The 124,837-nt window shown below is 49.0% G+C and overlaps 1 protein-coding gene and 1 pseudogene across 2 annotated transcripts; both read right to left on the bottom strand.

Annotated features, from left to right (window-relative positions):
- Positions 1-64,579: 64,579 nt before the first annotated feature.
- ARFGAP3 (ADP ribosylation factor GTPase activating protein 3) lies at positions 64,580-123,832 on the bottom strand. Of its 2 annotated transcripts, XM_003264845.3 has the most exons (16): positions 123,561-123,832; positions 113,977-114,095; positions 107,383-107,455; positions 103,868-103,999; positions 102,750-102,833; positions 100,516-100,603; positions 96,024-96,083; positions 92,668-92,714; positions 91,320-91,459; positions 86,715-86,843; positions 86,130-86,252; positions 79,820-79,951; positions 77,470-77,593; positions 75,717-75,807; positions 67,078-67,199; positions 64,580-65,656 (listed from the first exon to the last, which is right to left on the bottom strand). In XM_003264845.3, exons 1-16 carry the CDS (start codon positions 123,627-123,629, stop codon positions 65,639-65,641), a joined length of 1,551 nt encoding a protein of 516 aa, XP_003264893.1. In that variant the 5' UTR covers positions 123,630-123,832; the 3' UTR covers positions 64,580-65,638. The 2 variants fall into 2 exon arrangements, with proteins under 2 accessions (XP_003264893.1, XP_030671281.1); XM_030815421.1 differs by lacking the exon at positions 79,820-79,951.
- LOC105739993 lies at positions 119,802-120,221 on the bottom strand (annotated as a pseudogene).
- Positions 123,833-124,837: the final 1,005 nt, after the last annotated feature.

Here is a 124,837-nt window from a genome sequence, read left to right as displayed (position 1 = left end):
GCCTGGGGAAACGGCCTCCTTGCAGCTTGTTAATCTCACAACCCTCTGAGGTCACCCTGTTATCCCCATTTTACAGATGAAAAAAATGGAGCCTGGGCCAGGCGCAATGGCTCACGCCTGTAATCCCAGCACTTTGTGAGGCCAAGGCGGGCGGATCCTGAGGTCAGGAGATCGAGACCATCCTGGCCAACATGGTGAAACCCCGTCTCTACTAACAAAAATTAGCCGGGCGTGGTGGCGTGCACCTATAGTCCCAGCTCCTCGGGAGGCTGAGGCAGGAGAATCACTTGAACCCGGGAGGCAGAGGTTGCAGTGAGCTGAGATCGTGCCACTGCACTCCAGCATGGCAACAGAGCGAGACTTCATCTCAAAAACAAACAAAAAAAAAACGGAGGCTGTTGGCTGGGTGTGGTGGTTTAAGCCTATAATCCCAGCACTTGGATGGCCGAGGCAGGTGGATCACCTAAGCTTGGGTGTTCAAGACCAGCCTGGCCAACATGGCGAAAACCCATCTCTACTAAAAGTACAAAAATTAGACAGATGTGGTGGTGCCTGCCTGTCATCCCCGCTACTCAGGAGGCTGAGGCAGGAGAATTGCTTGAAACTGGGAGGCAGAGGTTGCAGTGAGCCGAGATCATGCCACTGCACTCCAGCCTAGGTGAGAGCGAGACCCCATCTTAGAAAAAAGAAAAATACTGAGCCCAAGATGGAAATTAACCTAAGCTCACAGAGGCTGAGGCAGTAGGATCATTTGAACCCAGGAGTTCAAGACCAGCCTGGGCAACATAGAATGATCCTATCTCGGCCGGGCGCAGTGGCTCACGCCTGTAATCCCAGCACTTTTGGAGGCCGAGGCGGACGGATCACAAGGTCAGGAGATCGAGACCATCCTGGCTAACATGGTGAAACCCCATCTCTACTAAAAATACAAAAAAAAAAAATTAGCCAGGCGTGGTGGTGGGTGCCTGTAGTCCCAGCTACTCGGGAGGCTTTCGCAGGAGAATGGCATGAACCCAGGAGGCGGAGCTTGCAATGAGCCGAGATCGCGCCACTGCACTCCAGGCTGGGCGACAGAGAGAGAGTCCATCTCAAAAAAAAAAAAAAAAAAAAAGGCCGGGCATGGCGGCTCATGCTTGTAATCCCAGCAGTTTGGGAGGCCGAGGCGGGCGGATCTCGAGGTCAGGAGATCGAGACCATGGTGAAACCCCATCTCTACTAAAAATACAAAAAATTAGCTGGGCGTGGTGGTGGGCGCCTGTAGTCCCAGCTACTTGGGAGGCTGAGGCAGGAGAATGGCGTGAACCCGGGAGGCAGAGCTTGTAATGAGCCGAGATCGCGCCACTGCACTCCAGGCTGGGTGACATAGCGAGATTCTGTCTCAAAAAAAAAAAAAACAAAAAAGAATGATCCTATCTCAAAATCAAGGTAAGAAAGAAAAAGACAAGCAGAGGTTGGAATTCAAATTTGCCTGACCCCCAAAGCCCCAGCAGCCTTTGAGGCCAAATTATTTTCTAGCCTGACCTGTCCCGACTGTAGGGAGAGCTTCAGAGACCAGGGCATGAAGGAGGAAGCAGGGGACAAAAGAGCCTACGTGTCTGACCTGCCCTGGCCTTAGTTCACTCATCTGTGAAACCCTGCCCTGGAAGCACAGCCTGGCCCATGTTGCCCTGGGCTCTCCTGACCCCCGGAGCACCCCCTCCGCCTCTGAGCCCCGTGCTCCCCTCTTCCCTCCCTACTAGCACCCTGGCAGGTCCCTTTCCTCCTAAGGTTGAGCACACGGGCTCTGAGAGGAAGGGAAGGCATGGCTCGTGGCTGGCTTTCTGGTTGGAGATGGATAGCCCTGGGACGCTTGTGAAAGAAGAGAGTGATCTGCCTGGGGTTGAATCTGCCTCTCTTAGCAGGGTGGGTGTGGGCATATTTTTTTTTCTTTCTTTTTTTGAGACACTTTTACCCAGGCTGGGATTCATTATTATTATTATTACTATGTAGAGACAGGGTCTCACTCTGTTGCCCAGGATGGAGTGCAGTGATGTGATCGCAACTGACTGCAGCCTTGACCTCCCAGGCACAAGTGATCCTCCTGCCTCAGCCTCCTGGGTAGCTGGGATCACAGGTGTGCACCACAATGCCTGGCTTTTTTTTTTTTTTTTGAGATGGAGTTTTGCTCTTGTCACCCAGGCTGGAGTGCAATGGCACAATCTCGGCTCACTGCAACCTCTGCCTCCTGGGTTCAAGTGATTCTCCTGCCTCAGCCTCATGAGTAGCTGGGATTACAGGCGCCCACCACCACACTTGGCTAATTTTTTTGTATTTTTAGTAGAGACAGGGTTTCACCACGTTGGTCAGGCTGGTCTTGAACTCCTGACCTTAGATGATCCACCCACCTTGGCCTCCCAAAGTGCTGGGATTACAGGTGTGAGCCACCTCGCCCAGCTTCTAGGCTGAAATTCTCTTTTTTTTTGAGACGGAGTCTCGCTCTATCGCCCAGGCTGAAGTGCAGTGCAGTGGCGCAATCTCAGCTCACTGCAAGCTCTGCCTCCCGGGTTCATGCCATTTTCCTGCCTCAGCCTCCCAAGTAGCTGGGACTACAGGCACCCGCCACCACGCCCGGCTAATTTTTTTTTTTTGTATTTTTAGTAGAGATGGGGTTTCGCTGTGTTGGCCAGATTGATCTCGAACTCCTGACCTTGTGATCCGCCCGCCTCGGCCTCCCAAAGTGCTGGGATTACAGGCATGAGCCACTGCGCCCAGCTAGGCTGAAACTCTTAAACTCTTTGAACCAATGGGTTTCTCTCCCATCAGTAAACTGGAGCTGGTCATCTGGTTGTGAATGTTGAATAGAAAGCCTGTGGCCATTTTGGTCTACCTGCAATAAGGGAAGGATAAAGCACTGGCATAGTTACTGTTGGAGTGAACTCCCACCACTTGCTAAGCCCTTTCCAGTGGCACCCCTTACCCAGGAGGACCCTGGGGCTTAGGAGCCAGGCACAGCCTTGCCTAAGGGCCCTCAGTTAATAGGTCTCAGTCCACAACTCTTAGTCCTGGCTAAGACAGTGGTCCTGGAAGGTGGTGGGCTCCCTGCAGCCCCACTGGGCCCATGCTCCAAAGCAGATTTCATATCCACATGGGAAAGAACAGTCTGACAATTTGCATGGTTTGTGGTGTGGCGGCTTTCCAGCAATTTATTTTAACAGGCATTTCCTGGGCCCTAGAAAAGAAAGGCAGCATGTCAACATCTAGACCACTACTTACGTGGGAGGGGAGGTTCTGTGAATTACTCCATAAGGCTCTCCTGGCAGAAGGAACAGCACAGGCAGAGGCAAGGCACAGGGCCCGTCTCCTCTCATCCCCTCTGTACCTGCTCTCACTGATCACCCCCTCTCTGGCCTCTAGCTCCAACTTTCTGGTGGACAGGGATCTTTCTTTCTTCTGTCTGCCAACTGTCTGGTAACAGCACACTAAATACTTACTGAGGAATTCCACCTGGGTTTGGTGTGGTTGACCTGTCCCCAGCTGCAAGGCAGGCCTGTGAGCCAGTTTAAGGCAGTGGCTCACTTGACATAAGTAACTCCATCTTTTTTTTTTTGAGACAGGGTCTTGCTCTGTCTTCACTGCTGCGAGCTCTGCCTCCCAGGCTCAAGCGATTCTAGTGCCTCAGCCTCCCAAGTAGCTGGGATTACGGGCACTTGTCACCATGCCTGGCTTTTTTTTTTTTTTTTTTTTTTTTTTTTTGGTATTTTTAGTAGAGACAGGGTTTCATCCTGTTGGCCAGGCTGGTCTCGAACTCCTGACCTCAGGCAGTCTGCCTGCCTCAGTCTCCCAAAGTGCTGGGATTACAGATGTGAGCCACCGCGCCCAGCCTCTCTTTCCTCTTGATGTTAAGTGTGACTTTGTTGTGGAATGTTTAATCTGTAACATTTATATATAGACTAAGCACAGTACTATGCATGGTTTGCAGTATTGACTGACTTGTGGAGTGGCTTGAGCCTGTGTGCCTGTGGCTCTGACTACCGAGTTAATGGGAAGCAATGAGAATGCCTCCTTGGGAACGCCATGGAGCTCATGGTTTTTGTGATTGAAACACAAAAAATCTGCTAAAATCCTGACATTGTAGAAAGACACAAACGTGGGCCTGGTTATCTCTGACCGTGGACCGGTCACAACACCCAGCCAGAGACTGGTCCAGAGATGATGTGACCCACATGGTCTTAATGATAGAAGTCTGGGACAGTGGTGTGTCCTCTTCTGGATGGCTTCTAGGTGTGTTGTCTTTTTTTGGACTCGGTGGTATCTCATTGCCACATGAGGGGAGGGCCCATCTCAGAATAGAGCCCAGTCCCCCATGAATGGAGCTGGTTATACACTCAGAACTGAGGGCATCCCTGGAGCCATGTTTGTTAGGTAACATGGGGTACCTTAAAATGGCGCCGTACCTTAAGATGGGACCGGTTCCGGGTTCTTCTCCCCTCCTTGACCGGGCACTGTCTGAACCTGCCAATGGAGGGCCAATCAGAAAGAAGCATCTCCCGCCTTCCCTTGGGCCAGCCCCTAGCCCAATCCACGTAGGCCCAAGGGATATAAAACCCAGCACATCAGCAGCCCTCTCTCTCTTCTCTTCCTTCTCCTTGCGTGGTGCCGCTCGATACCTCCAATAAATATCTCTTGACCGCGACCGGTGTAGTTTGGTCTCCGCCCAGCCCCTTTCAATGTTCAGCTGGGCCTGACCTGGTGATCTCCCTGTTTCCACCCCCACCTGGGCTTCCCTGTTACATGGTTTGGTTTAACCAGACGAGCTGGATTCTTTCACTTTTTTTTTTTTTTTTTTAGACAGAGTCTGCCTCTGTCGCCCAGGCTGGAATGCAGTAGCACGATCTCGGCTCACTGCAACCTCGGCCTCCTGGGTTCAAGAGATTCTCGAGCCTCTGCCTCCCTAGTAGCTAGGACTAAAGGCGCACATCACATTCAGCTAGTTTTTGTATTTTTAGAAGACACAGGGTTTCGCCATGTCTCCAACCCTGGACCTTAGGTGATCCGCCCATCTTGGCCTCCCAAAGTGTGGGGATTACACACCCGGCTTCTTACTTTCCCTTGTACAGGCAGGAATTTTGATTGATACACTCTTATGGGTACTGGCACTTTCCACTCCACCCACGAGCAAGCTTGAGCCTCTCCTATCCCAAGAAAAGGACAAGAAAACAAAAAGCAAAGCAAACACTCCTCCCTCCACCTTGTGACTGCCAGCTCTCTCCTCCTGTCAGCCAGATTTCTCAAACGAATCACCTCCACTCGCTGTTTCTGACCCTTCCTTCCCTGTCTTCTTCATCCCCTTCTTCTCTGCTTCCTGTCCCCTGCTGAGCCAGCCAGTGTCACAGTGACTGCTGTGGCTCGCCCCTGTCAATACAGAATTTTTTTTTTTTAGGACTAGAAGGAATTTTATTAATTTTTTTTTGCACACAAAACAATGAACATTTTCTAAAAATACATACAAACAAAAAGATGCATATCAAACATATTAGGAAGGTTGCACACGGGAAGACGGGGAATAGAAATGGGGGGTGGGAATTAAAGAAAATGAATGAGAGAGGGCCTTTGTATGGATCAATGATAATAACTCAATCCTCTATTTGACAAAGAAGAAGGAGAAGGAAGAGGAAGAAAAAGAAAGTGGGATAAAGGATCAGAAAGGGAGGAAAATAGAAGAAATTAGAGTATGACTCCAGGGTAGACCTGTTTTGTTGTTGCTGGGTTGGTTGGCTGGTTTGTCTGTTGTATTTTTCATATGTTTCACCATGTTGGCCAGGCTGGTCTCGAACTCCCAGCCTCAACTGATCAACCCGCCTCGGCCTCCCAGAGTGCTGTGACTACAGGCGTGAGCCACCACGTCCAGCCCCCACATTGCGTCTGGCCTCCGTGGTAGACCTCCCAGACGGGGCGGCCAGGCAGAGGCGCTCCCCACATGCCAGATGGGGCAGCCGGGCAGAGGCGCTTCTCACATCCCAGACGATGGGCGGCCACGCAGAGACGCTCCCCACCTCCCAGATGGGGTGGCGGCCGGGCAGAGGCAGTAATCCCAGCACCCTGGGAGGCCAGGGCAGGCGGCTGGGAGGCGGAGGCTGCAGCGAGCCAAGACCACGCCACCACACTCCAGCCCCGGCAACACCGAGCACCGAGTGAGCGAGACTCCGTCTGCAGTCCCAGCACCTCGGGAGGCCGAGGCGGGCAGAGCACTCGAGGTCAGGAGCTGGAGACCAGCCTGGCGGACATGGCGAAACCGCGCCTCCAGCCGAAGGAGAAAAACCAGGTAGGGGTGGTGGCGCGCGCCCGCAATCCCAGGCAGCCCGCAGGCCGGGGCAGGAGAATCACGGGAGCCGGAGGCAGGGAGTCTGCAGCGAGTCGAGTATACTCCAGCCCGGGCAACAGAGGGAAGAAAAGAGAGAGAGAGAGAGAGAGAGAGAGAGAAAGGAAGGCTGTCAATACAGAATTAACAATAACAGTGTTATTAATGTCTGTTAACAAAACCGCAGACTGAAGGAATTTACTGTCAATTTATGACCTTAAAAGTACAAGAGTTATTTCCGGCTTTGGTTTTTTGTGTGTGTGTTTTCTTTTCTTTTCTTTTTTTTTTTTTTCTTGAGACAGAGTCTCGCTCTGTCGCCCAGGCTGCAGTGCAGTGATGCAATCTTGGCTCACTGCAACCTCCGCCTCCTGGGTTCAAGCGATTCTCCTGCCTCAGCCTCCTGAGTAGCTGTGATTACAGGCATGCACCACCACGCCTGGCTAATTTTTTGCATTTTTATTAGAGACAGGGTTTCACCATGTTGCCCAGGCTGGTCTCGAACTCCTGAGCTCAGGCAATCCACCCACCTTGGCCTCCCGAAATGCTAGGGTTACAGACGTGAGCCACCGCGCCCGGCCTGTGGCTTTGTTTTTGACAAGAGTTGCCTGAAAGCCACAATAGCTCCTTGCCCACCCCCAGGCTCATGGGCACCTTGGTACCCATATATAAGTCTCTTAGACCCTTATCCACTAAAGGAAACCAGGATCCCTTGCAGCGTATTAAAAATAAAAAAAATTAGGCCGGGCACAGTGGCTCACACCTGTAATCCCAGCACTTGGGGAGGCTGAGGCGGGCGGATCGCAAGGTCAGAAGATCGAGACCATCCTGGCTAACATGGTGAAACCCCATCTCTACTAAAAATACAAAAAAATTAGCCAGGCATGGTGGCAGGTGCCTGTAGTCCCAGCTACTCAGGAGGCTGAGGCAAGAGAATGGCGTGAACCCAGGAAGGCGGAGCTTGCAGTGAGGTGAGATCCTGCCACTGCACTCCAGCCTGGGCGACAGAGTGAGACTCCGTCTCAAAAAAAAAAAAAAAAAATTAGAATGGCCCAGAATGGCCTGGGGTGGCCAGAAAGGAAGGCCATACTCACACATGTTAGGGGAATATGGGACAGGCAATGGAAACAACCAAAGTCTCCCCAGCATCAGCCAAGCTGTGATAATATGAGCATGAAAAATTATTCCCTGGCCAGGTGCAGTGGCTCACGCCTATAATCCCAACACTTTGGGAGGCTGAGGCAGGAGGATCGTTTGAGCCCAGGAATTCAAGACCAGCCTGGGGAGCATAGTGAGACCCTACCTCTACAGAAAAAAAAAAAAAAAAAAAAAAAAGCCAGGCACAGTGGCTCACACCTGTAATCCCAGCACTTTGGGAGGCCGAGGTGGGTGCATCACAATTGAGGTCAGGAGATCGAGACCAGCCTGACCAACATGGTGAAAACCCGTCTCTACTAAAAATACAAAATTTAGCCCGGTGTGGTGGCATGCACCTGTAATCTCAGCTACTCGGGAAGCTGAGGCAGGAGAACTGTTTGAACCCAGGAGGCGGAGGTTGCAGTGAGCTGAGATCACGCCACTGCACTGCAACCTGGCACAACAGAGACTTCATCTCAAAAAGAAAAAAAAAAGTTGAAGTTGTAATATAAGAAAGATGCCTGTGGGACTACGAATGGAAAAAAATAAATATGAAAGATGATTATCATATGACTTGAATTTTTACTGAGCTTAATATGTATGGGTGTGTTAGTCTGTGCATTTTGTTTCTTTTATTACTGTTAACGTATTAGGCCGGACGCGGTGGCTCACGCCTGTAATTTTAGCACTTTGGGAGGCTGAGCGGGCAGATCACCTGCGTTGGGAGTTCGAGACCAGCTTGACCAACATGGAGAAACCCCGTGTCTACTAAAAATACAAAATTAACCAGGCATGGTGGTGCATGCCTGTAATCCCAGCTACTCGGGAGGCTCAAGCTTATAATCCCAAGGAGGCAGGAGAATCGCTTGAACCTAGGAAGCGGAGGTTGCAGTGAGCTGAGATCACGCCATTGCACTCCAGCCTGGGCGACAAGAGCGAAACTCCATCCGAAAAAAAAACAAACAAAAACAAAACAGTAAAGAGATCTGTTTGCTTTCTTTTTTTTTTTTTTGAGAAGGAGTCTCGCTCTGTTGCCAGGCTGGAGTGCAGTGGCGCATTCTCAGCTCACTGCAACCTCTGCCTCCTGGGTTCAAGCGATTCTTCTGCCTCAGCCTCCCAAGTAGCTGGGATTACAGACACGCGTCACCACGCCCAGCTAATTTTTTTGTATTTTTTTTTTTTAGTAGAGATGGGGTTTCACGTTGTTTGTCAGGCTAGTCTTGAACTCCTGATCTCATGATCCACCCGCCTCGGCCTCCCAAAGTGCTGGGATTACAGGCGTGAGCCACCACGCCCGGCCTGATTTGTTTGCTTTCTATCTGTGTAATCAGAAAAGAATAAACACAGAACTCCGGGCTGGAGCCCTGGAGAGGCAGAAACTGCACCAAGGAAAGCAAGCACAGACTCATGGGCACTGGTAGCTGCATACAACTACCAGGCAGACAAGGCTCTGCCAGGTATTCAGGAGAGGGGCCACCCCTAGTTTTCAAGGACAAGGAGGATTCAACAGAGAATGTCCAAAATGACTAAATAGGCCATTGCAATCCCAGCAGAGGCAGTCAAGTCCTATGTTCCAGCCAAGGACCAACAGTCAAACATCCAGATCCAGTGACCTCAGCTTGTCTTGGAAAATTATTCCAAACATGGGAAGATACCAACATCCCATCACTGGTCAGGCAGCGTAGCTCACCCTGTAATTCTAGTACTTTGGAAAGCTGAGGCAGGAGGATCGCTCGAGCCCAAGAGTTCAAGACCAGCCTGGGCAACATAGCAAGACTCCTGCCTCTACAAAATATAAAAATTTTAGCCAGGTGTGGTGGTGTGTGCTTGTAGTCTCAGCTTCTTGGGAGGTTGAGACGGGAGGATCGCTTCAGCCCAGGAGGTTGAGGCTACAGTGAGCTGTTAGCCATTGCATTCCAGCTTGAGTGACAAAGCAAGACCCTGTATCCAATAAATAAATAAATAAATAAATAAATAAATAAATAAATAAACAAACAAACTCCCATCACCAAAGTCCTAGGGAGAAATCAAAAGATCCCTAAGAAGATAAAAGCAAGGATAGAAATGAGAAAGCATTGGCTGGGTGCGGTGGCTCAGGCCTGTAATCCCAGCACTTTGGGTGGCCAAGACTGGCAGATCACGAGGTCAGGAGTTCGAGACCAGCCTGACCAACATGGGGAAACCCCGTCTCTACTAAAAATACAAAAATTAGCTGGGCATGGTAGCAGGCGCCTGTAATCCCAGCTACCTGGGAGGCTGAGGCAGGAGAATCACTTGAACCTGAGAGGCGAAGATTGCAGTGAACCGAGATCGTGCCACTGCACTCCAGCCTGGGCGACAGAGTGAGACTCCGTCTCAGAAAAAAAAAAAAAAAAGAAGTGAGGAAGCACTGAATGACCCCCAGGACTTGATGTTTCAGAAGAGTGTTAAGTGTAAAAACATTGTTATGGAAGTCAGCCATACAAAATCTGTCATTGCAGTTTAGATCGTGTATGGGAGTTTAGTTAATTAAGTTTGTAATCAAGGTTGGAATACTCAAGAAATTGGATTTCGAAGTTTTGCTTTTGAGATAGAAGGGCCCAGCTGGTTACAGTGGCTCAAGTTTATAATCTCAAGACTTTGGGAGGCTAAGGTGGGAGGATCACTTGAGGTCAGAAGTTCCAGACCAGCCTGGGCAACATGATGAGTCCCTGTCTCTATAAAAAAATTTTTAGGCCAGGCGCGGTGGCTCACACTTGTAATCCCAGCACTTTGGGAGGTCGAGGCGGGCGGATCATGAGGTCAGGAGATCGAGACCACAGTGAAACCCCGTCTCTACTAAAAATACAAAAAATTAGCCGGGCGTGGTGGCGGGCGCCTGTAGTCCCAGCTACTCGGAGAGGCTGAGGCAGAATGGCGTGAACCCAGGAGGTGGAGCTTGCAGTGAGCCAAGATTGCGCCACTGCACTCCAGCCTGGGCGACAGAGCAAGACTCCGCCTCAAAAAAAAAAAAAATTTTAAATTAGCCATGTCTGGTGGTGCATCCCTGTAGTCCCAGGTGCTTGGGAGGCTGAGGTAGGAGGATTGTTTGAGCTCTAGAGGTCAAGGCTGCAGTGATTCATGATCTTACCCCACTGCACTCCAGCCTGGGCAACAGAGCAAGACCCTATCTAAAAAAAAAAATGGTTGTTGTTGGTTTATTGGTGTTTTTGTTGTGGTTATTGGTTTGTTTTGTTCTTTGTCTTGTATGATTCAGAAGGTTTTTGTTTGTTTGTTTGTTTTTAAGAGACTGAATCTCACTATGTTGTCCAGGCTGCTCTCAAACTCCTGCCCTCAAGGAATTCCTGCCTCAGTCTCCTAAGTAGATGGGACTACAGGCACGAACCACTGTACCCAGCAGTTGTTTTTTATGATACAAATAAGTAGATACATTTTCTTGGTAAAAGCAAATTGTACTCTTGTTTTTTTGAGACAAGGTCTCACTCCAGCCCAGGCTGGAGTACAGTGACATGATCACAGCTCACTGCAGCCTTGCACTCCTGGGCTAAGTGATCTTCCCACCTCAGCCTCCCAAGTAGCTGGGACTATGGGTGTGCACCACCACACCTTTTTTTTTTTTTTTTTTCAGAGATGGGGTTTCACTATGTTGCCCAAATAGTGGGCTCAAATCCCTGGCCTCAAGTGATTCTCCTGCTTCAGCCTCACACAGTGCTAGGATTATAGGCTTGAGCCACCACGCCTGGCCTGAGATCTCTTGATAGCAACAACTCCATCAGCAAATGCAATGGTGGTTCACAGGCTGTCCCTCTGACCTTCTCGTGTATTTGACAGTTGGTCATGAATTCTGTGTCCTTGGCCTCCTGCCTCTCTGACTGGTCGAGGACTCCTGTCAACCCACCCTTCCCATGCTGGAGCCCCGGCCCTTTCCCAGCCCCCTCTCTCCTTGCGTCACATTTCCCAGGTGGTCACCTACATAGGTGGCCTGGCCCCCATCCCACCTTGGCCTCCTTCCAAAGCTGAGCCCTAGTCCAGCCCACAAAGGAGCTGCTGGTGCCCAGAGCCATGGTCTGCTTGACTTTTTATGTTTATTTTTTTTTGAGACTGAGTCTCACTCTGTCGCCAGGCTGGAGTGCAGTGACACTATCTCGGCTCACTGCAACCTTCGACTCCTTGGTTCAAGAGATTCTCCTCCCTCAGCCACCCGAGTAGCTGGGATTACGTGCTCACGCCACCATGCCCGGCTAATTTTTTTGTATTTTGTTAGTAGAGACGGGGTTTCACCATGTTAGCCAGACTGGTCTTGAAATCCTGACCTTGTGATCTGCCCACCTTGGCCTCCCAAAGTGCTGGGATTACAGGCTTGAGCCACCGCGCCTAGATTTTTTTTTTTTTTTCCAGTTTTGGAAAGATCAGGCTGGGTATATACACTGAGTATATACCCAAAGGAATATAAATCAATATACTATAAAGATGCATGCACACGTATGTTTATTGCAGAACTGTTTACAATAGCAAAGACGTGGAACCAGGCTTCCATCTGGGGCTGGGTGTGGTGGTTCATGCCTGTAATCCCAGCACTTTGGGAGGACAAGGCTGGTGGATCACCTGAGGTCGGGAGTTCAAGACCAGCCTGACCAACATGGACAAACCCTGTCTCTACTAAATCCAAAATTAGCTGAGTGTGGTGGCACATGCCTGTAATCCCAGCTACTTGGGAGGCTGAGGCAGGAGAATTGCTTGAACCTGGGAAGTGGAGGTTGTGGTGAGCCGAGATCGCCCACTGCACTCCAGCCTGGGCAACAAGGGCAAAACTCCGTCTCAAAAAAAAAAAAAAAAAAAAAGACATGGAACCAACTCAAATGCCCATCAGTGATAAACTGGATAAAGAAAATGTGGTGGCTGGGCGTGGTGGCTCATGCCTGTAATCCCAGCACTTTAGGAGTCCAAGGTGGACAGATCACGAGGTCAAGAGATCGAGACCATCCTGGCCAACATGGTGAAACCCGTCTCTACTAAAAATACATAAATTAGCTGGGCATGGTGGCGTGCGTCTGTAGTCCCAGCTACTCAGGATGCTGAGTTAGGAGAATCACTTGAACCCTGGAGGCGGAGATTGCAGTGAGCTGAGATCACGCCACAGCACTCCAGCCTGGCGACAGAGGGAGACTCTGTCTAAAAAAAAGAAAAGAAAATGTAGTACGTATACACCATGGAATACTATGTAGCCATAAAAAAGAATAACAGGCCAGGCTCAGTGGCTCACTCCTATAATCCCAGCACTTTGGGAAGCTGGGGGGGGGAATGGAACACCTGAGGTCAGGAGTTCGAGATCAGCCTGGCCAACATGGTGAAACCCCATCTCTACTAAAAATAAAAATTAGCTGGGCATGGTGGCGGGCGCTTGTAATCTCAGCTACTTGGGAGGCTGAGGCAGGAGAATCACTTGAACCCAGGAGGCGAAGGTTGCAGTGAGCCAAGATCATGCCACTGCACTCCAGCCTAGGCAACAAGAGTGAAACTCCATCTGCGAAGAAAAAAAAAAGAAATTATGTAGTGGCTCATGCCTGTAATTGCAGAACTTTGGAAGGCCGAGGCAGGTGAATCACCTGAGGTCAGGAGTTGGAGACCAGCCTGACCAACATGGTGAAACCCCATCTCTACTAAAATACAAAAATTAGCCAGGCGTGGTGGTGGGCACCTGCAGAGGCTGAGGCAGGAGAATCACTTCAACCCAGGAGGCGGAGGTTGCAGTGAGCTGAGATCGCACCACTGCACTCTAGCCTGGGTGACAGAGCCAGACTCCGTCTCTAAAATAAAGACATCTCTTTTGTGTCATTTTGGCGGAATTTTGGGAGAAAGTGGAGGTGGCTGCTTCGTATCTGACCTCCGTCTCTGCTGGCTGTGTGGGAGGGATTATTGTCCCATTCTACAGATGAAGAAACTGAACTCTGGAGAGATTGCCTGACCCATGTGACATGGTGTGACTTGGCACTGAGTCTACCTGCCTCTCCTTTCTCTCCAGTTTGCTCGGCAGGCCCTGGCTGTAACTCATTGGCTGTTCAGCCCAGCAAAGTGTGCAGCCGCTGTGCCTTGCTGGAGCCCCTGGGAGATATACTGAACAATGACAACAGGTATGAGGAGGCGTTTTGCAACCACCAAGTGCTGCGTGGGTGTTGACTACTGCACAGATTCTGCTTGATAACCAAAGCCCAGGCCTTGGGGTCACAGTGACCTGGGGTTGGATGCTGATCCAGCCCGGGGCTAAGCCTGTGACTCTCTTGAGCCTGGAAGGATGATGCGGGCCCCTGCTGCATGCACTGTTGGAAGCATTGCCTGAGATGACGCAAAGCACCCAGCACATATGTGACTTCCATTATTGTCTTCTTAGACGGTCCTCGGAACTCTAGGATGGTGGCTTAGGCTCTGGCGTGCATCAGGGTCTTCCAGGAGGGCTTGTTAACACACAGATGGCTGGGTGCCATCCTTGGGGCTTCTGATTCAGGTCTGCGGTGGAGCCTGAGAATTTGCATTTCTTTTCTTTCTTTCTTTTTCTTTCTTTTTTTTTTTTTGAAATGGAGTCTTGCTCTGTCGCCCAGGCTAAAGTGCAATGGCGCAATCTTGGCTCACTGCAACCTCCACCTTCTGGGTTCAAGCAATTCTCTTGCCTCAGCCTCCCAAGTAGCTGGGATTACAGGCGCCCGACACCATGCCTGGCTAAGTTTTGTGTTTTTAGTACAGACGGGGTTCCACCATGTTGGCCAAGCTGGTCTTGAACTTCTGACCTCAGGTGATCTGCCCACCTCCGCCTCCCAAAGTGCTGGGATTACAGGAGTGAGCCATGGTGCTTGGCCTGTGGTTTTTTTTTTTTGTTTTTTTTTGAGACGGAGTCTCACTCTGTTGCCCAGGCTGGAGTGCAGTGGCGAGATCTCGGCTCACTGCAACCTCCACCTCCCGGGTTCACGCCATTCTCCTGCCTCAGCCTCCCGAGTAGCTGGGACTGCAGGCGCCTGCCACCACACCCGGCTAAATTTTTGTATTTTTAGTAGAGACGGGGTTTCACCGTGTTAACCAGGATGGTCTCCATCTCCTGACCTTGTGATCCTCCCCCCTCGGCCTCCCAAAGTGCTGGGATTACAGGCGTGAGCCACTGCGCCTGGCCACTTTTTTTTTTTCTTTTTTTTTTTTGAGAAGGAGTCTCACACTGTTGCCCAGGCTGGAGTGCAGTGGCGTGATCTCAGCTCACTGCAACCTCCCCCTCCCGGGTTCAAGCAATTCTCCTGCCTCAGCCTCCCGAGCAGGTGGGATTACAGGCATGTGCCATCACGGCCGGCTAATCTTTTGTATTTTTGTAGAGATGGGGTTTCACCATGTTGGCCAGGCTGGTCTTGAACTCCTGACCTCAAGTAATCCACTCGCCTCGGCCTCCCAAAGTGCTGGGATTACAGGCATGAGCCACCACATCTGGCTGAGAATTTGCATTTCTGACAGTGCCTAGTTAATGCCGGTGCTGCTGGGCTGGGCAACGTCACTTTGAGAACCACTAGCTAGGACTTTCTGGTGTGCAGCAGGGTGAGCCAGCCTGGCACTGGGCACTGTTGGACTCTGTCCTTATAACCGCCCCCAGCCTACGTGGACTGTGAGAGAGTGGGAGAGATCAGCAGAGAGTTAGCAGCCTTTGTTTTCACTCCACCAGGCTGCTGCTTGATGGGGATATCTCTCCCACAGAATGGAGACCAAAGGCCTTACTCCCAATCTGTCCTAATCCTGGGAGCCCCTGAATCTCTGTCTGTCCCGACCCTGGGACAGCCAGGGTTGGGTTGCTGAAACTTGGGTTTGCCTTCCAATGTGCCCCTTCTGATGCAGGGACAGCAATGGGTCAGCCTCAACTTCCATCTCAGCCCACAGGCTCTGTCTGTCTGCTCTGTCCCACCATTCCCTGCCCTCCATCATGACTTGATCATATGACAGGGGCATGGCTTGTTTTTGCCTCTCAGCCCCACTGACCAGGAGTTCCTGGACGGCAGGCTGGGGTTCCATTCAAGCCCAGGACCTGGCAGATACTAGGTACTCGGTGTTTGATGAATTAATGAATGAATGAGTGAGTGAGTGAATGTCTAACTAGGCAGTTATTTTTAACTGCCTAGTTATAATTAACTTCAAAATGCATTTATTTTTATATTTTGTTTGTTTGTTTTTGAGATGGAGTCTCGCTCTGTCGCCAGGCTGGAGGGCAGTGGCGCGATCTCAGCTCACTGCAACCCCCACCTCCCAGGTTCAAGTGATTCTCCTGCCACAGCCTCCAGAGTAGCTGAGATTATAGGTGCGTGAGCCACTGCACCCCACACCAAAATGCATTTTTAAATTTTCTTTATCTTTCTCTTGGGTTTCAAGATGTAACCTTGTAACAAATCGCAGAAGACTGTTTTCCTTTAGCCTTGAAACAGACTCCAGGTCTCTCCCCTTTCCGCCATCTATACTCCCCTCACATTTACCTAACTGCATGTTAGTATCTGATTATCAGCCTTCTTAGAAGCTCCAGGGCTGCTCTTGAGACAGGCAGACCAAGCCTGGAGACACAGCTACAAAATTCCAGAGATGACCTGAAGATGGCTAATTAACAACCCGCCCATTCTTGAGATGTTGCCAGCCCATGCTCCAGGTGGACTGGGACCAGAGATAGCCTCAGGAATAGGACACACAGACGTCGTGCTCAGCACCTTCCTGCATATACCTTCCTTATCAAGTTTTCTCTTTTCTTTTTTTTTTCGAGATGGGGTCTCACCGTATTGCCCAGGCTGGAGTGCAGTGGCGTGATCTCTGCTCACTGCAACCTCCACCTCCTGGGCTCAAGTGATGACCCTTCTGCCTCACCTACTCCAAGTAGCTGGGACTACATGTGTGCACCACCACACCTCGCTAATTTTTTTGTATTTTTGTAGAGACAGGGTCTCTCCATGTTGCCCAGGCTGGTCTCGAACGCCTGAGCTCAAGCGATTCGCCCACCTCAGCCTCCCAAAGTGCTGGGATTACAGGCATGAGCCACCACCCCTGGCCAGTTTTCCCTTTCTAAACCCTTGATCTCCCCCTCCAAATTTGAAGTGGTTGCTTTGGATGGGAGTCTGGCCACTTCTCCATTACTAGTTTTGGGAGTTCTGAGTAACAAGATCACTTTCTTCCCTTTTTTTTGAGACAGAGTTTCACTCTTGTTGCCCAGGCTGGAATGCAATGGCGGGATCTCAGTTCACTGCAACCTCTGCCTCCCAGGTTCAAGCGATTCTCCTGTCTCAGCCTCGCAAGTAGCTGGGATTACAGGCATGCGCCACCAAACCCAGGTAATTTTGTATTTTTAGTAGAGACAGGGTTTTGCCACATTGGCCAGGCTGGTTTCGAACCCCTGACCGCAGGTGATCCACCTGCCTCAGCCTCCCAAAGTGCTAGGATTATAGGCATGAGCCATCGTGCCTGGCCAAAATCTCTTTCTACCAGAACTCTCACTCTTGTAAATTGGACTCTGTGGGCATCCAGACCTGTGTTTGGTTACAAATGAAGTCAGCCTTCTTCAACAGTCAGCTCACATGTGGCTTTCTACCTCTAAGTAGTTTCGTCAGAGGCATGGAAACCAGAGCAACTCCCATCTTTAAAAGGACCTGGGTAAAACGAGGCTGAGACCTACTTACTGGGCTGCATTCCCAGATGGTTAAGGGATTCTAAGTCACAGAGAGAGATAGGAGTTCAGCACAAGATACAGATCATAAAGACCTTGCTGATTAAGCAGGTTGCAGTAAAGAAGCCGGTCAAAACCCACCAAAACCGCCGGGCGCGGTGGCTCAAGCCTGTAATCCCAGCACTTTGGGAGGCAGAGGCGGGCGGATCACAAGGTCAGGAGATTGAGACCATCCTGGCTAACACGGTGAAACCCCATCTCTACTAAAAATACAAAAAATTAGCTGGGCGTGGTGGCAGGTGCCTGTAGTCCCAGCTACTCGGGAGGCTGAGGCAGGAGAATGGTATGAACCCGGGAGGTGGAGCTTGCAATGAGCCCAGATCTCGCCACTGCACTCCAGCCTGGGCGACAGAGCGAGACTCTGTCTCAAAAAAACCAAACCAAAACAAACAAACAAAAAAAACCCCACCAAAACCAAGATGGCAATGAGAGTGACCTCTGGTCGTCCTCACGACTGCACTCCCACCAACTCCGTAACAGTTTACAAATGCAATGGCAACGTCAGGAGTTACCCTATATGGTCTAAAAAGGGGAGGCATGAATAACCAACCCCTTGTTTAGCATATAATTAAGACATAACCAGCTGGGCATGGTGGCTCATGCCTATAATCCCAGCACTTTGGAAGGCCGAGGCTGGTGGATCACTTGTGGTCAGGAGTTCGAGACCAGTCTGGCCAAAATGGTGAAACCCCATCTTTACTAAAAATACAAAACTTAGCTGGGTGTGGTGGCAGGTGCCTGTAGTCCCAGCTACTCGGGAAACTGAGGCAGGAGAATTGTTTGAACCCGGGGGACGGAGGCTGCAGTGATCTGAGATCACACCATTGCACTCCAGCCTGGGCAGCAGAGTGAGACTCCATCTCAAAAAAAGAAAGAAAGAAAAAAAAAACATACAAATGGGCAACCAGCAGCCCTTGGGGCTGTTCTGTCTATGGACTAGCCATTCTTTATTCCTTTACTTTTTTTTTTTTTTTTCTTGAGGAGTCTCACTCTGTTGCCCCAGGCTAGAGTGCAGTGGAGAGATCTCGGCTCACTGCAACCTCTGCCTCCCAGGTTCAAGCAGTTCTCCTGCCTCAGCCTCCTGAGTAGCTGGGATTACAAGCATGCATCACCATGCCCGGTTCATTTTTGTATTTTCACTAGAGATGTGGTTTCACCACGTTGGCCAGGCTGGTCTCAAACTCCTGACCGCAAGTGATCCGCCAGCCACAGCCTCCCAAAGTGCAGGGATTACAGGTGTGAGCCATCGTGCTCAGCTCCTTTACTTTCTTAATAAACTTGCTTTCACTTTATGGACTCGCCTTGAATTCTTTCTTCTGGGAGATCCAAGAACCTTCTCTTGTGTCTGGATCAGGACCCCTTTCCTGTTAACAGTTTCTGTCTTTTTTTTTTTTGAGACGGAGTCTCGCTCGGTCGCCCAGGCTGGAGTGCAGCGGTGCGATTTCTGCTCACTGCAAGCTCCGCCTCCCAGGTTCACACCATTCTCCTGCCTCAGCCTCCTGAGTAGCTGGGACTACAGGCGCACGCCACCACGCCCGGCTAATTTTTTTTTTTTTTTTTTTTTTTTTTTTTTTTTTTTTGAGACGGAGTCTTGCTCTGTCTCCCAGGCGGGAGTGCAATGGCGCGATCTCGGCTCACTGCAAGCTCCGCCTCCCGGGTTCATGCCATTCTCCTGCCTCAGCCTCCCAAATAGCTGGGACTACAGGCGCCCGCCAACACGTCCAGCTAATTTTTTGTATTTTTAGTAGAGATGGGGTTTCACTGTGTTAGCCAGGATGGTCTCAATCTCCTGACCTCGTGATCCGCCCGCCTCGGCCTCCCAAAGTGCTGGGATTACAGGCTTGAGCCACCGCGCCTGGCCAATTTTTTGTATTTTTAGTAGAGACGGGGTTTCACTGTGTTAGCCAGGATGGTCTAGATCTCCTGACCTTTCGATCCGCCTGCCTCGGCTCCCAAAGTGCTGGGACTACAGGCTTGAGCCACCGCGCCCAGCCAATCCTGTTAACAGTTTCAACCCCCTTTTTGGTCTCTTAAACCGGACCAGGCTCCCCACATGAAACATTCAGGGTCTAGTCCTCATTTGAGCTTAGTTCAACCCTTGAAGCAGGTGAGCTGGTTACTGTTCCTGGTCCACAGATGAAGGGATTGGAGTCAGGGGGGTTGGGGGGTCAAGAGCTGTAATCACTTATATGAGGCAGATTGATTCACAGCACAAAAGGCACAGAGGTTTATCAGAGGTGCATGCATGGGAGCCTTCACAATGAAGACCCAACCTCCCAATGCAGTGCAGAAACTTCCAAACCACCTTGACGTTGCAGAAAGAATGGGGGCTTAGATCCTGGTAAAACGGGAAGGGAGGAGAAGAGAGGAATTCTGTTGTGGGGCAATAAATGACTGCCAGGGAGAAGGATTAAATGGGGAACCAATATTAACTTTTTTTTTTTTTTTGCATATTAGTAGAGATGGAGTTTCACCATGTTGGCCAGGATGGTCTCAATCGGCTGACCTCGTGATCTGCCCACCTCAGCCTCCCAAAGTGCTGGGATTACAGGCACCAAGCCCGGCCTCAGAGATTAATTTCTAAATTGTTCTCTTTGGAATTTAAACAACCTCTGGAGACAGTTATTGTCTTGGAAAGAATGTGTTCACGGGGCGGGTGAGGTGGCTCACGCCTGTAATCCCAGCACTTTGGGAGGCCGAGGCAGGCAGATAACGAGGTCAGGAGTTCAAGACCAGCCTGGCCAACATGGTGAAACCCCGTCTCTACTAAAAATAACAAAAATTAGCCAGCCGTGGTGGCACGTGCCTGTAATCCCAGCTACTCAGGAGGCTGAGGCAGGAGAATCGCTTGAACCTGGGAGGCTGAAGTTGCAGTACGCTGAGATCCAGCCACTGCACTCCAGCCTGGGTGACAGGGCGAAACTCGGTCTCAAAAAAAAAAATGCAGGTGTGGCTGCATTTTTGGATAATGACATAACAGGGAGGGAAAAATGTCAGGCCTCTGAGCCCAAGCTAAGCCATCATATCCCCTGTAACCTGCAGGTATACATCCAGATGGCCTGAAGATTCACAAAAGAAGTGAAAATAGCCTTAACTGCTGACATTCCACCATTGTGGTTTCTGCTCCACTCTAACTGATCAATGTACTTTGTAATCTCCACACCCTTAAGAAGGTTCTTTGTAATCTCTCCACCCTTAAGAAGGTTCTTTGTAATCTCTCCACCCTTAAGAAGGTTCTTTGTAATCTCCCCACCCTTAAGAAGGTTCTTTGTAATTCTCCCCACTCTTGAGAATGTACTTTGTGAGATCCACCCCCTGCCCGCAAAACATTGCTCCTAACTCCACCGTCTATCCCAAAACCTGTAAGAACTAATGATAATCCACCACCCTTTGCTGACTTTCTTTTCGGACTCAGCCCGCCTGCACCCAGGTGAAATATGAAATAAACAACCTTGGTGCTCACACAAAAGCCTGTTTGTTTCGTGGTCTCTTAACAGGGATGCGCATGACAAAAAGAACAGCTGTTCTTGGCGGGTGAGTCCCATCTTTAGGTAGACGGGGCGGGGCCCGGGGGAAGTCTCTGCCTGCATTGCCGATCTCCCAGGGTTGTTAATTTTATTTATTTATTTATTTATTTATTTATTTATTTATTTATTTATTTCGAGTCTCGCTCTATCGCCCAGTCTGGAGTGCGGTGGCATGATCTCGGCTCACTGCAAGCTCCGCCTCCCGGATTCACGCCATTCTTCCGCCTCAGCCCCCCGAGTAGCTGTGACTACAGGTGCCTGTCACCTCACCCGGATAATTTTTTGCATTTTTAGTAGAGACAGGGTTTCACCATATTAGCCAGGATGGTCTCGATCTCCTGACCTTGTGATCCGCCTGCCTCAGCCTCCCAAAGAGCTGGGATTACAGGTGTGAGCCACCTCGCTCGGCCATTATTTTTATTTTTATTTTTTTGAGACGGAGTTTCACTTTTGTTGCCAGGTTGGAGTGCAATGGTATGATCTCAGCTCACTGCAACCTCCACCTCCGGGGTTCAAGTGATTCTCCTGCCTCAGCCTCCCGAGTAGCTGGGACTACAGGCGCCCACCACCACGCCCAGCTAATTTTTTTGTAATTTTTTAGTAGAGACAGGGTTTCACCATGTTAGCCAGGATGGTCTTGATCTCCTGACCTCGTGATCTGCCCGCCTCGGCCTCCCAAAGTGCTGGTATTACAGGCGTGAGCCACCACGCCTGGCCACTCAGCTAATTTTTGTATTTTTAGTAGAGACGGGGGTTTCACCATCTTGGTCAGGCTGGTCTCGAACTCTTGACCTCAGTTGATCCACCTGCCTCAGCCTCCCAAAGTGGTGAGATTACAGGCGTGAGCCACGGCGCCCGGCCTAAGGGTTTTTAATTCAAATGCTCATTATAGCAGGGAGTCATATTTTGGGGTGTGATATTTTGATTTCCTTCAGTGGGGATGTCACAACTCAGACCCTCCCCCTACCTGGCTCTTCCAGCTTGAGCAATAAGCTTTGCAGGGGGTGGGCTGAGGCCAGGGAGTCCGGAAGCTGGAAAGGCAATTGGTTCATAGTGGATCAGGGTGGAGGGTGCACACCGGGCAGAGGGAACATTTTGTACAAAGGCCGGGGGGCAGGAGCAGCCATGCAGGGAAACATGATGAGTTTGATTTTGACATGTCGTACTAAGGTGCCTTGAACAACCTCCAGGCAGAGGGCTGGGCCAGTGACAAGGATTTAGGTGGCTGTGATTGGCCTGTGAGGCCCCCAGAGGAGGAGAGGAAGAGAAGGGGTGAGAGGCCAGGACAGAGTCTTGAGGGAGAGGAAAGTATCCGGCAGCATCAGGCCCTGGCAGGTTTTAGGAAGACGATAGCTGAGTGTGTCCCTCAGGCTCAGGGACTCATAGGTCTTTGGCCTCCTTGTGGGGGTAGTGGTGGGGGCGGTTTCCGTGGGCAGCATGGAGAGATCAGACCTCGGAAGGAGAGATAGCAGGTGTAGACCACTCTCCTGAGAAGCTCGCATGGCTTGGAGCCCAGGGTGATGGGGCCCAGGTTTTTGCTGTTTGTTTTGTTTCCAGGTGTAAATATCCTTGAACACTGAATTAATCAGGATTCTCTTAGTTGCAAATTTCAGAAATCCACTTCACATTCACTCAGCCACAAAGAGGATTCACTGGCTTGTGGAATTGGGAAGATTCCAAACCGAATAGTGGGACAAGCAGGAACTCCCCAAGCCTAGTGCTCCAATGCTCCCACCACTCCCTTCCTGTCCACTCCTCATCTCTGTTCTTGACAGACTGGCTCTCCGTGGGACTGGGAAGACAAAGTTCTCTTCTGCATTTTGTTCGCAAAATCCCAACTCTGGGTTCTGATTGGTTCTCCTTGAGCCAATCAGCTGGGTACAAGGTAGCAAAATCCCCGATCTGGACTCGGATTGGTCCACCTGGGTCTGCTGCCCTTGCCCTTTGGGTAGGGGCTCCTGCATGTCCTGGGTAGCAAAGTGCTATGTGGATCAGAACATCCTCTCTCTCCTAGGGTCCTGGGAGGACCCTGCAGGCCCAGCAGTGGCCATCCTGGGTGGCAGGAGATTGAAAAGCTGTGAGGGCTGGGGCAGGGGACATTCAAACTGGACTTGGACTGGGCTGGGGGCCTGAGCACCCTCTGTCATGGGTTCCAACTCCTACCTCCAGAGGACAGACATTTCATTCTTCAGTTTTGTCTGTGGCTTAGGGGGGTTCCAGCCCTGTCCCCAACCTGCGCCCTCTCACCTTCCCCACCAGGGGATCAGTAGTGTGTGGGGGTGGGGAGAAAGAGCCTCTGGGGGCCCCCTAGTGCTTGAATCTTCAGAGCCTGAGGCAGGAAGGCTCTGCTGGGGAGGAGGGCAGGCATTTGGAGCAGAGCCCAGGCCCAGCCCCGGGGACAGCTCATGGCGGCCCCTTTGGCCTCTCCCTCTGCGGGCCTCTATTCTTTCCATTGTTTGGCCTCTGTTTGCCCTAAAGTTACCTAGGAAATTTGCTTTGGGGGAGATTCCAGCTGATCTCAGCTGAACCCAGAGAACACTCACTTCAGCCTGGCAGGCTGGGCCTTGGAACATCCCTGGAGGCCGGGTGGGGCCCTGGCAAGGCCTGGAGCGTGAGAGGGAAGCCAGGAAGTGGCGGGGAGGACGTGGAGAAGGAAAGAGGACGAAATATTAATAGCAATAAAGAGACACAGAGGCTGGGCGCCCTGGCTGATGCCTGTTATCCTTGCACTTTGGGAGGCCGGGCGGGAGGATCACTTGAGGCCAGAAGTTTGAGACCAGCCTGAGCAACATAGTGAGACTTTGTCTCTAAAAAAATTAAAAAATAAAGGCCAGGCGCAGTGACTCATGCCTGTAATCCCAGCACTTTGGGAGGCCAAGGCGGGCGGATCACGAGGTCAGGAGATCAAGACCATCCTGACCAACATGGTGAAACCCCGTCTCTATTAAAATACAAAAAATTAGCCAGGAGTGGCAGCATGCACCTGTAGTCCCAGCTACTCCGGAGGCTGAGGCAGGAGAATTGCTTGAACCTGGGAGGCGGAGGTTGCAGTGAGCCGAGATTGCGCCGCTGCACTCCAGCCTGGGCAACAGAGCAAGACTCCATCTCAAAAAAGATAAATAAATAAAAATTTAAAATAAAATAAAAAATTAGACGGGCACGGTGGTGCATGCCTGTAGTCCCAGTGGGAGGATCACTTGAGCTGGGGAGATCGAGGCTGTCAAAGCATCTCCATCTTGGGCGCTAATCTGCCATGTTGACTTCTGAATAATCCCAGCTCTGGGAGGCCTCTAAGATTTCCAGTTTGGCCGGGCGCGGTGGCTCACCCCTGTAATCCCAGCACTTTGGTGATTCTCCCTGGGGCCTGAAAGCTTGAAGGGATGGGTAACTCCTCCCTTCTCAGGCCCAGTCCCAAGGCGCGAGGCTACTTGCGCCAGCAGCATGGCAGAAGTAGGAAGAGAGCCCGGAGGAAAACACCTACCCTGGCCGGAAGACACATACTCGCTGAAGATCGAGAGGGAGGCCGTCCGGGTACTATGTAGCAGTCACGTCAGACTGGGACACTTCCTGTTTACAGGAGACTGTAAAACCGCTGCTCCATCTTCATTTGGTGCTGACGCCATTTTAGGCCTCAGCCCGCCTGCACGCAATCGTTCATTAAAACAGCGCGTTGCTCCACGTTGCCTCATGTTGTCTGTTGGCGCGCTCTCGGGGTTCGAACCGATACGAGAACCTTTAATCTGGGAGGCCAAGGCGGGTGGATCACCTGAGGTCAGGAGTTGGACACCATCCTGGGCAACATGGTGAAACCCCGTCTCTACTAAAAATACAAAAATAAGCCGAGCGTGGTGGGCTGTGCCTGCTACTCAGGAGGCTGAGGCAGGAGAATCCCTTGAAACCGGGTGGCAGAGGTTGCAGTGAGCCGAGATCGTGTCACTGCACTCCAGCCGGGGCGGCAAAGTGAGACTTCGACTCAAAAACAAAAAGATTTCCAGTTTCTCTATTGTTCCTTGTGTGAGAGCACACACTTACTGTAAATCCTGCCCTAAGGTCAAACAGCCTTAACGTTATCATACTTTAAGTGGCCTGCTCGTCCCTCTGACTCACCCTTTCCCAGGCTATATAAGCCCTGGGTCTGGGAGTGAGAGTGTGGGGATCTACCTCTTGTCTCGCTGCCTTACATACAGACCATGGCTTCTGTTCATAAGGCCCTCTTAAATGTTTTCTGAGAAACCAGATTTGTCAGCCTCTTTTTTCAGCCTCTTAGCTTCCTCAGACTTTGGGGGCAGGTTTGTCTAGACCTGCCCACCACCCACCAGGGGACATACACAGAGTCTAATCTTGAGTCCCAGGAGCTGACGGAGGAGAGGCAGCAAATAAAGAGCTAATGGCCGGGTGTGGTGGCTCACGTCTGTAATACCAGCACTTTGGGAGGCTGAGGCAGGAGGATCGCCTGAGGTCAGGAGTTTGAGATCAGCCTGGCCAACATGGTGAAACCCCACGTTTTTTTTAAACAGGCTCTGTAGCCCAGGCTGGTGTACAATGGCGTGATTTCCACTTACTGCAGCCTCTGCCTCCCGGGCTCAAGCAATCCTCCCACTTCAGCCTCCCCGGTAGCTGGGACTACAGGCACGTGCCACCACACTTGGCTAATTCTTTTGTACTTTTAGTGGAGACAGTGAGGCAGGAAAATAGGGTCCGGAGGCAGGGCACATAAGGCCAATTCACACTTCAGCTATGACAGGAAATATCCTCTCCACAGGGCATAGGCCATGTAAATAACCTTGTAACTTTACTTCATCCTCTTCATTTACATAGGGCATACCCTAACTAACCAATGGAATCCTCTAGAGGGTATTTAAATTCCCAAAAGTTCTGTAACAGGGCCCTTGAGCCCCTATGCTCAGGCCAGCTTCCACACTGCAGAGTGTATTTTCATTCTCAATAAATTCCTTTATTCCTTCCTTCCTTTGTTTGTGCATTTTGTCCAGTTCTTTGTTCAAGATGCCAAGAACCTCCGCCGCTGATAAGGGGGTTTCACCATGTTGCCCCGGCTGGTCTTGAATTCCTGAACTCAAGCAATCTGCCAGCCTTGGCCTCCCAAAGTGTTGGCATTACAGGCATGAGCCACCGCAGCTGGAGTCTTGAGATGGAGTCTTGCTCTGTCGCCCAGGCTAGAGTGCAGTGGCGTGATCTCGTTTCACTGCAACCTCCGCCTCCCAGGTTCAAGGAATTCTCCTGCCTCAGCTTCCTGAGTAGCTGGGATTACAGGCACCTGCCACCATGCCCGGCTAATTTTTGTGTTTTTTAGTAGACAGGTTTCACCATGTTGGCCAGGCTGGTCTCAAACTCCTGACCTCGCGATCTACCCACTTTGGCCACCCAAAGTGCTGGGATTACAGGCGTGAGCCACTGTGCCTGGCCAATTTTTTTTTTTTAAACCACCAAACCTAGAGGACAATAGGGAGGCTTCCAATGACAATGGAAGCTGGAAGACAGTGGAATAATATTTCCAAAATGTGAAGAGAAAATAACTATTAATTTGTAATGTGTACCAAGGAAACCAGTCTTTTAAGAACAAAGCTGAAATATAGCATTTTCCAAAAAACAAGATGTAAAGAATTTATTATATTCATTAAAAGGAACTTCCGGGCCTGTAACCCCAGCACTTTGGGAGGCTAAGACAGGCGGGTCACCTGAGGTCAGGGGTTTGAGACCAGAGACCAGCCTGGCCAACATGGTGAAACCCCATCTCTACTAACAGTACAAAAATTAGCTGGGCCTGTAGTCTACAATGCAAAATGGTCCCTGCTGACACTCTTCTTGTCTAGACCTCTAGGGTGTGACTCTCCTGGGCCTAGGGTTTGGCTAAGGCTGGTGTCATAGGACCGACATGTTTGCATGCCCATTGCTCAGTAGCAGACCAGGACACTGAGACAGCAGGGTTTGCAGCAAAGAAAGGGTTTAATGATTGCAGAGCACAGATCAAGGAATTGGGAGGAGACCCTCAAATCCACCTCCAGAGGAGTTCCGGGCTGGGGCTTTTACGGGGATCCTATAAAGAAGTCAAGGGGTTGGAAAACTGGAGTCATTGATTGGTGGAGGCAGGGAGATGAATTCGTCAGGATGTGGAAATGGCTTTTTTTTTTTTTTTTTTGTGAGTCAGTTCTTTGTGGGATCTTTCAGACTAGGTGGCGTCAGTAGTTTCATCCGGATGCAGGACCTGAAAGAATATCTCAAATGCAAAAGTGAACGTTTCATGATGTACAAGTGGCTGTCTACAGAGCAGTTAAGGGGTGTTAGAGCCGGGCGCGGTGGCTCACGCTTGTAATCCCAGCACTTTGGGAGGCCGAGGCGGGCGGATCACGAGGTCAGGAGATCGAGACCACGGTGAAACCCCGTCTCTACTAAAAATACAAAAAATTAGCCGGGCGCGGTGGCGGGCGCCTGTAGTCCCAGCTACTCGGAGAGGCTGAGGCAGGAGAATGGCGTGAACCCGGGAGGCGGAGCTTGCAGTGAGCCGAGATTGCGCCACTGCACTCTAGCCTGGGCGACAGAGCGAGACTCCGTCTCAAAAAAAAAAAAAAAAAAGGGGTGTTAGCATCCTGCGACAGGGTCTGTGTGATTCTGAGGCCACAGGCACTGCATGGCTGTGAGGCAGCTGGTCAGAGAGCAGGCTGCTCTCACAGCTGTGCTGAGTAGCTTGCAAGCTTGGCTTGTTTCCGTTTTCCCTCCTCTTCCCTGATTACTTTTTTTTTTTTTTTTGAGATGGAGTCTTGTTCTTGTCGCCCAGGCTGGAGTGCAGTGGCGCAATCTCAGCTCACTGCAACCTCCGCCTCTCGGTTGAAGCAATTCTCCTTCCTCAGCTTCCTGAGTAGCTGCAATTACAGGCGCCCATCACCACACCCAGCTAATTTTTGTGTTTTCAGTAGAGACAGGGTTTCGCCATGTTGACTAGGCTGGTCTCAAACTCCTAACCTCAAGTGATTTGCCTGCCTCAGCCTCCCAAAGTGCTGGGATGACAGGTATGAGCCACTGCACCCAGCCCCTGATTAACTTTATACAATTTATAAGGAGTTTCCCTGGGACCCCTGTCTCCAGGGTTTGGCTGTCCTGGGCTCCCCTGCAGCCACCTTCCCAGGGTCCTGCCATCTGAGGCTAGGAGGGGCCTCATCCCTTCCCAGGCTTAGGTGGGGAGGCTGCCAACCCCTCCCCTCCACCTGCACCTGCCTCTAACCCACTGCCCTCCTGCTTGCCCCAGCCTAGTCCTCTCAGGGAGACCCAGTTTCTGCCACCCCAGGGTGTGTGGGTGCTGGCCAGGGAGGCTGTGATCTGGTTGCCCGCTCTGTCTGCTTTCCCAGAGACAAGCAAGCGGAAGGCCTGGCCTCTTTGTTGGGATGGGAAAGAGAGATGCCCCCCAGCAATGAGAAGCGCTTGGTCATTATCCCAGTCGGCACCGGCCACTCCAGGCGACTGCGTTTTGCAGCCTGCAGGATGCAGGCTGAGGGACTCGAAGAGGACATTCTGTGGCTTCCCCAGTGGCACCACCCTCTCCTGGCAGCTACGGATCCACCCTCCCCAGCCATGTAGGCCCGGTGGCTGGCTCTTAACCCCCCATGCCAGGTGGGGTGCCCCTGCACTACTCTCTGTCCTCAGGCTGGCTGCTCTCACTCCTATGGTCCCTGTGTTCCCAGCCTCACCATTGGCAGAAAAAGTAAGCATCACTGGCCGGGCACGGTGGCTCACACCTGTAATACCAGCATTTTGGGAGGCCGAGGCGGGTGGATCACCTGAGGTTAGGAGTTCGAGACTAGCCTGGCCAACATGGAGAATCCCGGTCTCTATTAAAAATACAAAATTAGCCAGGCAGGGTGGCACATGCCTTTCAAAAAAAAAAAAAAAAGCATCATTGTTGGGCACAGCTTCTTCCCAGGCATGCCTGAGCTTGTTGCCCAGGTTAGGTTCCCGATATTCAGCAAAGCCTTTGCTACTTCTGTGCTTCCTTACAGTGTGGGCCTCATAGAGTTGGTTTTTTGTTTTTTTTTTTTTGATGGAGTCTCGCTCTGTCACTCAGGCTAGAGTGCAGTGGCACAAACTCGGCTCACTGCAACCTCTGCCTCCCAGGTTCAAGCGATTCTCCTGCCTCATCCTCCCGAGTAGCTGGGATTACAGGTGCACACCACCACGCCCAGCTAATTTTCGTATTTTAGTAGAGGCAGGGTTTCACCATGTTGGCCAGGCTGGTCTCGAACTCCTGACTCAGGTGATCTGCCCCTGGCCTCCCAAAGTGCTGGATTACAGGCGTGAGCCACCGCACCCGGCCTTGGCCGAGTTGTTCTTAAGATGAAACAGGATCTTCTTGTACAGCTCAAGGGTGACCCCAAGCCTTCACCGTGGTTATCACGTTTGGGTCCCCCATGTAGAGGTGGCCTCAGGCAAGGGCCAATGGTGAACATCCGGCCCGTGTTCCTGCCCCATCCTTGTTCCTGCCAGTGTCGCATCCAGTCCTTCTCTCGAGACAGCTTGTCGTTTCTCTTTGGGAAGAAGAGTGTGTCCCAGTGTGTCTGTCTGACTGGGGTGGTCTCTTCTGGTGCCCGATTGCCCCCATCAGAGGGTGGGCACAGACCCGGCCAGGCTTCTCGAGGGTGTAGGCCCATGGCCAATGACTGCTGACTTCAGCCAGTTGCCCAGAGAGCTGGCCCCTTGCCACTCTGCTCAGCGACCCCTGTGCCCTCCTCCCATGCCACTCCCAGTGATGGCTGTCGGTGCTGCCCACCCACAGGGACTGGCTCCCTGCCAAGACCAAGGCCTCTGTGTTCGTTCAATGAGTGGAAGAGTCTCTGGGAGGGGAAGCCAGGAAGGCGACACTGGGGAGCATGATGACCGGGTCGTTTTGCCCTCTCCCTGTGTGGCCAGGTGGGCGGGGTGCTATCTCCATTCATAGGTGATGACTTGGGGCCTGGGCCGCGTGGCCCTGGAGGCAGTGGGGCTGCAGGCCTCGGGGTCTAGGGTAGGACTGGGAAGCAGGGCGCTGGGACCCCAAGGCTCTATGTGGAAGCCAAGGGCCAAGCCATTCTTCTTCTTTTTTTTTTTTTTTTCTTTTGAGACAGAGTCTCGCTCTGTTGCCCAGGCTGGAGTGCAGTGGCACAATCTCGGCTCACTGCAAGCTCCGCCTCCTGGGTTCAAGCAATTCTCCTGCCTCAGCCTCCTGAGTAGCTGGGATTACAGGTGCCTGCCACCATGCTTGGCTAATTGTGTGTGTGTGTGTGTGTGTGTGTGTGTGTGTGTATGTGTTTGTGTGATGGAGTCTCACTCTGTCACCAGGCTGGAGTGCAGTGGCATGATTGGCTCACTGCACCCCACCTCCCGTGTCATGATCTCCTGCCCAGCCTCCTGAGTAGCTGGATTACAGCGCACACCACCATGCCAGCTATTTTGTATTTTTTAGTAGAGTCGGGGTTTCACCATGTTGGCCAGGCTGGTCTCGAACCCCGACCTCAAGTGATCCACCTGCCTTGGCTTCCCAAAGTGCTGGGATTACAGGCGTGAGCCACTGTGCCCGGCTACACCCTGCTAATTTTTGTATTTTTAGCAGAGATGGGGTTTCACCATGTTGGTCGTGCTGGTCTTGAACTCCTGACCTCGTGATCCTCCTGCCTCTGCCTCCCAAAGTGCTGGTATCACAGGCATGAACCACCGCGCCTGGCCATGCCCGGCTAATTTTTTTTGTAATTTTAGTAGAGACATGGTTTCACCATGTTGATCAGGCTGGTCTTGAACTCCTGACTGCAAATGATCTGCCCACCTTGGCCTCCTGGAGTGCTGGGATTACAAGCATGAACCACTGCGCCTGGCCCCAAGCCCTTCTTCTTAACTCCAGTGGACTGGGACCCGAAGGAGGCCTCCACGCCCCGCATTTCCTGTTAGGAAACGCTGAGACTTCGTATCTGCCCACGGAACACCCCCACCCCAGACGCTGAAACACAGTGCAAGGCCAGGTGACGTGGGGTGGGGGCCTGTCCCAGCCATGTCCTCAGATGGCTCTGAAACCTAGCCAGTCTGTGGGAGACCTCAGGGTGGGGGGCCGCCCTGCAGGGCCGCTGCCCCTGGATTGCCTCTGACTTCCTCCCACGCCCCCGTTCAAACTTCCTTCACTTGTTATTTGAAATAAAGCAAAACAATCTGGAGCTAGGACGAGTTCCCAAATCAACTTACAAGTGGTTCCCCCAGGAAAGCGGGACAAAGGACCGTGCTGCCCAGGGTGGGGTCAGCCTTTTCGGAGCTGAGAGAGGACTTTGAATTGTCCCTTGAGTCATGGACCCAGGTGACAGGCATCCCCCACAGCTCTTGGATAGCACTAACAGGCCACATCTGTCCCTGGGTGCCCATGGGGAGCAGAAGGAGGGGCGGAAAGGCCAGGGCCAGGCTGGAAGGGGAAGTGAGGAGAGGGGTGGAGGCCATGAAGACTCCCCCAACCCCATGGTCCTCCTCCTCGACATTTCCCAAGCCCCCTCCCTGCTGTCCAGCTGGGGGGTCAGCTAAGGCAAGTCCCCAGGAAGTGACCTGGGCAGATGCTTTGCCTGACTCCAAAGGCTGGCTCTGGAAAGGGAGCTTCCTGGCATGCGAGGGACCCATGGGAAAGGGGTATTGGGGAGAGGGCACCCCGGATCAGCTCAGCCACCTCGTTCAGTGGCAGCACCTGTCCCGAGAGGCAGACGAAGCTGTGGACTCCAACAGGCCTGGTTAGCATCTTTCAGCTGCTCATTCTTTGCGAGACCGTGGGCCGTTCAGAGCCTCAGTTTCCTCATCTGTAAACTAGGAAGAGTAATCATCTTTCCCTCCCAGGCTTGGGGTGACACAGTGGTTACTAGGGGCTGTGCAGGGAGGGGGTCTCTCCGAATCCCCCTCCAGCTGTGAGGGCTGTGGTTCTGGGAACCTGCGGCTTCCTCCTGCCACCCTCCCAGGACCCAGGACAAGCTGTCTGTGTCCACTCAGCTTTGGCCTTCACCAAATTACTCCAGTTCTGGCAAAGTCCCTCTGCAAACGCACAAGACCAGCAGATTAAAAATCAGCCACAGCCCCATGATGCATGGCTCGGGGGTTCTGGACTGACAGGGGATTTTTCGGGGTTTTTTTTTCTTTACATTTTTTTTTTTTTTTAAAGACAGGATCTCAGTCTGTCTCACAGACTGGAGTGCAGTGGCGCAATCTCGGCTCCCTGCAACCTCTGCCTCCTGGGTTCAAGTGATTCTCCTGCCTCAGCCTCCCCAGCAGCTAGGATTACAAGCACATGCCACTGCGCCCAGCTAATTTTTTGTATTTTTAGTAGAGACAAGGTTTCACCATGTTGACCAGACTGGTCTCGAACTCCTGACCTCAAGTGATCCACCCACCTCGGCCACCCAAAGCGCTGGGATTACAGGCGTGAGCCACCGCGCCTGGCCTTTCTTTACATATTTTTTTGAGACAGGGTCTCCCTCTGTTGCCCTGGCTAGAGTGCAGTGTTGCAATCATGGCTCACTGCAGCCTCAACCTCCCGGGCTCAGGTGATCTTCCCACCTCAGCCTTCCAAGTAGCTGGGACTACAGGCACATGCCACCATGCCTGGCTAATTTTTTTGATTTTTCGTGGAGATGAGGTCTTACTATGTTACTCAGACTAGTCTTGAACTCCTGGGCTCAAGCGATCTGCCCACCTTGGCCTCCCAAAGTGCTGGGATTACAGGCGTGAGCCACCGCGCCTGGCCTAAAAATAAATAAATAAATAGAATGACTAATTCTGAACGGGACACAGAATCTGCCAGTGCCTTGACTTCGGGACTTTCCGGCCTCTAGAACTTTGAGAACGAAGTGTCTGTTGTTTAGAAGCCTCCTGGTCCTGGGGTATTTGTCACACCTGCCCAAATGGGCTAAGACGGGACCCTTCTGGGTGTTTGGGTAAAACCTGGCCTCAGAAGCTGGTGATGTTTCCTCAGGAGGCTGCCCATGATGTGGTCCTGGCTCAAGTGATCTGCCTGCCTTGGCCTCTCAAAGTGCTGGGATTACAGGCATAAGCCACCACGCCCAGCCTAATCTCTTCTCATAAGGATAGCATGGCTTTTTAAAAAAAACTTAAATACCCACCCATATGACCTTATTTGAACTTAAATACCCCTTTACCCTCTCTCCAAATACAGTCCCATTCTGAGGTACTGGGAGTTAGGGTTTCAGCCAGTGGATCTGGAGGGACATAATTCAGTCACAACAAGCATGTTTTCCTGCCTTCTCAGCACAGTGTGACCTGTTTCTCTTTTCTTGCCAGAGGGAAGGGGACATTGAATGGTGTCTCTATAATTTGGACACCTCTGCCTTTAGTGTAAAAATTAATCCGTTTTCTGCTGCAAATAATTATTTTTTGCTTGCTCTGGAAAAAAAAAAACAAACCCTATGGATTTAGAGAAGACAAAGTGCCCACTTCGAAAAAGAGCTCCTGGCCGGGCGCGGTGGCTCACTCCTGTAATCCCAGCACTTAGGGAGGCCAACGCAGGCGGATTATGAGGTCAGGAGTTCGAGACCAGCCTGACCAACATGGTGAAACCGCGTCTCTACTAAAAATACAAAAATTACCCGGGCATGGTGTCACATGCCTGTAATCCCAGCTACTCAGGAGGCTGAGGCAAGAGAATCACTTGAACCCAGGAGGCAGAGGTTGCAGTGAGCCAAGATCGCGCCATTGCACTCCAGCCTGGGCGACAGAGCGAGACTCTGTCCGAAAAGAAAAAAAAAAAAAGAGCTCCTGGCCTCTTCTGCACTCACGGCTGCATCACAGCCACTGCCAGGAGCTGGGGTTAGGTGGGGGCCGGTCAGTCCCTGCTGTCCTGCCTGTCCAGTCAGGCTCCTGGCTGTCCTGCCTGCTTGCTCTTTCCAGTTGCACCTGCGGATTAGCTGGCACGGGACCCTCTCTGCATTTGCATGGCTCCCCTGCCCCTTGTTTATGTTTACAAGATCGTTCCACGTGGTGGGATCCACATGACTCCTACATGCCTCCGTGAATCACTTTGAGCCATGTATTCTAGCTCTGAGTCTTGGGAATAAAACCTAATACCGTAATAACAAGGGAAATGCAAATTTAACATATGGAGACTTTAACCGGCAAATCAGATGCAAACACCGCAGCCAAGGTGAGCCGGCTGGCGCAGTGCTGGGGCTCAGGCTCAGCCCCTGAGGATGTAAGGATTGTTAAGAACATGGGGCTAAGTCGGGCTCACCCCTGTAATTCCAGCACTTTGGGAGGTGGGAGGATCACTTGAAACCAGGAGATTGAGACCAGCCTGGGCAACATAATGAGACCCTGTCTCTACAAAAAAAAAAAAAAAATCTAAAAAGTCAGGTGTGATGATGCACGCCTATAGTCACAGCTACTCTGAAGGCTGAGTTGGGAGGATTACTTGAGCCCAGGAGTTCAAGGCTGCAGTGAGACATTATCATACCCCTGCCCTCTAGCCTGGGTGACAGAGTGAGATATGTCTCTAAAAACAAAAACAAAAAATAAAAGAACATGGAGAGATTTCTGTGAATCAACAGGACCACTCTGACATTGCACGTTTGGGAAATTTAGGTGACAAATGGGTTTGTGGCTCCTTCTCCATCACTGCAGACTCCGCGGAGGACCCCTTGGTAGCAGCCAGGGACTACCCAGATCCAGCCTGGAGAAATGAGCTCTGGGGATGGGAGAAAAGATCCGGCGTGGTTTCTGCCTTCAAGGCCTTAAGATCTGGCAAGGACAGGCCAGGTGCAGTGGCTCACGCCTGTAATCCCAGCACTTTGGGAGGCCAAGGCAGGAGGATCACCTGAGGTCAGGAGTTTGAGACCAGCCTGGCCGACATGGCGAAACCATCTCTACTAAAAATACAAAAAATTAGCCGGGCGTGGTGGCAGGCACCTGTAATCCCAGCTACTTGGGAGGCTAAGGCAGGAGAATCACTTGAACCCGGGAGGTGGAGGTTGCAGTGAGCCAAGATCCCATCATTACACTCCAGCCTGGGCGACAAGAATGAAAGTCTGTCTCAAAAAAAAAAAATCTTGCAAGAAAACGTGAGCACCTAGAAGAGACAGGATCCAAGGCCAGGCAGTGCTGCAGGAGGTGAGTTCGGGAACTGGCACCCATGACTTCTCCATTCAGCAGCTGTCATCACAGACCCTCTCTGGCCACGGCCTCCTCATCTGTGAGTTGAGGATAAATATACTTTGCAGGGTGCAGAGATGCAAAGTCCCTTGGGCAGTGCGCCCCTCCCTCTGCTATTCTGCCTGTCCTGAACCCTCCCCACCCCTCCCCAAACTGCTCCCCAACTGTGGGACACCCCCAGGAGCAACCATTGTTATGCGATATCACCGCTTGGCCACTCTTAATTGGTCAGGGGGCAGGCCCTGACCAGTGCCAATCAAGAATCCTTTCCTGGGATTTTAGTTGACCTCAAGTCAGCGCTCAGAGGCTCAGGCAGAGGGAGCTGGAAGGATCAGCATCCCTGCTCCCCTGCTAGAAAGCCATCTAGAGTGGAAGAGGAAGAAGCCAGGAGGTGGGGAGCAGGTGCCGTGGGTGTTAGCGGTGCTGCTTCGGGCGGTCTCCAAGGCTGCATGCCTGCCCACCCTCGGTGACAGTTTCCCTGTGCAGCGGCATGGAGTCTAGCAGGACCCTCATGGCAGCGTCTGCCCCCCTGCCCACCTGGAGGCTGCCCTCAGCATTTCTCCCATCTTCCTTCCCACTCCCATAGACAAAACAAAACACGTCAAAAGCTTTGGTGAGTCTCCAATTTCTTCTTTTCTCTTTTCTTTTCTTTCTTTTTTTTTTTTGAGACAGAGTTTCGCTCTTCTTGCGCAGGCTGGAGTGCAATGGCACAATCTCAGCTCACCGCAACCTCCACCTCCCAGGTACAAGTGATTCTCCCGCCTCAGCCTCCCAAGTAACTGGGATCATAGGCATGCGTCACCACGCCTGGCTAGTTTTGTATTTTTATTAGAGACGGGGTTTCTCCATGTTGGTCAGGCTGGTCTCAAACTCTCAACCTCAGGTGATCCACCTGCCTCGGCCTCCCAAAATGCTGGGATTACAGATGTGAGCCACTGCGCCCGGCCCCAATTTCTTCTTTTCTTACTTACTCTAAGATCCCCTGCTCCACCCCCTCATCCACACCAGACCACTGGTCTCAAACTCATGGCCTCAAGAGGTCCTCCTACCTAAGCCTTCCAAAGTGTTGGGATTACTGGCGTGAGCCACCGTGCCAGGGTTCAATGTCTCCTCTTTTTTTCCAAAAAAAAAAATTTCTTTTTTGTGACTCTGTCACCCAGGCTGGGGTGCAGTGGCATGATCTCAGCTCCCTGCAACCTCTGCCTCCTGGGTTCAAGTGATTCTCCTACCATAGCCTCCTGAGTAGCTGGGATTACAGGCACAAGCCATCATGCCCAGCTAATTTTTGTATTTTTAGTAGAGATGGGGTTTCACCATGTTGGCCAGGCTGGTCTTGAACTCCTGACCTCAAGTGATCCACCGGCCTTGGCCTCCCAAAGTGCTGGGATTAGAGGCGTGAGCCATCTCACCTGGCCAAAAATGTTTAAGTTTTTTTCTTACCCTCCAAATTCATGTTAAAATTGTCTCCTCTTTCAATGTGGAGGAATTTAGCTTCACAAAACTACAAAACCATGGGCCGGGCGCAGTGGCTCATGCCTGTGATCCATGCCTGGTCAGCACGGTGAAACCCCGTCTCTACTAAAAATAAAAAAATTAGCCAGGCATGGTGGCAGGCGCCTATAATCCCAGCTACTCGGGAAGCTGAGGCAGGAGAATCGCTTGAACCCGGGAGGTGGAGGTGGCAGTGAGCCGAGATCGCACCACTGCACTCCAGCCTGGGCAACAGAGCGAGACTCTGACTCAAAAAAAAAAAAAAAACAAAAAACAAAAAAACAACAACCCCCCCCCCCCACAAAACCAAGTCCAGAATCCCCCAGAAGTGGTCATTTGTTTTTCTACAAACAGGTACGTACCTGGGGGTCTCTATTCCCCTGACACCCAACACTGGGGGAATTTGGGAGGCCTCACCCAGAGGGGCTGTGCAGTGCTCCTGGGGACACTGGGACCTTCTCTGATCTGAGGCCCAGCCCTGCTCCCAATGTCTAGGGCCGTAGCTTTTGGCTGGGCCTGGCTGGGGAAGGCCCATGGCCAGAGGGGACTGCCCGCACCCCTGGGGCTGAGGTGTTTACTTCTGTTGGGGTCAAATGCAGTTGGAGTCAGTCCCACTCATGTCTTGGACCCCACATCGTGGCTACCTGGGCCCTCATTCGGGCCAACCTCCTGGTTCCTGAAAGGTGAGAAAGTTGGTGTTTTTGCCGAGGATTTTGTTTCCGATGGGAGGAGGCGTCTTAGGGAATGCCCTGCCTCATCATGAATGGAAAAGGGTGGTGCCCTCACCTCAGACCTCCAGGCTATTTCTGCCTCTGAATGAATCTTCTGAAAGCCGGGGCCTGTGATGGCTCGCCAGGTGGCTCCTGGGTGGCCCGCTGTGGCCAAACCCTCTCTGTGGGAAAGGATGCAGGTGCGCGGCCTCAAACACTGGTCCAGCTGTCTCTGAGATGTTGATGGGTGGGGACCAGTCTCTAGGCCTAAACCTGCTCAGTGCCACCCAAGGCCACCTCAGCCACACCCGGATAATGCAGTTTTGTCCTCAGGGACAGCTGACTGCCTCTCACTTTTTTTTTTTTTTTTGAGACAGAGTTTTGCTCTGTCATCCAGGCTAGAGTGCCTGGCGCGATCTTGGCTCACTGCAAGCTCTGCTTCCCGGGTTCAAGCCATTCTCCTGCCTCAGCCTCCTGAGTAGCTGGGACTACGGCGCCTGGCTAATTTTTTGTATTTTTAGTAGAGGCGGGGTTTCACTGTGTTAGCCAGGATGGTCTCGATCTCCTGACCTCTTGATCCACCCGCCTCGGCCTCCCAGAGTGCTGGGATTACAGGCGTGAGCCACCATGCCTGGCCTCTCACTTTCTTTTCTTGTGTTAGCATCATCAGCAAGGGAAGCTGAGGAGTGGGGAGGCTGCTGGGCCTCCACAGTTTCCTGGAGAGGCTGCTCTCCCAGCTGCTCCCTCAGCTGCTCCCCCAGCCACCTCCTGCCCGGCCCGGTCCTCCCCTAGTCACGCTGTGGGGCTTGGTGCAGAAGTTTCTCTGGTCTGACAGAAGTCCGTGAATCCCAGTGACTCTCCTGACACTGGTGTGGCCCTTGCGGGGGCTGCCGGGCAATGGGCCCCAGGGATAGGGACTTCGTGACTTTGAGTCCCCATAGACGCCAACCCCCCGGGCTTCCTTATTTTATTATTATTTTTTTGTCTGAGATGGAGTCTTGGAGTCTCTCTCTGTCACCCAGGCTGGAGTGAAGTGGTGCAGTCTCAGCTCACTGCAGCCTCCGCCTCCAAAGTTCAAGGGATTCTTGTGCCTCAGCCTCCTGAGTAGCTGGGATTACAGGTGCGTGCCACCACGCTCGGCTAATTTTTTGGTATTTTTAGTAGAGACAAGGTTTCACCATCTTGGCCAGGTGCCTCAAGCCTGTAATCCCAGCACTTTGGGGGGCTGAGGCAGGAGGATCACCTGAGGTCAGGAGTTCGAGACTAGCCTGGCCAACATGGCAAAATCTTGTCTCTGCTAAAAATATGAAAATTAGCCAGGCATTGTGGCATGCACCTATAATCCCAGCTACTCAGGAGGCTGAGGCAGGAGAATGGCTTGAACCTGGAAGGTGGAGGTTGCAGTGAGCCGAGATCGCACCATTGCACTCCAGCCTGGGCAACAGGGAGAGACTGAGAAAAAGGAAGGGAGGAAGGAAGGAAGGGAGAAAGGGAGGGAGGGATAAAATACTGATACAATGGCCGGGTGCAGTGGCTCATGCCTGTAATCCCAACACTTTTAGGAGGCCGAGGCAGGAGGATTGCTTGAACCCAGGAGTTTGAAACCAGGCTGGGCAACATAGTGAGACCCTTTCTCTGTTAAAAAAAAAAAAAAAACAAGAAGAAAATACTGATGCAATGTTTAAAAAACAATAATGATAGTTTTCTTTTCTTTCTTTTTTCTTTTTTCTTTTTTTGAGACAGAGCCTTGCTCTGTGACCCAGGCTGGGGTGCAGTGGTGTGCTCTTGGCTCACTGCAACCTCCACCTCCTGGGTTCAAGTGATACTCCGGCCTCAGCCTCCCAAGTAGCTGGGATTACAGGCATGTGCCACCACGCTTAACTAATTTTTTTGTATTTTTATTAGAGACAGGGTTTCACCATGTTGGTCAAGCTGGTCTTGAACTCTTGACCTCAAATGATCCACCCATCTTGGCCTCCCAAAGTACTAGGATTCTAGGCATGAGCCACCGTGCCCAGCCATTTTTCTTTTGTTGTGTTTTTAAGACTAGTCAAGTGCAGTAGTAAGACAGAGGAAGGAGCTGGATCTGTAACTGACTGTGAAGAATCGATTGAGATAACTTGCTACCTTTGGACCAATAACAATTTTTAGTCAACCACACTAGTGGAAAGGCTGAATTATTGCTCTATTCTCTCAGTGGAAAATGATATTACAAAACTTGTTGTCTTTTCAAAAGATGATCAGAGAGTATTTAGGGGAGAAACATAAAGTAGAAAGTACTGGCTGAGCGCGATGGCTCACACCTGTAATCCCAGCACTTTGGGAGGCCGAGGCGGGTGGATCACGTGAGGTCAGGAGTTTGAGACCAGCCTGACCAACGTGGTGAAATCCTGTCTCTACTAAAAATACAAAAATTAGCTGGGCGTGGTGGCGGCTAGCTACTTGGGAGGCTGAGGCAGAAGAATTGCTTGAACCTGGGAGGTAGAGGTTGCAGTGAGCCAAGATCACACCACTGTACTCCAGCCTGGGTGACAGACCGATACTCTGTCTCAAAAAAACAGACAAACACAACGTACTTCAGGGGTGCATCAGGCAGTTCTCTAAGATAAATATTCTGTTAATTTATTGGATATTATGCTTATGCTGCTTATTGGCTTTTTACATTTTTGCAGTTTGTTGTGATTTATTTACTTTTTTAAAAATAGAGATGGGGTCTCACACTGTGGCCCAGGCTGGTCTTGAACTCCTGGGCTCAAGTAATCCTCCCACCTCAGATTCCCAAAGTGCTGGGATTACAGTTGTGAGCCACTGTGCGTGGCCTATTTACTCTTTTTCTTCTTCTTTTTTTTTTTTTTTTTGTGACGGAGTCTCACTCTGTCGCCCAGGCTAGAGTCACGATCTTGGCTCACTGCAACCTCTGCCTCCTGGATTCAAGCGATTCTCCTGCCTCCTGAGTAGCTGGGATTACAGGCGGCGGCCACCACACTCGGCTAATTTTTGTATTTTTAGTAGACAGAGGGTTTCGCTATGTTGTCCAGTCTGGTCTGATACTTCCGACCTCGGGTGATCTGCCCGTCTCGGCCTCCCAAAGTGTTGAGATTACAGGCGTGAGCCACCGTGCCCGGCCCTATTTACTCTTAATATTCACTTTTATGCCTAATTTTATAATCATAGTTTCCTATTTTTCTCCACAAAGAGGCCCTGAGAATGCCACCCATCGTCTCCAGCGGTGTCTCGTCTGGAGGTGGCCCTGCAGGCTGGGGCTGGCTTCCCTGGGCAATGGAGAGCGTGCCAGGCCCTCAGGGTCACGTGGGCTCCGTTGCCACCTCATTGGCAGTCACTGGAAGAGTTTGTGTTGGCTCAGAGCCCAGGGCCTGATTCAATCCACGATGCAGTTGGGTACTGCCCATGAGCTGAAAAACCCCATCAACCCTGTCACCCGGGCCCGGCCAGCCTCGCTGGGGTGGACCCCGCCCCCCACCCCCACACCTGGCTGCAGGACTCACTCCCTACACCCCAGAGACCCAGGGCAGGTGGGGAGGTGGGAGTGGGCCCTGAGTCACTCTGCCTGCTCCCAGCTCCGCCACCTTCCAGTGCTTGACCTTAGGCACCTCCCTGTGCCTCGGTTTCCCCATTTATGAAAGCAGGGAATAATGTACCTGTCCCATGGAGCAGCTGTGAGGATGGACTGGACCAGTGATGGCTGGTGCTCTGTAAAGCTTGGTAAATACATAGGGGTGTCTGGGAGCTGCTCTTATTACCTACTCTGCAAAGAGATGGGACTTTTTGGAAGGTTTTGTGGACAGATGTGGGGAGGACCGTGTTCCACTCACCCACCCACTGTCCCATGGGCCAGCTCCTCCATCGGCAGCTGCCTCTCTCTCCAGAGCTCTCCTCTTGAATTTCTTTCTCTGTTCAGTCTCCTCTTCCCCTCGCATCTCCTCACTCATCCTCCTTCTGAAGACAGAGAAAGGCTCTGGCACCTCCCACTCTCTGATGCTCCCACCCAAGGCCCCCGGGGCCTCTGATCACTCATGGGATGACCCCAAACTCCTCTCCTGCACTTCATCTCCGACGCCCATATAACCTGGCCAGGCTGACTCAGCCCCCAGAACAAGTTTCCCCACAAAAGCCAGGGACCTGGGCTCCTTTTGACCCCAGATAAGCCCTATCTTCTCCAGCTTCAGTTTCAGTTCATGAAACACGGAGGGAGGCACTCAGATCCCCCCAGTCCTCAGGAAAGGGCAGGAAGAGGTTCTGACACGGAGGTGGGAGGTGAACCCCAGGGAAGCGGATCAGAGCTGACAGGCTGGGGCTTTCCAGGGTGGCTGCATCACACCCCAAACACAACCACCCAAACAGTGCATCATCCAGGTCCCCTGAAGAGCTCAGTTCTGGTTGGAGACTCCAAGAAACAGTGGCCCATGGCCCGAGCCCATGTCCCAGCCCCCAGTCTGGGAGAAGAGCAGGGAGTCGCACAGAGGCCTCATGGCTTCTGGATTGGTCAAGGCAGAACCTGGGTGGGCAAGGAGGTCATCCTTGTGTGACCGCGAGCTGGCTCCTTAATAGCTGGGAGCCCCTTTATCCACGTGCCTCAGGTCCTGAGTCTCTGCCCCAATGTTGCCTCATCAGAGAGGCCCTTCTCTGACCCCTTATAAAGTGCCATCTCTCTCATGCCTTCATCTTTCTTCCTGTCATCCACAGGAAGATAAGCAATGATCCAGTCTTGAAGCAGTGTGCCATGGCCGGGCGCGGTGGCTCACGCCTGTAATCCCAGCACTTTGGGAGGCCGAGACGGGCGGATCACGAGGTCAGGAAATCGAGACCATCCTGGCTAACACGGTGAAACCTCGTCTCTACTAAAAAAAAATACAAAAAATTAGCCGGGCACGGTGGCAGGCGCCTGTAGTCCCAGCTACTCGGGAGGCTGAGGCAGGAGAATGGCGTGAACCCGGGAGGCGGAGCTTGCAGTGAGCCGAGATCGCGCCACTGCACTCCAGCCTGGGTGACAGAGCAGACTCCGTCTCAAAAAAAAAAAAAAAAAAAAAAAAAAAAAAAAAGAAGCAGTGTGCCGCGGAAGGTGGCATATCCGTGGGACCGACAGCTGGGCGTGGGGGGTCCCAGTCAGCAGAGAGATAGCACTGGCCCTGCCGCCGTCACTCCTCTCCACCCCTGAATTCCCACTGTACCAGGAGTGGGCTTGCTGTTCTCTGGCTCTGGCTCCGCCGCCGTCACTCCTCTCCACCCCTGAATTCCCACTGTACCAGGAGTGGGCTTGCTGTTCTCTGGCTCTGGCTCCTGCGTCCCTGCGGTGGAATTTCCTCCCTTCCCCCCTGGAGGGAGGGGCTCCCTCACCCTGCCCACACCCCAGGTGGAGCCCAGGGATCCTTCCCTGTGTCCCCTACAAGGCCCAGCCCCTCCCAGTGGGACTCTTGTGTGAGGTCTCTTCCCACCCCATTCTCTCTGTCAACCAATGACCCATGCGTGTGACTTGAGGACGCAAGTGGTTTATGCATCTGTTATAAAAACAGTCCCCACCCCTCTCTGCCCATTGTGCATCCACAAGGCTCCCATGCCCTTGTGTTTATTTTCCCAGCGTTTATGTTTCAGGTCAGTCTTTTCATGTCTCCCTTTTTATCCTTAAATAATGTGCTTAGGAGGCCACGCATGGTGACTCACACCTGTCATCCCAGCACTTTGGGAGACCTAGGTGCGTGGATCACTTGAGGTCAGGAGTTCGAGACCAGCCTGGCCAACATGGTGAAACCCCGTCTCTACTAAAAATACAAAAATTAGCCAGACGCAGGGGGGAATGCTTGTCATTCCAGCTACTTGGGAGGCTGAGGTGGGAGTATCGCTTCAGCCAGGGAGGCAGAGGTTGCAGTGAGCTGAGATGGCACCACTGCACTCCAGCCTGGGCAACAGAGTGCGACTCCATCTCAAAAAATAAATAAAAAATACCAGGCGCGGTGGTCAGGATTTCGAGACCAGCCTGGCCAACATGGTGAAACCCCATCTCTACCAAAAATACAAAAATTAGCTGGGTGTGTTGGCACACACCTGTAATCCCAGCAACTTGGGAGGCTGAGGCATGAGAATAGCTTGAATCCAGGATGCAGAGTTTGCAGTGGGCTGAGATCGAGCCACTGCACTCCAGCCTGGGTGACAGAGCAAGACTCCATCTCAAAAATAAATAAACAAATAAAAATAAATAAATAAAAAATAACGTACTTAGGCTGGACATGGGGGCTCATGTCTATCATCCCAGTACTTTAGGGGGCTGAGGCAGGAGGATCTCTTGAGCCCAGGAGTTGGAGACCACCGTGGGCAACACAGCAAGACCTCATCTCTACCCAAAATAATTACACTGTGCTTAGCTGGACACTTCTCAGCTTCTCAGTGTTGGACAATGTTTCCTGATTCTCCACCCTGGAGGTGAAGGATTTAATTCCCTCTCACACAAGAACCCCCCAACTGTCCCCACCCCCAAAATAATTTTGGTGAGACAGACTTTCAGTGTCTATGTTACTATGTGGGTGCAGCTCACGCTGAGCCGTGCAGCAGCCTGCGGTTCCTCGTTTTCTCTGGAGGTCATCTGGTTCCCAGGCCGCCTGTGGCCCAGCTTCTTCCTGGGGCTGTGACTTCACCTCTGCACTCTCCTTCTGCTGTGTAAGCCGCCTCTCCACGTGTTCAGACACATCAGAACAGTTTCCTCCCGGAGCCTCCTGACCATCCCCTGTGGCATGGTGCCCTGGCCTCTGTCATCTGGCACCCACTCTCTCCTCTCAGTTGGCTCCTGCTGCCTGGGCCCCAACTTCCTCTATGTGGCTGCCCCTCGTTTTGCTCACGCCCACCCTCCAAGACTTCTTTTTTTAAAAAATATATATAATGGGGACTGGGTGCGGTAGCCCATGCCTGCAATTCCAGCACTTTGGGAGGCTGAGGCAGGCGGATCACAAGGTCAGCAGATTGAGACCAGCCTGGCCAACATGGAGAAACCCCGTCTCTACTAAAAATACAAAAATTAGCCAGTTGTGGTGGTGGACGCCTGTAATTCCAGCTACTCAGGAGGCTGAGACAGAAGAATCGCTTGAACCTGGGAGGCAGAGATTGCGGTGAGCCGAGATCGTGCCATTGCATTCCAGCCTGGGAGACAGAGACTCTGTCTCAAAAAAAAAAAAAAAAAAAAAAAAAAAAAATATATATATATATATATATATATATATATGTGTGTGTGTGTGTGTGTGTGTGTGTGTTTTTGCCCACGGCACAGTTCCAAGAGGTCTTGGGAACTTGTTTCCCTCCATGGCCTTCTTTTTAATTAATTGATTTATTTTTGAGACAGAGTCTTGCTGTTGCCCAGGCTAGAGTGCAGTGGTGAGATCTCGGCTCACTGCAACCTCCACCTCCCAGGTTCAAGCAATTCTCCTGCCTCAGCCTCCTGAGTAGCTGGGACTACAGGGATGTGCCACCACGCCTAGCTAATTTTTTCGCATTTTTAGTGGAGACAGGGTTTCACCATGTTGGCCAGGCTGGTCTTGAACTCCTGACCTCAAGTGATCTGCCCACCTCAGCCTCCCAAAGTGCTGGGATCACAGCCATGAGCCACTGTGCCCAGCCATCTACTCCTATTTAAGAAAGGGGCAGCAAACAGTGGCTTAGACACCCTGTGCCATGTGCAGGGTTCATCCGTGTGGGACTCACATAAGAGGACCAGCTGGATGGTTTTCCTGGGGGAACTGCTGATGTCACTGTCTTTGGGTCTTTTCTCTTGAGTTGCTCGGATTATTGGAAAAGGATGTTACAAGGCCGTACAGAGGGCAGCTGAGGGGGCAGACCAGGTCTGGTGGAAGGCGAGGTGGCCCCCAAAGATGTCCCAGCCCTTATCCCTGGTAGCTGGGAAGATGTTATGTTACAACACAAAAGGAAATTTGCAGGTGTAATTAAGGTTACGAACCTTAAAATAGGGAGGGAGATCATCCTAGACATGGGTAGTGGGTCTGGTCTAGTCCAATGAGCTGTAAGAGCAGAGGACTTTCTCTGGCTGGAAGCAGAAGAGAGACCAGGACGAATGGGAAGCCAGAGAGTTTCCAAGTGTGAGGACTGGACAGGCCGCTGCTGGCTCCGAGACAGGGGCCCACGGGCAAGGACAGAGACAGGCCTCTACTTGCTAAGGCTGGGCCCTGGCTGGCAGCCAGCCAGGGAACAGGGACTTCAGTCCTACAGCCACAGAAACCAGATCCCACCAACCACCTGCACGGACTCAGAAGGCAACTCACTTGCAGAGCTCCAGAAAGGACACCCACCCAGCAGGCACCGGGCCCCTCCAGCCACCCTCGGGCATGCGGGGCTGCAGCCAGAGAGGGACACAGGGCTGGGCTTGGGCCTGTCAGACCTTCCCCTCCACAGTCCGAGTGACCTGGCCAGTGGCAGGACAGAGGCCTGAGAGGTGATGCTGTTCAGGGAACTGGGAGGGCCATGGAACCAGCTGGGGCGCTGGCCGACGGTGATGGGCGTGTGTGTGAGAACCTGAATGGATGAGGGTGGGTGGGTGCGTGGTGGGGTGGAGGCAGCTGCCTCCCCTACTGTTTACTGGGGTGTGACTTGAGCGCCCCACAAGCACAGGCAGTGCCTCAGCCGCTTGGTCTGTGAGGGGCCGACCGTGCCCACCTGCAGGCCCACTGTGTGCTGGGCACCCTGAGCCCTGCGTTTCCAGTGGCTGCAACTCTCCCACAGGTGACACGGTGGATGCTGCTCTCCTCTGTGTGAGGGAGGAAGCGAGGGGACTGTCATGGCCCACGAGCCTGTTCACCTCCAGGGGTGGCTCCCAACCCCAGGCTCCTTCCAGCAAACCCTTGGAAAGGTCATAGAGCCTGGCTGCCCCAGGCCCTGAGGGGCAGAGGGTGGGGGACGGCAGGGTGGACAGGGTCCCTTGGGCCATTCTGAAGGGTTCAGGGCTTCAGCTGGGAGGGTCTGCGCTGCGGAGAGGTAGAAGCCCCTGTGGCAGGAGGAAGGGACCCTCAGGGCTCCCAGCCAGGGAAGGGGTGGCTCGAGTCATGTGGAGACCGTGGGCTTGGGATGCTCAGGCGTCCGGGATCGGGAGGGTCTGCAGGCTCACTGGCTGCGGGTGGAAGGTGAGGGCCTCCAGAGTGGCCTGAGCAGCTTGGTGGGTGCCGCAGGGGCTGGGTGGGCCTGGGGTGAGGTGAGGAGGTGATGGGGGAGGCAGCTGGAGTGTTGAGCTGCAGGGGCCTGTTTGAGGGACATGGGTCCCACAGGAGCGTCCACTGGACTCAGGCATCCAGGCAGTGATGCCTTGTGCCTGGCTCCAGCCCTGGGTGCCTGGACAAACAGGGGCCTTCCCAGGCAGGGCGTCGTGCTGTAGACAAGGGCAGCCAAGCGTGCAACGAGGACAGCCACAGGGCTGCGGAGAGGAAGTGAGAGCTTGCGGGAGAGGTCATGTCTGGTGCGGGGGCAAACGGGGCCCCAACAGCCCAGGAGCGGGCCTCAGGGCACAGGGCACAGGTGGGTTCTCAGCCTGGCTGGGCGGCACCCTCTCTGCCCAGCGCCCCTGCAGGACCCCGCCACCCCGGTGGGACCAGCATACATGTCAGGCAGAGGGAAGCCGAGGAGCCCCTGATGTCTGGCTGCCGTCGTCTGTCTGTCCGTGCTGGGCTGCAGCTGGTGTGACCTCCACTGTGCTCGTTTTCGGCGAGACCAATGACTCAGGCGAGCAGAATGATAAGAACCACAAACAGGGAACGCGGACGGGAGTGGGAGGGAGCAGAAGGCACGTGGTCCTGTGTAAATCCATCCCAGGACGCAGTGCAAACAATGGTCTCTGAGCCCACGTAACCACGGAGAGCGGGACGTTCCGGGATCAGTGGGGAGAGTTAGCTCCTTCCCGAGCCAAGCAGCAGCTGTGTGGGGGAGGGTCGCAGTTATTTATTTTTGAGACAGGGTCTCGCCCTCTTGCCCAGGATGGAGTGCAGAGTTACGATCACAGCTCACTGCAGTCTCGACCTGCTAGGCTCAAGCAATCCTCTGGCTTCAGCCTCCTGAGTAATTGGGACTATAGGTGCATGCTTTCATGCCCAGCTAATTTTTTTCCCCCAGTTTTTTGTAGAGATGGGGTCTTACTATGTTGCCCAGGCTGGTCTTAGACTTCCGGGCTTAAGAGATCCTCCTGCCTTGGCTTCCCAAAGTGCTGGGATTACAAGCATGAGTTACCATGCTCAGCTGGGGAGGGTTGCAATTTTTATTTTTATCTTTATCTTTTTGAGATGGAGTTTCACTCCGTCGCCCAGGCTAGAGTATGATCTCGGCTCACTGCAACTTCCACCTCCTGGGTTCAAGCGATTCTTGTGCCTCAGCCTCCCGAGTAGCTGAGATTATAGGCACCCACCACCATGCCTGGCTAATTTTTGTATTTTTAGTAGAGACAAGGTTTCGCCATGTGGCCCATGCTGGTCTCAAACTCCTGAGCTCAAGCGATCCCCCTGCCTCGGCCTCCCAAAGTGCTGGGGTTACAGGCGTGAGCCACCGCGCCTGGCTCTGAGGTGATTTCCTAATGCTGCATTTTAAGAGAGAATTTGTTCCTGGGAAAGGCTGTGTGTGTAAGACAAACCCCCGTCTTCCACTCCTCTCTCTTTGCTGACCCGATTCCTCTTGGCGCAGAGGTTCGGAAACATCCCCTGGCACTCACTGGCTTCATCTCAAGAACAAAAGTACAATAAGCACATTTTCCACACCACTGCCTGAGCCCTCAGTCCAGCCTTCACCGGTTTCCACCTGGTCTTGGATTGTCGTTATCACCATTTTCTTTTTTAATCAATAGATCCAAAATGTGTTTTGTTAAACAAATATTAACTAACATCTTTCATATACAAAGCACTCATGCAAAATGATTACATAATAAAACACAAAAGCTGAAGAATGAATGCGCCGAGAACACACACTAAACTCACACACACACATCTGTGCACTCAGGCAGGGGGAATGGGCACACCAGAAGGGACCGGCCACCTGCCCTGCGGCTGAGGGAGCCTGCCGGCAGGGTCCAGCACTGGGCCCAGCGTCCTCCCTGAGACACCTGTGGCTGCTGGGCCCTAAAAGCATCAGATGGAAAGCTCGGGAAGGAGTCCCAGTGAGGCCTGGGGTTGGACGGTGCTGGGGAAACCCACGTTCACACGTTCGTTTGGAGTTAGAGGGAGCCACCTAGGGCTGCCTTTCACTCACCCGCTGTGTGAAATGGGAACATAACCTGCTGGGAGGGTTTCTGGAAGAGGGAATGACCACACAGCAACCGGCCGAGTCCAGGCCCCAGCCTGGAGCAGGCTCTCCCAGTGTGGGAAGTTCGTTGATGTTTTTTTCTGAGACAGGGTCTCGCTCTGTTACCCAGGTTGGAGTGCAATGGCACAATCACAGCTCACTGCAACCTCTGCCTTCCTGTGCTCAAGTGATTCTCCCACCTCAGCCTCCCACGTAACTGGGACCACAGGCACGTGCCACCATGCCCAGCTAATGTTTGCATTTTTTGTAGAGACAAGGTCTTGCTATGTTGCCCAGGCTGGTCTTGAACTCCTGGGCTCAAGCCATCTGCCTGCCCCAGCCTCCCAAAGTGCTGGGATTACAGGTGTGAGCCACCGTGCCTGGCCCCAGTGTGGGAATTTCCTATGGACACTGCTACAGATGGAACTGTGACATCACCAACCCCATCTTCAATATTCCTATCCCCTGAGTGACTGTATTGGCGATAAGGCGTTAGAAGACCACAGGGGAGGGCCCTTCCACAGGAAGAGGAACAGATACCGGAGAGCTCTCTCTTCCCCTCTGCACACACAGAGGAAGGCCATGTGGGAGGGGGGCCACCTACAAGCCAGGAAGAGAGGCCTCACCAGAAACCAACCGTGATGGCGCCTTCATCTTGGACTTCAGCCTCCGGAACCGTGAGAAAATAAAAGTCTGTTGCTGAAGCCCCAGTTGTGGGATCTTGTCATAGCAGCCTCCCCTCCCGGAGACTGACCTGCACATCTTCCCCTCCCCTCCCCTCCTCTCCCCTCCCCTCCACTCCCCTCCTCTCATGTCCCCTCCCCTCCACTCCCCTCTCCTCCCCTCTCCTTCCCTTCACTCCCCTCCCCTCCACTCCCCTCTCCTCCCCTCTCCTTCCCTTCCCTCCCCTCCACTCCCCTCTCCTCCCCTCTCCTTCCCTTCCTCCCCTCTCCTCCTCTCCCCTCCTCTCATCTGCTTTCCCCTACCCTCCCCTCCCTTCTCCTCCCCTCCCCTCCCCTCCCTTCACCTCCACTCCCCATCCCCTCCCCTCTACTCTCCTCTCCCCTCCCCTTCCTTCCCTTCTCCTCCCCTCCAGGCACAGGCCACCCGAGGCTAGAGATGAGACAGGAGGATGGGGCGAGTGGGAGCAGCCTGTGAGATCCCCTGGAGAGGCCTCAGTGGGGCTGAGAGAGGAGCAGAGGTAGGAATAGGCACAGGGCCCTACAATTGTAGGAGAACTCCAGGCTCCCCGCTTGGCTCAGCTGATCCTCCACCCCCAGTCCATCAGCAGGGGCCCCGTCTGCCCCGCTCATCTCATCTCCTGGGTATTCCAACTGGCTGAACAACAGCCCTACCCCCAGTGCCGGGCCTTTGCCCACGCTGCCGCCCCCATCCCCGCTCCTCCTGCTCTATTGTGGCAGCGTCTCCCCAAAAATGCAACCTCAGGGCCCTGCCCTCAGAAGGCCGCCTGGACCGCCAAGCCCTCATGTGGCCCTGCTGTCCATCCCTGCAGCCTCCGTCCCTGAGCCTAGACCCTGAGTCCAGCCTGACGAGGATCTGGAGAACATGACATCACAGCTGATACAACAGAGTCTCCGATGACCCCACCCAGGCAGAGACCTCGGATCTCTGTGGAAGGACGAGGTCTGGAGAGCAGCCCCTCCTCTGGGAGGGAATCCCGGGGCAGCCGTGCCTGTCCCCTGTCCCCCCACCCCCCGCAGGGCTGGCCCCAGCCTCTGTCACACCCTTATCTACTTCTGCTGGCATTGCCTGGCAGCGGCGGCGAACCGGGCAGACACGAGCAGGCACCGTCTGTGTCCACTACACACTCCTGCTGATGCGGTGTGGTGAAGACAAGTCTGCCCAGACACAACACCACGAGGCAGGAAGCACGGAGGTGCGGGGACCCTGGGGAGGGCGGCCTAAGCCCAGCAGGCACCTGCTTCTGCCGCTGCCTCACTCTGCGGCCCTCGGGCGTGGCTATTGCGGCTGCTGCCCCGGCTGGAATCCCCAGTTCTAGCCATTCTCATTTCTGGGCCTCCAAGGTCATTCATCAAACGTATTTGTCTCCACAAATATCCAATGTTTAATACTCTCTGTATTTGCTTCTAATTCAGGCATCATAAAATTCTGAACTTGCTATGTAGAATATGAAATTGCTAATGGAAGATTGTTTATTTAAAAAAGACAAGAAATTTTTAAATTTCTGGCACAGGTAAGCACTGAATGTAAGGCCAATAGAATATAATAATTTGGGATCAGATTATTAGGCTATCTAAAATTTACCATGAATCCAGTTCGTGAAAAAGTGTTAGTGGGCCGGGCGCGGTGGCTCACGCCTGTAATCCTAGCACTTTGGGAGGCCGAGGCGGGCGGATCACGAGGTCAGGAGATCGAGACCATCCTAGCTAACACAGTGAAACCCCGTTTCTACTAAAAATACAAAAAATTAGCCGGGCGAGGTGGCGGCCGCCTGCAGTCCCAGCTACGCGGGAGGCTGAGGCAGGAGAATGGCGTGAACCCCAGGGGGCGGAGCCAGCAGTGAGCTGAGATAGCGCCACTGCACTCCAGCCTGGGCGACAGCGAGACTCCGTCTCAAAAAAAAAAAAAAAAGAATAGAAAAAGTGTTAGTGAAATAATTATATTGACTTAACTGCAACTTTAAAAATCCATCATTGGGCTGGGCACGCACGGTGGCTCATGCCTGCAATCCCAGCATTTTGGGAGGCCAAGGCGGTGGATCACCTGTGGTCAGGAGTTCGAGACCAGCCTGACCAACACAGAGAAACCCCGTCTCTACTAAGAATACAAAATTAGCAGGGCATGTGGCATGTGCCTGTAATCCCAGCTACTCAGGAGCTGAGGCAGGAGAATCATTTGAACCCGGGAGGCGGAGGTTGCAGTGAACCGAGGTTGCGCCATTGCACTCCAGCCTGGGTGACAGAGTGAAACTCCATCTCAAAAAAAAAAAAAAAGTGAATCAATGTTCAACTATCCATGAATTTATCCAAATATTTTCTAATTTATATTATAGTTTCAGACTAGAAATTTTAGAAATAACAATTCTCAAATGTTTATATTATAATGAAAAAACATACTTCTGTTCAAAAACTGCCTTCTTAATATCATTCCTCTAGTTCATGGCAGTAGCTGCTCCAGACAGCCTGCCACTGCTGCAGCAGGGAAGTGCCACCAGGGCTACACGCTCCATGGAGCTGGCAGGAGCCCTGCCCCTTCTGAGTTGCAAGCCTGCAACTTCTGCAGCCACCCAAGTTGTGGCTGCAGATCTGAGCCTTCCTGTGCTCTTTCGGGGCAAGCAGGTAGGAGCCCTGTTCTCCTGGGTGCCGCTGCAGCCACCCAAACTGTGGCTGCAGACCTGGGCCTCCTGCTCCAGAGAACAGCCAGGAGCCCTGCCTCCTCTGGATGCACCTGCAGCCACCCAAACTGGTGGCTGCAGCTTCAGGCATCCCTCCACTCTTGGGGGCCTGGGAAGGCTCCCCCTGCCCTCACAGGCTCAAAAGTACCTGCCCCCACTGCCTGGCTTCTCCCTACTGTTGGCTGTCAACACCCACTCTGATCTCAGAGTAAAGTTGGGCTGAGCAGGGGCCATGAATGGCAGTGGGAGGCAGATTCCTGGGCAGAAGCAGGGGGGTACCCGATAAGACCCCACTTTCAGACCAGGGAGAGCCTGAAGGCTGAAGGCCGGGCTGTCAGATCCACAGACCAGAGTGGGGACCTGTGGTACCTCTTTTGGGTGCCCATGCACCAACTGGCATGCATTTCCTCCTCTCTCAGGTCCATGAACACCCCAGGCTCAGCCGGAGCAAGGCAGAGGATGGAGAAACAACTGGAGACTGGGTGACCAGCTGCAGAGAGGAGCTACCTTCTCTGCTGAGAGCTGGGAAGTCAACAGGGACCTGCCTGCAGAGTGGAGCCACCCACTCCAGGGCCTCCAGGGCCTCCTCCCTATGGAGAGCTGAACGCTGGAGGAGATGACCTGCTTACAGAGAGGAGCTGACCACTGCGGGTCTCCTCCAAGCTGTCCTAAGATTCAATAAAGCTTTTCTTTGTCTTGCTCACCCTCCACTTGTCTGTGTACCTCATTCTTCCTGGACACAGGACAAGAACTCAGGCAGGCCGGGCGCGGTGGCTCATGCTTGTAATCCCAGCACTTTGGGAGGCCAAGGCGGGCGGATCACGAGGTCAGGAGATCGAGACCACGGTGAAACCCCGTCTCTACTAAAAAATACAAAAAATTAGCCGGGTGTGGTGGTGGGCGCCTGTAGTCCCAGCTACTCGGAGAGGCTGAGGCAGGAGAATGGCGTGAACCCGGGAGGCGGAGTTTGCAGTGAGCTGAGATCACGCCACTGCACTCCAGCCTGGGTGACAGAGCGAGACTCCGTCTCAAAAAAAAAAAAAAAAAAAAAATTAGCTGGGGGTGGTGGTGCACGCCTGTAGTCCCAGCTACTCAGGAAGCTGAGGCAGGAGAATCACTTGAATCTGGGAGGCAGAGTTTGCAGTGAGCCAAGATCATGCCATCGGACTCCAGCCTGGGCAAAAGAACGAGACTCGTATCAAAAAAAAAAAAAAAAAATACAGTATACACATATAAAATATCCTTACCTAAATAAACAATTTTTTTTTTTTTGAGGCGGAGTTTTCACTCTTTTTGCCCAGGCTGGAGTGCAGTGGTGCGATCTTAGCTCGCCACAACCTCTGCCTGCCGGGTTTAAGCAATTCTCCTGCCTCAGTCTCCCAAGTACTTGGGATTACAGGCGCCTGCCACCACGCCCGGCTAATTTTTGTATTTTTAGTACAGACGAGGTTTTACCATGTTGGTCAGGCTGGTCTCGAACTCCCGACCTCAGGTGATCTGCCCTCCTCAGCCTCCTAAAGTGCTGGGATTACAGGCGTGAGCCACTGCGCCCGGCCTAAATAAATACATTTTAAAAACGGAATCAGAAGCAAGCCTCTAAATCTCTTTTTTTTTTTTTGAGATGGAATTTTGCTCTTGCTGCCCATGCTGGAGTGCAATGGTGTGATTTCAGCTCACCGCAACCTCTGTTTCCTGGGTTCCAGCGATTCTCCTGCCTCAGCCTCTCAAGTAGCTGGGATTACAGGCATGTGCCACAACACCCAGCTAATTTTGTATTTTTAGCAGAGGCGGGTTTCTCCATGTTGGTCGGGCTGGTCTCAAACTCCCAACCTCTTGTGATCCGCCCGCCTTGGCCTCCCAAAGTGCTGGGATTACAGGTGTGAGCCACCACGCCCGGCAACAAGCCTCTAATCTTACTATCAGTTTATCAGATATACTATTCTGTATTTATTAAAATGAGAAAACTTAGTGAGTCTGACCTTAGCAAGCTTAGTGACAAGGTAGAATACTGTAAACTCTGCCAGGCATGGTCGCTCACACCTGTAATCCCAGCACTTTGGGGGACCGAGGCAGGAGGATCACCTGAGGTCAGGAGTTTGAAACCAGCCTGGCCAACATGGTGAAACACCATCTCTACTAAAAATACAAAAATTAGCTGGGCGTGGTGGTGGGTGCCTATAATCCCAGCTACTCGGGAGGCTGAGGCAGGAGAATCGCTTGAACCTGGGAGGCAGGGGTTGTAGTGAGCCGAGATCACGCCACCGCACTCCAGCCTGGGCGACAAGAGTGAAACTGCATCTCAAAAATCAAAACAAAACAAAACAAACCCACAAAAAACAAAAACATTGGCAACTCTCCCACCCTGCTGATAGGAGTGCAAATTTTCCTACACACTTTGAATTTGACAACACATACAAAATGGGAAAAATCATTCCCTTGCCACTAGATGGTGCTTACTGGCTTTCAAGTACTTTATCGTATGTATTGTCTTCTGTTATATTGCTGCCTTTCTCTTTTACTTCTGATGGATCGCTGGAGGAAGGGGCTGGGCACTACGGATTAGAGCCTCACAAGAATGCTGTATTCTGGATCCCAACAGCCATATCCGCTGTGGAACCATGTTGCCCCAGGGGCGTTGCTGTCTTCCCTAGCCACTTACATTATTCAATTTCTTAGCAATATCTTCTATCTCTGATACTGTGTTAACAGTCTTTTTCTGAAGAATATGCATTTTAATGTCTTATTTTTAATTATTTCATATAATATCTGTGCTGTTTAACTTTTCTCTTTTTTATTATATTTATTTTTTTAATTTATTTTTTGAGACAAAGTCTAGATCTGTCGCCCAGGCTGGAGTGCATTGGCGCGATCTTGGCTCACTGCAACCTCTGCCTCCCGGGTTCAAGTGATTCTCCTGCCTCAGCCTCCCAAGTAGCTGGGATTACAGGCGTGTGCTACTAAGCCTACCTAATTTTGTATTTTTAGTAGAGACAGAGTTTCTTCATGTTGGTAAGGCTGGTCTCGAACTCCTGACCTCAGGTGATCCACCTGCCTCAGCCTCCCAAAGTGCTGGGATTATATGCGTAAGCCACCACACCTGGCCTAGTGAAGCATTCTATTCAAAATATTCCTATTCTTTTTCAAAAATATTAATTGCCCATCCCTGGGGTAATATCACACTTCCTGCTCCACAGAAATCAGGTTTGGAGACATAATTTGTTTTAGCCAATAATATATGGGCAGAAGTTATGTTTGTCGCTTCCAAGCAGAAGCTTCAAGAGCCAGAATGTGACTTGCTGTGGGGTTTTTGGTTCTTCTTTTTCCCTGCTATGAGATCAGTCATGTTCTAGAGGCTGTTTCATCAGCTTGGGTCCCAAAGTGAAAATATTGGCCATCTACAGTGGACCTGAATGAGAAGTAAACCTTTATCTCTGTAAGCTGCTGAGATTTTGGAGTCATTTGTTACTGCAGCATAATGTATCGTATCCTGACTGATATACTAGCCATTTCTTTTTTTTTTTTTTGAGACAGAGTCTTGCTCTGTCGCCCAGGCTGGAGTGCAGTGGCGCAATCTCAGCTCACTGCAAGCTCCACCTCCCGGGTTCACGCCATTCTCCTGCCTCAGCCTCTCCGAGTAGCTGGGACTACAGGCGCCCGCCACCATGCCCAGCTAATTTTTTGTATTTTTAGTAGAGACAGGGTTTCACTGTGGTCTCGATCTCCTGACCTTGTGATCCACCCGCCTCGGCCTCCCAAAGTGCTGGGATTACAAGCGTGAGCCACCGCGCCCAGCGTGGCCATTTCTTAAACATCCTTCAGACTAGTCATGACCTCTGAGGTTCTGCACATGCATGGCTGCCTAATAGTTAATGATAAAGTAAACATTTTGTCTGGGTGATATGGATTAGATCTGTACCCCCACCCAAGTCTCATGATCTGTTGTAATCCCCAGTATTGGACGTAGGGCTCGGGGGAAGGCCACTGGATCATGGGGCAGAGTTCTCGTGAATGGATTAGTACCATCTCTCTTGGTACTGGATAGCGAGATCTCACAAGATCTGGCTGTTTAAAAGTGGATAACACCTCCTGTCTCTCTCTCAGTCCTGCGCCTGCCATGGAAGACTCATGCTCCCACTTGCCTTCTGCCTTCTGCTTTGAAGCTCCTTGAGGCCTCCCCAGCAGCAGAAGCCACTATGCTTTGTGTACAGCCTGCAGAACCATGAGCCAATTAAAGCTCTTTTCCTTATAAATTACCCAGTCTCAGGTATTTCTTTATAGCAGTTCAAGAACTGACGAATACATTGGGGAAGGCTCCATTGCATGCCCCCCCGCTTTTTTTTTTTTTTTTGAGACTGAGTTTCACTGTTGCCCAGGCTGGAGTGCAATGGTGTGATCTCGGCCCACTGCAACCTCCATCTCCTGGGTTCAAGCACCACCACCACTCCTGGCTAATTTTTGTATTTTTAGTGGAGACGGGGTTTCACCATGTTGGTCAGGCTGGTCTTGAACTCCCGACCTCAGGTGCTCCACCTACCTCGGCCTCCCAAGGTGCTGGGATTACAGGCGTGAACCACCGCACCCAGCCCATTGCATGACTTTTGGCAAAAAGAAAACAGGTTCTGCCTCCAAATAAGGAAGCCAAAAAGCAGATATTTGCTGTCCTAGAGTCCTTACAGCTAGAGAAGTGTGACGTGACTCCTATCCACTCCAGCTTGGGCGACAGAGTGAGACACTGTCTCAAAAACAAACAAACAAAAACCAAAAACAAAAACAAAAAACCCAGAAAATAAAAAATGAGAGTCCATGAAAAGATTATTTCAAATTCATCCTTGACAGGAATTTAAATTGTTCTCCTCCATATAGATTGTTGTGAAAACACATTAATATTCTTTTTCCCTGGTGCAGAAGGAGGGAATAGAAAACGACTTTTTTTTTTTTTTTTTTTTTTTTTTTTTGAGATGGAGTCTCGCTCTGTTGCCCAGGCTGGAGTGCAGTGGCGTGATCTCAGCTCACTGCAAGCTCCGCTTCCCGGGTTCACGCCATTCTCTTGCCTCAGCCTCCTGAGTAGCTGAGACCACAGGTGCCTGCAACCACGCCCGGCTAATTTTTTGTATTTTTAGTAGAGACGGGGTTTCACCATGTTAGCCAGGACGGTCTCGATCTCCTGACCTCGTGATCTGCCCGCCTCAGCCTCCCAAAGTGCTGGGATTACGGGCGTGGGCCGCCGTGCCCAGCCTAGAAAACCACTTCTACACTGCCTATCTCCATGCATTGACTCACACTCTGCTTCTTGGATCATTTTCTTCGGAAAAAGTTTCTCATAGTGTGTCTTGACTTTTTAAAAAGTTGTATATTAAAAGCACTTAAACATGGCCGGGTGAGGTCGGAGGCTGAGTCGGGTGGATCGCCTGAGGTCAGGAGTTCAAGACCAGCCTGACCAACATGGCAAAGCCCTGTCTCTACTAAAAATACAAAAATTAGCCAGTTGTGGTGGCTCACACCTGTAGTTCCAGTTACTTGGGAGGCTGAGGCACAAGAATCTCTCGAACCCAGGAGGCAGAAGTTGCAGTGAGCCAAGATCACGCCACTGCACTCCAGTCTGGGTGACAGAGTGAGACTGTGTCTCAAAAAACAAAAACAAGCTGGGTGCGGTGGCTCACACCTGAAATCCCAGCCCTTTGGGAGGCCGAGGCGGGTGGATCACGAGGTCAGAGGATCGAGACCATCTTAGCTAACACGGCGAAACCTCGTCTCTACTAAAAATACAAGAAAACTAGCCAGGCGTGGTGGCGGGCGCCTGTAGTCCCAGCTACTCGGTAGGCTGAGGCAGGAGAATGGGGTGAACCCGGGAGGCAGAGCTTGTGGTGAGCCAAGATCGCGCCACTGCACTCCAGCCTGGGCGACACAGCAAGACTCCATCTCAAAAAAAAAAAAAAAAAGTACTTAAACACAGTGACAGATACTGAAGAATGCAGAAAATAGTATGAATGTGAGTATCTGCCTTTATACCGTGTACTAGCGGCAGCAAATCCAAACAAAGCTGAAGTGCTTCATTTTGATCACATTCATTGGGCTTCAGATGTCAACTGGGAACAGCTTAGGCTTGTGTTTGCAGCTTTTCCTCTGTTGCCTCTCCCACCCTTAGCTTAATAACAGTGATCTAGTCCTCTTAAACCTGGGTGTGGACTCACGCCATGACTGACTTGCTTCCCGACCCTTTAGCTTTTCTAGTGCGGTATTTGCCTTGCCTGGAATATCCTGCCTGCCATGTCCGATTCCTTTTCTTAAGACTCATACTCAGGCCGAGTGCAGTGGCTCACTCCTGTAATCCCAGCACTTTGGGAGGCCAAGGCAAGCAGATCACCTAATGTCAGGAGTTCAAGACCAGCCTGGATAATATGGCAAAACCCCGTCTCTACTAAAAATACAAAAATTAGCCGGGCATGGTGGCAGGTGCCTGTAATCTCAGCTACTCGGGAGGCTGAGGCAGGAGAAACGCTTGCGTCCATGGCACTGAGGCACCTTCTCTCCTGCATGGCCCCCTAACCCCCTGCTCTGTCATATGACAGACGCCCAAAGACCATGCTGCTTCTCTGCAGCCATCTGATGACACCATGTCACCTGGCAGTGTCCATTCCCCAGTGCCAGTCTCAGTAGCATGGCGGCACCTCAGGTGGGTGCCTCCTCCCCATCTTCCCACTGCCCTCCTGTACTTACTATGGATTCTCCTCTCCTTTCACAGGAAGCTTGTTCCCTAGCGCCAAGTGCCCTTCCTGGGACCGGGCTGGTGGAAGGTTCAGACTGCGCTTCTCCTTGTGGTCTGGGGAGATGGAAGATTGTGGGAATGAGCTTGGGAGCTTGGCTCACCCTGTCCTGGGTGATTCTTACCAGAAATTGAATGACCGCCTCATACGTTTCTTCCCACACAGATTCATGATGCTGACACTGGCCTCAATCTCATGGATGAAACCAAGTGTCTCCTATCAGGGCAGCAGTCTCTAGGCCAAGGGAGTCAGGGAAGCCACTGCCCATGGCCTCTTTCCCATCGAGCCACCTGCACCCCTCAGCCCTGCGTCTCCACCTCCAGGACTTTCTCATCGACCGAGAGCCTGCGACAACTCTCCCAACAACTCAATAGTCTTGTTTGTGAGGTACCTCAGGAATTGAGGGGGGTGCGGGGGGAAGGAAAGTATGACAGAAACGGAGGCAGGGATTCACGAGAGAGAGGGGAGATCCTGGGACCAGCCGATTTGCTGGGCAGTGTTGAGGAAGTTGCCTCTTCCCTGAGCCTTCTCCCTGGAAGCTGTTCCCAGGGAGGAGTTGGACCCCGTGACTGGTTGCATCATTTTATGCTGCCGCAGAAGCACCGGATCAGAGTTGCTCGGGAGGGAGGGATGGTGGGGAGATAAGAACCATGAGAGACGCTGGCACAAAGGGGTTACAGGACGAAGGGTCCAAGTTAGGCAGAAAAGAAAATGTTGCCAGTTGATGGGGAAGAAAGGAAGTCAGAGGGCTTAGACACTGGGGGACAGAACATCTCAGGCGCCATCTCCTGTCTCGTAGTCAACATTTGTCAAAGGGGAGGCCCTGCATCATCTGCTAACCTGAAGGATCTGGAGGTGAGAGTTCCGGGTCCGTGGCCCAGTGTCCCTGCAGCCCAGCCCTCCAACCTCCTCCCACAGCAGGGGCTGGGTGCCCCACTGCCAGCTGAGACAGCCCACACAACCCCCAGCCCTAACGATTGCTCTACCTGTCCCCACAGTCCCCCTCCACCTCCTCCTGTCTGCATGCACCTCAGGATGAGAGGCTGCGGGAGCAGGAGAAGACGCAGGAGGCGGAGGAGAGGCTGTAGGAGCTGGGCATAAGGCCGAGCTCTGCGGGGAGCAGGTGAAGGCGCGCGTGCAAACCCTGGAGGCTATGCAGACCGAGCTCACCACCGTCAGCTGTGCGCTCTCCTAGAACCACGAGCTCGAGGAGCAGCTGGCCGAGCTGTAGAGCGGCTTCAAGGAGCTGGTGCTCCGCCCCACCTGGGGAGCCTCCCCTTCTCCCTAGCCCTCTGGGTCTTTGTTTCCCCACCTGTGAAACAGGGCGTTGTAGCCCTCACGTGAAATGGTACTTCTGAAGGCATCTGTGAGCCAGAGCCCTGCTCCGATGGCTGTGGGGGAGGGGGGATGGTTTTTCTCTAACCTGCCTCCACCCTTCCTGATGCCATGGGAGGCAGAAGGCAGACACCAAGTTCTGGGGTCTCCAGCTGCAGTGGGTGGCCACTGATTGCTTCTCTCTGTCCAGAACAAGGAGAACATGGAGATAGCCAGTCCACTGCAGTCGGAGCTGCAGGAGAAGCTGGGCTGAAGGAGACGGTAACCCTGCCCCATCCAAGCAGGGCTGGGAGGTGGGTACCAGCCCCTGGTAGGGGGGAGGTTTGAGGCTAGGGGCAGCTCCAGCATGGGGGACAGTGACCCCAGCACCCTCCAGGGCAGTCTTGTGACTGTTTCTTGCTTCCTGCCCTCTGACTTTTAGAGGCGGGTAGCCCCGCGTCTGGACATCATCATACTGAATAGAGGCATGGAGCTGTCCAGTTATAGGGAAAGAGACAGTGGTATAAGAGGCTCCTTAGATTCAAACTGGATCCTGGCCTTGGCTCCAATGGTCACCATTCAACTACTTTGCAATCTCTAAGTCTCGGTTTCATTAGCTTAAAAAGGAAGTTAGCATCTTCCTCGCAGAGGTGCTGAGGATTAAATGGGATAATACGTGGAAAGCATTAGGCATGTCGCACACTTAGCAGATGGTGGTTGGCCTCCCTCTGTGTTTGCACCAGTCTGTGGCCTACAGTTCAAATGGTGGGAAGAAGTCTGTGAGAGCTGAGGCTGGGGAAGGAGGCATGGAGCTCTAGGCAAGGGAGGCCGTCACTGAGGCCTAGAGCAAGGGGCCGGGGCCAGGGCGGGCTGGAGAGCCCAAGGTCTGGGGCCTCTATGGGGGTGTCTTCCTCAGGCAGGAAATTGACCACAGGGTTCCCAGGGGTCTGCTCTGAAGGTGGGGGTGGGGAGTGGCTGGTCTGGCTGGGCCAAGGGCTAGTGGGCCAGGGTCCCGGTACCCCCTCCTCCTTGGCTGCAGGAGGCCCTGTGGCAGGCATGGGGCTGCCAGTGGAGAGCGCAGCAGGACGGCTGCGCAGTGGGGGCGTCTGATCCCCTGTCCCTGCCAGGTCTAGATCAGGCCCCTCGAAGGGCCCATAGCACAGATCCTCGTGGAGATGAATGAAATTGTAGTCATAGCGGAAGTCGTCTACAAACACGCGCCCCGGCAGGCCCAGCTCCCGGGTCTCCTCCTCAATGGCATTGCCATGCTGGCTGGTGCAGGTGATGAGGCAGGTGAAGGGCGTGGGGCCGGGAGGCGTGGGATGAAGTTAGCCTCATTGAAGAGCTCATGGCTGGAGGAGGTGCTGCCTGAGCCTTCAGGGCCCAGTGTGTCCAGGAGCTGCCAACAGGGTGGCAGAGTGCAGGTGACTGTGCTGGCTGGCTGTTGGGCCTCGTCACAGGGATACTGGTGTCATCGTTGCAGAGGACACTTCAGTGCTGAGTGCCCTCCCTGCATGTCACTGAGCACTGCAGGGAAGCCAGGGGAGAGGCTCAGGCTTGGTGGCAGGCTGCCAGGTGACGCTGGGGCAAGGCCGGGTAGCCTGTCAACTGCCCGATGTCAGAGTGGCAGAGACCCCAGCCAGCCCTCTTTGGCCATGCCCAGCTCAAGGCCATGGCTGTGGCCACAGCTTGCCAGGGGCTTCCTGATCCCTGAGGCTTTGGAGTCAGGGTCTGGACCCTGGAATCCCCCAGGCTCCCTCCCACCCATGGTACCAGGCAATAAGGGCTCCCGGAAGACTGTCTACCTCCCTGCAGCCTAAGACCAAGGGTGGAGCTAGAGGTGGGCCCCTTCCCATCCTGAGACCAGTTCCCCGCAGCCCAGGTGGATGGACGGGGCACATGGCAGTTGCAAGGGGTTCCAGCACGGGACCAGGGATGGTGTTCACAGGCGGGCGGCTCCAGGGGGCTCTGCTCATCCAGTCCCACTCTGGGATGCAGAGCACTGCCCAGCGGGAGAGGCCCCCAGGCCCCTGCCCACCACCTGGCGAGGGCACACAGGTGGCATCAGCGTGGTGTCAGATGGGTGGCATCGGCAGGCTGACCAGCAGGGAGGGCCAGGCGGGGCTCCCCGACTCTCAGGATTTGGGCAGAGCCGGGACCGAGGCCGGTGGACGATTCTCCAGAGCTCCAAGCCCAGGTGGGTGTCCCGCCCCCAAAGCCTGGTTACATGGCCCAGCCCCTCCACTCCCATAACCCTCCCCTCAGGGGAACTGAGGGTGACCAGAGGCCTATTTACAAACCCAGGGACCCAACGAGGAGCACAGGTGTCTGGGCTGGCCCAGGCTGGGGTGAGCGGCAACCTGGGGCTGGGGCTGGGGCTTCAGCCTTAGGAAGAGAGTGAAAGCCAGGCTCCCTCTGCTCCTCCCTGGGACCTCCGGGGACCCAGATGTAGGGGCCTGTGGCAGACCCAGGATGCCTAGGGGTGCAGAGTTGGTGGGGGTGTGGTCAGGGTGGGTTCACCCGGCAGGGCAGGACTCCTCGCTGCCCCCTCTGGCCGCCATCCCTGGGCCAGGGCATCACAGTGCTCATCGTCCAGCGGCTCTGCCTGCCACTCCGAGCAGTACGCACTCTGCCTCTGCACACCTAGGGGCCATGGGGATCCATTTGGGCCTGGCACCCAGGTGCCCACCACCCAAGACCCAAAGACACCCGTTCTGCCAGAACCCTCCCAGAACAGCGCCTCACTGCCTGTGTCAGGAGAAAGGCAGGCCTCCACCACCTCCTCCTCGCTGTCCTCCTGGCCCTCACCCCCTTCCTCTCCAATGTAGCCTCCCCTCTGACTGCCCCTGGAGGGTGGCAGCGTGTGGCAGTTTAGTGGGTTGGGTGCCCGGACCCTCTGGCTTCCTGACTGAGAGGGCTTGGGCGGCTCATTTGGCCTCTCTGAAGCTCAGTGTCCTCCTCTGTGGAGTGGGAGCAACAATCCTGCCTGCCTCTAAGTGCTGGTGTGAGGACTGCGTGTGCTCTTACATGTGCAGGCTCAGCCTGTGCCACGCACATCCTCAGAGCTCAGCAAGTGCCAGCTGCTGCTAGCCTGCAAACCCAACCATGGCATCAAGGCTGTCCTACCGTCCACACCCTTCCCAGCAGGCTCAGGAAAAGCCTGGACAAGAAAATGCATCAAGAGGCAGCCCTCGCTCCCTACCCCTGGCACCAGTCTCGCCACTGCTCCTGTCCTTCACTCCCTCTGCCACTGCCCACCCTGGGGCCTCTGCACGGCCACGCTCCTCACCTCGGACACTCACTTCCATACTGCCTGTCCAGGCCCAGCCGCAGGACCCCCTCTGCTGGTGGCTCTGTCTTCTCTGCTCCCCTCCAGTTCTCTGCTCCCCCTGTGGTCCTGAAATAAGTTGTCCCTCCCCCAAGCTGCCATTCCCACTCCCGTCCCCCTCTTTCCTCACCAACAGATTCTGATTTTGTTCAAGGCAGCCATGGGACCTGCTGAAAACACACCCCATTGCCACTCTCTTGCAACTAGGGGGGTCTGGGACACAGTTCTGGCTGTGGAGAAAAAGGCACAAGTCCCTCGCTGGGAGTCGGCCCTTTCTCCTCTCCTTGTTCTTGCCCAGAGGCCTGGAAGGGAGGACGCCATCTGTGTGACAAGCAGGAGGGGAGGGCTGGTGTGGCAAGGGCAGTGTGGCTGAGGGCGAGTCAGCTCCAGTCCTGCCAGCTTGGATGGTACACCTGGGACTTCCTACCTGCAACAATAACCCCTGTCTGTTCCTGCCCCCACGGGGACCGCCTACTGCATACACTCTTCACTGGTCCGCCTGTGAAGCCGCCAATTTGCTGAAAAACGACTCCCAAAATGTCTGGTGCTTCCAACGTATCTGTCAGTCTTCACGTCTATTTAAAGACACCGGTAGTAGATGAAATGGGTTTTCTAGCTCTGGAAGGTATCTGCTGAGTTCCCCAGTTTCCATTTTGCCATCTTAATAGCATTTTAAGGAATGCTCAAATGTCTCTCAGATTCCTGATTCTGACACCCTGAGGACACTGAGTGTCAAAGATGGGAGGACTGAGGGGAAAAGGGGAGGACTGAGACGGGGTAGGGGAGATCGAGAGGCAGGTGGGGAGACTGAGGGGTGGGAAGGAGGGGCATGGGGGGACTGAGGGGCAGCGGGGAGACCGAGGGGCAGTGGGGAGGGGCATGGAAGGCACATGACAGGCACCTTCAGCTAAGGCTCTGGGAGTGGGGAGTCAATCCCTTCCCTCCCTCCCTTTTTTTTTTTTTTTTTTTTGAGACAGGGTCTTGCTCTGTCATCCAGGCTGCAGTGCAGTGTCGAGATCATAGCTTATCGCAGCCTTGACCTCCTGGGCTCAAGGGATCCTCCTGCTGCAGCTTCCCGAGTAGCTGGAATTACAGGACATGCCACTGCACCCAGCTGAATTTTTTCTTTTTTGGTAGAGGCAGGGTCTTGCTATGTTGTCCAGGCTGGTTTCAAACTCCTGGGTTCAGGCAATCCTCCTGCCCCAGCCTCCCAAGGTGCTAGGATTATAGGTGTGAGCTGCCGCACCTGGCCCAACATCCTCATTTTCAACCAGGACACCCCACCTTGCTCCTGTGCTACGAACAACATCCCAATTGATCACAACTGCACAGCAGGCCCCAAATGCACATTAAATCCACGTCCATCTACAGTTACCACAATTCAAATGTCCATCAATGTTACACCAAAAACCCCGACTTACAATGATTTATTACAAAAGCTTTCAGGGAAAAATGTAGGCAACGCCATCTGCTGCAAGTGTTTATTCTATTTAGAAGTCTACAAATTTGAGCCTTTAAGAAAGATTCACAAAATATTCATTCAAAACCACATTTTTGGCTTATCAAATTTCAAATATATTTTACTGTGCTGAACAATATATTCTAATGCTGTCTAAAACACAGCTAAATTATTTTTCTTTATTCGTTTATACACATTCTGTAATTTTTGAAAAGCAAGGTTTAAAAATATTAACAAAACTACCCAATTACAATGACTGTTCTCCCATACACGGAACTATTTTCTGTACTGTATCTTCTTACCTCATTCCATTTTAACTCTGTATACCATATTGATTTATGATGAGATGATTTATTATGAGAACCCTTAGGGAGTTCTCATCTTCCATTTCTCATCAGTTCAAACAGCAACACCTTTCACAAGATAACATCAATTCCCTTGGCAGGGCAGAAGCTTAAGTTTGTTAAAAGCACTCACTGAAAAATATTTTTAAATTTATAGGTCATATAAAATAATTTACAAAGAGACAGATGACTTCAAATTTTTTTGGCAGTCACCTTACTATGTAGAAACGAAACAAATGAAGCAATCTGTCACATGAGACACCAGTCACTTTTGGTCTTTTGAAGGAAGTGTGTGTGGTGAGTGTTGTTTCTGCAGGCCCATCCCGCATCCGCTGATTCTGGCAGCCCTGAGCCCATGCGTCACATGGAGACCTCTCCTCCTCCCCCACACGAAGGCTCCTGGTTCAGGAGCAGGAGGAGCCGATGTCTCCAGGACCTCAGTGTTGAAACCAAAGTTTCCAAGAAAATAAAGCAAGGATATACACGGAGACGCCAAAAGGAGGGTGTGACAGGAGGGAACGCGAAATAAATCACAGTAAAGCTCCTATTACATTAGAACTCAGAGTTTCTCAGAAGAAATTAAAAATCAGAAACATATACTATATGAAAAAGTAGCAAAACAATCTGCAAAACTGTCTGGTCGTCACTACCGCCTGAGATGTGGTCACTTGTCCATTTAAAGAGGAATTTCTCCAGGAAATACACATCATGACTTCAGTATTAAGAACCGTAGCGATCCTGAAGAGAGAACCAAAATGGAAGTTTACGACCATTCAGCAGCGATCCCTGACTCCCGCGCCCTGAATATTCAGCATCATCAAAATTGACACTGCAGCCTGTGTCAGGCATGTGACGTGGACACTGCACCCCGAGGGTATGCTCATCTGGAAGCAGCCATTGCCGCAGCTTCAAGGCTGAAGACAGGTGTGGGCTTCAGAAGCCAACAGGATTCACACCCTGCCTCTGGCATCCACGGCCAGTCCTGGGATCAGGAGGCAGGGAGCAAAGTGGGCGGCAGGATGCTCAGTGGGCCAGAGGCTACTTGGCGAGCCCTCTGGGAAGCAAGTGGGATAGGGAGGACAGAGGATCACATTTGGTGTTTGAAGCCCTGAAATTTTGGTTCAGCTGGTCATCTTGCAGAAGTGACCTAACCTTCTGTGCCTCAATTCCTTCACCTGTAAAATGGGGATATAAAAGGGAGTCATCTCTAAAACGGGGAAGACCATCTATAAAATAGGGATGTCACCTATTTGGACACTGATGTGGGCTTAGCTGACCTAAGGGACGTGAAAGAACTCTATGCATTTTAACTTCAGCGCCAAATGAAAGGGAAGACTGTGCTATTCACAGCATGAAAACGGCTACATCCAGAGTCCTGGGGCTAAGGGAACTCTCCAGAATGGGAGGCACCTCCATGCCCTCCTTAACCTGCAGTCAGAGCAGCGTCTGCCTGGGGGCCAGGAACCTCCTTTAGAGGCACCAGAGTCCACACAGTTTCAGTCCTACTTCCTTTAGCAGCGTTTTACATTAACAGAATCCTTCAATAGCCTGACGTAAACAAGAAGGTGCAAAGAAACGAGCCATTCACATCGTCAGAGATGGCCTCGACTCTTATGCGCAAGTATGCGCCATCCTTGGCTTATGTTTTCACTCAATAGAATATGGTTTTAGGAAAACTTTTCATTACAAGGAAATGCTCCTAGCATCACAGAGAAAAAGCAAGATATAAAACCCTCTAATATAATCCCTTTTTAATTTTAAAAAGATATGTATATCTTTTTTATCTATGTATAGAAAAATATCCTTAGAAATCTAGAGCTAAAAATATACCAAAATATTAACAGAGGTTATCCCTGTGATGTAGCATTACAGATAATTTCAATTTTCTTCTTAATACTTCTCTGTTCCAATCTAGGAAAAAAACTGGACAATGGTCATGACAATTCCTCTAACAATTCCCCTGGATTCACACTTTAGAAAATATTAAATAGAAAATTATAACTTCTGGTTTTCATAATGTCCTGGGTTATAGTGTACCAAACATATTGATCCAATAATATATAATTGAATTTTCCAGCAGTTGAAGATTGAAGCAGGTCTCATTTATAAACTGCTGAACCTACCGTCATAGCCAGTGAGCACTGCCCCATTCCACTGACCTGAATTGAAGTCACGACTCCATTAGCAAAGACGGAGAGTTTTCCAGCAACGGACCTCACTCCCTGCTTGAACTGCGCCATGTCGGGGGCGTTGGGCAGCACGCTGGACAGGCTGTAGTTCCCTGCACACACACAGCAGACGCTGGCTCATCACTGCCCTGGCCACGGCTGTGGCAAACCCAGTGCCCGGAGTGCTCGACGGCTCCAGAGAACCCAGATCCCTCCCCTCCTGCTGCCTCACAAGGGGCCCAGCAGTGGGATGGAGACTCGGGCTGAAGTGGCAGCCCTGCCATGATCCACGAGAGAATCCACATGACAGAAAATGTAGTATGGGGGACTTAACACCACTATGAGTTCAAATCCTGGCACTGTCACTGCTAGGCTGTGTGCCTCTAGAGAAGTTCCTTGCTCTCTCTGGGCCCATTTCCTCAAGGTGCTTAACATGGCCCTGGCAGGTAAGTACCCAGCAAAAGGCAGATGGGCCAACACGGATGGCCTGTTTTGCATCACCTCCTCCCTCTTTTGGTAACAGTGCTCCTCCCTTCCTCCGGGAACCACCTCTCCCTTCTACCCTGTCCACAGGCATGGGCACATGACCCAGGCCTGACCAATCCGAGCCTTCCCTGGGATTCATGTATCCTCAAATGAGGGGAGCCATTTGCTTGCTCTGGGGTTATTGGCAGGGACAAAGCAAAGCAGCAGCCATCTGTGACTACGACTGCCTCTCCCAGTCGCGTGGGGTATGGAGGAAGCTTGTTACCTCCCCCAAGGAGGTGAGCCAAATGGATGCATCACTGATGCTGTCTGACTGTGACTTAGAAGCCAAGCTCCACTGCCAGTCTTCCCAGGTGCAGAAGTTCACATTTCCACCCTCTTTTCTAGGGCCGGTGTTAGCGGGTTACTGTTGCTTAAGTTTTGGTTGCCCTGATGTAAACATCACCATAATTGCTACCAATGTGGGTGAAGTTCATCAGGGTTATCACACATAAAGGAGGTCTGACCACACTCCCAGAGCTGACAATCAGGGGTTCATAAACTTCTGTGTCACAATTGTAATAAGACACTGGAGGGGCTCAGTGAGCTCAACGCAAACCCTGCAGGTCCTCAGGAGTAGCCACGCCCAGCTACTCCCTAAGCCCCACATGACACCACCTGCTCCTTACAAAACAGAAACCCACCAGACGCAGTGGCTCACGGCTGTAATCCCAGCATTTTGGGAAGCTGAGGTGGGAGGATCACTTAAGGTCAGGAGTTCAAGACCAGCCTGGCCAACATGGTGAAACCCTATCTCTACTAAAAATACAAAAAATCAGCCGGACGTGGTGGCGGGTGCCTGTAGTCCCAGCTACTCAGGAGGCTGAGGCAGGAGAATGGCGCAAACCCGGGAGGCGGAGCTTGCAGTGAGCCGAGATGGCGCCGCTGCACTCCAGTCTGGGCGACAGAGCGAGACTCCATCTCAAAAAAAAAAAAAAAAAAAAATTAGCTGGGCATGGTGGCACACACCTGTAACCCTAGCTACTCAGGAGGCTGAGGCAGGAGAATCACTTGAACCTGGGAGGTGGAGGTTGCAGTCAGCCAAGATTGTGCCACCCTACTCCAGCCTGGGTGACAGAGCGAGACCCCATCTCAAAAACAAAAAACAGAAAGCCTTGGTCAAGTCCCTCTCTGAGAACAAAACAGAACTGACAAGTTACCCTGCAATGTGCCCCTTGGAAGAGACACTGCATTTGCCCACAGCACTGTTCCCATGCCCACCACAGATGCGGGTCCTCCCATCTCCACCTCCAGCTGACTGTGTAAAATCTTGCAGGCCTTCACCAATTCCACAGAGTGGAATTCCAACACAGTGATGGGACTGGGGTGCTGTGTCTCCTCTGAGGGCTGCCTGGGCAGGCTGGAGGGGCCAGGTGGCCATGGTCAAAGACAGCCCTAGTGTGCTCAGGTTACACAGTGAGCTCCAGGAAATGACAGCTCCAGCCACCTGCTCAGGAAGAGCATCCTTGACCCAGGGAATCTCTACTCCCTATCTGTTCCCAGAACACCCACAGTGTGTACTGAGGACACCGCCACAGACCTGCTTTTCCACAGCTCACCACCTACTGGGGAAAGCAGACAATTAACTGATAACATCACTGAAGTGTGACCTGTGTCATCTGGAGGGGACACAGAGCAAACTCAGGTGGACAGCTGGGAGGTAGCTGAGCCTGAGCAGGCGGCAGTGGGGATCGGGAGGGAACAGGCTGAGCGTCCTCAGGAGGCAGGTGTCAAGAGGCACACTGACTGACTGGCCAAGGCAGGCTGGGAGGCAGGCAGATTAAGGACGTTTCCCAAGTTTCTGCTTCAGCAGCTAGGAAGAAGACAGCGGCTCCCCTCTCTGAGACAGAGGGGACACTGAGCTACACAGTGGTCCGTGGTTGGGGCAAATGCCCTGGATGAGTCAGGACAGGCCAGGTGACTGAGCTGACAACCACCCACAACTGATGTTTGCTGTGCCCAGTGCAGGTGGGCAGGGGGTTCTGTGCATCACAGTCACTTGCGGTCCAAGCCCATGGGGCCACCTGTTAATTCCAGCTTCCTTGCCTACTATGACAGGGAAAGAAACATGGCAACATGCACGCAGCTCTTAAGGCTTGGGCTGGAGGCAGAACACATCGCCACTGCAGCCTGGCACTGGCCATGGGACATGGGAGGTAGGGGGAGGTGTGTTCCAGCCTATGTTGACCGGTGGGCAGGCGCTCAGGCTCAGCAAGCTCCTGGGGTCATTCACACCCCTCCATCCATTCATCCTCAAATACCTGCAGAGGGCTTCCTCTGCCAGGCTCTGTTGGTGCCAAGGACACAGAAATGAGAACTGACGGTCCACTGGGGGAGATGGTCTTCGCACGGTCTTGCCCTCAGTGTAAGGCACAGGAGTGGTGCAGGGGGCCCCAGGGTAAATACAGGCTGGGGGGCTGTCTGGGGGAATGGGGAAGAAGAGCATTCTGGGCTGGGGGCTCCACAGGCTCAACACAGCTGGAGTGAGCCACAACAGTGAATCATGAGAAATGAGGCTGGAAAGGCCAATGGGAACCATGGTCCTGGAGGTGGGCATTGGGTGGGGAGCTGTGCTTCAAGCTGAGGGCAGGATTTTCAGCATGGATGACTGTGTTTTGAAAGATCCCTGTGGGAGGAGTGAGGAGAGGGGTGAGCAAGCCAAGACTGGAGGCAGGAGGACCAAGCAGGGGGTTGCAGCCACGCTTCAGGTCTGGAGTCACCCAGGAGAGACTCCGATCATATGGGTCTATGGTGTGATGAGGGAGGTGGAAGGTTCCCGGACAACTCCCAGGCTCCTCAAAATAAGAATTTTTTTTTTTTTTTTTTTTTTTTTTTGAGACAGTCTCACTCTGTCGACCAGACTGGAATGCAGTGGCACGATCTTAGCTCACTGCAAGCTCCACCTCCCAGGTTCACGCCATTCTCCTGCCTCAGCGTCCCGAGTAGCTGGGACTACAGGTGCCCACCATCACGCCTGGCTAATTTTTTTTTTGTATTTTTTAGTAGAGACGGGGTTTCACTGTGTTAGCCAGGATGGTCTCAATCTCCTGACCTTGTGATCCACCTGCCTCAGCCTCCCAAAGTGCTGGGGTTACAGGCGAGAGCCACTGCGCCTGGCCCAAAATAAGAATTTTTAATAGAATACCATGTTTTAATTTCTCTGCTTCGTGTAGACAAATGAAGAGAAAAAGTATTTCCAAGATTATAAGAACAAGTTTGGGCACTGTTTGTTTGTTTGTTTCTTTGTTTGTTTGAGACAGGGACTCACTTTGTCGCCCAGGCTGGAGTACAGTGGTGTGATCACGGCTGACTGCAGCCTCAATCTTTCGGGCTCAAGTGATCCTCCTGCCTTAGCCTCCCGAGTAATTGGGACTACAGGCGTTAGCCATCGCACCTAGCTAATTTTTTTATTTTTTAAATTTTTTGTAGAGATGGGGGTCCCACTATGTTGTCCAGGCTGGTCTGGAACTCCTGGGCTCAAGTAATCCTCCTACTTTGGCCTCCCAAAGTGCTGGGGTTACAGGTGTCTATCACTGTGCCCAGCCAAACAACCAGCTTCACAACAAAAATTGCTCCAATGGCTACTTCTCAGACAGGTGTAACAGATGCCACTCTGGTTTTTTCACTGAATCTCTGTTGGCAATGCCACTGCACAGTTATACTGTCTGACAAGCACATGTGGCAATAACCATACCAGACTGCCGCAGACTGAGGGCAGTGCTTTCGAGGCCACACTCCTAGACCCTGGGCCGGAGCAAGGAGAAAAGGAGACAGTGGTCAAGGGACCCCACAAACAACCTACCACTTGACCCCACGATGCACACAAGGAAGGGGTGCAGGTGTCTGCACTCCCATGCAGACGTGCTCTCATTCAAACAATCAGAATTGGCTTTCTGGAAGGAAACATGCTGAGGGGGCAGCTGGGTTTTAAGCTTTTTGTTGTATCCTGGCTCTCACACAGCTGCCTCCGCTCTGTCATCTGGTGTCTGAGTGCCTCACGCCTGCCTGAGGCAGTGCCCAGTTGATGGCAGTCCCCCAGCTCCAATGACCCTGTCCCATGGGTGTGACCACAGGGGCTGCTGCTGTGCCAGGTCAGGGTGGCTGCGGGCACTTACATGCGCTTCCCACTCAATCCTTCAGCTACAGTGAAAGAGAGTGCCTGTAAGAAGGGCCGCAGGGCTCCTGGGCTAGAAACACCCCCAGAAAGCAGCTTACCTCACCAGAAGCATTTCAAATTTGGAAATCAAGATTAGGAACACAGAATTGATTGTTTGTTTGTTTGTTTCCTTCCTTCCTTCCCTCCCTCCCTCCTTTTTTTTTTTTTTTGATACAAGGCCTGGCTCTATTGCCCAGGCTGGAGTGCAGTGGCACGATCTCAGATCACTGCAACCTCTGCCTCCTGGGCTCAAGTCATCCTCCCACCTTAGCCTCCGGAGTAGCTGGGACTACAGGCGTGCACCACCACGCCTGGCTAATTTTTGTATTTTTTGTAGAGACACGGTTTTGCCACGTTGCCCAGGCTGGTCTGGAACTCCTGAGCTCAAGCGATAAGTCCTCCTCAGCCTCCCAAAGTACTGGATTATAGGGGTGAGCCACCACGCAGAATAGTTTATTTTTTTTCTTTTTTTTTTGTTTTGAAACAGAATCTCATTCTATTGCCCAGGCTGGAGTGCAGTGGTGTGATCTTGGCCACTGCAACTTCCCCCTCCCAGGTTCAAGCAATTCTTGTGCCTCAGCCTCCTGAGTGGCTGGGATTACAGGCGCCCACCACCACGCCCGGCTAATTTTTTTTTTTTTTTTTTGAGACGGAATCTCGCTCTGTCTCCAGGCTGGAGTGCAGCGGCGTGATCTCGGCACACTGCAACCCCCGCCTCCCAGTTCAAGCGATACTCCTGCCTCAGCCTCCGGAGTAGCTGGAACTACAGGCACATGCCACCATGCCCGGCTAATTTTTGTATTTTTTTTTTTTTTTTTTTTTGAGACGGAGTCTCGCTCTGTCACCCAGGCTGGAGTGCAGTGTTGCGATCTCCGCTCGCTGCAAGCTCCGCCTCCTGGGCTCACGCCATTCTCCTGCCTCAGCCTCCGGAGTAGCTGGGACTACAGGCGCCCGCCACCATGCCCGGAGAATTTTTTGTATTTTTAGTAGAGACGGGGTTTCACCGTGTTAGCCAGGATGGTCTCGATCTCCTGACCTCGTGATCCACCCTCCTCGGCCTTCCAAAGTGCTGGGATTACAGGCGTGAGCCACGGCGCCTGGCCAAATTTTTGTATTTTTAGTAGAGATGGGGTTTCACCATGTTGGCCAGGCTGGTCTCGATCTCTTGACCTCGTGATCCACCCGCCTCGGCCTCCCAAAGTGCTGGGATTACAGGCGTGAGCCACTGTGCCCGGCCTAATTTTTGTATCTTTGGAAGGGATGGGGTTTCACCATGTTAGCCAGGCTGCTCTTGAACTCCCAACCTCAGGTGATCCGCCTACCTTGGCCTCCCAAAGTGTTGGGATTACAGGTGTGAGTCACTGTGCCTTGCCCAGAACAAGTTTTAAGAACTCGTTTTCTTAAAACAAGCTTTTACTCCAATAGGAAAGTATTAAAGACAAAAGAAAAAATTTATAAAAGAAAACAAGCTTTATGGAGGCAGAACACATAAAGCTCTCTGTTGAAATATGCTCTAAATAATAAAAAGTAAATATTTAATAAAAGTTGCTGGTGCCTGTAATCCCAGCTTCTTGGGAGGCTGAAGAGGGAGGTTTGCTCAAGGCCCGGAGTTTGAGACCAGCCTGGGCAACACAGTGAGACCCCAGCCGGGGCAGGGGAGTGAAAGTTTGTGGGTGGCCTCTCACCCCAGGGTGCACCTTACAATGACCACGAGGTGCCAGGAACCAGGGTTGGTTTGGCACCCACACAGGGTCAAAAAAATTTAATGGATCTTTGTTCTCTGAAAGGGAACAGGAAGGTAAACACAGGCTGCCACTATTTTCGTTCAGTAACTGGAAAGGCTGCTCTCATTTGATCTCCAAATATTTTTTTTTTAAAACAAACAATGCTTCACAGTAAAACTTCTATTGATTTAAATTACAAAGGCATCCATTGCAGGGAGTCGGGGGACTGAACAATGCAGGTCTCTGGACTGGCCTGCTGGCTGTGCCAGGGCCCCTACAAGGCGACCCAGCACTGACCTGTGGGGCTGCTGGAGGTCTCCAAAGGTGGCCGGAGTGCCTCTCTGCCAGGGGTGGTCACAAAAGGAAGTTGCCCTGACAAAAGGCCAGGACACTGAAAGTTTGGAGATGGAACAAGCCAATGAGCCTCACCTGCCCCCACCAAGACTCACTGCCAGGAAATGCCCAGTCAGCAAGTAACTGACTGCCCAAGGGAAACGAGGCTCCTCTGCTCAAGTCTGGGGTGAGGCACAGGGTGTGCTCCTGCCCAGAGAGTGGCTCAGGGGAGCCATGGCCCTGGCTGCACACCCCCAGGCACCCCCACACCCTCACTGGCAGCGGATGTGCCAGGGCTTGCCCACTCTGGCCCTGGCCTCTGCCTCCTTGGGCTGCCTGGCTCTCTGCCAGCTGCTCTGCCAGCACAACCCTTGGCTCACTTGCTGCCACCTGGCTAGGACTCTCCCTCCACTGCAGCACAGCAACTTGGCAGTGCCCACTGCACCCCAAGGGCCACAGTGTATCTCTATAACATCCCCAAACCACAACCCAGAATGTCCGACACTCAGACCTCTCTCGAGCTGTTTCTCTTTGGACTCTGAAAACAGCTGTTCTCTGTGGCTGTAAGGCCGAGTGGTCGCCCAGGTTGGTCACTCAGAGCCACATCCAGCTCCTCTAGGCCTAGAAATGAGGGGTGCTGAGGGTGGCAGGCCTGGAATGCCTGGCTCCTGAGAGTCGTCCCTCCCCTTGGCTCTCCTGCTGAGAAATGGGTTCCTGAAATGACCTCAGAGGACACTGTCCCTTTCATGTTAACCACAGGGCCCCCTCCTCCCCACTGTGGCCTGGCAGAGGCCTTTGTAGGGTACTCTCGCAAGGCGTCCCTCAGTCAGGGGGATGCGGAAGTCGAAGCAGAGGGGCCGGTGCTCTGAGGCCCACCACTGGGCTCACAGGCCACCCCATCCTAGGCCATCCCAGCCCTGGGAGGACCAGACACCTCCTCGCTGGGGTCTGAACCCTGAAGAGGGATATAGGAGACAGGCAATTCCTCTCCATCTGCTCACTCCCAAAGCTGTGTTCTGTCTTCCCTGGAAGACAGATGCTGTTAGAGCCACATGTTTCTATCTGCCTCTGCCCACCCCTGGGGCTTGCTGTGTGCCAGACACTTGGTGGCACTTCACATTTCTCATTTAAGCCTCATGACAACCTTGTGAGGTGGTTTTATCCATCCACGTTACAGAGGAGGAGACTGAGGCTAAAGACACCATGACACACTCACGGGCTCACAGCTAGAGGGTGGTTAGGATCACACGGGGGCCCGGGGCTGTCCACCTCTAAGGCTAAGATACCACGTGGTATATCACAGCACATCAGCACTCAGCTAGAAAACATTCCTCTATGACAGTGTTTAGAAAGATGACTTGCCAGGCAATGTTGGGGATGTTGCTTTAATTTCATGACTTGGTCTCCTTACGTGTGAAGCCTGGAATAGTAACTTCTGCTCTACCTGACTTATAGCAGAGATCAGAGCATCGAATAATGGTTGCTAAAATATCTTGGAAAAGGAAACAGTCCTATCCAGATGAAATGTGTTCGGCCGGGCGCGGTGGCTCACGCCTATAATCCCAGCACTTCGGGAGGCCGAGGCGGGCAGATCATGAGGTCAGGAGATCAAGACCATCCTGGCTAACACAGTGAAACCCCGTCTCTACGAAAAATACAAAAAATTTAGCCGGGCCAGGTGGTGGGCGCCTGTAGTCCCAGCTACTCGGGAGGCTGAGGCAGGAGAATGGCGTGAACCCCGGGGGGCGGAGCCTGCAGTGAGCTGAGATCGCGCCACTGCACTCCAGCCTGGGCAACAGCGAGACTCTGTCTCGAAAAAAAAAAAAAAAAAAAAAGAAATGTGTTCATACCGTAGACATGACAGAGACCAGCTCTTGTTCAGTGCCCCCTACCTGCTGCCTGCTTCCTCTGCTCCTCGAACAGATCAGCCGAGCTTATGGAGGAACTTGCCGACAGCCTCTCTAGGCGGGCCCTGGTCTCATACTAGAGAAGACAAGGAAAAGGAAACATTAGGCTCCAAAGATCGTGGGCAGTTTTGCAAAAAGAATCACTGAAGAGCTGTCATTTGAAAGTGTTTGCCCCCCGGGCTCTTTCTTTCCAACAGTTACTGAATGCCACTGTCAAGGCCGGGTCCTGCGGGACAGCACAACGCTCATGTTCTGCATGGGAGGCAGGTCACAGGCAGACTGATCAACATACAACCTCAGCCAAGATAGTCGGAGTGAGGGAGGGAGAGCAGCATCTCTCTCCTGGTGCTGCTTCTAGCCAGCTGTCAGCAAAGGCCACTCTAAGAGTTTCTTTTCCAAGCCCCATGACACTATTTTAAAACTGAACTTGAATGTCAACTTTGAAGCAAGGCAGATTTTATGGACCATGGGAACAGCAAGGGGCAATTGTACTTTCGAAATGATGGCGCAATGTTACACTTGCAGAAGTTTAAACTCCTGCAAAATACACTCAGCACATTTTAGGAAACCACCATCCAAATAGTCAGAGGCACAGCAGCAGTTCAGCATGAGAGGGAAGATGCAAACCTCCCCACTTCCACTTGAATAGTCAGGGGCACAGTAGCAGTTCAGCATGAGAGGGAAGATGCAGACCTCCCCACTTCCACTTGAGTCCTACAGCTTAGCAACACTTCACTATGATGAGTTCATTAACATTTCTTTCTTCCTTTTTTTTTTTTTTGAGACAGAGTCTCACTCTGCTTCTAGGTTCAAGCGATTCTCTGCCTCAGCCTCCCAAGTAGCTGGACTAGAAGCGCGTACTACCATACCGAGCTAATTTTTGCATTTTTTGTAGAGATGGAGTTTCATCATGTTGGCCAGGCTGGTCTCGAACTCCTGGCCTCAAGTGATCCACCTGCCTCAGCCTCCCAAAGTGCTAGGATTATAAGTGTGAGCCACAGTGCCTGGCCAAGTTCATTAACATTTCTGAGAAAAGCCAACAACCTGAAAATAAATATATGCACTCCTCAGAAACATATCTGGCTGGGCATGGTGGCTCATGCCTCTAATACCAGCACTTTGGGAGGCTGAGGCAGCCAGATCACCTGTGGTCAGGAGTTCAAGACCAGCTTAGCCAATATGGTGAAACCTCATCTCTACTAAAAATACAAAAATTAGCCAGGTGTAATGGTACATGGCTGTAGTCCCCACTACTTGGGGGGCTGAGGCAGGAGAATCGCTTAAACCTGGAAGGCGGAGGTTGCAGTAAGCTGAAATCATGCCACTGCACTCCAGCCTGGGTGACAGAGGGAGGCTCTGTCTCAAAAAAAAAAAAAAAGAAAGAAACATATCTATGTACTTCATTTCACTCTGTTTAAAAGTTATTAAGTAAATTACAGCTGCATCAACAATTGAAATATATTCAAAAGATACTGGATAATGGCTATTCAAAACACCAAGAGAGGAATAAGAGAACTGTGAGATAAGTCCTTGTCTTGTAAACACTCCTCTTGCTGAGGCAGCAAGTACATGATCAGTTATATAGACCTGGGTTCAAGTCCTGACTCCAGCACTTTCAGGCCGGAGGGCATCTGGCAGCCTGAGCCCAGCTCACTCAGGATCTCCTCCCCGACTATGCCCACACCCACACTTCCTTCCTGCATTATGAGGCACCCAAAGAAACTCTCCAGACCCTTACATCAGCTTGGGCTTGTCTTCCAAAATACATATCTGATGAAATGGCCTTGACATTGCCAAACTTCTTCTGGGCCTCATCTGTATTTTCAACTGGCTCATAATCTGGCTTGCGGCGAGCAGTAGGTCTGCAATTAAAAACAGCCAAATTAGGTTAAACTAATTTGAGGTGAAGCAAATGTCTTTCATACTCATTTTATTTTTTAAAATGCCAATAGCAGTAAATTTTGTAAAAGGATTTTAGGTCATTTTTAAAAGCCTGAAAATTCTAATTAAAAAAAAAGAATAAATATCCAAATGATACAACATTTGAAGGAATTTCTGTTTAAAACGGGGTCTGTTATTTCACATTTCAGTTCAAATATGTTATTTCACATTTCAGATCAACTGGGTATACACTGAATACATTGTTTGGAATGTCCATAGGACACTGCTCTCTCTACATTGTATAGGATATATAATGTCCCAGTTACCTGGGACAATTTCAAGTCACACCTGTTGTCCCAACATATTAGTAGTGCCCCCTTGCATTCTCAGAAGTTCTCTGGTTGGAAAATAAATTCATTCATAATCACCAAAAACTGGAGACGGTCCTTCAGTAGGTGAATGGATAAACTTGGCAAGTAAGAGAAATGAACACAAGAATGAATTAGTCTTGACCAAGTGTACTAAGAAAAGTTAAACCAGAGTAGGAAGGCTAATTGCTACATGACTCCATTTATATGATATCTGGGAAAGGCAAAATTGTAAGGCCAGAAAACAGACCTGGGGTGACCAGGGGCCAGGGGCAGGGGAGGGGGGACTACAAAGGGCATGGGGAAAATTTGGGGGTGATGGGAACTGTTCTGTTTCTTGGTTTTGGTGGTAATTACATGAATGTATGTGCTTGTTAGAACTGTAAGTTTAGGGCCGGGCGCGGTGGCTCATGCTTGTAATGCCAGCACTTTGGGAGGCCGAGGCGGGCGGATCACGAGGTCAGGAGATCGAGACCACGGTGAAACCCCGTCTCTACTAAAAATACAAAAAAAATTAGCCGGGCGTGGTGGCGGGCGCCTGTAGTAGCAGCCCTGAGAGGCTGAGGCAGGAGAATGGCGTGAACCCGGGAGGCGGAGCTTGCAGTGAGCCGAGATCCGGCCACTGCACTCCAGCCTGGGTGACAGAGTGAGACTCCGTCTCAAAAAAAAAAAAAAAAAAAAAAAAAGAACCGTAAGTTTAAAAAGACAAATTTTACTATATGTAAATAATACCTTAAAATTGGGGGAAAAAAGGCTGGGTGCAGTGGCTCACGCCTGTAATCCCAGCACTGTGGGAGGCCAAGACGGGGGTGGGGGGGATCATGAGGTCAGGAGATCGAGACCATCCTGGCTAACACGGTGAAACCCCGTTTTTACTAAAAATACAAAAAAATTAGCCGGGCATGGTGGCGGGCGCCTGTAGTCCCAGCTACTCGGGAGGCTGAGGCAGGAGAATGGTGTGAACCCAGGAGGCAGAGCTTGCAGTAAGCCAAGATTGCACCACTGCACTCCAGCCTGGGTGACAGAGTGAGACTCCATCTAAAAAAAAAAAAAAAAAAAAAAAATGGGGGAAAAAGGTGAAACCTTCCTGACCTAGGTCACCCCTGACCCATGGATCAGAATCTTCAGGGAAGAGGCCTCCACACACACATTTCTTTCAAGGTCCACAGAGGATTCTGATGTGCACTTCCTATTTAGAATCAGTAATTTAAAATCAAAACAGGCTGGGCATGGTGGCTTACACCTGTAATCCCAGCACTTTCGGAGGCCGAGGCAGGTGGATCATTTGAGGTCAGGAGTTTGAGACCAGCCTGGCCGGTGAGACCACCGTCTCTACTGAAAATACAAAAATTAGCCTGGCATGATGGTGTGCACCTGCAGTCCCAGCTACTCGGGAGGCTGAGGTAGCAGAATCGCTTGAACCTGGGAGGCGGAAGCTGCAGTAAGCTGAGATTGCACCACTGCACTTCAGCCTGGGCAACAGAGTGAGACTCTGTCTCAAAAAAAAAAAACAAAAAAACAAAATCAAAACAATATTCCTGAAATAGTAGAACAAAATCATTTACTAGTCTTACAAAAGGTTTCAAAAGGTTTTCCTTTTTGAGGGGGACAAGGTCTTACTCTGTTGACCAGGCTGGAGTACACTGGCGCGATCACAGCTCACTGCAGCCTTGTACTCAAGTGATCCTTCGACCTCGGCCTCTTAAAGTGCTGGGATTATGGGAATGAGCCGCCATGCCCAGCCCCTTACAAAGGTTTTCATGTCATCATGTTATCAGCAATTTTTTTCCCAGAAATGCATGGATTCACTACTACAATCCCACAGTTTTGCATTCATACCCGTCTGAATAGCCTGTAGTTTTCAGAACCGTTTCAGTATCTTTGCTGGTCTCTTTTTTCCAATAGGAATCTGAACTGTCATCCCAGCTAGAGAAAGAACTGCTCCTTAACTCCACTGGCTCGTCAAAGTACCTGTATGAGCAAGAGTACAACAGTGACTTTGGAGGTCCTTGCTGACACTCGTCCTGGGATCTCTCACTTCCATGGATGTGGGGGATGCCTCCTTGAAGTTAATGGCAGTCACATAACTAGGTCTAGCCAATGAGACAGGAGCAGACACGAGGTGTGTCATTTCCAAAGTCTTTCAAGTACCTGTGTTCAACCTTGCCCCGTCCTCTCTTCCCAAGCTACATGGAAGAGATTGTGTTCCAAGGTGCTACAGTCTCAGGTAGGTGAAACCTCCATCAGTCTGGACAATCAAGGTGACACATGGAGGACAGAGGTACTCTAGAGAACCACCTGAACCCTCAGCTGACTTTATGTGAAAAAGAAATCAACTGCCATTGTGTTCAGCCCTTGAGATCTGGGGGATGTTTGTAACCTTAGTATAACCTGGCCTATCCAGACAACACATGGCATCTTTAAATGTTATCGACCACAGGTTATACATTTCACTGTCTTTAGGTCTCATTCCGCCTGGTTAGGCAGTCACAAACAACACTGCTGGGCGTAGAGAACTGACTCCATACAAGGAGCTTCTTGTTGGCAATCCCTTCCATGTTAAGCACATTCAATGAAAATGATGTAAATGACGCTAATTAACCTCCTCCTGGAGTTGGATACAAAGCTATGGATCATCGATCACTGGACCATTCTGTGGATAGTCTTTCAGTCTGGAGCCTGCAGTAAACTTGATCTGATTTGCAAGCATCCCAGGAGATCCTGGCCTTCGGATCAGTTTACACTTTAATTAGCCAATTGTCACTGAGCAGGGCATTGCTCAGAGAGCAGCACTCAGTGTTGGCTTTTGGTCCTGTGTGATTAAAGAAAAATCTTTGACCAAGAGCAACAAGGTCTGCCTGGAACAGGAGAGACTGACAGGTGAGGTGGATGTGCTAAAGCCTTGAGAAAAAGTGACCATCGACCAACCAGGCACGGTGGCTCACACCTGTAATCCCAGCACTTTGGGAGGCCAAGGCAGGTGGATGGCTTGAGCCTGGGAGTTCCAGACCAGCCTGGCAACATGGCAAAGCCCCATCTCTACAAAAAATGCAAAATAAAAAATAAATAAACAAATAAAATAACTGTTTCCTGACCATCTCCGGGGATTAAAAGAAAAAAATTAATGGAGCATGGTGGCACGCCTATAGTCCCAGCTACTTGGGAGGCTCACCTAAGCCTGGGAGGCCGAGACTGCAGTGAGCCGTGATCATGCCACTGCATTCCAGCCTGGGTGATAGAGAGGGATACTGTCTCAAAAAAAAAAAAAAAGTGACTGTGCCATGCCAGAATTCACGACAGCTTAGGATGGAAAAGCAGTCTGGCCAGATATACACACCTCATTAAGGCAGTCCAAGAAGTTCAGAGGAGAGAGGCAGATCCCAGGGAGGTCTTAGGAAAGGAAGGGTGACAGAAGAGAATACAGAGGCCTTAACAGACACCATCCAGGTTTTCTCCAGAGAGTAAGGACAGGAAGCACACTGGAAATAAGATGTGTACCAAGCTCCGTGCTATAAGGAGTTGCACAGAAGATGGAGATCATAGGAGGTCAGAGGGGCCAGTAACCAAAGGCCAATATAAGAGGGAAGCAAGAACCCATAAGAGCAAAGAGGCCAGGGACCTCAGTGAGCTAAGATCTGGGTGGGGGAAACGCTAAGAACAAATTGATTCTTTCTTGGCAGAAAAAACAAAACAAAACAAAACAAAACAAAAAAGGGACAGAGGATAAACTGCTGTTGGAGCAGATGGTATGATATTACATCCTTAACAGACAGAAAGTAAAATTTCTAAATGTGGCTTCTGCCTTCTCTGGCAAGAAGGTCATTAAGAACAAATCTCATGACACTAGCATCTTCTCCTTAGGAAGGAAAACGCGGTGTTCAAAGTGTATCTGGATTTCAGCTAGAAACCGACCAGGCTCTCCCTATGGCGGATGAGTGGATCTGTACTGCACCCAGGCTCTGCCTGGAGGAAGAGAGACGACCGATCCCCTTTCAGAGAAGAGAGATCAGGACACTGAAGGAACCGGAAGTTACATCAGAGGAAGGTTCAAAAGATGTGGGATGTGTGCTGGCCTGGAAGGTGATATTCACATGTTTGAGGGGCTTATTTTAAGGCACCATGAAAGAACTAAGATCAATTCAGTGAGGAATTTTAAAACTACTTGATAAGCACCTACGAGGAGTCAGGCACTCTGCTAGGGGAAGACACAGGGCAAGAAGACACATTCAGCTCCTGCCCTCATGAGGCTTGTGAACTGGCTTATGGAAGGGAGGCTGACTTGAATGCAGAAGCCTCAGAAGCTGTGTTAATGAAAGGCAGAGTTTCTCACGGAGCCGCCCTGGGACCAAATGGCTGTCTTGAGGAGAAGGAAGGGTGCAGTAGAGGGTGGACTGCCCTGGAGTGGGAAGAGGGGGGTCAGCACTGGACTGGTGCAGGGTGAGGGTGGGTTGGAACTTCCAGGTTCTTCACGACTCTGTGATACTAAATTTTGTACATTTAGCAACACTCTAAGGAAATAACATTCTTCATTCTTATAAGCCAATGTACTTATCCTGAAATGTAGAGGAATCAGATTACTTTTAAGTGACTGAATTATTCAGAAGTCAAAGAAGAGAGACAGCGATCGGCTTGGGTCCCCCTGACCAGCATGAGCCTGAGGCAGCAGTCCGTGCATGGGCTGGGTGGTGCCTTCTCTGTCTTCCAGTCACCCACGAGAGGCTCTCTGTGCCCATGCTAAGCAGGAGCAACTCAGTAGGAGGACCGGCAACTCACTAAGAGACCGACAGACCACCAACCAGGCCTCCAGCTGACCTTTGGAAGGATGGGGTGAGTGGGACAACTAACGGCCACTAGTCCCTGCTCAGAAACACATAGACTTTCCTTCCTCATCTCCAAACCTTTATTGGCTTTTTAATGTTTTGATTGTATAGCTCTCAATGCTTTTTTACTTTTATTTTTCCCCTCCCACTCTGTCTTTAACCAATCTTAAAAACATTCCTTAAAATCCCTTGATAAGAGCACCCTAATATCACATTTGCTCTGATTTAGAGCTATAGACAGTTGTCTATTCTAATTAAGGCCATGCTAGCTTTATAAGGCTGAGCAAATTGTTCTAGTTTCATTATCTTGTACTCAATATATAATTATACTGTTTATATCCTAGAAATGATGGAACTCAATAATAAGAAAAAAAAAACAAGGACAGGTTTTATCTTATTTTTAACAGAAACAGAACTCTTTCATAATTCATAATGTTCAAGTTCTAATGGGCTAATGAATAATTTGAAAGCAATAAGAGCTCTTCATCGAACTAATATATTTGCTTTCAGAGTCCATGTTTATTTTACCTCAGTTACCAAAGTACCTAATAGTACCCTAGTTCTACTAATGGTGGTCACCCTACCAAGGAGGACTAGAGAAGGCATTTATGTTCCTATTAGACAATCTGCAGGTCATGAGAAACAATACACCAAGGTCTCTCTGGCAAGAGTCCAGGAGGCATGGTCTATATAAATATGCCATCTGCTCCCAGGTTTCAAACCGTAAGTAACAGTTTCATAGCAACAGTGGCTTCTGGGGCTAACTCTTTCGATTAAGCCTTTGAAGAAGGGGAGTCTGAAAGATCCCTGAAGCCCTTACAAGGCAGAAAGGCCCCACAGGGGCCTGTCAGTGACCTGGAGCCAGTGAGGGTCTCTGAAGTTCCCATTAGGCAACCTCACTTACAGCTCTCTTACCAACCCGGCTACCAAGCAATAGTACTGATTTAACTGAAACTTTCTCTTTTTCTTTGAGAGAGGGTCTTCTTGCTCTGTTGCCCAGGCTGGAGTGCAGTGGTGCAATCTAATCTCACTGCAACCTCTGCCTCCCAGGCTCAAGTGATCCTCCACCTCAGCCTCCCAAGTAGCTGGGACTACAGACATGTCCACCATGCTAGGCTAATATTTTTGAAATTTTTTGTAAAGATGAGGTCTCACTATATTTCCCAGTCTGGTCTTGAATTCCTGGGCTCGAATGATCCTCCTGCCTTGGCTTCCCAAAGTGCTGGGATTATAGGTGTGAGCTACCGTGCCCAGCCTAAACTTTCTTTACCTTCCTACACTATCATCTGCAGAAGTTGCTAATAAGCAGTGAAATAATCAAAGATGTTGTGAGAAGCCACACAGGCAAATACAGACCCGTACTGCCAAGAGTTTCCTCTGACCCAGACTTAGTCCATCATTTAATATTCATATCTGAAATGATCTGACACGCATGCAGTTTCCAAATCAAATTACACATTTCATTTTATTCTGTGTAAAATCTATTTACATACCTTTAAAAGGCATGATTTGGGTATCACTTCTGAGTAAAGTGAAACTTGATGCATTATAGAGGCTACAAAGGATAGGCAAATATAAAACCACCCAAGTCTCTGAAAATACCACCATGGAACACGACTAAACTACTACTTTTTTTTTTTTTGGTAAAATCCCTGGACTTGAAATAATTTAGAGCTACACTTAGAGACATTTTTAAGGGTAGTATTCTTTATACAACTCCTTGTCTATAAACATTGATAGGAAAATATACAATTTCACAATTAGATCCTAGGTAATATATCTGTTCTATATATGAAGTGCGTGTGTGTGTATATATACACACATATATATATATTTTATACATATGAAAATGCTTCGAACCTATAAATTGCCAGACAACTCTAATGCCCTCCAAGACATAAGTGATGCAGCCTTCCAGTAAGCACCGCCCATTACTGACAGGAACTCCTTCAGTTTTCATGAACTGCTAACCCAAAGGTGGTCCTCAATGTGGTTAGTTTAACTACCTAACAATAGTCATCAAACATTTAGGCTGGGTGTGGAGGCTCATGCCTATAATCTCAGCACTTTGGGAGGCTGAGGACAGCAGATCACTTGAAGTCAGGGGTTTGAGACCAGCCTGGCCAACATGGCGAAACTCCATCTCTACTAAAAATACAAAAAATTAGCCATGTATGGTGGCACACGCCTGTAGTCAAAGCTACTCAGGAGGCTGAGGCACAAGAATTGCTTGAACTTGGCAGGTGGAGGTTGCAGTGAGCCGAGATCAGGCTACTGTACTCCAGCCTGGGTGACAGTGAGACTTTATCTCATAAACAAACAAACAAAAAACATTTAGACTGAATCACATTGTCTCAAACTGAGTTTCTATATTATCATATAGCAGCTAAACATAGTAAGAGCCAAGCATCATTCTAAACGTGCTATAGTATTCACAGTATCTCATTTGATCCTCACACAACCCTATCGCGTAGGTACTACTAGGGTCCCTAATTTACAGATAAGGAAGCTATAGCACAAAGAAGTTAAATAACTTGGCCCAGGTGACACATAAGTGAAAGCCAGGATACAAATCCATGCCATCTGGCCCCTGGGCCCATATTCTTACCCCTCTGTTCCTGAGCTGTGCCCTCTCCAGTGAAATCACAGGTTCATTTGGTGCCTTTTTAGCAGACCTCTCCCTGGGCCGAGCAGGTCCTTACAAAGTGAAGTGACTCAAGTTTAAACTTGTTCTCTTTGCTCTGGCAGGCCACTTGACCGTGCACTGCTCTCCACAGTCAGCTTCACACTAGAGTTATGCATTTTGTCTCAATCAGATAGTGAGTGCTGAAGGAGAGAAACCTGGGCTTTACTCTGGGATCCCCTCAAAGTGCAATCATGTTCCTCATTAATAAATACACACACCCATAGAGTTTATTTAATGCACTATTGTACCAATTGGAGTTTTCTGAAGCTGGCATTCTGAAGCACAGAAATCTGCTGAAGCCCTGAGAAAGAGCTGTGAAATATTCCCACTGCTGGACTAAACACATACCTTCAGGATTTTGCAGTTTTCTCCAATGTCATAATTTAAATAAACGCATCTCTCCTACCTCTAATTTTAACTCACAGTTGTTTTATTGCCAAACATTTTAATATTAGCCCACATTGTCCTTTTACAAACGTTTCTCTAATTTTTACTCCAAAGAATAGCCTTGGCTCCAGCCAAAGCTTTTAAAAACAGTGAAGTAAATTGATTTGTAATTTCTCCTAATGAAAATAAACTAATAAATTCATACTAGTCACTGCTTTTCAAAATGACACTTTAACGATGATTTGTAATAGAGTACCTTGAGCTGGAAGTAAAATATGAATCGTCACTGTCATCATTATACTTTCTTCTTGGTTTTGCCATGATGGGTGATTCCTGCTCTATGGTCTGCATATCTGAAGTCACTGAATGTGAAATACCACTTGAGAAAACAGAAAAAAGTATATATCAGTAAGTTCACAAACTTTTGTTTCACCAAAATAAACAAAGCTTTAATTTATATTTTGAACAAAGACAAATGTATTAGAGGGGTTAAAAACATAAGCAATAAAACAATTTTTTTTTCTGGTGTGAGCTTTCAAAAATGTTAAAATTTTGTGCGGACTGTGTCTACACAAAATACAGTCACAAACATTGGTTATGTCCGTGGCTTCCTCTCTGGTAGGTGCTTCATGAAGAGCCAGACCTTTTTCCTTCTTTTAAAGAGCCAAATTTGAAATTTTTCATGTTATACTGAATACCAGAGCAAAGCAAAAATAATTAGAGAAGTTAATGAATAACAAAAAAAAACCTCTAAAGTTGAAACTAACACAGTCCAAGAAAAATCCACTGATGATTGGCACACTGTTTTAAATTCTAACTCCAAGAAAGCAGTCTCACGTACCTTCTGCAATTTCCAAATCCCATGCCGAGTCTGTCTGAGTCAACATTTTTTTTGCCACTAATGTTCATCTTTTCATCTTTCTTCATTTGAATTTCGAGATCCTTATAGGCTAATCGTAATGATGAAACACTGCCAGAAAAACCAAATACTCCTTAATTTAGCTTTAATCCTTTGTTCTTATATTAAAATAGCAAGCAAAATTAAACATGTAATTTATACTTTTAGCTTCATGATTCTTTCCATAATTAACAATTATGAAGGCAAGTTGGCGTTTTTTCTACCTGCCTTTTTTGAATAGACGTTTAAGAAAATTTGAATGAGCTTACAGCCACTTTCTCATTGCTGCTCAACCTATACCACTTGTCAAGTTTAGTTCACATTACCTATTATTGTATAATAACATAATGTATACCCAAATCACTTCTATATGGGATAGTGAAAAGCAGGATTTCTTACTTGGATTAATATTTTATTTTATTACACTTCCACATTACATAACAAAGCATGAGGTTAGTCTCACTAGTCTATCTTGATTTAAGATAAATAAATAAATATATAAATTTGACTTTACAAATAGATCAACTAAGGGGCTATTACTTAATTGTAAAAGGATCCTTCCATTTACAAAATAATTTCTTGTAGATACCTCTCTATGCAATCAGGCTTCTGAGAGCATTTAAAATGGGATAGTCACTCATCAGCTAATAGACTCTTTAGCACTACTAGTCAGTCATATACCACTCTTCTATTTAAAATCAAATATCTGCTACAAGCAGGACACCAAAGGGGTAAAAAGGTTTACAAAACATTGTCCTTGCTCTCAGATTTCTAAAAATGCAATAATGATTTAATTTTTCATAAAGAAAACTATGCCTACATAGCAAGAACAGCAGTTTGCATCATATTTTAGTGAGACAGCACAACATTTCAGGGCCCTGAAAAATGATCTATCTAACTTACAAGGATTTCTAAGTTATCATCCACTTTATAAAAACATGTAAAATATCATGAATTCCTGGCAAAAGAGGCATTGTATAAATTCCTCGTAATATAAATAAATTTCTGCATAGTAACAGGGAAAGACAACAGAATTTCTTTCTGTTTTTTGAGATGGAGTCTTGCTCTGTTGCCCAGGCTGGAGTGCAGTGGTGCAATCTCGGCTGACTGCAACCTCCACCCACCAGGTTCAAGCGATTCTCCTGCCTCAGCCTCCTGAGTAGCTGGGATTACAGGCACCTGCCACCATATCCAGCTAATTTTTGTACTTTTAGTAGAGACGAGGTTTCACCATGTTGGCCAGGCTGGTCTCGAACTCCTGACCTCAGGCGATCTGCCCACCTCTGCCTCAAAGAGTCCTGGGATTACAGGCGTGAGCCATCGCGCCCGGTGCAGAATTTCTCATTAGGAAAAAGTAATCTTGCTTTTGCTGTTTCTGTTCTTTAATGAGTCAAGCAAGATTTCTTTGGTTTTCACATGGCAGTTTGTTTTCCTTACTCTTCCTACAGAACAGGTTATGGCTATTTTATTCCTTAACAAATAAATACTACTCTTTCTTTTGGAGGAAAACAATAGCTCTGTTTAAAATCATGAATACATATAATTATTGCAACAGATTCTTCTGGAGAAGATGCATGGGGATGAAAAGGTTCTAGGTTCTACTAGAAAGATAAGAGATGGAAAAGTTTTCCTTCCTAGGTAATCTGACATGGGACTGGGTCACTCACTAAAAGCATGCACTTTGATATCCAAGCTTACGAGAACATCTCTCTGGAAGCACCAGCAGGGTTAAGAAGTCAGAACACCGTGTTTCTCAGAACTTCAGGAGTGCTTATGGGTACTGGCTCAAGGGAGGACTGCAGGACACAGATCAAACAAGAGGAGCAGCTCGAGGCAGCTCTGCCTCTTCCTTCCGTCCTACCAAGTGGGCACACAGAGAGCCTCTGAGGACGGGCTGGGAAACTGCTAGAAGGAGACCAGGACACTTCATGGGCCATTTAGTTTCACACTCTGACAGTACAAGAAATGACACCATTCTGACAGTTTACTGAGCTGAAATAACTTTATTTACAGCCATTAAAAAAACTAACTTGCAAAATAACACTCATGTATTAAGGATAAAACAACTGTACTTTCTATGGGTTTGAGTGGCAGTGGTGGTCATTAAGGCACAGTGGTGTGGTTGTTCTGAACAAGGCCATGAAAGTTGCCAAACTGGCTTCTCAAATCAAATTCATAAATCTTCCGATCTGCATCTTTGTTTTTGTGATGTATTAAACACGCCTAATGAAAGATACAAGTGAAGGCTGGTTGTTGCTTCCTGTTTTCAGGAAGATTAGCATGTTAATATTAGAAGTAACAACCAGACTTCACTCCATCCAGCTTACCTGCTGCTTCTCCATCCAGCTTACCTGCTGCTTCTCCATCCAGCTTACTTGCAGGAGGGAGCTGATCAGGGCCCGGTTTTACACACGCTCTGGGAAAACCTCAAGCATGAGCAATCTGGACAGAGCCTACTCCCAAATACTAAGAGAAGCCATCGAAACACTCAAATCTAACCTTTCCCTTTGCCAGGATCAAAAACTTAGCTTAGCATGAGAAATTAAACTCTGTGACAAGTCAACGTAAATTTTTACACAAAGCATTTCAAACCATATTCGACCTAAATACAGTTCAGTGCTGCCCCCTATATTCTGTGAATTAAATGACAAGGAGAAACAACTATCAACTTCAAATTATTTGCGTTTACCTTATAAACTTCATCTTAGCGAATTGTCAGTATGAAAAGTAGTATGAACAGTATGAAAAGACAGTATGAAAAGTAGTTGCATTTATTGAGCACCTACTATGTGCCAGGTACTGTTTGATGCACTTCAATGAGCATTTAAGCTATTAACCTAATCCTTAAAACCACCTCATAAAATAGGTGTTATTTTCTTCATCACACAGTCTATAGTAACTCAAGCTAAAACAGATAAAATACACATGAAAGTAAGAGAAAACACCTTTAAAAAACACGCGCATAAAAACTAGGGATCCAGGTTACTTTTCCTTTCTGTGTGGCATGCACCCCCCGCCCTTCTTCTCTCCTCATCTTTGGTACACAGTCAGTTTCCAGAAGGCCATCTTTCTCTTCTGATTTCAACACAAATGAAAACCTCTCAAGAGTCTTACAAATGTCTATGGAAAACCGGTCTCTTCACTGGCCTCCTGGCTTCCAGTTTCCTCCCCTCTTCCTGGCCTGGGTATTACTACCGAACTCACTTTCCCGAGACGCCCCTTCATCACAGCACTGCTGAAGGAGCTGTTTCTCTCGGGTAAGTGGACAACCACAGCCTGACTTTAAGGTGCTTCACATTATCGTTCCAACTCCTCCACTTCAGGCAGGTCCCCGACACACACAATCATTCCACCTTCTTCATTCTCTGAAACTCTTCCTTCTCCCTCTCCAAGATCCAGGCTCAGAACCTCTGGAGACACCACCAGAGTCACAGTCTTCCATCATGTATTTAGAATTTAGTCACAGAGTCCAACAGGGCTTCAGATTATAAATACTTTTTTCATTATGGAGATATAATTCACATACCGTAAAACTCACCCTGTTAAAGTCCATGATTCAGTGGTTTTAGCACATTCACGAAGTTGTACCATCATCACCACTAACTCCAGAACATTTTCAGCAGTCCAAAAAGCAGGCCTGGACCATTAGCAGCCACTCTCCATTCTCTCCTCCCCCGAGGCCCTGGCAACCAGTAAGTTGCTTTCTGTCTCTACATATTTGCCTATTCTGGACACTGCATATAGACAGAATCATGTCATGTGATCTTTTATGACTGGCTTCTTTCTTAGCACAAACTTTTCAAGGTTTATCCATGTTGTGGCACATATCAGGACTATATTCCTTTTTGTGGCTGAGTAATAGTCCATTGTATGGACATACCACATTTTCTTTCTCATTTATCAGTTGGTAGACATTTAGGTTATTTCTACTTTTTGGCTATTAGGATTAACGCCACTATGAACATTCATGCACGAGTTTGTGGGTGGTCGCATAGATAAAAGTTTTAATTTCTCTTGAGTATATACTTAGCAGTAGATTTGCTGGGTCACATACAAACTTTATGTTTAACTTTCTGAAGCACTGCCAAACTGTTTTTCACAATAGTGGCACCATTTCACACTGCCATCAGCAATGTACAAGGGTTCAAATTGCTCCACATCCTAGCCAACACTTGTTACTGATTTTTTTATTATAGCTTCCCTAGAGAGTACACAGTGGTATCTTATTGTGGCTTTGATTTGCATTTCCCTAACTCTAATAATGTGAAGCATGTTTCATGTGTAAATACCTCGATGCATCTCTGTCTTTCCCTTCTCACTGACACCACTCCAGTCTTGCCCTTACAGCCTCAGCAGAAAGTGTTGCTGCCCCCATCCTCTCTTTCCCTTCCAATCCACATGCCAATGCAATATCAGTTTTCATAAAACTAAATTTTGCAGTACCCTCCGCTCCCCCCCACACAAAAATACATGGCATTTGGAAAGCAAATCTTGGAGTTAATAGCTTTATTCCCTGAAAATGTATTAATATAATGAAATTAAACTTACATTGATTCTTCTTTAGGTGCCGCCTTGGCCAGGTCTTCCTGCTCCTTCATTTTATCCGCAGCTTGAGCTTGTTTTTCAATTTCATTAAAGCATGTATTTGCCAGTTTCTGAGCTCCCAAACTTCCTTTTTTGGCTCCAAGCTAGAAGATATATAAGACTATAGTCTATACAAGCTGTTTGAAAGCTTTTGTGACTACAGCTAACATTTCATAAGGCTTAGGACCTGCCAGGCACTGTGACAAGCACTTTACATTTGTTCTCTGGCTTAGTCCTCACAACTCTGTGAAGTCAGTATTATTCCAGGAGTCCCTCAGCATGGGGGAATTCGATTCACGACCCTGTGGATAACAAAATCTGCGATGATCAAGTCCCTTATATAAAATGACATAGTATCTGCATTTAACCCATGCATAGCCTCCAGTATACTTTCAATCATCTGTAGATTACTTACTATACCTAAATAATGTAAATGCTATGAAAATAGTTACTAATTCTGTGTTTTTATTTGTATTGTTTTTACTGTTGTATTCTTACTTTTTTTTTACTTTTTTTGAGATAGGGTGTCACGCTGTTGACCAGGCTGGAGTACAGTGGCACCATCTCAGCTCACTGCAACCTCTGCCTCCTGGGGTAAAGTGATCCTCCCACCTTAGTATCCCGAGTAGCTGGGACTATAGGCACAGGCCACCAAATCCAGCTACTTTTTGTATTTTTTGAAGAGACGGGATTTCACCATTTTGCCCAGGCTGGTCTTGAACTCTGGGGCTCAAGTGATCCACCTGCCTTGGCCTCCCGAAGTGCTGGGATTACAGGCGTGAGTCACTACGCCTGGCCTATTGGTTTTTTTTCCCCCCAAATATTTTTGATCTGCAGTTGGTTGAATCCATGGATGCAGAACCCCTGGATACAGAGGGCTGAGGACAGTAAAGCTCATACAAGTTAAGCAGTGTGGCCAAGATCACACAGCCAATAAATGGCAAGGCCAGGATTCAAACCTTGCACCTGCCTCCAGAGCCGGTGCTCTGCAATGCATCGCTGTATCTGAAAGCTCACCAGATGACTACCCTCCAAGCCTCACAATATGTCATTGCTTATTGATCTATGCAAGCAGGAGAGAAATTCCTAGGGGACCTTTGTTAATTTTGTCAGAGATAGAAAAAATGTTAATCATTCTAGAAAAAATTCAATAAGTATAACATTAATCTCTTTGAACAAAATATAGACTCCTTATATCAAAGCCACATTTATTACAAGATGGTTCAAAAGAATAAAACTAAAATGACAAAGTGGCTTTTTAGTTTTAAAGCTTAACTACCAGATTTTTATATATAAAGTACATAATACTCACGCCTTTTTTAGCTTGATTTGGTTTCTTTTTTATGATAGAGGAAACCTCTGCCAAAAAATAAAAATTAAAAAGTAAGACCACTAGAAATAATATTCTTTTTATGTGTGTCTTTTAAAATTCTAAGATACTGTACTTTATTATTTAAGAGATGATAACATTTTCCACATTAGTTTGTCATCCAGAAGACTCAAGTTGATAAGCATATTTTAGATTGACAGAGCTTCGTCAAAATGGAGTCCTCAGTATTTCCATGCAGTCTCCAAACTCAGAGAAAATGCATTTTTTTTTAACAGAACAATGAAGAGAGATAGAGCCTGAGCTTGCCCCACTCAGTACCTTCTTCAGGAGCATTTTAAAAAATATATTACAACAACTTTTTTTTTTTTTTTGAGACAGGGTCTCGCTCTGTCGCCTAAGCTGAGTGCAGTGGCATTACCTCCCAGATCAAGGGAGCCTTCCACTTCAGCCTCCTGAGTAGTTGGGATCACAGATGCACACCACCACATCTGGCAATTTTTTTTTTTTTTTAGAGATGGGGGTCTCGCTATGTTGCCCAGACTGGTCTTGGACTCCTGAGCTCAAGTGATGCTCCTGCCTCAGCCTCTTAAAGTGCTGAAATTATGAGTATGAGCCACCACGCCACAACTCTTTTATTAAGTGCTACTCTTCAAAAACTTTAAAACACTTTTAAAAATCTAACAATTTTTTAGAGATGGTCTCACTCCATTACCTAGGCTGGAGTATAGTAGTGTGATCAGAGCTCACTGCAGCACTGAACTCCTGTACTCAAGTGATCCTCTCGTCTCGGCCTCCCTAGTAGCTGGGACTACAGGCATATGCCACCATGCCTGGTTTTCTTTCTTTTTTTTTTTTGTAGAGATCGGGATATCTCACTATGTTGCCCGGTCTGGTCTCGAACTCCTGGCCTCAAGTGATCTTCCTGCCTTGGCTTTCTAAAGTGCTGGGATTACAGGTATGAACTATCATGTCCAGCCCAAAAACTTTAAAAATCATTATAATTTTCCATTTTTATTTTAGATTCAGGGAGTACATGTGCAGTTTTGTTACAAGGGTATACTGTGTGGTGCTGAGGTTTGGGCTTCTCTTGATCCCATCACCCAGATAGTGAGCACAGTATCCAACAGAAAGTGTTTCAGCTCTTGCTCCCCTCTCTCCCTCCCTCCTTTTGGAGTCCTCAGTGTCTACTCTTCCCATTTTTATGTTCGTATGAACCCAAGATTCAGCCCCGGCTTATAAGTGAAAACATGTGATATTTGGTTTTCTGTTTCTGCATTAGTTTGTTTAGGATAATGGCCTCCAGCCATGTTGCTGCAAAGGACATGACTGTTCGTTTTTATGGCTGCATAAAACTTATTTGAAAATATAAAGTTAGCAGCCTGGACAACATAGGGAGACTCCATCTCCACAAACAAACAAACAAAAAAAATTAGCCCAATGTGATGGCATGCACCTGTGGTCCCAGCTACTTGGGAGGCTGAGGTGGGAGAATCCCTTGGGCCAGGCTGCAGTGAACTGTGATTGCACCCACTGCACTCCAGCATGGGCAATAAAGTGAGACTCTATCTAAAAAAAGTAATAACAGTAATAAAAACAAAGTTAGCTAGGCATTATGTATACAACTAAAGCAGCCAGTGACGTGCTTTTTCACCTTGGCTTATATATAGATTTTATCATATTAGCCAAAATAAATATAAAGCATCCTCGGCCAGGCATGGTGGCTCATGCCTGTAATCCCAGCACTTTGGGAGGCCAAGGCGGGCAGATCACCTGAGGTCAGGAGTTTGAGAACAGCCTGGACAATATGGTGAAACCCCGTCTCCACTAAAAATACAAACAGTTGCAGGAAATCAACATGGCACATGGATACATATGTAACAAACCTGCACATTGTGCACATGTACCCTAAAACCTAAAGTATAATAATTTAAAAAAAAAAAATACAAACAGTTTTCTGGGCATGGTGGAGCACACCTGTAATCCCAGCTACTTGGGAGGCTGAGGCATGAGAATCACTTTAACCCAGCAGGCTCTGGGAGGCGGAGGTTGTAGTGAGCTGAGATCGTGCCACTGTACTCTAGCCTGGGTGACAGAGTGAGACTCTGTCTCCAAAAAAAAAAAAAGAAACATAATGCATTCTCTTATTTTAATAACAGTACTTTCTAAATTGCACAAAAATACTTTTAGAGAAAGTTTCTTAAAAATCATTTTCTAAGTACATTTTACTTATAGGTTATATATTGTCTTTAGAATTATGTTTAAGAAACCCAGCAAAATTAAATTCTTAATTTTTTCATATAAAGATAAGAATGTGCTTTGATAGGAAAAGATAGCATAAAGCCACAAACAGCAAAAGATTACAATCTTTAGCTGTGAGTAGAGAATAACGTCATTACATTTCAAGTGTGAAAAAGATGCTTGTGGGAGTTTTCCTTTTCATCACTTTCTTTTAGATTTGTATTGTATCACACAAATCTATATTGTAGTAGTCACATAACCTGCTCCCAAACTCTGACAAGTCTAATACATGATGAAAATATCAGGAACATTTCTAACAGTTTAGTTATTGTTCACCAAAGCAGCTGCTTTCCGACTAATGCGATGGAATACGTAACAATTACAAATTACAATTCCTTGATAATGAAAAATTTAAGATTAAGTTCACCTATAATAAAATTAGAAAGAAGAAAATGAGTTCTTGAGGAAAAAGGAATGGTGTAGATGTTCTGACCACTGCTTGTTTAGGTAAGGTGAGCCAGCCCAACATAAACCCACCAATCAAAACCATCAGCAGCCATATTGACTAAATATACACATTGCTGTTTTTTTTTTGAGACAAGGTATCACTCTGTCACCCAGGCCGGAGTGCAGTGGTGTGATTATGGCTCACTGCAGCCTCAACCTCCCAGGCTCAAGTGATCCTCCTGCCTCAGTCTCCCAAGTAGCTGGGACTACAGGTGTGTGCCACCACACTCAGCTAATTTTTTTTTTTTTGTAGAGACAAGGTTTCGCTATGTTGCCCAAGCTGGTCTCGAACTCCTGGGCTCAAGCGATCCGACCACCTCGGCTTCATAAAGCGTTAGGATCACAGGTGTGAGCCACTGCCCCCAGCCACAATGCTGCATTTTATATTACCAAGCTGGTTAAAATGTAACATCTTTGTTGGAAGCTTGAGAGATGAATATAGCCTCTTTTGCTTAATAAAATCTTATTAACAGATTCGGTCATGATTATATTACTCCATCAGGTGAGACGCCTAGGCCAAATGCAAGAGGATTTATTTTTTTCTTAATGAGTCATACACTTTAAATCAGAATGTAGGATTTTAAGCATATTACCTAAAGTAGCCTTTGTTGGTACATTAAGACCTTCCACACTTGGTCCTTGCTCTTGTCCACCTGAAAATTCAAAACATTGATATTAGTGCAGAAAATAAACTCAGCTAACTTGCTTTTGAATGTATAATAATTCAACTTGCTCAGTGCTACATATCTTATCCAATTTTGTCAATGACAATGATCACCTACCTTTTTAGCTGTATATTCTATTTTTTTTTTTTTTTTTTGAGACAGCGTCTTTCTCTGTCACCCAGGCTGGAGTGCAGTGGCGCGATCTCGGCTCACTGCAAGCTCCGCCTCCCGGGTTCACGCCATTCTCCTGCCTCAGGCTCCCGAGCAGCTGGGACTACAGGCGCCCGCCATAACGCCCGGCTAATTTTTTGTATTTTTAGTAGAGACGGGGTTTCACCGTGTTAGCCAGGATGGTCTCGATCTCCTGACCTCGTGATCCGCCCGCCTCAGCCTCCCAAAGTGCTGGGATTACAGGCTTGAGCCACCGCGCCCGGCCTGTATATTCTATTTCAACGTTACAAGAATTTTGACTTAAAAGTCCATTAAAGTAGAAATGTATTTTTAATCCACTGGCTTTATCAAATAAAAATGTTAGTGGTCTCTTCAACTAATATGATTCAAAATTCTACCTTATGATCTGGTGATTTAATGTGACCTGTCAAAAGATACTTAGTACCTCTGTGGACTATACATACCCAATGTATGTTAATATGTGGAAATCCTTGTTTTTGTTTTTGTTTTTCTTTTGGAGACAGAATTTCACTCTTCTTACCCAAGCTGGAGTGCAATGGCACGATCTTGGCTCACTGCAACCTCCGCCTCCCAGGTTCAAGCCATTATCCTGCCTCAGCCACCAGAGTAGCTGGGATTACAGGCATGAGCCACCATGCCCGGCTAATTTTGTATGTTTAGTAGAGATGGGGTTTCTCCATGTTGGTCAGGCTGGTCTTGAACTCCTGACCTCAGGCAACAGGTCTTCCTGATTGCTTAAAAAAATTCTGGGCACAGAAGATGAAAGTACTGTTGCAAGTGCAAAAGGAAATGAAATCCTAAATAATAAACTTTTATAAACTAACTCTTCAGCTATGAATGACGATTACAATAAAAAAAAATCTTAAGCCGAGGCAGGAGAATTGCTTGAGGCCAGGACTTTGAGGCCAGCCTGGGCAACACAGTGAGGACCCATCCCTATAAAAATTTTTTTTAAAGTTTCAAAAATCCTGTTCTGGCTGGGCGTGGTGGCTCACACCTGCAATCCCAGCACTTTGGGAGGCCAAGGCGGGTGGATCACTAGAGGTCAGGAGTCCAAGACTAGCCTGGCCAACATGGTGAAATCCTGTCTCTACTAAAAATACAAAAAATTAGCCAGGTGTGGTGGTACATGCCTGTAATCCCAGCTACTTGGGAGGCTGAGGCAGGAGAATCACTTGAACCCAGGAGGCGGAGGTTGTGGTAACCCGAGATCACACCATTGCACTCCAGCCTGGGCAACAAGAGTGAAACTCTGTCACAAAAAAAAAAAAAAAAAATTCTTGTTCTGTGTTAGTTACTGGGGTTTCTGTTAAAACAGAGACATCTGGACTTTAGAGGTTACACATATCTCCTGTGGCTAACCCTCAATCTCAAAGCCCCCGGCCTTTTTTTTTTTTTTTTTTTTTTGAGACAGAGTCCTGTTCTGTTGCCCAGGCTGGAGTGTAGTGGTGCGAACTCGGCTCACTGCAACCTTCGCCTCCCAGGTTCAGGGGATTCTCCTGCCTCAGCCTCCCGAGTAGCTGGGATTACAGGCATGCATCACCATGCCTGGCTAATTTTTGTATTTTTAGTAGAGATAGGGTTCTGCAATGTTGGCCAGGCTGGCCTTGAACCCCTGGCCTCTAGTGATCCACCCGCCTCAGCCATCCAAAGTGTTGGGATTATAGGCGTGAGCCACTGCGCCTGGCCTCAAAGCCCTTTTATGCTAATAAATTATAATAGTGAAAATAGTTAAATTATCATCTGTACTTTCACAAAAGATATATAATGCACTGTTCCTGTTAGGAGATTGTGGGAATTCTTTCTTCTCTCTGATTGATAACAGTAAATCAATCAATGGCTCAGGTAGATTTCTCATCTTAAAAAACAAACTCTCTCTGGAGGAGCTCACAGCTCAGCAGAGGGGACACACAGTGGACATGCAAACTAAGAGACGCAGTAATTTCCAGAACTGGTGTTTGCTATGCTATGAGGAAGAAAAAATGTACAAATGCAGTTGTGACTGGGAGTGCTTGCTGGCTGGTCTTAAAGCTGAACCCCAGTAAAGAGGCAGCCCATGCCAATCAAGGCAGAGCCACACTCCAAGCAAACAAAAAGCAAACGCAGGCAGAAAAACACCCAAGGGCAAATGTGGCTGCAGTATAGTGTAAGGCTAAGAAATAAAAAAACTAAACTCCAGTTAGAGGTGTATAAATGTCTTCTTTGCAGGCATCTATGGTCATATGCCTAAAAAAAGAATGTGGAAAAAAAAAATCACAGGGTGCAAATCATCCACAAAACAAAGACATCAGAGTTCTTTGCATAGTAAGGAAACAAGCCATTTTTGTCTACATATGAATTGCAAATGTTTATCATTTGTCTTCACTTTAAAGTACTTTTTCAAAACAGAAATGTTACATTTTTATGTCATCAGATTTATTAACCTTTTCCTTTTATGAGATTTGAATATGCATAGAAGGGCTTCCCCAATTCAGGATAATAAAAAAGCTTTACCCATGTTTTCTTCTAGGATAATCATATTTTCATGTACATCTTTGAACTACCTGAATTTAGCCTGGTGTAAAGAGTAAAGAAGAAATTCTTTGTTTTATTATTTGTTTCTAAAATGCCAGACACTTGTCCAAATTCCATTCATCAAATAACCCACTGTTACCTAGGATATGAAATGTTCTTATCCTGATTCACTGAGATGTCTACTCCTATACCAGCAAAATGAAAAATCAGCATTCTACTATTTGATGGAAATCTCAGACATTCCCACCTTTATACCTATAACTCAATACAAAGGAAGTGACTCCTTTTCTTTCTTTTTCTTATTTTTTTTTTTTAGAGTCAGGGTCTCTCTCTGTCACCCAGGCTGGAGAGTGCAGTGGTGCAATCATAGCTCGCTGCAGCCTCAAACTCATAGGCTTAAGAGATCTGCCTGCCTCAGTCTCCCTAGTAGCTGGGATCACAGGCGTGCACGACCAGGCCTGGCTATGCGACTCTTTTTCTTTACAACATGACTCCACTCTGGGACAGCGTGGAGTGCCTCTCTCTCCTAGGACTACTTTCTTGATAAATACCACTTACTCTCCTACCCTCCAGCAAAATCCTTGCCAGAAATTTTCTCAATACTATCACCCAACCCGCAGTTGGTGACTGCTTCGTCTTTCCTGTTATGCTATGTTCCTTAGAGTTGTTCAAGGCTCAGTTTATATAAGCCAGCACTTCTTATGGTATCATAACCCATGAACTCACTGCTTAGTTATCCAAAGTTACATTTTTGTTGTTAATTTACACTAACATTCTGGCCTAACAAAGGATGCACAATTTTAAAACAGAAAGAGCTGACTACTCATGTCACAAGTGATTTTTAATACGTAAGCAACTGATATATTTACAATAAATGTAATCCTATAAGAAAGCCACCAAATGTGAATCATTATGTATCAACTATTTTTATAACAGTTTTTAAATTGAAATTTTGTTTTTGATGATAAAAGTAACCCATACTCGTTATAAAAGTTCAGACACTTCAACACTGTATCAAGCAAGAACTCAAAATCCTCAGTAATTTTACTCTCTATTTAACAACTTGCTATGTGCTTTCCAGAATGTTTTTGGTATGTTTTTCTTTTTTTACAAAAATGATTATTATATTCCATGTTCAGTAATATTGTTCCCCCACTTTATAGTCTATAATGAATATTTCTTCCTGTTAAGACAGAAGGGTCGGCCAGGTGTGGTGGCTCACGCCTGTAATCCCGGCACCTTGGGAGGCCAAGGCAGGTGGATCACCTGAGGTCAGGAGTTCGACACCAGCACGGCCAACATGGTGAAACCATGTTGCAGAAATTAGCCAGATGTGGGGTGCACGTCTGTAGTCCCAGCTTCTAGGGAGGCTGAGGCTGGAGAATTGCTCAAACCCAGGAGGCGGAGGTTGCAATGAGCCAAGATCACACCATTGCACTCCAGCCTGGGAGACAGAGCAAGACTTTGTCTCAAAAAAAAAAAAGACAGAAGGGTCTACATTTTAATATTTTTAGGTTTCAGGTGTTTTTTTTTTGGTAGAGATGGGGACTATGTTGCCCACGCTGGTCTCTGACTCCTGGGCTCAGGCGATCCTCCCGCCTCAGCCTCGCAAACTGCTGGCATGAGCCACTATGCCTGGCCCATCTTAATTTTTGTTTCATAGCATGCCACTGAACCATAGAATAGTATTACATGACAGTTCTAAGGACTCCACCTTCATTATTTTCCAAAGTGGTTTCCACAGGCCTTGATGTTAAAGACGATGGTTCTGCTATTGCTGATGCCCACGCTGTGTCACTCACCTGAAACAAGGTGAGAAAAGTCATTAGCAGACAAAGCAAGAAAACAGCCATAAAAAACAAATCAAAGCACGGGAAAAACCTAACAATTTAAACAGCCACATTCTGAGTCCCTGTTAATGGAAAGGAATGCATATCTATTTTTTTCTTGCTTTCGTTTTTTTTAGAGACGGGGTCTTGCTCTGTTGCCCAGGCTAGAGTGCAGAAGCACAATCATAGCTCACTGCAGCCTTGACCTCCCAGTCTCAAGCAATGCTTCCACCTCAGCCTCTTGAGTAGCTGAGACTGCAGGCATGTGCCACCACGCCCAGCTAAAGTTTAAATTTTTTGTAGAGAAGGGGTCTCACTATGCTGCCCAGGCTCGTCTCAAACTCCTGGGCTCAAGCTATCCTCCCACCTCGGCCTCCCAAACTGCTGAGATTACAGGCATGAGCCACTATGCCTGGCCTGTTCTCCTCTTTCTTGATAACCATTTTTGGTAACTACTGACTGTGACAATGCTAATAATTATGTGCAAATTATAATAGCAAAAAAAAAAAAAAAAAAAAACAAGCTTTAACAACTTGTATAACTTTACATAGTTTTAAATTGAAAATTAAAGAATAAGCTGGGCACAGTGGCTCACATCTGTAATCCCAGCACTTTGGGAGGCTGAGGCAGGCAGATCACCTGAGGTCAGGAGTTTGAGACCAGACTGGTCAATATGGTGAAACGCTGTCTCTACTAAAATTACAAAAAAATTAGCTGGGTGTGGTGGCGCAGGCCTGTAATCCCAACTACTTGGGAGGCTGAGGCAGGAGAATCGCTTGAACCCAGGAGGCGGATGTTGCAGTGAGCCGACGTCGCGCCACTGCGCTACAGCCTGGGCAACAAGAGCGGAAACTCAAGTCTTAAAAAAAAAAAAAAAAAAAAAGAGGAAGAAAGAAAAGAAAGGGCCAAATAGTAAATATTGCGGCTTTTTAGGCTTTACTTTCCCTAGATCTAAGTGATCTGAGGAGACGCCACAGAAGTACTATGGATTGCTGTCACTGTTGCTATCAGGTCACAAAGATGAAGACAGTGATATTTAGAGCACTTATTGAAGGCTTACTTTGTGCCAGGTACTAAGTACTTTTACCTGCATTAACTCATCCAATAGCTTTGAGATATAAACTACATAAACAGCAAAACTGAGGCACTGAGAATGAAACTCCTATTAAAAATGTCTTCATTTTTTGTCAGTTTCAGAGCTCTGAACTGAACTGTGGCACACTACTAGTAATAAATTCTCAGTTCTCCCCAGCAGCTAGATAAGACATGCAACTAAATTCCAGCTCATAGGACATAAGTAGAAGGTATGGGAGCTCCCTCTAGACTTTTTCTGTAAAAGAATAGGGCATTTGTGGTGGGGTACGGTGGCTCACACTTATAATCCCAGAACTTTGGGTGGCTAAGGCAGGTGGATCACCTGAGGTCAGGAGTTCGAGACCAGCCTGGCCAATATGGTGAAACCTCATCGCTACTACAAGTACAAAAACTAGCCAGGTGTGGTGGTATGCACCTATAGTCCCAGCTACTCAGGAGGCTGAGGCAAGAATCGCTTGAACCCAGGAGGCGGAGACTGCAGTGAGCAAAGATCACGCCATTGCACTCCACCCTAGGTGACAAGAGCGAAACTCCATCTCAAAAAAAAAATTAGCTGGGTGTGTTGGTGTGCACCTGTAGTCCCAGCTACTCAGGAGGCTGAGGCTGGAGAATTGCTTGAACCCAGGAGGCAGAGGTTGTAATGAGCTGAGATCGTGCCATTGCACTCCAGCCTGGGCAACAGAGCCAGATTCGGTCCCCCCAGAAATAAATAAATAAAAGAATAGGGCATTAGCTCTCAAGGATGCTTGTCCTCTTCTCTAAAGCTGGGAGAGTCTTAAACTGGAGCAGCTGCTTTAGACCCTGAGATGGAAGAAACATGTTGAGAACAGCAAAGTAAGCCCATCAGTCAACGGCAGATAGCCTAACCTTGGAACTGTTGATAATGTCATTTCTCTCTTCAGTAGTTATGTTTCAGGACTTCTTGTTACAAGAGCTTAGCCTACATCCTAACATTTTAAATATGCACTTTTTGTTAACTGTCAGAGTAAGCACACTTTAAAATGATGTGAAGCATAATACATACCTCAGGAGAAACGTGAGAGGCAAAAAAATCTTCCTCCTTTGGTGGAGGGGACAAAGGTGGAACCACACAACTATCAAGCCACAGCTAGAACAAAAAAACAACGTGGGGCTGAGCATTTCATCCGGCCTGTAAAGGATTTTATTTGATACCCTTCACTTCCCTTATAGAGACCTGTTTCCTAAAGATTGGTGCTTTCCATTCTTATAAAATCAGTTACATCCCTACAGAGGACCTCTGAGTACACTTTAGTAATCTATCATCCAGTAAATTTTGCTTCCAAACCTTGAGGAAGTCAAGTACCTCAAACACGTAAACCATTTCTGAAAAGATCAAAGACTTCATATCTAAATGCAGGTTCCAAACGATAATCAATCCTCGTTATTCATGGATTCCATATTTATGAATTTACCTACTTGCTAAAACTTACTTTGAACCCAAAATCAGTCCTCGTGGTGTTTTCAGTCATTTGGAGAATAGTGCGGCAAAAAATTAGTTGCCCGAGAAGCACGTTCTCAGCTGAGGTAGAACAAGACACACTACTCTGCCTTCTTGTTTCAGTTCTCATAAAAAATGTCCTTTCTGTAGCTTATTTCGTGCTACGTTCTTCATATTCCCATGCTTTTTATTGAGGATGTCATTTTTTAAGATGCCTCTCAAGTGCAGTACTGAAGGGCTATCTAATGTTCTGAAGCACATGAAGGCTGTGATGTGCCTCATGGAGAAAATCCAGGCATTAAATAAGCTTCATTCAGGGCTGAGTTATAGTCCTTGGCTGTGAGTTCAATATTCATGAGCCATCAGTGTATATTTAAAAAGGTGTCTTTAAATAGAAACACATGTTAAATAAGGTTATGTATTGATCAGTTGATGAAAATGAGACCAGAGCTTATAGGAACCTAATCCTGTACTTCTCCTAGGAGCAACGTTTTAGTATTCATTAATCCAGTACTCATGATGAATCTACAGAACATAACTACTTCAAATAGTAACAATCTACTGTACACTAATTCCTTGTAAGACAACTCAGGTAGAAAAGTTTTACTATTCAGGATAAAAATCACTTTTTCTACCAAGTGAACATGTATCTAAAGGAAACAATCCAGCCTCCAGTGACTTACATCAGTGCCATGCTTCCGTGTTGCTTGAGAGGCGAGTGATTTGATTTTCTCCCTATAGAGCTGAGCAGCACGACTGTTGTACTTGGCATTGGTGTCGTTGGTGGAACACCCATGTTGATGAAAAAAGGAAGACTACAGAGAAAAGCATGCAGATTAATATTTTGGTAAAACTACCTATGGCCAGGTGCAGTGGCTCATGCCTGTAATCCCAGCACTCTGGGAGGCCGAGGTGGGCAGATCATGAGGTCGGGAGATTGAGACCATCCTGGCTAACACGGTGAAACCCTGCCTTTACTAAAAATAGAAAAAGTAAGCCAGGAGTGGTGGCGGGTGCCTGTAATCCCAGCTACTTGGGAGGCTGAGGCAGGAGAATGGCGAACCCAGGAGGCGGAGCTTGCAGTGAGCTGAGATTGTGCCACTGCACTCCAGCCTGGGCAACAGAGCAAGACTCCATCTCAAAACAACAACAACGACAAAAACTAGCTATGAGACTTGCATTACAAAATGAAATAACTAGTCCTCATTTGTCCATTAAACCATCTCTGTCATTGTGAACTTTATTTGGGGAGAAGCTTTCTACTCAGGACTTATGAGCAATCCACTTCATCTTTTTTTTTCTTTTTTTTTTTTTTTTTTTTTTTTTTTTGAGAGAGTCTTGCTCTATTACCCAGGCTGGAATGCAGTGGCTCCATCTCGGTTCACTGCAACCTCCACCTCCTGGACTCAAGTGATCCCACCACCTCAGCCTCCCAAGTAGCTGGGACTACAGGTGTGTGCCACCACGCCTGGCTAATTTTGGTATTTTTCGTAGAGATGGGGTCTTGTTATGCCAGTCTTGAACTCCTGAGCTCAAGGAATCCACTTGCCTTGGCCTCACAAAGTGTTGGATTACAGGCGTGAGCCACCGCTCCTGGTCCTTTTCTTTTTTTGAGATGGTCTGACTCTGTCACCCAGGCTGGAGTGTAGTGTGGCATGATCATGGCTCACTGCAGCCTCCAACTCCTGGATTCAAGCAGTCCTCTCACTGTGGCTTCCCAAAGTGCTGGGATTAGAAGTGTGAACCACTACACCTCGTCCACAATCAATCTCAAAATGGATTCCAGTAAATCAGAATTTTTGACAAATTAGTGAGGAGCTACATTAACATTTACCTCGTTCAGCACTATTTTATCATTAACAGAGACTATAATATAGGTAAGATGATAAAACAAGTATTTAAACAATTAAAAGAAACTGCTTTTACCCACTTCATGAGGATCTATGTATAGATACGAATTATAGAATTCATATCTTAATTAAAACAGGTCTTCTAAAAACCTATACAAGTGATCCTTTGATGAACCTAATTCGACTGATAATATTGGTCACCCACATGTTCCGGATCCTGTTGTGAGTGCTTCATGGGCATCATCTCATTCAACTGTCATAGCAACACTATCAGACAGTCACTACTGCTGTCTACGCTTTACAGATAGGGAAAATGAAGCACAGAGAGGTTCAACAATGTGCCCCAGGTCACATGGGTAGCAAGGGAAAGAGTTAGGATTCAAATACAAAAAGGATGGTTCCAAGCACATAACTCACAGCTCCACTGGGTAAACTGAATGACCACTCAACTGAACCTTCCCTCCCCATGTCCCCCGACCCCTGCTGGCTTGAGATGAGAAAGCTCCTTTCTGGAGTTTGGAGGGTGACTCTGCAACCTTGGGAAGGCTTAGAAATAAGAACAGGTAAGTCAAACCAACAGTGCTAAGTTTAGGAACAAGTTTGTGAACATCATGATAATGGGCAAAGGTTTCTAAAAAGATGCTTGAGGCTGGGCACAGTGGCTCATGCCTGTAATCCTAGCACTTTGGGAAGTCAAAGCAGGAGGATTGCTTGAGGCCAGGAATTTGAGACCAACCTGGGAACCAAAGTGAGACCACGCCTCTACAAAAAAACAGAAAATTAATAAAAAATTAATAAGAAACACTGGCTGGGCCCGGTGGCTCATGCCTGCAATCCCAGCATTTTGAGTGGCAGAGGTGGGCAGATCACTTTAGCCTAGGAGTTCGAGACCAGCCTGGCAACACGGCAAAACCCTGTCTCTACCAAAAATGTAAAAAACTTGTTGTGCGTGGTGGTACTTGCCTGTAGTCTCAGCTACTTGGGAGGCTGAGTGAGAGAATCACCTGAGCCCAGGAAGTTGACGCTGCAGTGAGCTATGATTTTGCCACTGCACTCCAGCCTAGGCAACAGGAGTGAGACTCTATCTCAAAAAAAAAAAAAAAAAACTTGAAACATCTAAGGCATATATATATATATATTTTTTTTTTGAGACGGTCTTGCTTGATTACCCAGGCTGGAGTGCAGTGGCACGGTGAACGCTGCTCACTGTAGCGTCAACCTCCTGGACTCAAGTGATTCTTCTGCCTCAGACTCCCAAGTGGCTGGGACTACAGGCATGCACCACTATGCCTGGCTAATTTAAATTTTTTTTTTTGTAGACTTTGTTGTCCAGGCGGGTCTTGAACTCATGGGCTCAAGTGGTCCTCCTGCCTCAGCCTCCCAAAGTTCTGGGATTACAGGTGGGAGTGACCATGCCTGGCCAGGCATATATTTTTAATTAAGAGGGGCAAAAATTGTTTCTTGAAAAGTGAAAAAAAAAATCTTAGTTATTACAATGATTTATGGCCTTCCAAAAGTCACCTCTACCTGACAAAATTGTATTCCTTAGTATTTAATTTATCTCATTAGGGAAACACTGGATCCAATTTAAATGGAAAATTATCTAATTAATTGATTTTTATGCTTAAGGACAACTAAGAAAAAAGATTGAGAAACTACCATTTTGGAAACTGCTATTTTAGACCTCTGACTTTATTTAAATATATATATATATATACACATACATATATATATATGTATATATATATACATATACGTATATATATTTTTATATATATACATATACATATATATGTGTATATATATACATATACGTATATATATATATTTTTTGTTTTTTTTTGTTTTTTTTTGAGACAGGGTCTTGCTCTGTCACCCAGGCTGGAGTGTAATGGCATGATCACAGCTCACTGCAGCCTTGAACTCCTGGGCTCAAGTGATCCTCCCACCTCAGCCTACTGAGTAGCTGAGGCTATAGGCAGGTTCCATTATGCCTTGCTAATTTTTAAGTCTTTTGTATGACGAGGTCTCACTATGTTGCCCAGGCTGGTCTTACACTCCTGGACTCAAGTGATCTTCTTGCCTCAGCCTCCCAAAGTGTTGGGATTACAGGCATGAGCAACCGCACCCGACCTGCTTGTTTTTTATAAATAGAGGGTCTTGCCATGTTGCCCAGGTGGTCTTGAACTCCTGGGCTCCAGTGATCCTCCCAAACGCCTGTAATTTCGGCCTCCCAAACAGCTGAGATTACAGGCATGAGCCACTGCACCTAGCCTGAGCTTCTTTACTATTATAGCATAACAAATATTTAAACAAGAAGGAAAATGATGAGTTTGAGATGCACTTACTGCATTAGCGTTTCCTCCAACTTGCATGCAACGCAACTGAAACCATGACCAGTTAGAATCCAACTCTGTAGATCTAAATGGAAAGAATATTACTAAATGTTAATATTTTTTATCCCTAGGATCAAAATCAGTGAACTTTTGAGAACAAGGTTTCCTTAGGCTTTAGGATCCTAAAGAATTCTAAGTTTGTGTCAACAAGGACCCACACTTTTGGGATGCCAGGACTCCAGAGTGGATGACGGTTGGTGCGAGCAACCCCTGGCTCCTCTCATCCTTCCTGGAATGCAGGGCACGGGGACATGACAAGTGTCACCGGGCTGCTGGAACAACACCAACTCTTTGCCTCCCATCCTTGGTTGGATATGATTTAAAATTTGGTAATGTGTCTCTACTCGAAACAGATGCACTGTTTGGATGTTTTCAGGTCGGTGATCTACTTGTCCAGTTTGATCCCTACCAGAAGCTTGGAGGACGCTCATTCTCTTATCACAAGGTAGAAGAGACCTACCCAACATCGTGACCAGCAGGGAGAGGAAAAAACACAAGATTTCATGCTCCTGAAGTGAAAGCTACAAGCACTTCCTGCCCCTTCCACACCTTATGACTGACTTCTCTCCACTGTAAGATCAAATCTGAAACAAGTAAAGGCAGTGAGTATAGCCTCAACAACGCACATTGACCAAGGGGTCGACGGTAAAGCAACAATGTTAGAATCTTTATACTGAAGCCACAGAAATGAGCAAAAAGCAGAGGCTGTTATTCAGTAATAGCTTGCCCTACACTAACTGTAAAGGAATGTGGATATTTTAGAATGGGTATAGGCAGAATACCTTTTACAAAATGGGCAAGGAAGAACGAAAAGAAAAGAAGCTTCAGGTCCACCAAAACTTTCCTTTGTGCTGCCCTTATGTTTACTAATTTCTTTTCTTTTTTTTTTTTTTAAGACAGGGTCTCACGCCATCACCCAGGAATGGAGTGGTGTGATCACAGCTCATTGCAGCCTCAACCAGGATTGCTCAAGCAATCCTCCTGTCTCAGCCTCCCAAGCAGATGGTAGCCACCATGCCGGGCTTTTTTTTTTTTTTTTTGAGATGGAGTTTTGCTCTTGTTGCCCAGGCTGGAGTGCAATGGTGCGATCTTGGCTCACTGCAACCTCCGCCTCCTGGGTTCAAGTGATTCTCCTGCCTCAGCCTCCTGGGTAGCTGGGATAACAGGCATGTGTCACCACGCCCGGCTAATTTTCGTATTTTTAGCAGAGACGGGGTTTCTCCACGTTGGTCAGGTTGGTCTCAAACTCCTGACCTTAGGTGATCCACCCACCTTGGCCTCCCAAAGTACTGTGATTACAGGCATAAGCCACCGTGCCTGGCCCTTTTCTTTTTCTTTTAAATAGAGATAGGGTCTTGTTATGTTGCCCAAGCTGGTCTAGAACTCCTGGGCTCAAGCAATCCTCCCACCTCAGCCTCTCAGTGCTTGGATTACAGGTGTGAGCCACCATGCCCAGTGAATCACACCTGTTTTTTTTTTTTTTTTGAGACACAGCCTCGTTCTGTTGCCCAGGCTAGAGTGCAGTTATGCAGTCCCAGCTCATGGTAACCTCTGCCTTCTGGATTCAAGTAATTCTTGTGCCCCAGCCTCCAGAGGTAGCTGGGATTAGAGGCGTGCAGAACCACACCTGGCTAATTTTCGTAATTTTAGTAGAGATGGGGTTTTGCCATGTTGGCCAGGCTAGTCTCCAACTCCTGGCCTCAAGCAATCCCCTCATCTCAGCCTCCCAAAGTGCATACCACTATTAATCTAGAGTTTTACTTATAGACAATCTCAGTAACAACTTCCCAGCAGCCCTTTGTTTATAACTTGTTTGATTACCTCTATAAGGTCATGAAAAGCGTTGCCTTTCTACACGGACATCACAAAAAGGTTCTCCCCCGTGTCCACCGAGCAGGAGCCCAGATTCTGCCCTGATCATCATCAACATGTTCTAGGGCTCACTATGTGCCAGGCTATATGGGGCTCTCTTGCTCGCTCCTGCCAACACCCTATACAGCAGGTCCTAGTATTCTCACCCTCACTTTCAATAGAAGGAAAGTAAGACATTCAGAGGTAAGGAACACACCCAAGGCCAGGAAAGGACAGCTCAGATTTGCCTCCCCACCGACCTCCCCACCGCATCCCCGCTCCTGCATCCTCAGCCTCGGTCCTCACCTCTTCCTGATGCTGTCTCCTGCTCTACCCAGGCTGAGTCAGCCTCCCCACATGCCTCACCCCTCCAGGGCCTCAGGAGTGAACTATTAGCTCCCAGCCTGGCAGCTAAAGCACTCCACAATATGACACAGATCCTCTCCTTTCACCCTTACTTCTCTTAATTTTCCTATGCATACAAAAACTCGCTACGAAGCATTTCGCTTTTTCCTGCTTTTATATCTGAAGGTCTGAGTGCTGACCTCAATTTTCCCTCCTTTGTCTCCATTATTTTTTTGTTGTTGTTGTAGAGATGAGGTCTCACTATGTTGCCCAGGCTGGTCTTAAACTCTTGGGCTCAAGCTATCCTCCCACCTTGGCCTCCCAAGTGCTGGGATTACAGGCGCAAGCCACCATGCCCGGCCTTGTCTCCATTATCAAAACCTCACCAAACCTTCCAAGTTCATTGCAAACGTTACCTCTTTTAAACTTTGCCTTATTTTCCAAGCAGAAGTGGGCACAGGACTTAGTTTCTATCTCTCATGCATAACTTTGCAGTCTATCTTCTTATTTACATTGTATTTAAGCCTGTCCCTAATCCCAGGCCAACAAGATTGATGCAGGGATCCCATTCACCTTTAATAAGCTCATGAAATACATAACGGCAAACTTGAGAAGAAACAGAGCTAGAGGGGAGGAGCAGCCTGAAACATGGAGATCCCAGCAATGGAGGTGAAAAGGGGCAGAGGTCAGTTCAATCAGGTCCACTCTGGGAGCAGTCAGCAACCAATGCAGCTTGCCCTCTCCATACACTCTTAATCTGCCTTCCCCCTTTTGCTTGGCAAAAGCCATAACTTATAAATTATCTTTCCTCTGTAAATTTATTGACTTGAAACTCTAGTTAAAGAAAAAAAACTCTACTTAAATATGCACACCACCCATCCCACACAGGAAACTGTGTGTGTGTGTGTGTGTGTGTGTGTGTGTGTGTGTGTGTGTCTGGCAGCGGGAGGGGAAGAAGAGGGGAAAAGTATTCTAGAGGAGAGACTTTATATATTTTGGGACTGCTTGGATTTTTTCCCAATTAGCTAGTGGTTTTTTTTTTTTGGTGGTTGTTGTTGTTTTTTGAGTCAGGGTCTTTGTCCTGTCACCCAGACTGAAGTGAAGTGGTGAGATCATAGCTCACTGCAGCCTCAAACTCCCAGGCTCGGCCAGGTGCTGTGGCTCATGCCTGTAATCCCAGTACTTTGGGAAGCTGAGGTGGGTGGATCACATGAGGTCAGGAGTTCAAGACCAGCCTGGCCAACATGGTGAAACCCCGTCTCTATTGGAAATACAAAAATTAGGTGGGTGTGGTGGCACACACCTGTAATCCCAGCTACTTGGGAGGCTGAAGCAGGAGAATCGCTTGCACCCGGGAGGCGGAGGTTGCAGTGAGCTGAGATCATGCCATTGCACTCCAGCTGAGGGGATAGAGTGAGACTCTGTCTCAAAGAAAAAAAAAAAAAAAAGCAAATAAAAAACCCAAAAAACTCCCAAGCTCAAGTGATCTTTCCACCTTGGCCTCCCAAAGTGCTGGGATTACAGGTTTGAACCACTGTGTCCAGCCCCCCAATTTTTTTTAAGAAATAAAAATGCTTAAAGAATAGCTCTTCTCTGCCTTAAAAATAACAACAAAAACAATACTGAGTACCTTCTCATCCTTGACTTTCTCTTGCCCAAATCCTAGACTCCTGCCCTAAGGTTGTATCATGAATTTTAATTGTTGTTTTTGAATCATTTACAAGCATTGTGATTCATACAGTTCTATTTATCTGACTTTTAAAAGGTCAGTGATTAAACTTGCAATGGCCCAAACAGATCCTGCTGTACCGCCCCTCAGGCTCTAGGTCAGCCCTTCCCTCAGGGAGGAACACATCATAAAACCACCCGATTTCCTGGAATGGCTTAAACTGGAAGTATTCTTTAGCGATGAGGAAGGAGAGCCAGGTCATAATAAGCGAGACTTAGCAGAAAGAAAGAGGAAAAGAACACAGTAAAGACAGAAGGAAAAGAAGCAACTAGGTATTGCCTTGAGTCTAGTCTTCATCTGCTCTGGGCAGGGTAGGTTACCATAAGTTAACTGGTAATGATCAATCTGGAAAACAAAGTACATTAAAAACAAGCTTTAGCTGGGGTAATCCCAGCACTTTGGGAGGCTGAGGCGGGTGGATCACCTGAGGTCAGGAGTTCGAGACCAACCTGGCCAACATGGCGAAACTCTGTCTCTACTAAAAATACAAAAATTAGCTGGACGTGGTGGCACATGCCTGTAATCCCAGCTACTTAGGAGACTGAGGGCAGGAGAATCACTTGAACCTGGGAGGCGGAGGTTGAGGTGAGCCAAGATCGTGCCACTGCACCCCAGCCTGGGTGACAAAGCAAGACTCCGCCTCAAAAAAAAAAACAAACAAACCCAAAACAACAACAAAAAAACCCAAGTTTGATTCAATGGGGAAAAGACAGTCTTTTCAACAAATGGTGATGGAAAAACTAGGTATCCGCATACAAAAGAATGAAGTTGAACTCTTACCTGACGTCATGAACAAAAATTAATTCAAAATGAATCAAAGACTTAAAGGTAAGACCTAAAACTATAAAACTCTTAGAAGAAAACAGAAGGCAGGGCCAGGCACAGTGGCTCACGCCTGTAATCCCAACACTTTGGGAGGACGAGGGGGGTGGATCACAAGTTCAGGAGATCAAGACCATCCTGGCCAACAAGGTGAAAGCCCATCTCTACTAAAAATACAAAAATTAGCTGGGTGTGGTGGCGTGTGCTTGTAATCCCACCTACTCAGGAGGCTGAGGCAGGAGAATCGCTTGAACCCAGGAGGTGGAGGTTGCAATGAGCTGAGATTGTGCCATTGCACTCCAGCTTGGGTGACAAGAGCGAAACTCCATCTCAAAAAAAAAAAAAAAAGACAAAGAATTATAACAGATTTTATCCTATAGAAACAAATGCTCCTTTTTAATAATCACGTTCTATCAATATTTCAATATTCCTTAAGTCATAAGATAAGATTGCTTGCCACAATTCCAAATGGGCAGCCTAGCTGGTTCCTTCCCTAGAAAAGATGCTGTAGGGAAATCTCTGGAAATTGTCTGGGGGAGGCAGCAATGACTAAGACATGGCTGTTTGAGGGTGCCCTGCAGAAGTTGTCCTGGCAAGGGCCTGTGGCAGCTGACATGCAGGCCTTGCTTGGCTTCCAAGCCCTGGGGATCTTTCCATTATTTCTTTTATTATTTCAATTTAGTTCACTTCACAAATAGTCCTGCCTCCCAATGGACTGTGGGGTTATCCCATCAGACTGTCAGTCCAAAGGTGGTGTCTTCTTCTGATGCAAAAAGCCCCATATGGGCTATTGCCATAGAGTATCAGAAGTAGAAGACGGTTTACTCACCAGAGGGGCCATTGCAGCCCAAGTCTTCAGATAAAAGGAGAAAAAAGATCTTCATGTTATAAACATTTGAAACTGCCACTAAAAATCATTCACTCAGTCTTTGTGATATTAGTGTCCTCGGAAGCCAGAGCTATAAGATTACGCTGGAAGTGAAGCCCTGATACAAGGAGAGTGTCTCATCACTGACATAAACTCTCCACTTTGGTGGACATAGGACAGACCCACAGCACCTGATTGCCCTTCTCCCATGAGTCTGTACTTTGTACTGCTGAATTATTAGATGATTGTCATAAATCGGTTTTTCATTCCTTGTAACAGAATTCCTGAAACTGGGTACTTTATAAAGAAAAGAAGTTGATTTCTACAGTTAAGGAGGCTGAGAAGTCCAAGGTCAAGGGACTACATCTGGTAAGAACCTTCTTACTGGTTGGACTCTGTAGAGTCCAGAGGCAGCACAGGGCATCGCCTAGTGAGAACACTGAGCGTGCTAGCTCAGGTCTCTCCTCCTCTTCCTATAAAGCCGCTCACATGATACCCCATTAATCCATACCAATGAGGGCTCAATCACTTCTTAAAGGCCTCACCTTTTAATATTGTATGGCAACAGTGAAAATCAAATTTCTTTTTTTTTTTTTTTTTTAAGAGACAGGGTCTTACTCTGTTGCCCAGGCTGGAATGCAGTGGCAAGATCATAGTTCCTGCAGCCTTGACTCCTGGGCTTAAGTGATCCTCCCATTTCAGCCTCCTGAGTAGCTAGGACTACAGTTATACATCATCACACCACAACATTTTTTATTTTTTGTAGAGGCTGAGTTCGCTTGAGCCCAGTGAGCTATGATGGCACTACTGCAGCCAAGGTGACAGGTGACAAGGCAAGACCCTGTCTCAAAAAAAGAAAAGAAAAAAGGGAAAAAAAACACCCATGTAACAATGTAATCAATCTCGCCCCAATGAGAGAAGATTCACTTACCGAATAAAACTCAAGTGAACACCAAGTGACCGGTGGGACCCTGAGCAATCAATGCAAAGGAACACTCCATAGGTTATGCTTGCCCAGCTGGGATTTTTGGCACCACAATCAAAACACACCTGAAAAAAATGTTAAATTCAGTTACTAATTTATGTTAGCCAAATAAATTATCCTATAAGATACAGTAAATGACTTAGCTTGAAAACTGTTTAACCTTTATAATGTAAACTTTGGGATTGTAATATTATGAGAAAATATCTCATCTAGGTTTTTCTAAAAGCCTCAAATTTCATGCTCTTTTATTATTATATTATATATAATTATATTAATTATAAATTAGTATAGTTAATTACTATATTATGTATTTTTTTATTTTAAGACAGAGTCTTGCTCTATCACCCACGCTGGAGTGCAATGGTGCGATCTTGGCTCACTGTCACCTCCGCTTTCCGGGTTCAATTGATTCTTCTGCCTCAGCCTCCGGAGTAGCTGGGACTACTGGCTCACACCACTATACCCAACTAATTTAGTATTTTTAGTAGAGACGGGGTTTTACCATGTTGGACAGGCTGGTCTCGAACTCCTGACCTCAGGTGATCCGACAGCCTCAGCCTCCCATAGTGCTGGGATTACAGGCACGAGCCACTGTGCCCAGTTTACTATATGATTTATATAGTATATTACAGATTATTTCATATATATATATATATTTATTTTTGAGACGGAGTCTCGCTCTGTCACCCAGGCTGGAGTGCAGCGGCACGATTTCGGCTCACTGCAAGCTCTGCCTCCTGGGTTCATGCTATTCTCCTGCCTCAGCCTCCTGAGTAGCTGGGACTACAGGCGCCCGCCACCACGCCCAGCTAATTTTTTTGTATTTTTAGTAGAGACAGGGTTTCACCGTGTTAGCCAGGATGGTCTCAATCTCCTGACCTCATGATCCACCCGCCCTGGCCTCCCAAAGTGCTGGGATTACAGGCGTGAGCCACCGCGCCTGGGCTATCATGTATATATTTTAACAATGCACACTATACATAGTGAAGAGAATTTAGGTTTGTGTACCATCTCGAACATGCCTTATCCTTGAAGCATCAGCAGGGATCCTACCAGTCATGTAAAGGAATGCTAGTGAGGGAAGCAGCCCTGCCTGGAACCACTCCAGCCCTACCATCCTTCCTGGCAGTGGCTATACCAGATGGCAGGCTGTTGCGCATATTGCTTCTCTCCCCAGCCAGAGGAAGAGGTTGTGGCAGCCAGACTCCAAGATGGCCCCAGTGAAACCCACCTCCTGGTATTTGCATCCCGTGTAATCTCCACCCTCACTTTACCAAGGTGATCTGTGTGTCTGTGTGTGTGTATGGCAGAAATGACCAAGTCATTTTTGAGACTGGGTTACAGATGACACTATGGCTTTTTCCTCTCTCCCCAACTCTCTTTCTCTCTCCCCCTCTCTCCCTCCCCACCTTGGATCACTAGCTCTAGGGGAAGCCAGGTGCCATGTCTTGAGGACACTCAGGTTACCCTGTGGAGAGGGTGAAGTGCTGAGGAACTGAGGCCTTCAGTCCAACTGCCAGCGAGGAAAGGAGGGCTGCCAACCACCATGTGAGTAAGCTCCCAGATGACCTCAGCCCTGGCCAACAGCTTGACTGCAGCCTCATGAAAGACCCTGGGTCAGAAGCAGCCAGCTAAGTCACCCCCAAATTCCTGACCCTCAGAACTATCTGTTGTTTTACGATGCCAAGTTGGGGGTGATCTGATACACAGCAATAGATAACTAATACAGAGAGATATTCCTTTATGAAATGCTGTGCCCTTCTCTACCTCCACCGCCTCACTCTGTCCAGGTCACTTTGATAAATCTTAGATGCACGTTCATAACCGAGGACTATGTCCCCTGCCCACTGAAGGCACTGAGAGTTCTTACAGGGGTAAAATTGTTCCCTTTTGCCAATCTTTATGGCTTTTTTTTTTTTTTTTTTTTTTTTAGAGACAAGGTCTGGCTCTCACCTATGCTGGAGTGCAGTGGCACGGTCCTAGCTCACTGCAGTCTCTAACTCTTGAGCTCGAGCCATCCTCCCCGCCTCAGCCTCCTAAGCAGTTAGGACGAGTGTACACCACCGTGCCCAGATAATTTTTTTTTTCTTTTGTAGAGACGGGGGTCTTGCTATGTTGCCTAAGCTGGTCCTGAACTCCTGGGCTCAAGCAATTTGGGCCCTCTCAGCCTCCCAAAATGCTAGGGTTACAGGTGAGAGCCACCACGCCTGGCTCCTGTCACCTTGCTTTCCTGTCCACTAGCACAGAATGTGCACATGGTAAATGCACAATAAGTGTTTGCTGAATAGTTGTGTACTTTTTAATCTCACACACAGCCTGAAAAATAGGCTTACCCATAGTAAGCATTCAGTAAATATTTGTTAATCAAAAGAATAACTTTAGAAACGTATTGCCAGCTCAAAAATTATTACTAGCCCCTTCAACACTGACACTGAAGCCCAACATTCTTCATCAACGGGAGCATAAAAGTACTTTAAAATACACAGTGCTAACTAGCAGAGTCACGCGTCGGAAGTGTGCTGGGCCCATAAAATACACAGTGCTTGTTGTGGAAAGTAGTATTTATAACTCATTAAACTCCAAATAGGAAAAAAAATTCCTCTAATAGAATTGTTTTTAATCTTTTTGCAGGAAAAAAAATACATATTAGATAAATAGGCTGGGTGCAGTGGGTCACACCTGTAATCCTAGCACTTTGGGATGCCAAGGCAGGTAGATGGCTTGAGCTCAGGAGTTTGAGACCAGCCTGGGCAACACAGCGAAATGTTTGAGACCATGCCTGGGCAACATGTCTCTACCAAAAAATAAAAAAAATTAGCTGGCGTGGTGGAACGTGCCTGTAGTCCCAGCTACTCAGGAGTTTGAGGTGAGAGGATCGCTTGAGCCTGGGAGGTGGAGGATGCAATGAGTGGAGACCACTCCACTGCACTCCAGCCTCAGCAACAGTGAGACCTTGCTATTAAAAAAAAAAAAAAAAAAAAAAAAAAAAAGATATACTTTATAGGCAGAACCACTTATGTGAAGGTTGTCCAACCTATCATTATCAAGCAAGATCTGGCTTCTGGTCTTTTGAGGGTAATACAAGACAGGAAACCCAAGTGGGTTTTCTAAAGCCCCTCACCACGATACGCTCACACTGATTGCACACTGAATAATGGGGGTGGAGTGACAACTGACACAAAAGAGGCCGGGGATTCACTTCGGTGTTTACTGATCACCTGCTGTATGTCAGACATGTGACAGGTGATGAGGTATGAAAAAGTAGCAGCACAAACACTAGCTGAACCCTTATTGGTGCTAGTCTTTAAAAAGCTCACTGAGAAGTGGGGAAGACAGACATGCAAATTCAAATGCCCTGTGGTGATGGCCATTAGGGGAACCCTCTTCTGTGGGGCATCAAACAAAACGACAGACTCTGCCAAAAGGTGCTGTTCTTCCCTGTCAGGCTGTTTATAATTTCTCACCTAGTCACTCAACTACCAGTTGCTGTGCACTTACTATCAAGTGTACCTGGCACATACCAAGTGGACATACCAGCACGGTTCAGGAAGTCTGCCCACATGGAGCCCACAGTCTAGCAGTCCAGTGGGCAAGACAATTAGTTATAAGATTGTTTCCTAGTAAGCAAGGACAGGATGCAAAGGGTTTTTGGTAGAGGTGATGGCAGAGAGTTTGGGTACACAGCCCAGAGCAGGCCAAGTTTGAGAATCGCTTCTGAGGTGGTCACCAGACTGGCTACAAGAAGAGAGCAGTGAGGTTCCTAATGAGGGAGGCAGCTTTGACATCCTCCTGACCCATCACCTAAGCTAAGGGATTGCTAAAATGTAGCCCCATGAGGGGGGGCCATGTCTACCTTATTCACCTGAGCTTGGCACCATGCCTGGCACAACACAGGTGCTCACTAAATGCGAATGCACATGGTGGAGCAGTGCATAGAGGAGCTAACAAGTGGAGACTGGGACGTGTGGAGGTCAGAAGTTGTGAGAAATACAGGTCTGGCTCCCATAAATGCTGCCTTGATCCTCCTGCTATACCAGGAGGCTATGCTTTGGAAGCAGGGACTGCGCTTTGATTTGATATGCAATCCCAAACCAAAGTCAAGATGTGGCTTTTGAAGCAGAACATCAGTTCTTATGGTGATGAATAAGAAATAGCTTTTGACTGACAATTTGTTTTGTTTAATGACGAGAATAATTAGTATACAAATAATAACAGCTAATATTGAGTGTTTAAGTCAGGCACTATTGTTGGCACTTTAGCCAATTCCATCTTCCTAACAACGCTTTCGTTAGTAGGGTACTAGTGGAAGGTACTATGATCATCCCCATCAGGACCAGCTTCCTGGGCGTGTGTGTGATCTATGCAGTCACAGAGGGCCCCACACTTAGAATAAAAGAGTGTGTGATTGGCTTAATGCTCTGCTGTCTCACCTTGAAATTCTTCTTTTTTTTTTTTTTTTTTTTTGAGACAGGGTCTCATGCTGGAGTATATGATATGATCTCGACTCACTTCAACCTCTGCCTCCCGAGCTCAAGCAATCCTTCCACCTCAGCCTCCCGAGCAGCTGGGACCACAGGCATGAGCCACCACGCATGCCTAATTTTATTTTTTTTTGGTAGAGATGGGATTTCACCATGTTGCCCAGGCTGGTGTCAAACTCCTGAGCTCAAGCTATTCATCTGCCTCAGCCTCCCAAAGTGCTGGGATTACAGGCGCCACCGCGCCCAGCCTCATCTTGAAATTCTTTTTTTTTTTAGATAGGGTCTCACTCTGTCGCCCATGCTTGAGTGCAGTGGCGTGATCTTGGTTCACTGCAACCTCCACCTCCTGGGTTCAAGCAACTCTCCTGTCTCCGCCTCCCGAGTAGTTGGGATTACAGGCACACGCCACCACGCCCAGCTAATTTTTTTGTATTTTTAGTAGAGACGGGGTTTCACCATGTTGCCCAGGCTGGTCTTGAACTCCTGAGCTCAGATGATCCACCCACCTTGGCCTCCCAAAGTGCTAGGATTACAGGCGTGGGCCACTGCGAAATTCTTAATACTGTTCAAACAAGGGCCCTGCATTTTCATTTTGTACATTTCACAAATTATGTAGCTAGTCTTGATCTCCATTTTATTTATTTATTTTTATTTAATTTTATTTTATTTTTGTGTGTGTGTGAGATGGAGTCGCTCCCTGTCGCCTAGGCTGGAGTGCAGTGGCATGATCTTGGTTCACTGCAACTTCTGCTTCCTGGGTTGAAGCAATTCTCCTGCCTCAGCCTCCCGAACAGCTGAGATTACAGGCACTCGCCATCATGCCCAGCTAATTTTTGTATTTTTGTAGAGACGGGGTTTCATCATGTTGGCCAGGCTGGTCTTGAACTCCTGACCTCAGGTGATCCACTTGCCTCGGCCTCCCAAGGTGCTGGGATTACAGGTTTGAGCCACCACGCCCGGCCTATTTATTTGTTTTTTAAATCAACGAACGTTTTCCTAATTCTGATTCCTTTTATCATGTGCTTTCTCATACAAAGAACTTTCACATAAATTATCTTACAATAAGAGTTTCTTTCTGATTCATTTTAAAAATGACAATAGCATTCGTTGTGCTCAAGTTAGAATTATACCAAAATTACCATATGCCAGCACATACAATCATTCCACTGGTGGCTGGAAAATTGGTTTACGGGAGTGTCTGTCACTCAGATGGGCCATCACCCCTGGTGGGCACATGGTGGAGATAAGGGAAGGCCAGACTAGAAGAAAGCTGGGTCTTTTGGATCGTCTCTACTCCTTTTTCACTTCTTCACCATTCTCCCCACTGACCTTGAACACGGGAATCTGCTGGCCATCCTTGGGCTCTAGGAAGACCTCATCAAGGTGCCACCTCTGAAAGGGGCACTTCTGGATGAGCTGACGTGGAGATGGCCCTCTGACTTGGATCCAGAGCTAGGAATCTTCAACTTGGCATCAGCAATGTCCACAAAGTTGTGCTTGTTGTTGAGTTTGAGACAGTGAATGTTGAGAGGAGGGCCCAGAGCTCCCTGTGCCTTGGGATGGCTATGCACCCGCTCCAATGCCAACTGGTAACACAAAGCCCTGGAAAACGTCTTTTGTATGAGATAATACACAAGGGCCAAGCCCCCAGTACCGAACACATTGCCGAAAAGGACCATTTTTTCCTTGAGGCACTGGCATCCTGCTTCCTGGATACTTTTGCCACCTCACAGCACAACTCTCTTGAAAATCATCAAAGGCAAGTTGTTCTTTAAGTGACAGAAGCACCATGCTGCAGAAAGCATGAGAAGTCCTTCCGGGCGTGGGATGGTGGCAGTAAATCTTGATCTCCATTTTAAAGAAAACTAAGGAATTACTGAATTAAGTATGACAGATAAGAAGTGGTCACTTCTTAGTAATTCCTTAGTGGAAATGTCCACAATGGGGACTGGATCCCATGCAGTCTGTTCCCCAGAGCCACTCTTCCCGCTCCACCACACCGTGCTTCAGAGCAGAAAACATACCACCTGCTGTCCTGCATCTGCCCTTCATCTGTCCACTAGACTATAAGTTCCCTGAGGACAGGAACATACCATCAGTGTACATACCTTTAATGCTTTACACAGTGCCCAGCACACCATAGGTGCTTAATGAATACTTGTTGAATGAATAACCCGATCTATATAAAAGGAAGGAATGGTATAGCAACAAAGAAGGATTTCACAAACAAGAAAATTCACCCTTGGCCAGGTGCGGTGGCTCATGCCTGTAATCACAGCACTTTGGGAGGCTGAGACAGGCGGATCACTTTAGGTCAGGAGTTTGAGACCAGCCTGGCCAATATGGTGAAACTCCATTACTACTAAAAATACGAAAATTAGCCATGCGTGATGGCACATGCCTGCAGACCCAGCTACTCAGGAGGCTGATGCAAGAGAATTGCTTGAACCTGGGAGGAGAAGGTTGCAGTGTGCCAAGATCGCACCACTGCACTCCAGACTGGACAACAGAGCTAGATCATCTCAAAAAAAAAAAAAGAAAAAGAAAAAGAAAAAGAAAAAACAGAATTGACCCTCATGACCTTTGATCCAGAGTAAATCATCATACATGAGAGGAAGAAATTGGATACCATGTTCTAAAAGTAAGCTGACTTGTTTTTGATTACCTTTCCCCACCCTTACCTTCCCTCTCTCAAAAGAGAGCTTAGAGCTCTCTTTTATGACCCCAATTTTAAAATGCTATTATCTTTGTTTAGGTAAGGGTTTCAAACCAATGATCAAATAAAAGGTCTCAACCAAGAAATATAGCACATTACTGTGAAACATTACCAGAAAACATTTTTGTTCATTGCTTTTATTAATCTTATTACAGAATATAAAATTTTTCACAGGTGTGTTCTTCATAATAAAAACAGCTGCCATTTATTGAAGACTATTATATGCAGTTCCTATTCTAAGTGTTTTTCTTGGATTATTCCATTTAATCTTCACAATAACCCTCTGAGTCAGGTCCAGTTCATGCCCCATTTTCAGACGAGGAAAAAAGGGACAAAGTGGTCAAGTAACCTGTCCAAGGGTGACATACCTAGAAAGTAGCAGTCTGGACAATACAAGCCTGTCTCTCAAAAGCCTCTTGATATAAAGACATTGATTTCTTACTTAAAATTATCTTTGAATTAAATCAAAGAGAATACATGTTGGTGTTTCTGAGATAAAGGTGACAAAAAAATATAGTTTACACATTGCTAACCGCAGATTCTAATCTTGACTAGTTATACAGGACCCACTCTTTATAAACACATCAATCTAAATTTAAAAATCAAGGCTGGGCGCGGTGGCTCACGCCTGTAATCCCAGCACTTTAGGAGGCCGAGGCGGGTGGATCACTTGAGGCCAGGAGTTTGAGACCAGACTGGCTGACATGGTGAAACCTCGTCTCTACTAAAAACATAAAAATTACCTGAGTGTAGTGGTGGATGCCTGTAATCCTGGCGACTCAGCAGGCTGAGGCAGAATTGCTCGAACCCAGGAGGCAGAGGTTGCAGTGAGCTGGGGTCGCACCACTGCACTCCAGCCTGGGCGACAGAGCAAGGCTCTGTCTCAAAAAAATTAAAATTAAAACGTTAAAAAAAAAAAAAAAGAAAGAACATTAAGGCCAGCATGGTGACTCATGCCTGTAATCCTAGCACTCTGGGAGGCCAAGGCAGGAGGAGGCAGGAGGACTGCTTGAGCCCAGGAATTTGAGACCAGCCTGGGCAACATAGCAAGACCCTGTCTCTACAAAAATAAATTAATTAATTAATTAGTAATAACAATTAGCTGGGCATGGTGGTGCAGCCCTGTGGTGTCAGCCTAATCAGGAGGCTGGGAAGGAAGGATGGCTTGGGCTGGGTAGGTCAAGGCTGTAGTGAGCTAGGATCAAGGCACTACACTTCAGCCTGGATGACGGGGTGAGACCCTGTCTCTAAAAAAAAAATAAATAAAAATGTGAAAATCAAGAAAACAGTAAAGAAATGGGCACTGGGGAATTCCTGGAGCCTCTTAACTTTCCCACATCCATCAGACATCACCTCCAATAAACTGTTTCCTTTCTCACCTAGGCCGGAAAAAATATGGGCTCCCCTGTACCATCAAGACTTAAAACCAACAGAAACACCTATTTTCGAACACTTGGGAACTTTCTATGCCAGCATGTCGAGGTTCATGACCTTGCTCAGTAACAGCTGTTCCCTTTGGGAAGTGACAGTGGGGACCAGACAAAACTCGTGTCACAGGAGGGGCGGGGAGAGTTCACGCTGACGCGACAGCCCTTTGCACTCTCCAGGTCCCTCTCCGACCCGACGTGTCACCTTAGCCCCCTGCGTCACCCCAACACCTCCAGCCAGCTGCGCAAAGCTGTATAAGTTCCAGGGAGAGAACAGCCTCCGGAGACAAAAAAAAAAAAAAGGAAACCTCTATCTCCAAAGAGAGCCGAGGGGAGGGAGGAGGCTGTGGTGAGCCTCCTTGGCCAACGCGACAAAAGCTGGAAGCCAGAGCGGAGACTACTCGGCAAACTTTATCAGAAGAGAAACTGAGGCAGGCACCGCAAGGCCCGAGGAGCCAAGCCGGCTCCAACAGGCGGGGTCGAGCTCCAGGGTGGCGCTGGGGGAGCCGCGCTTTCCCCGCTTCCGGCGCCATCAGCCGGGTTTCCGAGCCGGGAGCTCCCTCCTCGCGGCGCCCCCGAGGATGCCCCCGCCCCCGCCCGCGCTCAGAGCCCCCGATGCTCGCCCCCCGCCCCAAGAGCTCGCTGGGGGGGTGTGCCCGCGCCGCCGCCCCCGGGAACGCTCCCCGGCCCGCGTGAGGACCCCTGTGCTCCGGCGTCCCGCCTGGGCCTCCCAGCTGCCCGGCCCCGCCCGCCCCGTCCCGGCCAGGCTGCCGCGGCCCCACAGTGCGACGTGTCACAGGCCGCGCCGGCCCCGCCTCCCACGCCACGGCCACTGGCGCCCGCAGGGGCCTCCCGCCGGTTCCCGCAGGGATGCTAGGCAGGCCCGCACTCGCCCGCGGCCGCTACCTTGTTAGTGGGCACCGAGCGGAGGCGCTTGAAGATGGTCAAGATGTCCTGCTTGCTGGGATCCCCCATCGTCAGGTGTGAGCCGCGGCGCAGCTGGCCCGGCCAACCGGTAAGAGCCGACGAAGAGCGGTTACCGCCTCAGCAGGAGCGACGAGGCTGCGGGGGCGGGGCTGCGCGTGACGGTCAGGCTCCGCCCCAAGCTCCGCCCACGTCCGGGCCCGCCCACCGCCGGAGCGCAGGCGCCTCTCGCTTTCCCTCCCCGCCCTCGCTTCAGCCGCGCCGCTGGCTGGACCCCGGACACTGCACGCGCGTGCGCAGAAGGCTCGCGCGCCATTTGCGGCGCGGCTCCACGCCCCTAGCGCTGGGCGAAGCCGGGCCCGGGTGTGGCTGGCTGCCACGCGCACTGCCATAGGATCCACCAACCTTTCGCCTGGTCGATCGCCATTTCGTCTAACGGGCTGCTTCCAAGGAAAGATCAGAGGCAGGGGAAGGGGCCCACGCGCCCTCCTTCAGCACGAGACGGACGGAGGGCTCGCGCCTCGACGCCGGACCTTAGCTTTTTTTTTTTTTTTTTTCGAGACGGAGCCTCGCTCTGTCCCCCAGGCTGGAGTGTAATGGCGCGATTGCGGCGCCCTGCAACCTCCCTGGTTCAAGCGATTCTCCTGCCTCAGCCTCCCGAGTAGATGGGATTACAAGCGCACACCACCACGCCCGACTAATTTTTGTATTTTTAGTAGAGACGAGGGTTTCACCATGTTGCCTAGGCTGGTCTCGAGCTCCTAACTTCAGGTGATCCACCCACCTCGGCCTTCCAAATTGCTGAGATTACAGACGTGAGCCGCCGCGCCCGACTCTTTTTTTTATTCTTGCCCTCAGCTCACGCCAGGCCCTGGGTGGAAAGCTTTCTTTGCCCGGAAACTGGCTTTCTGAAACCAAGGGTTTTTGTGTCACGTTCATGGAGAGATGGCAGTGTGGGCTGAGGCAAAAGTGCTCAGTCAGAACTGATGAGTCCAGATGAGAAGCTTGACTTTAACCCCAGCCCTCGGGGCTGCACCCTACCCTCCGGGAAACAATTCCAGCCAGAAGAGTTTACACTCAGCAGAAGGTTCTTCTGTCACCACAATGGGTGTGGAGCCACTGGAAAGAGGTTGAGTGATAGTGAGGAAGGATAGCAGGTTTTGGCATCAAAGGCACTACCTTGGCCTCAATCCCAGTTCAGCCAGCTGCTTCCTAGCTCTGTGGCCTTGGTCAAGACACTTACCTTCTCTAAAGCATGG

Source organism: Nomascus leucogenys, chromosome 7b (assembly GCF_006542625.1).
Source record: "Nomascus leucogenys isolate Asia chromosome 7b, Asia_NLE_v1, whole genome shotgun sequence".
Classification (NCBI taxonomy): Eukaryota; Metazoa; Chordata; class Mammalia; order Primates; family Hylobatidae; genus Nomascus; species Nomascus leucogenys.
The sequence above is the reverse complement of the archived record's forward strand: the minus strand, read 5'-3'. Positions and strand labels throughout refer to the sequence as shown.

Coding starts and splice junctions, on each gene's coding strand:
- ARFGAP3 (XM_003264845.3), bottom strand. CDS start 123,629: ATGGGGGATCCCAGCAAGCAGGACATCTTGACCATCTTCAAGCGCCTC. Junction 107,456..113,976: donor GTTCACTTGAGTTTTATTCG/GTAAGTGAATCT, acceptor CTTTCCATTTAG/ATCTACAGAGTTGGATTCTA. Junction 86,253..86,714: donor GGATTTGGAAATTGCAGAAG/GTACGTGAGACT, acceptor TGTTTTCTCAAG/TGGTATTTCACATTCAGTGA.